At 50.3% G+C, this 144179-nt stretch overlaps 2 protein-coding genes across 5 annotated transcripts in view; one reads left to right on the forward strand and one right to left on the reverse strand.

Moving 5' to 3' along the window:
* Positions 1–9015: 9015 nt before the first annotated feature.
* On the reverse strand, positions 9016–97797 carry Lrrc1 (leucine rich repeat containing 1). 4 transcript variants are annotated; one of them, XM_070017281.1, is made up of 14 exons: positions 97610–97797; positions 52798–52915; positions 39219–39297; positions 37746–37835; positions 33780–33836; positions 33480–33543; positions 32792–32866; positions 31845–31989; positions 29337–29455; positions 28292–28375; positions 18667–18782; positions 13261–13433; positions 11963–12099; positions 9016–10468 (listed from the first exon to the last, which is right to left on the reverse strand). In XM_070017281.1, exons 1-14 carry the CDS (start codon positions 97766–97768, stop codon positions 10307–10309), a joined length of 1578 nt encoding a protein of 525 aa, XP_069873382.1. In that variant the 5' UTR covers positions 97769–97797; the 3' UTR covers positions 9016–10306. The 4 variants fall into 4 exon arrangements, with proteins under 4 accessions (XP_069873382.1, XP_069873384.1, XP_069873383.1 ...); XM_070017283.1 differs by lacking the exon at positions 97610–97797 and adding an exon at positions 76939–77080; XM_070017282.1 differs by lacking the exon at positions 97610–97797 and adding an exon at positions 67590–67652.
* A 36063-nt stretch (positions 97798–133860) lies between these two features.
* Klhl31 (kelch like family member 31) overlaps positions 133861–144179 on the forward strand; it is a 16034-nt gene continuing 5715 nt past the window's right edge. The window contains exons 1-3 of the mRNA XM_070017286.1: positions 133861–135252; positions 140605–141808; positions 143409–144179. The exon at positions 143409–144179 is cut by the window's right edge and continues 5715 nt beyond it. Coding sequence (XP_069873387.1) covers positions 140637–141808; positions 143409–144141 — 1905 coding nt within the window. The 5' untranslated portion in view covers positions 133861–135252; positions 140605–140636 and the 3' untranslated portion in view covers positions 144142–144179. The remainder of the gene's footprint in view (positions 135253–140604; positions 141809–143408) is intronic.

Raw genomic sequence — 144179 nt, forward strand, 5'->3', positions numbered from 1 at the left:
TTACCCAGAGACACCTGAAATCTGAAAAATGCTCTGATATACTCACAGAACTTCTGAGAATGCGCTCGCCTGCTGTTTATGCTCTTCGTTTCTAGCCTCTTTTAATTTTTTTTTCACTTTTAACAAATAACACCCTCTTCTCTGTACAAACTCGGGTTCAAAAGCAATGCCATGCCTCCTTCATTTTGGCAAATACATAACCGTGAATTATAAACACACGCTGTTTTCACAACTTCGAAATATAGGTGAGAAAATTTGCACTGCCTTATTGAGCAGGTCTGATGTGGAGAGAGGTAATCACGGAACAATGTTGCATTCGTGCTCTGCTTCCCTCCGGCTCTCCACAAAATGCCGGCTGTCCTGATGGCTTTTCTGGGTACTCATGCAAAATCCTCAATGCAGAAACCCGAAACTCCAGGCCCCAGAGCAATGGGTGGCCACAGCCGGTGTAAATAAAACTTTATTTACAACACAGATGGCAGCCTGGGTTTGGCCCCCCTGCTGGGTGGTTGGCTGACCTCTCACTTGGTCCGCTCATTGCTCTGTTTTCTATAGCTGCTTCCCCTCTGTAAGAACAGAGCTGTGTATCTCTAACAGAGACCTTATGGCCAGGAGAGACTAAAATCTTTGCTTTACTGTCCATTCAGCCTTGGCTGGGCCATCCAAGACCCAGTCTGTGCAGCAAATCAGCGGTGATGGTCTTTGCCCAGCTGGGGAGGAGGAGGAGGAGGGGACAGTAGCCGGCACTCAGCCTCAAAAGCAACTAGATAGACACGCCTTGCTGTGGAGCAGCCTGGGAAATGCTACTTCTGGCCTCCTGACTGTGTCTGCATCTGAAATTCATCAGCTCATTCCGTCCCCCGTGGTAGAGAGGTGCACACACTGTCAGGACCTGTTGGGCGCTCCCTGTGGGCCCATTCTTCCAGAACGGACTCGTGTCTCTCCCGTGCAATAATCCAGAGACACACTCCCAGCACGGAGTGGCTTTAGTGAAACGCGGGGCTGGAGTTTTGGTTCGTTTCATTTTAAACCGCAGTTAGTATGAATTTGGACCACAAACCAATATGAGAAATTGTTCCCAAGGGAAACTTCTCTTTTCCCTCCCGTGTTTACTTTCTGTTCTCATTTCTTTTGAAAAATTTCATTTAAGTGGACTCTGAAAAGACAAGGAAAATAATACTAGCTCTGCAGCCTTTGAACTAACGACAAGTATTGGTAAAGATTGGATTTATGAAGCAGAGGTGTCTGGGACTGGCAAAGTCAAAGGTCACTCCTGAACTGGAAATCAAGACCGTGTGGCAAACCAAAAGACAGAGAGAGAGGAAAACAACTATCAGCTCTTTATTTCTGACTCGTAAGACAATTTTAGGACATGTAGAATCAGATAAGAATTCAGTAAATCAATGATTCCTAATTTCCTCTCATTAGACAAAACAAATAGAATAAAAAAAGTGGGTTTGCTGGGCGCCAGTGGCTCACGCCTGTCATCCTAGCTACTCAGGAGGCTGAGATCTGAGGGTCATGATTCAAAGCCAGCCTGGGCAGGAAAGTCCGTGAGACTCTTATCTCCAATAAACCACCAGAAAACCAGAAGTGGTGCAATGGCTCAAGTGGTAGAGCGCTCGCCTTGTGCTGAAGGGCTGAGGGACAGCGCCCAGGCCCAGAGTTCAAGCCCTGCAACCAACACTGGGATCTTTGAAATTATTTAAAATTAAATAAGTGCTGGGATGTGTTTCGGATCCCATGTGAGGTGGATGCGGTGATGGCAGCTCCGAACCCCTTGAGAAGGAAGAGCTGCTGTCCCTGCTCCATGTCTACTGCGGGCCCCGCCCTCCACCGAGGCCAGCTGTCCTGTGCCTCGGTTCCAGTGGCAGCCCACGGGAATCCCCGGTCCCAGGATGCACTCCTGCCTTCTACAGACTCCTGACCTCACTGCTGGTCCGGCCGGAACCCGGCTGAGCTGCACGAGCGCTCGCCCAGTGTCACTGCCCAGCCTCCTCCTCCTCACTCACCACCGCTGAGGCTCTGAGCTTCTTCTGCATGATGCATCTCCACCTCGGAGCCCACTCACCGGGGACTCCCTTATAACGCCATTCAAAGTTTGTAAGAATGTATTTCAGGGAAAGCTGAGCCGCCAGAAGGACTTAGGACCGATGCGAGACATTTGTTCAGCTCTCCAGAGAGGGTCTGGGCTGCGGAGCGCTGAGTTCCAGGCGGGCTGGACTCAGCCACAGCACTGGGGTCGCCCGGCCTCGCCTGACCCTGCTCTCCTGAAATGCCCAGAAGTCGGCTGAGCGCTCCAGCGAGAACTCCAAGGTGGTGACCACATGTAATGGAGAAACCTCGACCAGACACCTTGTCACGTAGCCCAGAAAACGACACCCAAGGGTGCTGCCCGACTCCCCGGGGAAACCCACAGAAGCTCTGACTCATGAACGCTGTATTCGCTTTCTTCCCAAAGCGCGAGAGCCGCTACAAAGCCCTATTTCCTTTGCAAAGGTTCTTTTCTGCCAGAGGCCTGTCAACCAGGCAGCTTTCATTCTGTGCCTTTTGCTACCAACACTGTTGTAGCTACAAACCCAATTTCCCTCCAATCATCACCTCTTTCCACTCCACACCACAGACCCCACTGCGCCTCCCTGCTCTCTCTCTGCTTGGTACTCTCTTCAAGCCTGGGATCCCCTTCCAGCACCTTCCTCACCAGACAGGCAGCCCATCGGTGCTGGCTGCTGAGAGGCCCCCCCCGGCTCTCTGCCCTCTGTGATGTATCCTCCCCTCCACTTTTAGAAGCCAGGGGAGGGGGGCCACCTAGCTTGAGGGAACCAGAGGGCTGGACCAGGATTGCAGGCGTTGTTCATGTCTCTGTATTGGCACCATTACCACCCACAATTCTATTTGATATGAAGAGTTGTGCGTGGAAAAGTGCAGGGGTAAATCAAACCATCTTGACTTCAAGCACAAGAGCAGACACTGTGGGCAAGTCTATCATACTGCCTCTGCCCATGTCCTGGCCTTTCCAGTAGGATAATGTCTCAAGCTCATGGCATTCTGAGAATAAAATGGAGTTGGTCTCATGGGCACACTGCAGCCTAGAGAGCCTGACACAGATTACGGCCACTCCGTGCAGGAGACATTATCTCTTCTTGACAAATTGATGACATACTTGTGCTGTTGTTTGAGAGATGACTTAGAGACTCACATTTAACAATCACAACTGGGAACAAAACGCAGCACAACCAGAGACACCTGTTCCACACTGGCCCCTGGCAGAGCCTTGTGCTTGGTTTTCCCCTTGGCTTTGTCCTGGGTGAGACCCAGGTCCATGAGCTTCCACCCAGAATGTAGTTCCCTCTGGTCATCACCAGTGCAGGACTCTGGGAACTGAATGGCCAGGAACCACCTTCCCGCAGAGGCTCATTGTGGAGGTTCAAGGTTGGACGTGGTAGGAAATTCATTCATGGAGAGCAGAAGGCTGAGGAGAGAGGCTGGGGGGAGGGAGGAATTTGGGAAGATGGTAAGACATTGGGGAGAAGCAGAGAAAGATAGGTTACAGAAGGTAACGATGTAAGAAGTCCACCTGGAAACCCACCCATTCATGAGCTGCACAAGCTCGCTCGGTTGCGGTTGGCGCCTAATGCAAATGCAATCGCAAGTGCCAGAGCTCTTCCTGTGTACTTCACAGGCAAGCACGATGTCAGGGAGCTCATTCGGGGGACACATACAAGTTTGCTGGGTGGCTACGCAAAACATCCTTCCTTCGTTGTGCTCCAAAAGTTGGAAAAGCACTGCGGCGGGCATTCCAAGGGGCAGGGTCCCGTCCCTGGGGTCCAAGCAGCCAGGAAAGGCAAGAGCAGACGCGTGCCCACTGCTTGTGGTCACGGGGATGTCTGGTCGTCCACACAAGGAATTTTCCAGGTGGGATGTACTAGAGGTGGGGGAGGGGTAGAAATCTGGAAGTGGAGGGGAAGAGGGCAGTTCTGCTTCAGAGCCCTGGCACAGCCAGGAAGGAAGGGAGAGTGAATGAGAAGAGGAAGGAGCCCCATGAAAGGCGACAGAGCACCCCGTGTCACGGGGAAGGAGCTGGTGGTCCACGCGCGTGACGTCGCAATTCTCCCACAACCCAGGCCGGCCTGCAGCTGCGCCTTAACCGCTCTTCAGCAATCTCTGCCTACAGAATGCTAAACAGCTTCCGGGACGGCCCGACCAGTCACGCAATGGTGCTGCTCAATCCACACAGTAACAGGACCGGGGGCAGGGGGGCCACAGCTCCTGAGCTCTGACTGAAGGGTGACCCAGGCATGTGGCAGGGGAGCAGGCCGGGGGCCATGCTGGCCAGGCCCAGGGCTCTGGCTGTCTGAGGTCAGCCCAGGGGGACAGGCAGGGCACCGGCACACGCGGCTGTATCCGCGGACGGTGCAGCCATTGGCTTCTAGGGGCAATGAGGAGCGGGTGGCAGCTATGATCAGCCGGGCCCGGAGGTTTTGAGAGCCCTTTCATCCCGGCGTGTATGAACCAGACACGTGACCCTGTGTGAAGAAAAACTTAACCACAACATCCGATGGACTCTCATTTGAGCACTCCTGGACTTCATTTTAATGGGATTATTACCGACAAAATTAGACATTGCCACAGCAAATATCCAACATCTCTGAAAGAGGGAGAGAAGACCCGGGGACAGCAAACACTACACTACCAAGTCCTGTGTGTGACCTGTGTGTGTCGGGGAGTGTGACACACGACTGACACATCCGGAAATTCCTGTGTCTGCACACATACACACACATATGCTTCCAACCATGAAAAGTTTTACGTGTATATGTATATATGTGTACACATATGTACTATACATATAATGCATTTGCTTACATGTTCCTGTATCAGATACCTGCATTTCAGGGTGAGGGGGATAATCACAGATAAAGGAAACTTAAAGGAGTTGAATGAGGAGACTGGCCCCCAGGCCCTGCATAAAGAACCCAGAGAGTGCTTTGGGGATGCGGAGGCCGGGACTCTGTTGTGTCTTTGCGATCTGAGATACCAGGGGTGGCAGAATTCCCCCAGGAACTGGGCGTTAGAGCAGGGTGGATGTTTAAAGACCCCTGGACCGAAGGTCAGGTACTGACTCACCAATGTGCACAGTGTGGCTCTTCCTCACTGCAGTCCACGGCTGTGGCTGCATATGCGAACCACATCTGGCCGTCAACCCTCGCGGCCTTCTAGGTCCCTCACCTCGGGGATGCAGCATGGCTTCTGTCCTGAGCACATCCTCTGCTCCCGTCGGCTTGCTTACGTTATCAAGAGCCTAGAGGGGCGCTTGCTGAGGAGCAGAATGTGCTGTGCCTACCCCCAGCGCCTCTGCCCACGTCCTCAGTGCCCGCGATTAATCACGAGAACCTCCTGTGTGCTGCTCGCACCCAACCCCCAAGTCTATCAGTGAGGCTTAGAGAAAGCGTTGTTCCCATTTTACAAATGAGTCAACTGAAGCCTGCGGAAATGAACAAAGGTCTCTCAGGAGCCTAACCTTAAGGGAAGGCAAGCTTCCTGACACTATGCAGTGTTTCTCCAAACATGTTCCTTGGACCACCAGCCCAGCAGCCTTGGGAACTTACTGGAAGAGAAGAAATGCCAGCACCTGTTAGAAACGCAAGCACTTGCTATTAGTAGTCACCGTGGGCCTGGTGAATGAGCGGCATTGGTGGGGTTACCAGGGGACTCTGGGGCCCGTGGTAGACATGGGTGAGGCGTTGGTAAGGAGACAGGCCTGCCATCCTGAGCACCCTCACTGTAACGCTGACCTCAGATAGGGACGGGGAGAGCAGCTGTGGCCGCTCCCCGATACCACTTCTGCAGAGCTGAGCGCACCCACCCTGGTGGGTGTGGGGAATGAACTACACAGAGCTTCATGTTGGGCTCCCGACACTGCTCCTTCCAACAGGCTGATCGCCAGAAGGGTTTGCTGGGCGTGAGACGTGCCGCCGTCAACGGTGCCGTCAGTCAAGTCACCACAAGTGGCAAAGGGCTCTAGGGAACGAGGCCCACGCACCGCTTCTACCCGTGGCCAGGTGCATGCTGGGATGGAGGCAACGGGCCTACCTGTGGTTTTTCTAGGCTGCATGCCTTTCAGGCGTCCAGGTAAGAGCGTGGCCTGGAAGAGGATCGTTCGCTGCCTGCCAGGCCCTGTGAAGGACCCCGAGGTGCGTCTGCAAGAACAAAGGCAGAACAAGAAGGCGCCAGCCTTCCCTAGCCAGGTGGCCACGCGCCTGACCCTGCAGATGTTCCAAGATGACTAAAACCAACAGGCCCAGCCCACAGCCTGTTCTCGAAACTTCTCAAACCAGCACCGAAACTCACCCCACCCATTCCAGTGGGCAGGATAAAAAAACGCAGGGAGAACGTTCAATGCCCGGACAAGCCGGCGTGTTGTCTTTTTTTTTTTTTTTCTAGTAGTGCTAAGCGAGGTTTAAACAAACAAGCACAGACACCTACAAGAGGAGGGGGCCGGGAGCAGCACCAGGTGTGTGAGCCCCAAGACGGCAGCCCCGGGCTCCCCAGGAACTTTCTTGGGGTGCTCAGTGGAAAGCTGGATTATTCGCTGCTTGGGCAAATTGGGCCACTTTTTTTTTTAAGCAATCAAACATCGTCTGTGACCTACCTTAGGAATGGTCTCTATTTAAGCAGCGTCGATGTAGGGTGCCACCCTCTAGCGACCCAGCCCAAGCTGGTTTCCTGCCGTAGGAAGACAGTGCAAGTCTTCTCTTTCCAACACCAGGGCGGTAGAGCCACATTCAAATAAAATCAACCACTGCTTAATCACCTAAGTTTTCTATTCTTCCTCTTTTTTGCTTCTTTAGGAGATCGTTTCCAAATGACAGCAACCATTGTTTCTTACCAAATCTTTCGCAACAATGCTTTCTAAAAGGAGAATTTTAAATAAAAAATAGAAATCATGAGTCATCTTCCTTATCCCCCCCCCCCACCAGCCTTAAACGAATCTACTCTCTAAGGGCAAGCTAGTAAAGGTAGCTAGGATTTAAAAAAAAATCATTCCTAACAGATTAGCTCATTCTAAAGCTAAGTACCAATTACAGCTCTCTCAGAGAGCCAGTCACTAAACTGTCATTGGCTTCATGTTGAGATACTATCCATTCTTTTCTCGTCACCCACTAACCGAGCTCCCTGTGATTCTGTATGGCTTGCAGAGTTTGACGAGATACAGCAAAGACTCTGCGAGTACTTTCCTGCGGCACTGTGGAGGAGGGGGTGGGAGAGGCACGGAGCAGACAGAATCGTGGCATTCCCAGCTCCAGGTGCAAACGAGGCTCAACTTGGCCTCCATCTTCCTGTTCCACCCTAGCCATTGTCCACGAGCTATGCCAAATCAGCTTGAGCAGTTCACCTGGCACCCGCACCATGATAAACCCACCTCCAGCCGTAACCTCCCAGCACTGTCAACACTTTCTGATGGCTCCAGTTCATTAGCTGTTTACAATCAAACGCTGAAGCCTTAAAAAGAAACCAGGAGAATCCACCCAACCCGCCAGCACCAAGCCAAAGCTCAGGGGCTCGGGGTTGAACTCCGCCCGCCGTGGGGACTGCAGCGCTCATGGCTTCAAATTCCACCACCTGGCTGGCTCAAAGGCACAAAACCCACCTGCAAAGGTGTGCAGACACAGCCTCGGGACCTTCCCTTTCCCACCAGCCGTCCGGCTTTTCCAAGGAGCAAACACTTGACAAAGTGGAGATGCGCTCCACTCCGCAAGTCACCTGCATCTAGTTTTCCAGCAGGTTCCCTCCACACGTGCAGAGTTCAGCGCCTCCTCTGGGGGTGGCACACGCCGCAGCCATGACCGCAGAACAGTGACGGCCCAGTAGCGCAGATCCACCCGTCTCAGGCTAGCTGCAGGCTCCGGGACAGAGAGGGCTGCTGGCCACGCTCACTTGTCGGCCTGGCGTGCAGGGGTGGCTGAGCATGCTTCTCAGCTCCTGTTTCCCTCAATGACTTCAAAGGGCTATGAAAAAGTGGGCAACCCGGCCCTGCTGAGCTCTTTCCTGACTTTAGCTGTCAACCCCACAGGACGCACAGCCCCACACTGTCCTCCATCCTTTCCCCAAGGGCTGGGCTGGATTGTTAACCGACTGCAATCTCAGGACTACCAATGCTCTCCCCTAGAGAAACGTCTGGAACTACTGCAAACAGCCTCAGGAGGGCTCCTCATTCCATGGTGAGGCTGAAGTCTGTTCCCAGCATCCTAAGGATAAAGCCAAATAAATGATTAGAAGGAAACAATGAAGTTAGATGAAAACAAAACAGACAAAATCCTGCAAATGAAAACAGAAAACCACACCAAGCAACCGGACAAACAAGGAAATAAAACAACAGTAACAACAAACAGCTTAAGCTCGTAACCTCTCCTAGAAAACCTAACCCCACACGCATCCTGCCCCCCCGATAAACTGGGGGCGGGGGGTGAGCTTTATATATGAAAATGAACAAAAAAATCACTGCAAATTCTATCTGTCCTTAGTGTGAACATGACCTTCCACCGTGAAAGCTGCATTTTTCTGGATCAGTCCCCGGTCCCCGATGGGAGCATCATCTTTACTGGCTTAACAACAAAAAAAAGGAGTATGTCAAAATCTTTGAGTAGAGAAAACAAGCACCTGTGGATTCTAAAATGACACACGCAAGTAACGAGCTGAGAGCCACGGACGCTTCACGGACTTCCACTGAAGAAGTTTAAAATCATCCATACCCACACGTGTGGCCTCCAAGGTAAGAGAATGCAGAGGCAACTTGTAGAAGAGAGGTGCATGCTGTGTGTGTTGGGGTCCAGGGGCCAGCCAGGCAGAACGCACAACTGAGGGCTGTGTGTGAGACACGCCCCCGAGCGCAAGGCGCACAGGGCCTGCCAGAGCAGCCCGCGCCCGCCGCCCTCGACGACGGGAACGCGCGTCGGAGGACGCGGCTCCCCACCCCTGCTCAACACGCCAAATAATCACTTCTCAGCGCCCGGCCACGGTCCAGGGTGAGTTTATTAATGGAGAACCCCCACCCCCACGCCCCACACGATGCCCAGACACCACAATTCTCTTTTGTCACAGCATACAAAATAAATCAACAATCATTCTAAAACATACCCAATACCCCTTAAGTTAGCGGATGGAACATTCAATCTGGAAGCAGTGTTGTGTTACGCTTTGATTCAAATCCTATTTACAAACTGAATTGCACTTGTTTCTGTGGGGGCAGGAGGGCATGTTCCTTTATTATGGTCTGATATCCAAATATATAACTCTTAAAGCTTTCTGGAAGAAGGTTCGCTCCCTTCAGCACGTAACCCACAGTTTCTGCACTGGTTCCTCCCGTGTGCTTTTCTGCTCTACTTTGTTACGCAAATGGCACATGCACACACCGCTGGAGCAGGCAGGACACGGCACCACGACGGGTGTGTTCATGAAGAGCCGAAGTGGAAGGAATGGAAGGGAAGCAGTCGAGTCCTTTGGTTCATCTCTGCAAACACACATCAGCCAAGCTAACTCGGCATCGCAGATGAATTCACCTTTCTTTTTGGTTAAGAACGGTTGGTCCGGGCGGTGAGTACAGGCGGCGCGCCCGTCCAGGCGGTGAGTACACGCGGCGTGCCGGTCGCAGTGCTCGGCCGGGCCGGGCGCAGCTCGTGTGATGTGACACGGGATACAGTAAGGCACAAGTGGATGGTACAAATAAGACAAACGCTGCGAGACGGGTCTGGTTTTCTGCACAAATACTAAAATATGTACCGTCTTCGAGATAAAATTAACAAAAGGAAATACATATTTTTGTTACAAAATACCTATACAAAATTTTAAAATTTACACCATCTGAGCTGCCAAAAAGTTAAAAAAGTGTCCACCCCCAACATCCAAGGCCTTAGCAACAGTAGCTCCAAGAGAACTGCATTCAAACTCTCCTGGCCCTGCGTGGCGGGGACACAGAGCCCCCTTCCTGCTCTCCCTCACCCCGGGACCAACCCAGAAAGCCGCACGGGCAGTAGTGTATTCTACGCATTACACACAACCGGAATCCAAGCAACGGCAGCCCGGCCGGAGCACACCGTAGGATGGCTGGTTGAGGGGTGAGTAAGGCACTGGGGGGGGAGGGGGGGCATTCGAATGGACACGGGGTGGCGGGGGGGGGGGGGCTGGCAAAGGCCACGGCAGCAGAGGCGCCTCCGGAGTGCGTGGGCCTCCCCACAGCAGGGGAGGACACGGAGCTGAGGCTGAGGAGGAGCTCACGGGCGCAGCGGCCCCCGGCCGCGGCGGGGAGCTACACGGACGTGGTGGTCATGCGGTCGGCGGCGTGGTTGAGCTGGTTTTTGTTTGAATCCAGTCCCCCCGCGGCGTGCGCGTCGTTCCGCAGGCTCTCGGCCGCCCTCTTCAGGTGTCGCAGCTCTCCGGGGTGCGGCGTGGCCCGTCTCTGCAGCGTCCTCTGAAATCACATGGAGAGGCCGTGCGTAGGCGCAGCCAGGACCGACTCACCGGGTTCACATCCCCGTGCAAGGCTTAAAACCCTACCGAGTATGAGGGGGCAGTGGACAGCGCCCCAGAGAGGCCTGCGGGGACCACGCACGGCCCTGGGGGAGGGGACAAGGGTCAGCAAACCCGTCCCACCTAGAGTAAACGAAAACCTTGTAAAATAGGAGATGAATTCATATCCCGGGAAATAAACCTCCCTAAACAAAATCACACTTTTAAGCTATACTTAACAGGTACACAGAGGAAAAACAAAGGATTAAATGAAAATCCCAAATCAAATCTAATATTCTATCCAGAAGGGTCTGACTGCCTCCAACGGGCGGCGTGGCCATTTGTAAGCTCCTCTACTGTTTAACAGGCTACGTGCTCAGGAGCTTGTACAACAGCAGCGTCTTCCCGACGCCCTGGTCCGAGCTCAGGAGGAGCCGCACCAGGTTAACACCCCACCCCACCGGGGAGCACGACAGAGGCCACGAGGCCTGGACCAGAAAAGTACACACGCTGTGGCGAGCACTAGACACGGGGTCACGCTGCTTCCCTAACTCCCGCCCGCACTCCTCCGGTGCCATCTTCGGGGCAACGGCTTGGTCGGCCCTTCCCAAGGGCTGCTCTGCTCTGCTCTGCTCTGCTCTGCTCAGCAGGTTCACTGGTGCAAGGATATGGAATGGCGGGGGGGGGGGGGGGGGGGTAGGGGCGTCAGTGCCGGGTTCTGGGACGTTTTCAAGGCTGATGAAAGAAAGGGTGAGCGCTTCTCTGAAATCTAGTCCTGATTTTTTTTTTTTTTTTTTTTTTTTGCCAGTCCTGGGGTTTGAACTCTGTGCCTGGCACTATGCCTGAGTCTCTTTGTGCTCAAAACTAGAGCTGTACCACTTGAGCCACAGCACCACTTCTGGCTTTATTTTTTTTAAGTACATTATTGAAGATAAGAGTCTCACGGGAACTTTCCAGCCTAGGCTGGCTTTGAACCATGATTCTCAGATCTCAGCATCCTGAGAAGCTAGGATTACAGGCGTGAGCCACCAGTGCCTGACTTCCTGATTTCTGAACGAGACTCAGGGTTGTCCTGCTAAGATTGCGCTAGACTACCTGAAGGTTATGTGGCCTGTGCGAGGGCCCCAGGGCCCCAGCCATAAGGAGGGGGAAGGGAAGAGATTTCATTCAAGGGGGACGGGGGGAGGGGGGAGATTTCTCAATCTTAAGGATGCAGAAAGGAGCAGGTGAGAAAACCATCACAGGGAAAGAGAGGTACCATGAACTATTCTCATGACAAAAAAGAAAAAAGGATCTTAGAATTTCATCTGCCTTAGCACTCCTAAGATCCAAGATTCGTTTTCTAAAATACATATATTCCCAGGTGTGGAAGGGCGACACAGCAAGTGTGCCGCCAGGGTGAACACACGGAAACTCCGCTTCCAGCCCCAGCGGGCCAAGGAGCCCCGGCCCCTACCGTCTCATTGTCCTCTTCATCCTTCTCCTCCTCTAAAAAGCGGATGGCGCTGACCCTGTGCACCGTGCGCTCACTCCAGGCCTCGTCTGAGTCGCCGCTCACCAGGCTCTCCAGCGCTCCACAGCGAGGCAGGTTCTCTGCGGGGACAAGCACCGTCAGCAGGCCCGCCGGCTGGCAGCCCTCTGCTACGGAGGGAGGCCCGGGAGGGCAGCGCCACACACACACGGAGCACACTCCACTGCCCCCCACCCCCCCACCCCCGTCTTTGTTTTTTGTGTAAAAACATTGACATCAAAATCAAAGAGAAAAGGGCCTGCGCAGGTTCGCTCCCTTCTTCTTAGTAATACATGTTGTCGTACTCGAGAGTGTGTACAGTATCTCCCAGGTTAGTGTGTTTAATGGTTCCTAATAGATGTCAGCCACCAGCCACTGAAGGAACCCATGCTGGTGGCCATGGGGCTGGCCTGGGTCGGTGCTGCACAAGCAGGCGCTCCACCTCTCTCTGCAAGTTTTGAAGCAGGATCTTGCCTGTGCCTCCCTAAGTCACTGGATGACCGGCCCATCAGTTGTCCAGCCACCGTGTCTTCCCTGGGATTACAGCTGTGTGCTCATCCACAGGCCCAGATGGAGTATTGCCAGCTTTTATGCCCAAGCTGGCCTTAAGTCTTGATCCTCTAACCTCTGCCTCCTAAGTAATTAGGGTTCCACTTGCCTTCATAATCTTTTTTAACACACAATTACTTCAGAACTTTGCTGACTGGTTGTGGGTGCAGGTGGTAGATGTTGGTGCCTTTTAGACTCTCAAAGGCTCACCTAACATAGCTGAGTGGCAGGGTGACTGGGGCCCTTCCTCTCCCCAAAGTGCTGCAGTTTCCATCACCCTAGACCTCAGTGACAGATTTACAATAGCATTTTGTCATGAGTGTGGATAACTTTTTAAAGTGCAGACAACGCTATAAGGACTCACGCCAACCCCCAGCTTACAGACAGTGTGTGGTGGGGCTGACCACCGACCCTCCACTTCTCGGTCTCGACTTTAAGGGACCACTGCCCTTTCCAGGGTACTACATGCTCTGCCTTAACAGCAATTCATAGCTAGACAGCTGCTTACAGAATCTCAGACACAATAAAGAGGTTCTTGTTCTGCAAGGACTGGGCCATCTTCCCAGAGATGCCCAAGCATGGCCTTCCCTGGGCTGGCTCGAGGGACCTTGCCTGTCTGGGTGGGCGGGGGACACAAGGGAGCAGGAGGGGACTCCAGAACCGCAGCTGGCTCTTGTAGCCATGAGAACACTCACCCTGACAAACAGGCTCAGAAGGCAGCTGCGGAAGCAAGACACAGGTCAGTATCTTCTCCCCTGTGCTGTGGTCAGTGTCTGTCTGGAACGTGAGCAGGGGCTGGGACTGGTTGTCAGACAGCCACAGAGCCTTCAGCTTCAAGGAGGTCAGCGATAAAGGCAGATGCAGCAACCTGACAGGAAACAGAGGGGACACCATCAGGAAATCAGCCCCCATCAGTAAGAACCAATGAGAACAGGGAGAAAACCAGCTCCAGACTGGGCTCCAAGGGCAAAAAGACGCTGATTATAATAAGATATGAGATTATTAGAGGACGTGATTTATGGTAAGAGATAAGATCGGTAATGACCTTGTTAGAAGATGTGATTTCTGATATGAGATCTGCTCCTCCATAGACCATTCGGTAGGCACTGCCATAGCTTCTCTCTTTAGGACCTCAAGGCCGCAGGCAAAAGTGTTCTCTAGGGAGATTCTTGGGACATCCCACCTTAAATGATTATCTTCGGGCTTCTACCCATTCCCCTGCTCAGGCTCAGGTCAGTACTATCCACATCAGAAAGACCACCTGAGACCACGTTACAAATTGCAATATGACACCTACTATCACTTTTACATTTATGCTTACACAAAATAAACCTTTCAAAGTCATCTACACTGGGTACTGGCAAATATTACTTCAGAGCATCTGGCCTCAGCCAGGACACATTTGGCAGAATCTGGGGACATTTCTGGCTATCATGCCTGGGCAGGGGACCGAGAGCCTGGGCCTTCAGGAAGTCGGGTGGGAACAATGCCCAGTACCCTAAGGTGCACAGGCAGCCCCACACAGGAATGCAAGGGTCACACTGGTCTACAACCCTGAAACACCCCTAAGGTGGATGGAACTTAATGCTGTATTTGTTTCATCCAGTATTTCCATCTCAGGATGGCTCTGGGCTACCAGGTAAGGTACCAATCAGAGAAGTGACTTCATCAGACTTCAGTCAGCACACGTGGGAATTCAACCATGTCATCAACAGACGAATATTGAATCAGCAGATATTCATATTAATATTGAATTATCAGATATTCCACAAGATGACAGAACTCGTGGAAATATACTTGAATTGTATGTACAAGCAAGAAAAGTTGTATTCCCACATTATAAAACTCACCTAAGACCCAGGAAAAACTGGGTACGTTACTTTTATTTTGTTTTTATCTTTATTGTAAAGATGATGAACAGAGGGGTTACAGTTACACAAGTAAGGTAATGAGAACTTTTTTTTTAAACATTTACTCCTTCCCTCATTTTCTCCCACTTACCCCTCCCCATGCCTCCCACCAAGTTGTATAGTTCATTTCCATCATGGTGTCTTGTATTATTGTTGTATTAGTTCATCCTTTGTCCTTGCTATTTCTGTGATTCCCTTTCCCTTCCATGAATCATATAAACTTAAATACAAACGAAGGGGTACAGAAAACTAAAACAGAAAGAAAGAAAGAGACACAACTGCATACAGGACATAATAAGAACCTCTTGTTTCCAATTCTTGGCATTCACGTTGGCATGCTTCATTATGGTCCTATGCACTTAGCAATTGGGTTATTGAGACCCTGTGTTGAGAATATCAAACATATTCTAGTTATGACAAATGAGGGAAACTATGCACCCTAGTTTTCTTTGAGCCTGGCTTGCTTCACTCGATATAATTTTTTTCCAGATCTTTCCATTTCCTTACAAATGGGCAATGTCATTCTTTCTGATGGAAGCCTATAACTCCATTGTGTATATATACCACATCTTCTTGACCCTTCTTCCACTCAGGGGCTTCTGGGTTGGCTCCACATCTTAGCTATGGTAAATAATGCTGCAATGAACACAGTTGTACTGGCAGCTTTAGTGTGGCCTTGTTTGTGATCATTTGAATAAATGCCCAGGAGTGGATTGCTGGGTCAGAGGGGAGCTCTATGTTTAGTCTTTTGAGGAACCTCCATACTGCTTTCGTAAGTTACTTTAATAAATGAAATAATCATTGAAGTGCACAGAAAGTGTTCTGGCGCTATATCAGCAATGTTTTCACAATAACCAAATTCTCAATATACTAGGTACAGAGGTGAACAAATGCTCCTTTCCTGTGACAGCTGATGCAGCAAGATGGACCCACCCACACAGGCAAACCAGGCCTCAGGCCTAGGGGTACAGTGCCTAATGAACCAGGCAGGTCCCCGGGAGCCCCACATGCTCACATGCCCTCAGGAGGGCCCATGACCACACATGACCGCACCATGCACACGGAAAAGGGCGTGTGACAGTCCCAGAAACTACACGGTGCAGTGGCAGCCCCTCCCCCCCTTGAGAACTGTGGGCACGAGGCCTCGGCCAGCTTCCCCTTGGGCTCTGTCCTCACGCAGGATGCACAGCACAGTTATTTCTCCCCCACCCTAAACCCGTCTGACATGTTTTCAGATGCAAGCAAGTTAAAAAAAAAAAAAGGATTTGCCAAGGATTTTCTTTTCCTGAATACCCAACGAGGCGGGGCAGTACCCAGCATGCCTTTCTCTGATCCTGGAGGCATGGCAGGAGGGCTTTGAATTTACCAACCCAGGAAAAGGGATCAAGATCTGTCCCCAAACCAAAATGTTAGTAGGGTTAGAATACAAGGGACATAGCTCAAGTGCAGAGTGTTTGTCTAGATGTGTGAAGCAGCAGGGTTACCCAGGACCATCAGAAAAAAAAAAAAAAAATCAACAAATCCATTACACATTGAGAAAGCTTCAAGTACCTCACAGTTTTCATTTTATAGAACATGAAGACCTTCCTGTTTGTTTGAAAGTAAGTGTTAACTGACACATTTGAGGATGTTTAAAGTTTCAAGTGTTGGGCAAGAAGCACAGAGTGAGACTCAGCACCGCCCTTAGTCCTGACAGCACAAGGAAAAGGCAGCCTGGAAACTGGCACAAAACACAGACAGATGCAAACAAGGTCATGGCAACTGGGATTCAGAATAATGAATGGCTTCCGGGCTGCATGCTGAGCGAAGGAAGCGGCTCTGCGAGCGTCAGTAATAAATAAATAACAGCTTCTGTGGATGACAATCAGGATGGGAAAAGCTAGAATAAATTACCAGTCTCTGCAACAGCAGGTCCTATAATCATATTTCAACTCAGATTGTACAATGTCTAACCCACAGGCTTTCCTTCAAATGAAGTGCTGGCATCAGTGTGCACGCTCCTGGACAAGGTCACCGCACACACGAGTCCTTCTTAACCCTCCGCAGGCAACAGGGTCACAAGGAAAGAGGACCCTGCCCCTGTCTGCCTACAGATTCCCTGGGCTGGACAGAACCTCCCAGAGCCTCAACTGGGGCCTCTTTCTCTTAGGTGACCCTTGTCCAGCTGCAAGCCAAAAAACGGGAAGGAGACAGAGCCTGCTTTCCAGAGAGGTTCATAATATGTCTCTCTTTATTCCAGTACCTAGTGTAGACATAGACACAGCAGCAGCCACCGCACCCATCTATACTCATCTGTTCTATTTAGGACCAAGCTGCCCCAGACAGGAAAAGCCGGAGGCCACTGTCTATGCCCACAGCCCAAGGACGAGAGCGAAGAAGCAACTAAACCCCGCGCCTCTCCCTTCCGGGGCCCCCCATGACCTTCCTTGCTTCAGAATTCCTTTCTTAATTAATAACTAAACGTGGCTGGCTCATTAATGTTATGATAACCCTATGGCTTAATACAACTCACAATTTAAAGTTGTATCTGTTGTTACCCGTTGTTGGAATATTTTAGCTTTAGTAAAGTTTTAAACAGTGTTCACAAGTATGTAACATTTCAAAGATAGTCACTGAGATAAAGCAAACAATACCAAAAATCTTTAGCGTGAAAGTCACTGTGCTCACAGGTCTGCTGCCTCGAGGGGACCTGTGTCCAGTCTGGCAGACTAGCACACGGTATTGTTCCCGAGAACAAGAAGGCAGAAGTGAAAGTGTTTCCCATCATTCACATCCCTGCTCTTGGCTCTCAGCACTGCGGGTCCTCCCGGGTCTTATTTCCAGTTATGGACTCTACTGTTTTGTTGTCCTTTCAATTTTCACTTTTAATAAAAATTTTAGTTAATATTAGAACAAAATTCAATGTCCTAAAGTCTATCCCCACTGCACTGGTTCTGCCATTTGGCGCTACTATTATTGCAAGGAGAGTTGCAAACGCCGGACTTTGTGCAGCGGGCGCACATTTTGGGGGAGCTGAGAATCACCTCTCCCAGCCCTGCCGCTGTGCTGGGCTTCCAGGGGCTCACCAGCATCGGGCTCCACTCGAACTTACCCTCTCTGCTCTCCAACAAAGTTTCTGTACACTCCCTGCAGTTTCTCGCTTGGCAAGTGCTATTTTTATATGCCTGAGAGGAGACACAGTAACGTCGGCCCTGTTTCCTGAGATTTCCCATGCGTGGCACTTCTGCAGGCTGTGGAAGGCGGGCTGGGTGACCCAGGCTTATTATTAGTTCCAGTGGCAATACTTCTAAACAGGTGGTGATTAAACACTTAAACAGGCCCTTGCCTGGGCCCGGCTGTGTTATACATGGGCGCACTCGGGTGACAGTAAGGTAACTCAACGTTTAATTAGATTTTTCCACTCCAACCCAAGCAGCGCAAGAATCTGCCACTTCTTTTTCTGAGAACAGGTGAAGAACAGTTTACAACCACCCCTCCCCCCCACCCACCCACCGTGACCTGGAAGGCTCAGGCAGCTCACTCCGCAGACGGTCCCCACCCGGCCAGGTCAGCCCTGAGCACTGGCAGCCTCTCAGTGGTCCTAAGGGTCTATCAGGAAAGCATTCTCTTTAGAAAGGTGAGCACTCTCTGTCAGACTCTTCAATAAACCACCAGAACACTGGAAGAGGAGCTGTGGCTCAAAGTGGTAAAGCGCTAGTCTTAAGGAAAAGAGCTCAGGGACAGCACCCAGGCCTTAAGTTCAAGCCCCACAACTGACAAAAAAAAAAAAATCCTTCAGCCAGGTGTAATGGTAAATGCCTGCAGTCTTGGCTACTTGGCTCAGGTAGGTGGGGTGGCTTGACCCCAGGAATCTGAGATCCACCAGGGCAACATAAATGAGACCCCATCTCAAAGCACAACAGAACAAAGCACCACGAGTTGAACGGGACCACACTCACTCCAGTGGAGGGAAGCTAAGGCAGGCCCGTGCCTTTCCCTCAGGCCAGCTAGAAAGCATTTCCCCACAAGTTTCCACTTGGACAAGGTTGACCCTCACCAGTCCCCCTCCTGGCTTAATTACTCAAGAACCTTCTAGAGCCTGGGCCTGTGATATAACCAGTAGGCTGTTCTGTCATGTGGAGCAAGGCAGAGACCAGGCCGGGACACACACATTTGTTATGTCTCAAACAAAGCCCCTTGGGATGCACTTACCTGTTTCCCGCCACGTCTAAAACATGCAGTTCTGTGGCCTGCGACACCTCTGCGGGTATTCGAGTCAGTCTGTTGTCACGCATGGAGAACACAGTTAGGCTGCAACACCCGCCGATCTACAGTGGGAGAGAAAACACAGCTTTGTTCCTCACTGAGGGAACAGGGAAGAGGCAGACAGCCATTCTGTTTACCAAACAGCATAATAATGACAACATATACCACTTGATTTCACGTCTCAGTCATACAAAATGCCAAACATACATTAACTTGAGAAGGTACGCGAGGCCACTCAAGAATGTCATTCTGGAAGAGACGCGGTGTTCCCCTGCTGTCACCCATCTGACTGCTGTGCTCCCCAAGCCACACAGCCCAGACAGACCAAACCTGCCGGCGCGGGAGCTCAGCCATCAGAGACGGCTGACACTACACCCCGTTCGATTCCTGCACTTGGTTCTCGGCTCCAGCTATAAAAAGGGAGGGGAGGGCTCTGCCGGGTACCATGCACCTTTCAATAGCTTTTGGTCAGTCACACAGCAACTCAGTATATGCACTTTCCCTTGATCAATGCAAAAGCAACAGTTTATTAGAAAACAAGAGTGAAGGTGTCAAATACATGTTAGTCTCCCCAGTCACAACCTGCTAATGCGTGTTAATCCACGTCGACACCATATCAACTTCTACTACCTTCTTTTAAAAAACAATTTAAAGGTAATTGAACTTTGTACATCTGGTCTTCAAAGCAGAAGATGGCGAGAGTTCAGTAATTCTCCCCAAACACATCTGCTGGAACACATCTGTCAGAAAGCCCAAGAAGCAAAAAGAAGAACAACTCGATCCCGGACACAGTGCGCACGACTCCAGAGCACACAGCGTTCCTTCATCCTGACCAGGAAGGCTCCAGAGGCATCGAGGACCCTCTGATACACGGGTCAGGAGTGCTCTAGGCCTTGTGTATGGAGGAAGAGCAAGAGGCTCAAGTCCTCCGTGACATCTGCATGACTCCGGCCCTTTTCTAAAAACACACATGCTTCAACACGGACATGCGATACAATGAGAACCAGAATACATACTCATGAAACTGCTCCAGGCACAAGCTTTTCATTTCATCCCTTAGAATATGAACAATTCAGAAATCACACAGCTACTGTATTGAAGCATATAGTGGATGCAAAGGGAAGCACAGAGTAAAAGCGGAGACTAGCACCTGTGCACAGTGACCTCTCCAGAGCTCCCCGGTATGCTCAGGCCTAGGACGGCCTTTCTTCTCAGAGTTCACACGCCAGTCACACTGTTTTACTCACTCTACTGCAAAATATGCCTTCTGCGGCTTTATCTCACCTTTCCTATTTCTGCCTTTTAAAATCGTGCTGGTCACCCAAATTAACCAACTGTCCTCTAATCCCTCTGTAAAGCCTTCCTAGAACTGTCAGGTCTAGGTAATAAATTGCCTATATAATAAATCGGTCTACAGGATAGGCCTGTGTGATAAACTGCACTCTATATTTCCTTCCTTATTATGGTCCAACACTCTGAACGATAAAAAGTCTCTTCAAGAACCTTAAGAATCTTAAATACAACAGAGGCCCATCAGCTGCACTGGACATGGATGGAAGTGAACTAAGCAACTCAAGGGCAGCGATGGGAGGGAGGAATGAGAGGGAAGGAGGGAACAGCTGACACTAAGCAAAAGGAAAGAACTGTACATATCACCCAATGTGGAAGAAAAGTTGTCGTGTCAGTTTGTAGAGTTCATAAGCGTTCGAGACCATGATAATGACAATGCTCCTTGTGAAGGTGAAACTGTGTTGGTGGCTTTGGCTAAGTAGCACTATCCCACAGCATTGTGGAATCACTTAATCTCAATAAAGAAAAAACCATCTTGAGAACCTTGATTGCATGTATTTGTGCATGTCTGTCCAGTCTAGCCAGCGTCTGCTGCCCACCCTGCCTACAGCCATGCGTGGCCAGAGACCCACCAAGTTCTCATTAGCTAACTGTATACACTCTGTTTATGTGCTTGCTCCAAAGTCCTGTCTGCCGACACAGCAATGAAGACAAGGTAGTTCTCCTTTAGGTTTCTCAAACGAGGAGCCCTAATACCAGCCTTAGTCAGACAGACCATCCATGTCCTTGAAGAAGGAAATCACCAAAACCTCGACCCTCCTAAGGACTGCCAGCCAGAACTTTCTTGCAACTCAGCTTGTCATGACAAAGCTCGCTGTTACGAGGGATTGGAGAAGCTTCCTCACCCGCCCAGCAGAGGGGCCCGGGATGAGGATGCGGGACACCCCGCGTGGACCTGCACGCGTCAGCACCCAGCGAAGCTGCAGACTCCTCCACGAGGCTCCCCACCCATGAGACCCCAAAGGACGCAAGGCGCCGTCACGACCAGCCCGGGAGCCACGGGCTGAGCTGTACTGTCCCCCGCTGTCCTGTGTGGTGCCCTGCTGCTACACTATGTGCACTGTATGGATATCCATTTTCAACTTGTGTTCTTGAATAGCAAACAAAAATTCACAGTGGGTCAGAAGGGGTTCTAAAAGTTCAAAACAAGTTGGATAGTGCAAGTTCACGGGAGTGAGAGAGCTGTCTACTGTGCTTAGGGTCCCCAGTCCTTCTCCTCCCTCTCGAGTCTCCGCGAGGCTTCCCACGCAGCTGTGGGCCCCTGGCTGTCAAAGCCAGTGGTGACCTCCTGACCTCTATTGTCCGTGTGTGGAGCATGCGCTGGGGATGGACAGGGGATGCCTTGTCACTCAGAGCACACGCTGTCCCAGGCAAATGCACAAACACAGCTTCCTTCCAGCTCCGCCACATGAAGGATGGCACAAAATTCTGGCTTTTAAAAAAGTTACTAAGTCATCAGAAGCCTAACTGAAAAGGCGGAGTTCCCCGTCAGCGTCAGGGCACTGGGCGGGCGGCCTTGAGACCCCCACAGACAAGGGCTGGGGGCAGGCTCCATCATCTGGGCTGTGAGGGTGGATTTGCTACTTTCACCAGACAGAGGCCAGAAGCAGATGTTACATCAACCCCCCCCCCCCACACACACACACACACAGCTGCGTGTGGACTGCAGACGCTCGCTCTCACAGCTGTCCAACAAACGCGGCAGGGAGCATCTGTCCAGGAGGCAAAGCCCCATCGGCGCCTGCGCACCCCGGGGGACCCAGAACCCGGGTGGTGCGGGCGGGGCTCCGTTTCCCCCAGCTCACCTTCCAAACTGCCCTCCTACTAGCGTGTCCCACTGTCGAAACTAGTGAGGGACTCCTACCAATTAGTGTCCTCGCACACCTTTTTGTTTTCTCTTCCAGGCTCACAGGGAGAATCTGATGGCTCACCAGTGGCCTTCAGGGTAAAATGTCTTCGGCACTAGAAATTCTGGGAAGCAGAGTCACTGTTGAAATAACTTATTACCAGTTATGTTGGAAGCTGATATTTTTAAACTTCCCTTAAACCACATAATAGCACCTTCCCAGAATGCAAGGGGCTGGACCTGGATTCTCTGAGAATGACAGAATGTACTGAAAAATCCTTGCGTGGCTGCTTGGGGTCTGTGCTAAATCCCAGCGATACACGCTGCCCACTGCCCAGGGAAGGCCTGCGGACCACGGAGCCTGCGCCCTGGACGGCTCTGGGAGACAGACATGACTCAGTGCTTGCGGGCCACACTAAACCTGGAGGGGACACTCGGGTCTGGTGACACAAAGACAAAGCCTGTCAGGCAAGAGTGACGCAGCCTTGTCCGCTTACATCCCACTGCGCCCAACAGCTGCCCTCCATGGCAGAGATGCGCACTGCCTCTCAGCAGCCTCCTCCCTGTACTCGTAAATGCAAGATGCAAAACCTGGACAGAGTACAAGCTGAGCGTGCACTCCCCTGCAGGACTTCGCCAAGCCTGCGTCCCCGCAGAAGATCATTCTAATGTTCCCAGCATCACACACACTTGGGGCATCATGTGGACTTGGTATTTACGGAGTCACTGGCCACTGACATTCAGTAACAGCTGTGGTATTTTTTTTCTTCTTTTATTCTTTTTTCTGATTCTTATCAAGCAGCTTATGCTGGCTGAAATTTTTTAAAAAAAAAAAAAACATGGAAAAAATAGGAAAGCATGATGAAAAGCAATTACTGAACTCCTAACAGACATAATCGGTATTAACATTTTCAGGTACAACCATGCCATGTTACCGCCCTGCGTCTGCAATTATACACATATACACTCATGAAATGAGGACCAACGCCGTGACCTTCGACACAGACGCTACCAAGCACTTATTCTCATGTCATTACTTTTACCAATCACATTCGCATTTCCTTCTACAGATTGTAACGGGTTATTTCACGAACCTCTGGGCTTGATGTTGCTAGTTGGTCCTGCCTCCTCTTTGCTGTGTGATTTGGGGCAGTTCTGGGTTTCACAATCGGATGGGTATCAGTAGTGATTTCCCCATACTCACAGAACAGTGGTGCAAATTAGGCAGGAACAGGCAGGAGAGCGCTGGCCCAGTGCCTGGCCACGTTCTCTGTGTCTGGACATGCTCTGTATGGAGCCTCGACCAGCTGAGCTGCTCCCGCACAAAATGTGACAAGTGTTCTTGTGCACTCTCCTCTGTTCTTAGTGTACAACCCTGGACATTTTCCTACGAAAAGGGTGTGTTTTACGAGCTTTTAAGAACATAACCATCCCCCCCACCCCCGCCTCCCTTTCAGAGAGGCCCTAATGACTTGCAGTATACATAGCATACACAACCCTGTACATTCACCAACATCTGATACTCTACTTAAAATCTTGGAAATCTGATAGGTTAAAATGCTTGTATTGTTTTGTAAATACCAATGAGCCAGAGGTAAGTTTCACATTAAGAGCTATTTCTACTTTTTTTTCTTCTGTGTATCATATTTCTTTTCAGTGCTGTCTACCTTTCTATATGGGTGCATTCTTTCTCTGTGATGTGAAGGGATTTCTAACAGAGATGAAGAGAAATCTCCTTCATTTGAAAATGTAAATGTCTTCTTACTCCCTTGTTCTTATTTACTAGTAGATCACAAATCTATTTTTCAGGTTGTTACTCTTATGACTTATTTCCTCTTCCAAGTTTAGAAATGCTTTCTCTGTCTTGAAATATGAGGAAATACTATATATATATACTTTATTCTAATATTCTTAGGCATTGTCTTATCTCCATTTTGGAACATACTAGAAACAAATCACAACAATTTAAAAGTGTAATAAAAGGGCAGAAAGATCATTACCAAATAAAGTCTATCACCATTGATATATGTGACTATCTGAATAAGATTTAAAGGGAATTAATATCTACAGGTACCTTGGATTTTCTTTTTAAAAAGCCTTTATTTGCAAATTCTATCTTGTCTCTTCATACAATTGTGAACAAGGTTACTTTCATTTTGACTCAATGCAAAGAAAACGGCCTCAATTTGGAGAACTCTATGTGTATTTATTATACATGATATCTATCTATCTATCTATCTATCTATCTATCTATCTATCTATCTATCTATCCATATATATATGTATCACATATCATATACTGTATGATCTCCAGCCAGTGTCTCTTTCCCAGTCTGCTCTGGGTGGGGTGGCCAGTCAGTGCTCCCGCTCACCCCTTCCCATGGTCCCATGGGGCTCCCTCACACCTTTTCACTTCCTGTCGTCCTGAGTCAATCACTGCCAATCTCTTCCCACCTCCAAAAATATGCGTGTCTAAGGAACTCTCTTTCTCAGAAACACATATACTTAACAACAGAATGAGAAACAAAAGACACAAATAAGTGGCTTGAAAATGCAGAAGCATGCCCTGTGCAGCAAACAGAGTGAGTTTTGGCTTTTCCGTGTAAGCTAGAGTCGTGCCAACAAACTGCAATTCAGTGAGGATGGAAAAGTGCTCAGTAATGCCTTTCAGAACTCGGAGCAACTTAACAATGGCTTTACAGAAGAGCGTCCTCTGTGAGGGAACACCCTAAAAAAAGTCTGGAAGACACACAACATAGAGTTCCAGGCCATGCAGTCATTAAACAGAAATCAGAGCTAATGCCAATCTTTTACAATGAAGGAGACACAAAGCAGTCAGCCAATTGGAACCTTCATGCAATGAAATACAAGTTAGAAATACAAGTGTGTTCTGAACAATACTTACAAGATAACAAATTTACCTGACTTTTCTAAATTTCCAAGCAGCTAACAATTAAGAAAACAAAAGACATTCATTGATTTGCAAATGTTTACTACAAATAACACCACAAAACACACACAGAATATATTACTGTGACCCAACAGTGCAAACATTTTCCCCTCAACCATTTGGGAAAAATAAACATGTTAATGTTGCTACAGACTAAGAAGCCATAAAACTGACAATATACAATGACATCAAGGTTAAAAAAAATAAAAAGCAAAATATGCAAAGAACTATATAGCACATCAAACCAATGGCAATTGATACAATTTGGGTTCTGGGCATAAAGTGAATTGCTTGGCATTTTGATTTAGGTATCTCATCTTGCAATTTAACTGTCCCAAGAGAAAATAATAAACTTTCAAAAGAATCTAATCAGAAAAGTGCAGGAGTTGACCAAATAGAATCAGGTGTGCAGGCAGAGTTAGTATGCATCTATGTACAGACACACACACGTGTGTGCAAACAGGCACAAATGCACGTGTACACACACAGACCTGTCACATTGCTACATGGAGAGACACAACACAATGGTGCTGCTAGGCCACAGAAACACAATGTGAGGTCAGGAGCACTTGGCAGTTTAGCTGCTCAGCCAAGGCTACCAGGGACAAGCACTCGAGCCAGTTCTGCTGGGCACTACATGTGACCCACAACAGAACTGGAAAAAGGAACTCAGCAGCATTCCTACTCCCAGAGCTGTGTGAGTGTGTGTGTGTGTGTGGGGGGGGGGGGGTGGGGGAAGAGCAGGGCTGACGCTGTGTTAGAAAAGATCCCACTGCTGAAAACCCACCCACTCTCTACTTCATCAGGAAGCAGGAGGAAAAGGTACAGCCTTCATTCCTTGTCATTTCTAAAGCCACGAAGCGAGTTCTGAGTTCACAGGAAATGGGCAGAATGTGATAGCTAAAATGCAAAGAAGTTAGAAAGCTGTTGCAGGGTTTTACTTTTCACATCATCAGAACTGTCGTAGTAAACTGAAACAAACACAGCAGGTACTAGGTACAACCCTCCTATCAGACAACACATGACTTATTTCTTAAAAATGAAAAGAAGGCCAGGTGCCAATGGCTCACGGCTATAATCCTAGCAACTCAGGAGACTGAGATCTGAGGGATCACAGTCCAAAGCCAACCTGGAGAGGTAAGTCTGTGAGCCTCTTATCTCCAATTAACCACCAGAAAACCAGAAGTGGTACTATGTTCAAGTAGTAAAGCACTCACCTTGAGCTGAAGAGCTCAGGGATAGTGCTCAGGCCCAAGTTCAAGCCCCACAACCAACAAAAAAAAAAAAAAAAAAAAAGAAAAAGAAAAAGAGGGGGTGGTAAGTTTCATAATGACTGTCTCGAATGTGTACCCAAGAAAGAGAATGCAAAAGGGGTCCAGAAAAGCTGGGGTAGGGGTGAAACCAGGAATGAACATGTAGCATGTGTTGAAAATATACCTAAGCTCTATTAACTAAAGGTACTTTGATCTCTTCTTCCTGAAGCAAGCTCCTGCCCTTTCTCCAGCTCACGAGTCAACAGTGTGACTGAGGCTCAGCCTGAGTTACTGAGTTCTCTGCTCTGAGTGGCCAGGCCCAGCCCACTAGACTGGGGGTAGAAGCTCACTTCTGGAGCCTGGTGTGATCTGCTGCTCGCTCTGTGAGCCAGGGCAGAGGCTGTAGCATCCGTGTGTGCACGAGGAGGAAATCCTCCCAACCACCCAGGGCCGGTGAGTCAGCTCACTGAAAGCACCTAGTGCAGGGCACGGCACCGAGCAAGAAGAAATAAATCTTTCACTTCTGCATTGTGTGTGTGTGTGTGTGAGCCATTCTACAAGTATCTAAGCCATCTACAAGTGCCTTTCAGCAAGAGGAACATTAGTGCTCAGAGTATCAGCTGAGTTTTGCTTTATTGTTTAGGGAATGCAACCAAAATGTTTTGGTGAACAGAATCGTTTTTGTTCCAGTTTGTCCGAGACAGACGAGTCATTCTTCGGAGCCAGGGCTCCTATTTAAGGACATATCAGGTTAAAAATGGGCCAACCTATAACCAATGTACTCTTGCTTCCCCTCGGGAAGAGCTGGCCAGCTCCCCCAGAAAAGACTGGGCACTGTGGGCGGAAAGCCTAAAGGAGGGAAGGAAGCAGGTCGGGCCAGGCCATTCACGATGAGATGGGGCCCAAGGGAAACAGTGGCCTCAGCTCCGGCTGCTCAGATGAAATTACCCTGACATCAATACTGGAAGGGCCAACACAGAGAAACACGAAGAAAACAGCCCCAGACCAGAGACCAGGTCATACAGGAAATAGCTTCGTTAGGTGAGGACCCAGCAAAGAAGAAGTCTCACCAAAGCTCAGCTGATGGGGCTCTGAGAGGGAAGCTAAACTTAGTTTTAGGCTCTATTACTTAGAAGGGGGTAGAGTAAGGTCAAGGGGAGAAGGATAGACCAATGAAGAGAAGAAGGGGAGAAGAATGCAGCCAAGAATCCAATGCACACCCCAGAAAATGAAGACAGCAAGGGGACGGACGAGAATGCTGAAAGGAACAACACTGGTTAAGATGCATTGTGTTCACCAACTGCTTTGTTGAATGACAAAGGGAAGGAGGGAAGGGAGGGAGGGAGGGAGGAGGGAAGAAGGGAAGGAAGGAAGGAAGGAAGGAAGGAAGGAAGGAAGGAAGGAAGGAAGGAAAGAAGGAAGGAAGGAAGGAAGGAAGAAAATCATGCCTTGTCTGACCCTTTTCCAATCAAGCTCTTCTAGTTCCCAGTGGAAAGCAAGCCTCTTCACCAAGCCTTCTAGAACCTCCTTTGACCTACTGTGGGCTCCCTCCTCACGGTTAACACCGCCATAACCTGTGACAAAATTCAAGCGCTCACCTGATACGTCCACACAGATACCCTCCACAAGGGAAGGTGATTGTCTCTGTGCTCCTGCTGGAGTGCTGACAAGAAAACTAAACATCCTGGGAGCTGTAGCTTGCCGTGGCTCCAACCGGCCTTCCTCTCTACCGCGTCTCATCTCAGACAGGAAGGCTTCGTGGAAATCTCTGCCCAGAAGCATAGCTCCATGGAGATCCACTGTTATAATCACAATGACTATGGGACCGGATTTAACTTCACACCAAATTCAACAATCAAACCCAAAGTCACCCACTACCCCTGCTTAAACTCCCAAATTATCCACTTATGCCAATGTATCTCCATTTTATGTCAAGCCTAAGTGTCAACCTATTTCTTCACTTAAAATTTAATCAATTCACTTTTTCAAACTCTTCTTCATACTACTGATGATCACTCTTGGATAAAAGTTTTTCCAAGCTGCTTTATAAGCATTCCTTTACAAAGTGCCACATATGGCTTTAAACATTAAAAATATCACAAGCATGTGGATCCTTTAGCTGATGTTATCTCTTCCTCATAATTACTATCACATTAATACTCTAGCACATACCTCTTTTGGTAAAGACACTAATTTATTTCTGTCCGCATTCAAGTTGCTCAGCTTCTTAAGTTTTCCAATGCTTTTAGGTAAGGTCTGAAAAAAAATAGCATTTTTATTATTGATTGACCACATATTTCTAACAGCTGAAAAAGTCCTATTTGCATGGACTATCATGCAAAAGAAATAAGGACGTTTTCCTGAATATAAGATGCTCATAATCATCGCTTGGGGAAGAGTCAAATGCAATATGTTGAATTTTTGTTGATATATTTCAAAGAAATAAAATCAAAGACAAACAGAGCAACGCCTAGCAGAGAGGAGAGGAATGCTCTTCAGCACAACCAGTGTTGCCAGGGGGTGAGTATTACTGTTATAATTGTTATAATAACTATCTGGGGGACAGGAAGGGTTGGTAACTGGGATCACACCTGCAGAAGTTGGCATGCTGCTGAGAGAGCTTGGGGAAAGATGTGGCTGGACTCCCCCAGCTCCAAGCCTCGCTCTTCCCTTGCAGTCTGTCTTTGCTCTTTTCATCTGAAGCCTGCTCTCCTGGCAGTGACAGGAAGCCCGGGCCAAGTGTGCAGCCCTGGGGATGCCCCGCCCAGCTCTGGGATGGAATCAGCAGCAGTCTTGGCAAACATTTATCAGATACCATTCTCTGGCTCTCCCATAAAGAGCACTCCTCAGCCCCAAGCTGCCAGGGCTTGTCCTGACAATCCACCATGTCTCTGCTCTTCCTACCCGGTTCCAAGAGTCCCTGAACAATGTCCCTTGCGGGCTCTGTGACAGAGCCATCAACAGGTCAGTAAGTGACTCTCAACCCCCCACTCGGACCCAGAGGCATCGGTTCAGTGCCTAGACCCCAAGCCCTGCACTAGGAGCCCTCCCAGGACCCGGAGCCTAGTTGCTGCTTTGTCGATCTCAGTGCCACCTGTGGCATTCCAGGCTCCCTTTGAGGTGAGACTTGAGGACATTTCCCCCTGGGTCCACTTGAGCTGCCAGTCATCAGGATCTGCCCTAACACATCTGCATGGTAATGTCAAACCACACTCACCAGGAGACGATTTTCCGTAAGAACTAACTCGGTGAGACTTTCACAGTCCCCAACTGCTTCCGGCAACTGGGCAAGTCTGTTCTGATCCACCTTCAGAACTGACAGCTTCTTTAGTTTTCCTGCGGAAGCATTATTTAAACTCATGAGTTAAAACTGTTTTCCGGATCGCCACTTGGTATTTCCTATGGCTGTTCTTTTTTGTCTTAAACAGTTACTGACTTTTTTTCCTCTCAGCCAGCTTTTCGTATTATGAAATTGCAGCACTCACTAAATCACTCGAGGTTGAGAGTTAGACTAATTTGTTCAGAACATCAAAAACAGTAATTAGAAACAAATCATTTTAAATGGCACTACCTAAAAATATCCTATCGGAGCCAGAAATTTAAAGAACACACAGCAGGCTTTTGATGCATCTTAAACATGAATCGTTGTGGGCACTGAAGGGACCTTCATTTTACGCCAGGAGTCAACCTAACTGAAGTTAATAAGGTGTGGATTATGTAAACTACCTATGAATGCCAATGGCTCCAGGAAGCATGCTATATGCACAGAATGAAGCACAGCCCTGAGAAGCCATGTTAAGGCAGAGCCAGCCTCATTCTGGGAGGGAAGATGCTCACGAGAGCTATGCACACAGGCTATGGGAAAGAGGAATGAGTCTAACTGCAGGCTGGCTCCACTGACAGAACTTCCCAAGTCATCCAAATGCCCTTCACAATGACCTTTACCTTCCTCATCAAAACAGAATACAACTACTTTACAAGCAGAGGAGAAAGCCACTAGAAAGGCATGCTGAAAGGAATACCCTGCCAGTATGCAGACACAGGGCAAGACCGGAAAACAGATTTTTTTTTTTTTTTGGTCAGTCGTGGCACTGAACTTTGGCCCTGGGGTGCTGTCCCTCAGCTCTTCAGCTCAAAGTGCCACTTCCAGCTTTGTCTGCTTATGTGGTACTGAGGAATCGAACCCAGGGCCTCATGCATCCACGGCAAGCACTCTACCACTGAGCCACCTTCCCAGCCGGAAAACAGATTCTTAAGCTCCTTTATTTAGCATCATCAATATCCTGCTAATGCAGTCCCGGGGGGGGGGGGGGGGGGGGAGGTGTTGCACCTGCCCTCAGTGCCAGTGGACGGAGCATCCTCCAGTGCTTGTTAGGGTGCCATGGCGCCCAATAGAGGACCCTTAACTATATCTCCCACAAGAAGACAGTGGCCTCTCCCGGCTCCTAGCAAGCGTGTACTGATTTCTTCTCTAAGATGCCCAAGTAATTTGTAACAAGAAACTTTGCTTGTTAACATTCTTAAGTGAAATGAGATTCATAAGCTTTCATTGCACCCATCTGAACTAAAGATGCAGGAGAGATGCCTGTACAGCCAGCCCTCAGGGGCCTGGCCAGCCCACCGCCTCAGGCTGCTACTGCTTCCCTTCCCGAGCAGCAAAACCTGGGTTTGGGTTTACACCATCACCAGATGCCGTGCACGAATCTCCTTAAACATTTCCACCCAGTCAAAACCCCCATCAGTTTTCTAGCTGGCTTTGACTAAAACACAGTGTCTCTGAGATTCCTATGAAAGTGCTGTTAACAGTTACCCTTTCCATCTTGACCGAACAGCAGGGACAAGGGGTCCTGTCACATAGCTTCTCCAGCTACTTCTTCCTTTGATGATTTGCAGTAAAAATGTTAGAGAGCAACCCAAGGACAACCCGTCTATGGCTACACAGAGCCACTTCTAAGTGGCTTTGCTCTAGTGGAGCTAACAGCTCACTCCTGTTAAAACTTCTCTGTGTTGCATTTCTCACACAGGGCTGTTCCTTTACAGTAAAGAAAATGTTTGGCTTGTAAGCCAAACAGTACAGTGGTTAAAAAATTCCCAATTTCCTAGAAAAGGCTCAACTCAATCATACCATCTCTCCCTTTGAGAGATCTTCCCTCTGCCACGCAGTGAGGTCCAAGCTACTGTCTCATAACTGTTTAAGATGCTGAATTAGAAACGTCCTGGTGATTGTCTATATGCCTTAAAACATTCTATGATTGGCTGAACTCTAGTGAAACCACTGAGATAAGACCTTGATAAAGTAAATAATGAGTCAACATTTGTGCTATCAAACCAAGATGACAGTAATACTTGCAAGTACTTAAATCTATTATATGCATGGCTTGCCTTCTTTAAAGACAAGCAATGGAGCCACATTCCCAGCACCTGACAGGAGTCCACACAGCATCAAAGTGAGGTCTTACTGTCCCAGATGATCTCACCAAGATGGCCTCATTACAAGATGATGTCATCAAGATGACCTCAACAGAAGATGACATCATCACATGATGACATCATCAAGATGGCCTCTTCACATAATGGGCTCACAAGATGACCTCACCCAGATGGCCTCAATACAAGATGACATCATCACAAGGTAACCTCATCACAAGATGAGTTCATCATCACAAGATCACATCATCAAGACGGCAGGAGGTGGTACCTTAGCAGCAGTGCTTTCAACACTCACCAATGCCATCTGGAATTATCTCCAGTAAATTCTGAGAAATTACTAAATCGGTTAAAGAAGTTAGGCCGCTGATTTCTTCAGGAAGTCTTTCCAACCTGTTCTCAGAGACATCTAAGCACAGCAGGTTCTTCAGGTTTCCTATTTCCTGTATCAAAGGCATAGAGAAACTCATGCTCAAACCTGTCACAGGACAGGAATTTGTTACCATGAGGTCCTGAAGTTGTGAGAATGTTTCTTTAGTGTATACTCAAGTATGAAGGGAGCATAGATTTCTGGACCCTCGTTCAATGAAAATGAGAAGTTGTAGAAACCACAAACAGGGAGCTCTGCCTCCCACAGGTATGCGATCATTCTCACGTAACAGATGAAGATTAGGAGCCCGGACAGTGGCGGGGAGATCCAGCCCAATTCTCCGTGTTTGTAGTTCATCACTAATAAGCAGTCTGCACTGGGAAGCAAGCAGCTAACACGGCAGGCCTGAGATTTTCTCTGCTAAGAAACTCTACTTTCTCCTTCCTTCCATCACAAGTAGTGCCTGTTAACCCAGGCACCAAACCCCTGCTCTTCCACAAAATGAGCACACACAGACCTGTGGACAGCTTCACCATCTGCAAGACAGAAAAGCTCGCCACTTTAATGAAACAGCCCATCCAGGACTGGCAAACTCCCCCTGTTTAACTTACCTTTCCTCCACTCCCCAAATACACGTTTCCCGCCATCCCTACTTCCTTCAACTCCTACTCTCCTTACCCTCTGACCACGCCCAGTGCTGCACTGGACACACGGACTAGCGTGAGGCTGGTGTGTTGTGCTTTCCAATTTCTCTGGGGAAGCATATAATTACACAAGTTCTAAGTGCTTTTTCAATCACAGATTGAAGCTACTGAGATGCTTCTCTAAATACCGCTGGTGGATGTTTTGTGGGCAACATCGAGAAACTCAGTTACCTGAGGTAAATCTGACAGCTGGTTCCCATCCAGCCAGAGGTCCTTCAGATGGAAGAGAGCTCCGATTGATTCTGGCTAAAACAAAAAGCAGTAATGTCATGGTAGCAAAGATCCAAGTCTGAGGTTTCCACTAACAAAGAAGGAATTATAAAGTGTCAAATAATAATTGGGGTAATCCTAGCTACTCCTGAGACAGAAATCAGGAAGATTACGGCTCAAGGCAAGCATGGGGAACAAAAATTGAGACCCAATCTCAGTAAGAAGTCAGTGCGATGGCTTACAGCCAGCTGCACAGTCCCAGCTATGCAAAGCCCATGGGTAGGAGAAGTGCAGCCAAGGTCAACCCTGGGCAAAACACAAAACTAAAGAAAAAGAGGGCTGGAACACGGCTCCCATGGTAGAGCCTACCTAACAAGCACGAGGCTCAGAGTTCAAGCCCAGAATGCTGACATTAATCATGAGAGCTGGGGCCTCTGGTGGGCAGCTGTTGTTTTTCTCTAATATCACCCTATCCTTAAACACACCAATCATTTCCACTCATGCCTCAAAACTTTAGTCCTGACCCTCCCACACCGAGTCTCAGTTCATACCAGTGTGAACCGAGCATCCTCTCCAAGGTTCCCAGGTCTGTGGAGACACAACTCCACACACACTCCTCCTCAACATGCCTGTGATGACACACACTTACCAAGTTATAGATCTCATTATTTCCTAGATCAAGCTCTTCTAGTCGCCGCAGCTGGGTAAGGGAGCTGTTTAAAAGAAACAACAACATTTAGTGAAAACACAGACATACAGAGCAACATAAATTCCTTACCTGGACTATTACTCCAAAATAGCACCCATCTAAATTTCACAATGGTAAGAGTATGACAAGGGGGCAGCCGCTCTCAAGGTTGGTGGCAACAGACAAGATTTTTTTTCTTTACCATAATGCCATAGTCCTTTCAAAAATAGTTAAATTCATTACTGTTCCCCAGAGACTCACTCGGGAAGATAGGTAAGAAGATTCTCTCTCAGTTCCAGTGAAGCCAGGTTGTAAAGACTAGAAACAGAAAGAGAGGAATGTCAGGGAAATCCCCAGATTCGTCTTTCTGCTCCCCCACCACACACAATCAGTAAGAAACACAGCTCAGCCGCACCCCATGTGACTTCCCAGGGCAACAATGTGTCATCACCACCGGGCCTCCACTAAACCCACAAGTCTAACCCGAAGATATGAATAAGATGAATTAATGACACAGGTCATGCCCACAAAGCACCCCACTTGAGGCCTTGGCCCGCCTGACGTGGAAATAACTCACTAGCCACTAGCTCAGACCAAGACCAAAGGCCAGCCTCCCAGCCTCAGCGGCTGACGCAGACAGCACGGCCTTCCGCGGCGAGGAGCTGAGGCCACCGACCAGGCCCACTCCACAGAGGAGTAGGCATCAGGCTCGTGGGAGCTGACACGAGGGGCGGTGACGGTGAACACTGAGCTCACCCAGCCCAGGATCTGCTGTCCTAGCCTCACCTCACCCCGGCAGCAGATTCCTGCCCTCGTGCATAGCTCAGTATTGGGGCTGAGCGCAGAGAGACAGATGTTCTCTCCAGACCCCGAGTATGTGGGTCAGCTCTGATGGGCAGAGGCCAGGCGGCAGCCGCGGAAGCCCTCACGCTCCAGCATGTCAGCACAGCACCGCACACAGGTTCCGAAAGCAAGTGACACGTCTGTCACCTCTTCAGACCTCGGCTCCACACCAACCTCAAGCTCCTGCTTGCTAATATAGTGCAGAAATATTCAGGGTTCTACTTCTGAGCTGGTAGGAGGCAGATATTACCCCAATACTCTAATCCACCTTAATCCTCCACCCTCCCTCATTTTATCAAATAAGCCAGAAACATGGGAACTAAAAAGCTGATTTTCTAACACCACTGAGTGGTTTGGTAGTCAGCACAGCTTGCCCGGGTGAATACTGAACCACCAGGTAGGCCCTCCCTCCCAGCCTGGCTCTCCAGACAGCGCGACTGACAGTGGATGCCACGTGGGACCAGACGTTGGTGCGGAAGGAAATGTCTCCTTTTGCGGTCTTCCAAAATACAGCAGTGGGGCGGTGTCTGTGCTCGCTGAGACTCTCTCCTCAACCCAACATCTTTGGGCCTCTTCAAGGGTCTCAGGACAGGATACTAGGAAGTGCTGCTAGAGTGCAGGAGGGGACGTCAGAGCTCAGAGCTTTCCTCACAGGCCAAGAGGAATGAGGAGCCCGGGGCTGGACATGCCCGCACCCTTCACTTCAGCTACTGTCCAGCATTGCAGAGACTAAGAGCACACCTAACACCCCACAAAATGCCGTTAAATATCAGACACAAAATGTAGCGTGTGAATTATTCGTCTTTAATAGTCCTGCTTCTAACATGACATCATCAACTTTCTAGACAACAGAATTTTTATAACTGCTTTGTCAGAACTGACTGTGGATAAGGAAAGGAAGGAACAGACAGGGCGCTGGAGCAAGACCTCAGCATTCACCAAGACGCCTGCAGCTTCTCCACTGAGGCCGCTTCCTCTCACTCTGGAGAAGGGAAGTCAGATTTATAGACTGGCCACACACACACACACACACACACACACACACACACACACACACACACACACACACACACACACACACACACACACACACACACACACACACACACACACACACACACACACCAGCTTCTCTGCTGTCCTCAATTAACAGATGTCTGTCTCATCTCATAAGCCACACACATCCGTATTTTGAACAGTTGCACAGCACATCACTGACTATGTATTGACCTTATCGCGGCAGGCAGAATGCAGGCCGCCCTGTTTTTAGGAACCCTCTGTTCCAAATGTCCTCCTGGAAGCTCTGCCCTGGAAAGACGTGTGTCTGTGGTACGGGTTTCAAACTCAGAACCTCCCACACGCTGAGCTGCCCCTACTGCTGAGCTATGGAAAACCCTAAACTAGAAAAAAAAAAAAAAAAAACTCTTTGTTTTTGTTCTCTGAAACAATAAACAGGTTCTAGTAATTGCAGGCTCAAGAACTAAGCACTTCACGGGACAGCAGTGTGCGAAAGGAATCCCCTCTTAGGCCGCAATCCAGGACAGGACAGGACGGGGTGGGCAGCAGGTGGGCCTTGTGAGAAGGCCATGGGGCTCATCTGTTCAAGCCCCCGGAGGTTGAGAACACCATTCCCAAGGGCACAGACACAGACTAAGACCCACATACCCCAGCTCACCAGAGCCCCTAAGGAGCTCACATGTCCTACCTCTACCAGCAAAGCTCCACCAGTAATGAGTTATTGATAACCACTCAGTGCCCGTGGCTGCTCTGAGCACTGGGCTAATTCACCCTCCACTTCCTCTCTCCTCCAAGCACGTTAGGTTTGGAGGAGGAAACTTCATTAAGCAAGAAATAGAGACATTTAGACTAACTTCTAGTGTATGGTACCAATTTCTTTAACAACAAAGAGTAGGAACTTTCATGAAGAGAGTTACACAGACAAGGACAAAGTTCCCGGAAGGACCCCAGGTCTCCCCGAGCCTCTGGGTGATCCTCCGCTCCCCTGGAGATTTGTCACCCCAACCTTCACACCCAGAGCACTGAAAACACTGGAAACACTCTGGCTTCGTGCTGACCTGCCTGTCTGCCCTGTGAAAGTATGCCTATGACCTTGACAGTACTCACAAGGTCACACAACAGTGTTTTCTTATGAAAGTAAAAACATGGGCAAGTTAGATTTCATTAAAATATAAGCCTTTGTGCATGAGAGGACACTATCAGGAAAGTGAGGGGAGCCGGTGAGGCGGCTCGGGCCTGCAATCCTGGCTCCTGGAGTGGGAATGGGGCAAGGGATCACAGTTTGAGAGATGGAGTCTTGAGAACTATGTCTGGCTGGCCTGGACTGTGAATCCCCCGCCCCCTGGTCCCATCTCTACCTCTTCCCCTCCTGAGAGTTATAATCCTAAGTCTTAGCAAATCTACTGGCGTAAAGTAAAACCGTCAGTGCACTTCACATAAAAACATGGGCTTGCCAGTTGAAACGGGGTCACGGGACAGAAAGGAGGGGGATAGGTGCTGGTTTAAAACTCCTGTGGACCTTTCAGAACAGACATGTCAGGTGACTGGGTTCAGTCATGCAAGGCGGTTCTCAAAGAGCAGATTCTGGTTTGTCTTAGGACTTCTGCAAGACACACGCAACAGCAGGGAAACCTCTAAGATGCCAGGAGCACTCTACCAAGTAAGGCCGCTGGGCTGGGTGCTGATCTAAGTGCTTCTGCCTGAGCCTTGCTTGACTAGACCCACTCCCTCCATGCTGGCGAAGGGGGGGAGGCGGTCTGCTAAGAGGGCTCCATCTGTGTGGTGGTGGAACGCTCCACAGTCTTCCTCACTCGCACACGCTTCCCCTTCCTTTCTTCCCCTTATCTTTCTCACCATGGCTACATCCCCCTGCCCTGCAAGCTAGCACCACAGAAATTCACCCACCTGCTCCACCCCACCCCATCCACCCCTCTCCCAGCTCATCCGTGCTCTCCAAACACTGGCCACTTGTGTCCTCAGGAGCTACTGTCAGACTGAACAGATGTTTAGCACACTTCCTGTGCGTTTTCAGTGGGGACCTCCTTGCTCTTCTGCTCAGGATTAAAATGACTGAGTAGTGGTCATTCCCAACAGTGTTTGCTACTAGAAAGTAAACTGGCTGCTTTGCTTCAGTTTGCTACTTCTTCAGAATGCATCAATGTGAAGAAAGCTTGCAAACAAATTACGTTTATTACTAGTACCATGTAGCAGCATACTATATAACCATTAAAACCTGGGGATAACTAAAGGTAACACTGATGGATGGACAGATGGTCTCCTACGTCGATGGTAAGAACATGAAAGGAAAGTTCCACATGGAACTGATGGTACACATGTACTGGACATAAAAAAAAAAAAAAAACTTACTTGCCGATATTTTCAGGCAGAGACTGCAGGGAGATGTCATTTACAGAAAGACACGTTAAGTTTTGTAACTCAGGAAAGCTTTCTGGCAACCTAGAACAAAAGAGCTTGTTAACTGAAGTAGCAGTGTATACAGAACACAAAAACAATTCTAATGTGCTCGCTGAAATAACACCCTAAAATTGCACCCTGTGATGACATACTTGCCTTGCCCTTTTGCATTATCAACACTCTCAAGGAAGGGGCCGAAGAGTCCACCTAGCTACTGGAGAAACAGCTCATGATACACAGAGGGCAATGCAGAATTAATCATAAGGAGGATAAATACACAAGTTCTCAGAATGAAGCACAAGTGTCACAAAGCCCTAGGAAGGAAAACCCACTGCTGTGTAGCCGAAGTTTCAAGCACCATGAAAAGAAAGAGAAAAACCTGACCAGTCCCTGGGATTATGAAACACAGGACAGCTGCTCACTCCTTTCTTTTCTTGTTGCTTCTAAGGATTACTTAGAACAGATCAGCCGACAGCCAACTGCTACTTTGTTTCTTTTATTCAAGTTGTCACTCCCTATATATAATTGAACATTTCATGACATTCTACACAAAGGTACTTTTAATATGTGCCTGAAGCCAAAAAGAACAGTAAGGCTTCAAAGTAACGTTATTTAATGTTTACAAAGAAATGTTTCCTATGGTTACCAGGATTTGTGAGAAGAGAGGAATGGTGGCTGAAGGTGAAAAGATGCCACTGCAGCTACAATGGGATGTAGTTTAGACACACAAATCTAGTACAGTCAACAAGGAAAGACCTCTGGCTTTGATGGGGAGTCCCGAGAAACCCTGGAAATGTACCCACTGGACCAGAGAGGCCACGGCTCCCAGGGCTGTGCCTGCGTTCACACATGGGCATCATTCACTTATCCTGACAACACAGCCTTCAGAAGACTCCAGACGAGGCTAGGAGGCCTACGGAGGCTCCTGAGTGCTGCCAGCCAGGCCAGACGCCAGGCTATGAAACCCCAGAAGCAGCAAAATCCCCCCAACCATCGCAAAAGTAAGGAAACAGTGGTGCCGGCAAGGTTTTGGTTTCCTAAGGAGAGTTAGAGAGAAGTTGAGATTAAAAATACATTTCATTGTTGGAGTGGAAAAAATAAGTCCAATAAGACTTCTCTTCAGATAATTATGCTGTAAGCTTTCTGTGGGTTTAGAGCTCAGCTCTGACCCGACAGACAAGAAGGCTCAACTGGAGGTTTATAAACTACACTATTCATACTGCTCCTCACACCCCCCAACACCTCTTTTCAGAGTTTCTATCAATACACTAGTGTGACTCTCATTGTCCAGTATTTATAAATACATAGCTGGGAAAGTCCACCATTCTTGATAAAGCCAGTGGTCTAGCGGGTGCCTCCGATGTGACAAACGTGGCTGGAAAGAGACCCATCTAACTAGAAACAGGAGTGAAGTAGCCGCAGCACCTTGTCAGTGGGTTTCCGCTGAAGTCCGCAACCTGCAGGGCTTTACAGAATGAGATGCTTTCGGGAATTTCAGGAATATCTGAAAGAGTAAAGGAAATATACACTACTGTTAACATCCTTATTATTTATGACAGACCACAGTCACAATCCCCTGTGCCACCAATTTTGAGAACACTTGTTCTTGCTTTCCTAAAGGAAGACACATCTTTACAGAAGAACATTCAAGATATACATCATAAGGCACGACCACCACCATCTGAAATGCCACTGGCCATATACTTAGATGTCACTTCCACTGAATTCTCTTCACACTTTTTTTAGTTTTTTCCTTATGATTTTGGATGGCTGGTAAGTACAAGCATTCTAAAGAAGAGTATTGTTAAGCTGTGAGTTTTCTTCTGATTTTAAACCTAAGAATTTGTAAAGTATAAAAAGGCTAAAGAAGAAAATAGAAACCACCAGACTACCCAGAGATAATGTGTTATTTTGAAGTATTTTTAATATACAGACACACTGTATGTACGTATAGACGATATGTTTCAAAATACTAGGTTCCTGACATTTTTTCAATGTATATTTATTCCACAAACTTTTTACCCATCTTTTTTCTAAATAGTTTCTCATCTTAATGGCAAAAGAGTACCTTGCATGGATTTTCAGACTTGATTTATTTAATCCCCTATTGTTGAACATTTAGATTGATTCCAAGTTCTTGATGTTATATTTATGCCAATTTCTGATTGTTTCCTTGAACTAAGTTCCCAGAAGTGGAATTACTGTATGGAACATGTTCGCATTGCTGGAGCATTTTGATAAGTACAGGCAGGCAGGTTGTACCTACTATACCTCCGTTGGCCCAAACAAAGGGCCACAGTCAACATCTCTCCTCTTCTTCTCTCCTTTTTTCATTTTTAAAAGTGTCGATCTGTTGCTAAATTACTTCAGCTACCTTTTGTTTTACATTCCTTTTATTACTAATAATGGAGAATGTATTTTCTGGATATTACTGGCCATATTTGTAATTTTAAATTAGTTAGGACTGTGAGTGTGAATGCCTCTTTCTCTTGGCACAAAGTCAAAGATGATAGCTGTAGGGTCTTAAAAGGTTACTTCACAGCATCTAACTTCCAGCGCACTGTATTATGGATGTATCAGCACGAAGACATCTAAAGTAAAGACAGTTCTTCTCGTTTCCTTTATTCCTCCAGTTTGGCAAACATCATATGAGCCAAAGTACACTCAGTGTTCATAACGGGAGGGCTCCCGGGAGAAGGGAGAAGGGAGAAGGGAAATAGACGCCTGCTCCAGCAGCCGCAAAGCAGCCGATGCTACATGAAAACGTGGAGCTTAAAAACCTAAAATACTTGAATGTGTGGTAACGTTTTTCTCATACAAGTCTGTTCTTTGCACAGCTATCTTTATCACATGATGTACTAATGGATGGAGAGACAGATGGACAGATACCATGTGTTCTATAGTTGAGTCCAGCATGGGTTTTTGAAAACCCACTAACATGGTGGGCCCTACGGTTCACTCACAGCTGTGGCTTCTTTTGTCCATGTTACCTTATTCATTCCACTCAAAAACATCATCCCAGATCACCCTGAGTTTTAGGGACAAGTACTGACTGGCCCATCCCCCCAGGCCTGACTCCTGGGTCGGCTCTCCACGTGGAACACGGCACCCCCCAGGCCCGACTCCCAGGGTCGGCTCTCCACGTGGAACACGGCACCCCCCAGGCCTGACTCCCAGGGTCGGCTCTCCATGTGAACACGGCACCCCCCAGGCCTGACTCCCGTGTCGGCTCTCCATGTGAACACGGCACCCCCCAGGCCCGACTCCCAGGGTCGGCTCTCCACGTGGAACACGGCACCCCCCAGGCCTGACTCCCAGGGTCGGCTCTCCATGTGAACACGGCACCCCCCATTCCCGACTCCCAGGGTCAGCTCTCCACGTGGAACACAGCACCCCCCAGGTCTGACTCCTGGGTCGGCTCTCCACGTGGAACACGGCACCTCCCCAGGCCCGACTCCCAGGGTCGGCTCTCCATGTGAACACGGCACCCCCCTAGGCCTGACTCCCGTGTCGGCTCTCCACGTGGAACACGGCACCCCCCAGGCCCGACTCCCAGGGTCGGCTCTCCACGTGGAACACGGTGCCCCCAGGCCTGACTCTCGTGTTGGCTCTCCACGTGGAACACGGCACCCCCCAGGCCTGACTCCCGGGGTCAGCTCTCCATGTGAACACGGCACCCCCCTAGGCCTGACTCCCGTGTCGGCTCTCCACGTGGAACAAGGTACCTTTCCAGATCCGACTCTGTCAACTCTCCACACGGAACACGGCACTGCCACTCACAACTAGACAACCACAGGCAGGAGACCCAAACTTGACCTCTAAATTTAGAGGCAAATGACCTCACAAGCCCTAGAACTTGAAAATTATTCAATTTTAATTACATTTGGGTTTCCATGCATGGAAGAAGCTGGCTGGCTTCTCCGGTTGGCACCTGTCCCCAGCGCCTTCTCTTACACCATTTACACCATTACATGCTATCGACAGGCAACGCAAAACACAAGACAGAGCCCACCCTCTCCCCACCCACGCCTGTCGCCTCCTATGAGAGAACCGAGGCCACAGACGGCTCTGACTTTCACACTGAGCAGCTTCCGACCACTGGATGTGTGCTCTGGTGTGGCCCAGCCAGTGCTGGCAGGCACTCAAGCTCCAGGGGCTGCACCCGGGGCACAGGTGTGCACACTCACTGCCTTCAACCACACCCGGGGCACAGGCGTGCACACTCACTGCCTTCAACCACACCCGGGGCACAGGTGTGCACACTCACTGCCTTCAACCACACCTGGGGCACAGGTGTGCACACTCACTGCCTTCAACCACACCCGGGGCACAGTGTGCACACTCACTGCCTTCAACCACACCCAGGGCACAGGTGTGCACACTCACTGCCTTCAACCACACCCGGGGCACAGGTGTGCACACTCACTGCCTTCAACCACACCCGGGGCACAGGTGTGCACACTCACTGCCTTCAACCACACCCGGGGCACCGTGTGCACACTCACTGCCTTCAACCACACCCAGGGCACAGGTGTGCACACTCACTGCCTTCAACTGCCTTCAACCACACCCGGGGCACAGGTGTGCACAGTCACTGCCTTCAACCACACCCAGGGCACAGGTGTACACACTCACTGCCTTCAACCACACCCGGGGCACAGGTGTGCACACTCACTGCCTTCAACCACACCCGGGGCACAGGTGTGCAGTCACTGCCTTCAACCACACCCGGGGCACAGGTGTGCACACTCACTGCCTTCAACCACACCTGGGGTACAGGTGTGCACACTCACTGCCTTCAACCACACCCGGGGCACAGGTGTGCACACTCACTGCCTTCAACCACACCCGGGGCACAGGTGTGCACACTCACTGCCTTCAACCACACCCAGGGCACAGGTGTGCACACTCACTGCCTTCAACCACACCCGGGGCACAGTGTGCACAGTCACTGCCTTCAACCACACCCGGGGCACAGGTGTGCACACTCACTGCCTTCAACCACACCTGGGGTACAGTGTGCACACTCACTGCCTTCAACCACACCCGGGGCACAGTGTGCACACTCACTGCCTTCAACCACACCCGGGGCACAGTGTGCACACTCACTGCCTTCAACCACACCCAGGGCACAGGTGTGCACACTCACTGCCTTCAACCACACCCGGGGCACAGTGTGCACAGTCACTGCCTTCAACCACACCCGGGGCACAGGTGTGCACACTCACTGCCTTCAACCACACCTGGGGTACAGTGTGCACACTCACTGCCTTCAACCACACCCGGGGCACAGTGTGCACACTCACTGCCTTCAACCACACCCGGGGCACAGTGTGCACACTCACTGCCTTCAACCACACCCGGGGCACAGGTGTGCACACTCACTGCCTTCAACCACACCTGGGGTACAGTGTGCACACTCACTGCCTTCAACCACACCCGGGGCACAGTGTGCACACTCACTGTCTTCAACCACACCCGGGGCACAGTGTGCAGTCACTGCCTCCAGCTACAGCGACATTGCAGAGTTTTAGCCTGACACTTTAGATGAGCATTAGCCAATCCTACCAGCTGCCTATTTTGGTCCAGAGGAGGTCCCATGGGAATTAGTCACCTGTCATTCAAGTGGTAAGGTAGAGGCGCTGGGGGATTTGCAGGGACAGACTAGTCAGGTAAAGTAACAGGTTTATCTGAGGGACAAAAAGACAAAACAAAAACCAAAACACTCTTTGCTCTAAGCCCACCTGACTACTGAACGCCATGTAGGAAGGGCTGCCACACCCCAGGGCCTGTTAAGCATCAGGTTTGTGTCTTAGCCTCCAATCCCTGCAACAAATCCTGAGATGGAGAGTAGCAGCCCTCCTGACAAATGCGGAGCGGGCTGAAATCGTCAGACTGTCCGCGCTCACCCTGCTGACAGTGGACGCACAGAGCTCGGCAGCCGTCCTGCAGAGAGGATGGCAGAGCACCTGCAGATGATCTCCAGGTGGGCTGTGGAACCACACGGACCAGAGGGGAGTAGAGAGTGAAGAGGGAAAACCCCAGGCAGTTTTCTTACTCTGGGCCAGGGCTGGATGAAGCCAGGGGGCAGGGGAAGAACCCTACCCGTACAAAGGGGGCGAGGCACAGACTTTCGTGGAGACCTAGAGCAGGTGAAGGGAAGAAAACTACAGGAGCAGTCAAAGAAATCTAGAGAGTGGAGCATCACCTGGAGTGTGGACAGATGCAGAGATCCAACAGGCAGGAGGACGTGGGCGGGGTGTCATCTCTAAGGAGGCAAGCAGGGCGGCTGGGGGAGGGAGGGCTTAGAAGCAACAGAGGTCGGGCAGCCAGCGATAAAGGAGGAAATAGAGTCCATGGGAAACAAATCCCAGCACAAGAAATCCAATGAGATACATGGGGAAAATGAGTAAGGTTTCCTAATCATGATGCTGACCTTAGTTTATTTATTAAAAAGGACCCTTAGCCCAGATGACTGGTGGACTGAACTCTGTCTTTTACCAAATGACAGTGGCCATTTTCTTATCAAATCAGAGTTAGCAATTTTGTGTTGGATTCCTTTTCAAAATATTACACTGCTCAGTTCAGCAGAGCACAGAGGCCCCAGTCCGTCAGCTGGGAATTTTATAGCACCGTCTTCACAGTATAAAGTCTACAAAAGTAACTTTGGTTAAGATTGAAAATGACTAAGTCATTCCCCAGCACTGCCCGAGAAGGCTGTAACTACCGAGCCGTGAAGGCAGAGGGACACACAGAGAGACAGGGTGATGCGCGAGAGGTAACAGAACCGCGTAGACAGGGACAGCACAAAAGCTTGTGACCAGAACAATGCTAGTATCTGTTGAGCTCACTAAGCTTTTGGATTCAAGGGTCAACCAATCTCTGGGACCAGATTAATGGGATAAGAGTCAGGTGATTTCGGGGCGGGGGGGGGGGGGAGGTGCTGAGAAGCTGGAAGACTGAACAAAGTCTATGAGGAAAAGACAGGGGCAGGGGCAGGATCTGCGGTAAGGACCAGGCCTCAGGGACCTGCCATGCTTGTGTGCGAGAGGAAAGCTCTGCCCCGCACATCTGCAGAGCTGACGGCGCAGGAAGGCCGCACAATGGCCTCCGTACCACTCCTGATGATGACAGCGAAGGAAAAACACTGACAAGGAAGTGAACTCACACTAGGAGGACACTTGTGGGCAAAGGTGAGCTCGGTGTCTGTGTGGTACAGCCATAACGTAAGATGTCACTACATCTAAAAACCACAAATCAAGACCTGGGCAGAGAAAGAAATCAAAAGCTACAGGGAATGAAACAAGTAGCAGTGACCAGAACAAGCACAGAGAGAGCAGCGGACAGACTCTAGAAAGACAGCAGATGTGGGCACATTCCACACAGCATTATTTACTACTAGGATGAAACAAGGTCCTTGTGTGCCAAATGGGCTGGCTGATTAAGACAGTTTGAATGTTTGCTGTGGGCTGCCTGACTCAATCCTGCTTAAAAATATCCCAGACTGTCAAACAAGACTAAATACGAAACATATTCCAAGGCTGCTTTTGCTGCCATAGCTGTCCTTCTGGGTGTGCAGACAGAAATGCTAAAAAGAGGATTTTTTTTCAAATGCATCCATTTATCCTATTACACCAGACTCACTCAGGAGTTGGCCAGCATTTAAGAGAAAGCTCTAACCCAAGCTGCCTTCCCAGGCCCCTCACGTGAAGACAGGCAGGACCAGGGGCCCTCGTGGAGTTTATGTTGTTCAAGTCTCGTACAAGTGTTGGTACTTGTGTTGGGGCAAAAAAAAAAGTCCCAAATCAAGTTTCACCTGCTTCCAGCCCCGCTTACCCACATCTTCTTCACAACCCAGCTCTTCTTCCCCGACAAGCTAGCAGGCCTAAACACACGCGTGTCCCTCCACTAGTTCATCTTTCTCCAAAGCACATCCCTCACCTCCCTCGCCCAGGCTAACAGAACTGCCGGGACCCCAGAGGCTGGGGATTCTACACCTGCAGGGCATGGCCAGAAGCAAGGTCTGGCCTGTGGACTAATCCAGGAGCTGGAGAGGCTCCGGACGAGCCTGAGCGCTGTAGACTCCACTCCAGGAGAGGACAAAAGGCAAACGCTGGGTGTTCACCTTCAGAAGCCCCGAGACTTGGCACCCAGAATCCCCAAGGACCATGTCACCTGGGACTTTAAAAAGGCAGCACAGGTGGGATCCGGGTACTGTTTGGGGTGGTTTTCTTTTTAACCTTCATAATAAACACAGCTGCTCCCGCTCTTTGGCTGAAGTAAATCGACTTTTAAGGCTGTGCTGAAGGCTTGCAGGACAACAGTGTAGCCAGAGTTGTCCTGATGCGGTTGGGATGGAACAGGCGAACGGGAGATCCTTCTGTGCCCCACTTAAAGGCCTCCTCCACATTTCTAAATAAAATTGATGTCTTTAAAGCCCTGTGTTATATAAGTAAACATTTTTTAAAATAATCCATAGAAAAAGAAGTTAAAAGGCGTTCTAAGAAGAACTCAAGAACATATCTACATTATCCGAAGGAATGTTGTAGATAAAAAGCTTAAGAGCTTAAAAATTATAAGTTGTCAACTGACAGACAGAAAGGTAAGATATCCATAATGCACTTAAACTTCTTTAAAACAGCTCCGGATTTCTGTGTTGAAATTGGCATCACCTCTTCAAAGTACCCATCGTGAGTAGCACGTGTTCTCTTCCAGCACTGCCAGGGGCCCAGGTTTTACAACCCTTTCTTAGACTTACAAGGAGAATTTTTTACTAACTTAGCATTAGGAGAACGTTTCATACAACCTATGCTTTCTCCTTAGAGGAGAATCAGAATCAAAATTAAATACACTGTGTGTTTCACCATTTCCATGTCCCAACCCATCCCCATTTGAATTTAGGGTGAAAGGGAAGGAGGGGGCCAGCAGTCTCATACAAATCCACCCTAACAACAAAGGTCTCATTCTCCACACCCAATGCCATTGAAAGGATGCAAATCATGGGACAAAGGAAAAATGAGGGAGGTGGAGGGAGAAAGGGAGCCATGGGGAGGAAAGAGAAAAGAGAAAGCCCAAGAGAGGGAGCACCCATCAGCTCATTTACCCAGGTCCTGAAGCAATTAAGGTTACATCACGCCCTGAGGCGTCAAGTGAGGACACTGGGGTAAGAGAAGTCCTGGATTTTCCCACTCTCTCCTGGAAAGGAAAAAGAAAGGTCATAAAAGGGAAAGGTCAGAAAACTAAGACTTCAGAGCTTGGCATGTGGCTGTACCACTTGAGTGTCTGAGGCTGAAGGATCATGAGACCTCATGAGTTCCAGGCACGTAGGCCCAACGTACAGGGCCAGCCAAGCCTGGCAGCTTGGCCAGCGGGGAGCCCGGCAGCAGGAAGGCAAGCCGGTGAGGTTTGCTGAGCTGCGTCGTCCGCGGGCTTCTCAGTGACCTAACCCTGCTTCTCTAATTCTAAAAGTACCCACAGCTAACCGAGCATAGTGGAAACATCATGTGATAAATGTCATTATGAAAAGGTCTTAGAATAACAACCCCGTTCCAACCACAGCCAAGGACCAGCACAGGGGAGTCAATCGCACTTCCTGTCACCTGGGTCTGCCTCACCAGACAGCTCACTCCCACGCCACACGCTGACCAAACTGTCCAGCTGAAGAGCAGGGTGTCAGGGAAGCCTGCGCCAGGCAGTCCGCACTCGCCATCCGGGCACAGACAGCACACACCACCGCCATCCCTAGAACTGGCGGACACACAGGAGGCAGCCGCTGCCAACGCTTCCTCCAGGAAATGCCAAGCACTACTGGGCTTCAAACCTTCCTCTGAAGTCTCAGAGTGTTGAGGGAAAGATAGTAAACACGCAGCCCTGGGCATGCCATCCACGGCTGCCATTGTTTTTGGTGTCACAGATGACCGCTCCATCCCAAATCCAATGAAAGTTTGCACACACATTTACTCACCTTCATACGTGTCACGTAGTACCTGCATACGTCACTCACCTGCATGCATGCATTCACTCAACGGCAGACATACGTCACTAGCCTGCATGCATGCATGCATCACCCAAAGGTAAGAGCCTAACAGAGAGCAGAAGCGTTCTCTCTTTAAAGACTCCTGTGCAGAAAGAGTGGGTGGAGGGAGACGGAGATGGAGTGGGAGGGCTGAAGCACAATTCTACAGCATTTGGCTCCATCTAGCTAGCAGGTACACCCTTCTTTGTTTGCTGCATTCAGGCAGCACAGTCCGCACTGGCTGCAGACGTCAGGGAGCCAGGCAGCCCCTGGTGCAATCCCAGCACTCAGGAGGCACAGGCCAGAAGAGTGTGCACACAAGGCCAGCCTGGAATCATGGGCTGCCAGCACAGCATGTCTCAGGAGCCAGGGCCTCCAGCACCAGCTGCCCACCCTTTACTCCAGCCTCCTCAGCTCCCCACATCTGGTCTGGGCTGGTGTTGGAGGAACTAGGGTCTTCCAGAGTTGTCTAAGTTTCTCAGATGCATATGTTCATCTTGGCCAGCACGGGTCAGCCCAGCTCAATGGAAGGCCACACCTTCCACTGGAGGGGTTTTTCAACACCCTCCAAAGAAGGTTGAACAAGGTTAAATACTTCAAGACAGCTTTCGGTTGTCTGGCCCTTTCACTAAGCACTTGCACAAATAAAATGTATGTTAGGCAAACAGAGCCCTGATTGCTTTACAGAACCTTAAAATAAGTTACACATTTAAGCCTGGCTGTTTCCGCCCACATTCCTTCCCAGCACTCGGTAACTACATGGCCCTGGGGGTAATTGTGCCTCCCTGATTTATTTCCACACAAGAATCCTCAATCAGGTAGAGCATTCTAGATCTCTTACTCACCTTTTCACCCTGGCTGGCCGGCTTGCACCCATGCTACTGGAAATCCCACATTTGTGGTTGTGGGCTGGCTCTTCTACATCAACCTTACCTCTAAAACTACAGCTTCCTGTTGGTGACAAGCACACCATCTGCTCATCTTTTCCCCAGAAAGATGAGAAGGCAGGAGTTACTGCCCAAACCTGCTTCTTTCAAACACACTAAGTACAAAGAAGGGGACAGCAAATGCTTCCAATCTATGTTAAGTAAGTGCAAGCAGGAAAGAATTAGCTATGTGGAGAAAGACCCCCAATTTTCTGAAGCAGGTAACTAAAAGGAAAATAAAATTTACAAAACCGTTAATGATGACTAATTCTAGATGAATGATTTTAAAAATTCCTATTATGGGGAAAAAGAATTGTGATTTGAAAATACAAAAAACCTGGGATCAAATACCAATTCTAGCTGTGGGCCGTATGGCCCCCAAGTCCCTTTTAGAACTGGTAATCACCAGACTCACCGTGATACACACAAATTGATGAATTAAAATGGGAGTAGAGACTAGCATCCACACACCAGAGTTTAATTTTATTATAAGAGAAACCACTGCAATTACTTTTACTTCTGTGACTGAGCCTGCTGAATGTAAATCTACCATTGTTTTGGAAAAACCAAGATCTAAAAAAGAACCCACCATGTAAAGACAAGTGAATGAATGAGTCAGAGATGGGGGCGGAAGGAAGATAGGCCTTACTTAAAATAGACAAAACATGTTGAGATCCTGTGACTAAACGGAGAACTTGTTGACCTAAAAAAATACTTCCAGAGGTGTCGTTTTCAAACTCAGCCCTCTCTGCTACAGACCTACTGATTAAAAAAAAAAAAAAAAAAAAAAAAAAGGAAAAGGAAAATGCACAGGAAAGTTATATAAACCTCTAATTTATTCAGTACAGTCACAACTTTTCCTGGTAATGGAATATTTGCCATCTTGACAGAAGAAAGAGCAACAACAGTTTATTTACACTCCCATACCTATGTTCCAGCATAACACAGGGATGGCAGACAGTGCAGGAGAACCTTCTAGACAGGAGCAAAAAGGACAAAAGAAAGGTAAGAAAGATAATAAGCAAAAAGCATAAAATATGCTTACCAAAAGTGATCTAATTGTGAAGTTTATCCCTTTTGTAGTATTTGAAATGGTTTCTACACATTATTTAAACAATGCTTCCCAGAAAACAGCATTTGTAAGATGGAGAGTCAACAAGAAAGTATCAGAGAAGCCCAATACCTTTCTATCTCCACTTACAAGCAATCACTGCAGTGTAGCGGAGTGCTGAAGTTAAGGGAGCACTGGCCAGCCTGAGTGTAGGATGCTCAGTGAGAAGCGGCCATTACATCTGTTTGGCACTAACCTCAGGCAGAGAAGAGCCCCGAAACCCAAAAGCCAAAAGGCTTGCAAGGCCAGAGAGCGAGCTGGACTGTCAGGACGTCCCACGGCATGTTAAGCGAGCCAGCGCCATGTGCCCATGTGGGCTGCCTCCCCCGGCACTTCAACTCCCCTGAGTCATGATGACACCCGGCCCCTGGGCCATCATACTAAACAGAGTGAACCCCAGGCCCCCGCGAGGCCGCCGCAGGGCGAGAACCACCTCCGAGAACGGCCTGGGGTCGGCATGGGTGAAGGTGAGCCTCACCGGTGTCACTTGTGTGGGTGTGGGGGAGGGCAGGCAGGCGGAATTCAAGAGGGCGGCCAGGCGCTCTGGATTTATGCTTGCCAGAAGGCCTTGTCTGCCGGCACAGGCAGAAGCAAACACAAGGTCATTTCAGCAGCCGTCAGCCTGGCCTCAGATGACATTGAGCAAGCCAAGAACTGCCGACCACAGATACTGACCACCGTCCCCTGCCTGGACAGCCGATGGCTGCCCTAGCCATTTATTTCATCAAGACCTCAGCTCAGGGAGAGGGAAAGATGACCCGGGAGAAACGGTCTGCTTTCCATGCCCTGCGGTCCAGCTGGTATTCGTATTTGTATCAAAACTTTCTTTGAAGTTTTGTACACTCAAGTTTGCAAAACAACTAATCAGTGTATACAGTCTTTGCCATGGTTTCTCCATCAGCGGTACTATTTTCCCACAAGAGAAATGAACTCAATGTCCTCAATTAGGCCGGACAACACCTTACCCCACACCTACTGAACACTGTCCCAATGCCTGCCTTAACTCCAGCCGTCACTGTCCACACTGGACGAGCTTCCTGGCTTCCTTATTTGGATCATTCTTTTCAATTGTCTTCGATCACTAACAGGAGCACAGAGCTATACCACCACCAGAACTAGACTGTAAATGCAGAATACATGTGACATGGTGTTATAAAGTTTTACAGAAGGCAACCCATAAACAAGGAGCAAAATTGAGACTGTGATTCAATATTAAAAATTACAGTTTTGTTGTCCACGAGAAGTCATCTCTTGTAGTGCCAGTGGGGTACACCTTATACTTTGGGGAAAACTAAACTAAATGGATAATGATACGGTACTGTGATGTAAGTCAAATTACAGCATAGACTATAAGATTCAAATTACTAACGCTTGGGCAGGCTTCATGATGCATTAAGAAAGTCTGCCCTAGCTTCTTGGAGAGCAAAATCCTATTGTGGAGTGAAGCTTTCTCTAACACAACCAGAGGCCGTGTTCCATGAGCAGCTAGGAACGGGGAAGAAAACACCTAGACACACTTTCTTTGGCCATCTGTTTGAAATATAAACAGAGAACAACTCACTCTGTCATTTTCCTCAGCACTCAGTTCATGCCAGAAGCAGAGCTTTCCTTCACAGAACACAGCCCGGGGTATGGAGAGGAACCCAAAGGGACCCAGCGCTGAGGGTGATGCCCAGACTCCTTTCTGCCAACCTCAACTACTGCTATGGATCTTCTCTTCCTACCTCAGAAAAACCCTCACAGCCTAGGGAACCCATCAGTACCACTCTCCTCTTCCTCTCCCTTTCCCTCTCCGCCTCTGCACTCTTCTCCACACGGCACGTGATCCTCCTGACTTCCTGCCTGAACTATCAGAGCAGAGCCACCGAGGTCAGGTCAGCTCTAAAGGCGTGGGCAGCATTGCACAGCCCGGGAGGTAATCCTGGGAGAGCTCCTCTGCCTTTGGGGGAGGGAGGAGCAAAACTTGGCTCGCCTAAGCAAGCTCACACCAGGAAAGGTCTGATTCTGCTCCTGGAACCACGCAGAGGCGCCGTGGCCAGCTCCATCCAGGGAAAGCCTGCCGCTCCCTGTATACTGGACTGACAGTGCAGCGCGAACTCGAACGCGCTCCGGAGGGGTCGTGTGCACATTGGCCAGGGTGACTTCTAGGGCGCTGCGGCGGGCCTGTGTCCGTGCGCGGGGCTGGGGCTCGAAGCAAGGCCGGAACCCAACCCCTCCCCTGGAATCCGCATCTCAACCAACTCTTGGTGGTCCAAAGAGCCGGGAGTCGTCTCACACCGACGCTTCCCCCCCTCCTTTCCAGAAAATCAGGGACAAAAGCTATCAAAGGTCCTATCAAGCGCGGTGCCCTGGTTACGAGCTGGCTGGGACACAAAGAGACCACGCAGGCCATCTCCCGCCGCCCCGGTGGCCACGCATGCGCATCACCTCCCGCCTACCACCTCCCTGGTGACCACGCATGCGCATCACCTCCCGCCTACCACCTCCCCGGTGACCACGCATGCGCATCACCTCCCGCCTACCACCTCCCTGGTGACCACGCATGCACATCACCTCCCGCCTACCACCTCCCTGGTGACCACGCATGCACATCACCTCCCGCCTACCACCTCCCCCGTGACCACGCAGGCCATCTACCGCCGCCCCGGTGACCACGCATGCGCATCACCTCCCGCCTCCCCAGGTGACCACGCATGCGCACCTCCCACCTCCCCAGAAACCACGCAGGTGCATCACCTCCTGCCTCCCCAGGTGACCATGTAAGCGCACCTCCCACCTCCCCGGTGACCACGCAGGTGCATCTCCTACCGCCCCGGTGACCACGCATGCGCATCACCTCCCGCCTACCACCTCCCCGGTGACCACACAGGCCATCTCCCGCCACCCCGGTGACCACGCATGCGCATCACCTCCCACCTCCCCAGGTGACCACGCAGGCGCACCTCCTCTTACCATTTCGGGACACGTCCAGCTCCACCAGCTGCATGAAGTTGGCGATCTCCGGAGGGAGCCGCTGAATTTCGTTGTCGCTGAGTCCAAGCTTTCTTAACTTGACCAGCTGGAAAAATTGCTGAAAGACAAGATCGTTTCAGGGTGAGTTTTAAACGTTGTGGCTGACGGCGAGGTTGACGCGGAGCCCGGCCTCGGGAGGAGGGGGCAGTGCACACTTCCGGAGGCGCTGCGCCCCTGCGCCCCTGCGCCCCTGCGCCCCTGCGCCCCGCGCCCCTGCGCCCCTGCGCCCCGCGCCCCTGCGCCCCTGCGCCCCGCGCCCCTGCGCCCCGCGCCCCTGCGCCCCTGCGCCCCGCGCCCCTGCGCCCCGCGCCCCTGCGCCCCTGCGCCCCGCGCCCCTGCGCCCCTGCGCCCCTGCGCCCCTGCGCCCCTGCGCCCCGCGCCCCTGCGCCCCTGCGCCCCTGCGCCCCTGCGCCCCTGCGCCCCGCGCCCCTGCGCCCCTGCGCCCCGCGCCCCTGCGCCCCTGCGCCCCGCGCCCCTGCGCCCCTGCGCCCCTGCGCCCCTGCGCCCCTGCGCCCCGCGCCCCTGCGCCCCGCGCCCCTGCGCCCCTGCGCCCCTGCGCCCCTGCGCCCCTGCGCCCTGCGGCGCGGCCCGTGCTGGCCCAGACATGACGCTGCAGTGCTGTCTGCAGCTTCCTATCAACCTACCCGAAATTTTAAAAAATGTCAGTAATAGTCAATCCCAGGCAAATATCAGAATCTAAAGAGTCTTCACCTGATGTTTCCACCAGGCATGGCAGACTAAGCACGTGCCCTTCCCTCCTGTTCCACAAAAACTGCATGCCAGTGGCACGGGGGAGTTCAGGCAGAGATGAACATAAACCTAGACACACAGAATAAACCCACAAGGACGCTAAACACGAGTAGGAACAGGAGGCAAAATAGATGTGCAACGAAACTGTTAAAGCTAGCAAACTGGTGATGAAATGGAAACCAGTTCAAGAAGCAAAGCAAGCTCAAGCCTGCTCTAGGAGCAGCCAGCGAGATCAGGGACCAGGCTCCTGTGCAGGCAGGAGAGCGGATGCAAATCCCCATTTACGTGTCATCCTTGCATTCCCTTCTCTACATACACAGCCAGGTAAGAAACGGGAAGCTTCCCTCCTGAGAAATACCTCCAAACACAGCCAAGGGCAAGGGGCAGAAGGTCACTCTGGGAAGACCAGGGCACCAGTCTGCGTGGCCAGTGAGGCGCCCCCCCCCAGCCACATACACCTCTCCCCCAAAAGTGAAAGCTAAATTTGAAATTCTACACATGCAATCAGAGCCCAGGGCCAACATCAGTAGTGCGATGTCATCGTGTGATCCGTAGGTGCAAATCTGCCCCCAAACACCAAGTGCCTCATAAGCAAGGTGGGGAGTGAAAAGCTCAGACCACTGAAAAGCAACATGTCTTTGGCAGCAGTTGGGCAGTTTTAGGGGAAAAGCGACCCAGCATGCACAGTACCGCACTCTCCACAGCCTGCACGTGCATGGACTCTCGGATGCTGAGGGCCCACCATTCGTGGGGAGCGGCTCAGGCGGCAAGCAACGCACCCACCTGCCAAGCGGCCCACTCACCCACGTCCCAGTGCCTGCATCTCTCACTTAAACGGAAGCAAGCCTCTCTGGTCACTTGGGGAAGGAAGGGCATGTATATTTGCATGTTCACACACATGAATGCACACCCCTACACATGCAAACACAAACCCATTAGCAGAAACAAACATGACGCAGGGAGCAGAGGAAAACCTCATCAGTGGAAAAATATCCTAGAAAAATCAGAGATGAAGTAGCAAGCTGTCACAAATGGTAAGTTTTGACATTAAAAAGTACTAAGCAGCAACAAACTAATGAAGTGGTTTTAAAAGTAAAGTTAATAAAACCTCTCAGAAGGAAACTGAGATGGGGAAATGGGTGAAAACAGGCACAGGAAGGGAAAACGAGGCACGCAGCCCCCTTGGGACAACATCCACAGAGACAGAAAATAGGAAACCGAAGACATGTTTTTCTGGTTCAAAAGGGCACACCATCAGGACAGCAAAAGGAATGAAAAGGAAAAGACAGAGCAAGGCACAGTGTAAACTCTCAAAACTCCAAAAATAAGACTCTGGAAGTTCCCAGCGGCAAGGAGAGCGCTTCAGTGAAGAGCTGGGAATCCAATGCCACGGACTCACCAGCAGCCCGGAAATGGACAGCAAGGAGGCAGGGCCTTCAGAACAGAACCCCTGCAGGTCATTCTTCCCCAACCCCAACCCAAACCCTCACCCACCATGCCACAGAACAAAGGCATCTGCAGACACTCAGCCTCGAGACACGACCTTCCCTGCATTGTCTCAGGAAAACATCAAAATAGGGATAGAAACTTAAAAAGATCCAGAAAACAGAATCAACAAAACCCAGAAAGAAAAAACAAATTCCCGGGAAAAAATCATGAAGAGAATCATAAGATGTCAACTGAGGTGTGGCTCTGAGAGCAACCTGTCCACACTGAAGCACAATCTACAGGCTCCCAGCTGGAAAGAGATGGATGAGCACACATCTGAGGAAATTCCTTCACAGGCTTAGGAGTATCGCGAGTAGAGATGCAACTCGGTGGGAATGTTAAATGAGGAACAGGAATAGATAAAGCAAGCACAAAAAGGACAGAGCTACTAATCCTGGGAAACATACAAGGTGCAATATATTAAGATATAATTTAAAGTTTGATTATGAATAGCTAATAGTCATACTATTACAACAGCTCTACTGAAATCTATGTGGCATCAATATTAAAAGGATGACTTAGAAACTGTAAGAGTGAAGGGTTCATCTTCCACAACAGGAAATGGATAGCTGGTACAGTGTGTGTTGGGTGAGGGGTAATCAAGCTGTCAAAGTAAGCCATTAGCAATATGGAAGCATATTTGCAGAAATGCTTGGGTTCTCAAATGTCAACAACAAACTGCCGGGGGCAGGGAGGGGACAGGAGCAGCTTTCCCCTCCTGTCCCGGCTCATCCACCCCATACAACTTAAGGAACTTGTCAACTATGTGCATAGATTATTTTGAAACAACAGAAATTGAACTAACAAAGAGACCAAAGTCTCTATTAAGATTACCTGGCACTCCAAATGTTTGGTAACCTTTAAATGCTAACCTTAATTAACTTCTCCTTTTTTTTTTTTGGTTCCGGTTGTGGGGCCTGAACTCTGGGTCTGGGCACTGTCCCTCAGCTCTTCAGCTCAAGGCTTGCACTCTACCACTTGAGCCACAGTGCCACTTCCGGCTTTTTTTCATTTTGCTTATGTGGTGCTGAGGAATCAAACCCAGGGCCTGTGGCATGCAAGGCAAGTGCTCTACCACTGAGCCACCTTCCCAGCCCCTTAACTTCTCCTTTTTATTGGTAAAAGGAAAGGATATAGCCATGTAAGAAGGCTCCGGCATTTGAAAAGGCAATTGGGCAGTACATAAAAGATGAAATGTTTTCAAATCCATTTATGCACTTCTGAGGCATCTCTCTTCATCCTGTTACTGAAAATAAGAAAAACAATGCACAAATATACTTTACATTATTTTCTGCTAAATTAATGTATGTGTGCATATATTTTTTTCAAAGTGTCAGGCATGATGTTACTATTGGGGAGGCAGACGTAGGGGACCACGGTCCCAGCACAGCCTAGGCAAAGAAAGCAGGAGACACTCTCTGAAAAACAAAAACTAAAAGCAGGACTGAGGGCATAGCTTGACAGCAGAGTCCTTAACTAAAAAGCACAGGACACTGCTAAACAAACAAAAATCATTTCAAATAAGGAAAATGGTTAGCTAGTTGTTAAATTATCCAAGGCTATACAAACAAAACTATTCTAAAGACCACAGAACTTGAAAAGGAATTACAATGCAAACATGATTTTAAAAGAAAATAGATTTCAAGGAGCGTGTATAAAAATACCACTTGTGCATGTGACTGACTGGAAGGAAACACACGGAGCGCAGAGGCCAGAACACAGCACCATCAACGGCTTCATGTTTTCAGATAACCACAGTTTAAAGATAGTGTAAAATGCAATAGGCTTTGAACCTTGACAAGTGACGGCTGCAATGAGCTGCTCAATGAGAGGATTGTGTTTTTCTTCTGGTTCTGAAATGAGGTGTGGGCATCCCGGCCAAGCTGGCCTCACATCCACAAGTCTCCGCCTCAGGGTCCTGAGGGCTGGCGCTGCAGGTGTGCGCCAGCACCCGGGCCTCTGGACCGCTTTCTCACATCGTTGGGTTCTGTGTGTTCAGGGAAGCCACTGACATGTCTTTCTGCTAGTTATACTGAAGTATTCACAGGGGCCACCTAAGTGAATAAATGGGCCTGCATGATTGTTCAGAGTCTTGACAGTTTCATAATACACCCCCATGTGTTTACTCAAGCATGAAAGGCTCACTTTGTTTTCCAGGAAAGGTATAATAGCAAAAGTACAAAAACCAGCACCAATTCCATATAACCAGGGGCCATTCAGACGTCATACAAGAAATCAAGCCAAGAAAGTACTCAGAACTGCAGTGAATAAGTTTGCTGTGCATCTGTGGAAACTATAGAGTACAAATTCCTACATCTAACAGGGTCTGAACAGCAAGCAACTGAAAGGTTTCATGTTGCATGTTAAAAAGCCTCCACGAGGGCTTGTCACAACTCCCGCTTGAGTCAAGTTAGAAGAGTGCATGCTGGACTAAAACACAATCCTATCTGATATGACCCCAAAATAAAATTACACCACTAATAATTATTTTCCTAGTGGATCTGAACACAGTGTCCAGCCGCTCCGTTAAAATACCCACCTTCTTACACGATCCTTGCGGTGCCACTAACGCTACAGCCAGTGCTCAAGTTTTCAACAGCCACCACCACCAGTCAAGAAGAACTTCACAGGCTGTGCCCCTCCCACCCTGCTTTGGACATCAGCGGGGCACACCATGAACAGCTCATGCTGCTGTCTGGGCAGGGTGCCCGGCACAGAGCAGTCACGTGACGGAACACGCAGACACCAGGCTGGGAGCCCACCATGTCTGGAGTGTACCTCCCTGACCCAGGCAGCACATGCAGCTCTGCACTGAGAACCCCACCTCCCCGCTACTCCACTCCACCCTTCTGACAGCCACTGCTGTCAGTAGACAGGGAGTCTTTCATTTAGATCAACAAAAGCATCTCCATTTCTGACAAGATTTTTCCTTCTCTTTTGGCAGTGTTGATACTTCGCTTTTGCTTTTTAGAAAGAAGCAAAGGAAATCTCAGGAAATAAGGGAAGAAAAGGAAGAAGGAAGGAAGGGAGGGAGGGAGGGAGGGAGGGAGGGAGGGAGGGAGGGAGGGAGGGAGGGAGGGAAGGAGGGAGGAAGGCAGGCAGGCAGGCAGGCAGGCAGGCAGGCAGGCAGGCAGGCAGGCAGGCAGGCAGGCAGGCAGGCAGGCAGAGGCGTTCTGTCTCAAGCTGTGCTGAAGAAGTAAAATGTCCATCTATGCAAACAATAACAGTAACATGAGTAAAACAACAGACACACAGTTAACAGTGAATGAAGGACACTCGATGCTTGGAGGTGAGTTTAAGGACTATCCATGGACCAAACTCCTTAATTACCTCAAAAGTTATAACAGCCAGGCACCGGTGGCTCACGCCTGTAATCCTAGCTACTCAGGAGGCTGAGATCTGAGGATCGCGGTTCAAAGCCAGCCCGGGCAGGAAACTCCATGAGACTCTTATCTCCAATAAACCACTAGAAAACCAGAAGTGGTGTTGTGGCTCAAGCAGTAGAGCGCTTGCCTTAAGCTGAAGAGCTGAGGGACAGCGCTCAGGCCCAGAGTTCAAGCCCCATGACAAAAAAAAAAAAAAGTTATAACAGTGTTAAGATATACTATATAAACCAGTTAGCTTATGCTAATAACAAAACACCGCCAAATATTGAAGCTCAAAGTAACATGATTTTTTTAAATTTCTTACTCATGAAAGCACACTCGTTTAGATAATGTGGCCAGCCTTATGTGGCTGGCCTTACTATTATTTCTGGCAATCAGTGCCACCCTTTACTGGAATTCCTCCACTCTCTACAAGGCCTCTGTCCTCCTTCCTGGATCCAAGTAGCTCTGTTGTATCAGGCTCTGGACCAGCATTCAAAAGGGCACAGAAAAAGGCTGCAAAGCCTCTCAGGCCAGGCTTTGTAAGATGAATTCTACCACCGTGCACTGATTAATTCACAAAGTCACCCAAGTATAGGAGAGCAGAAAAATAGTCCATTTTTTGATAGATAAATGGATAAAATAGGCCGAAAGATTAAAATGAGACTCGGAGTGGAAAAAATCTGCTACCCCTAATGGCCTACCAGAAAATAGGATTTGCCACGACGAACACGTATAAACTGGGGAAAGCACGCTGCAAAATCTATGGATATCACAGAGTGATTGCTTTTCATAAAAATTAAGAGAACACATCCTGAATAAAATTTATCCAGGGCAAATTGTGTGTTTCTCTCTGTTTTGGAGGTGGTACTGAAGTTGGAATCCAGGGCCATGCACTTGCCAGGCACTAGGTGCTCCACTGCTGAAGTCAAGCCTCCGCCCATTTTGCTTTAAGAATTTTTGGGATTTGGTCTCAATCTTTGCTGGGGGCTGGGCTTGTACAATGACCCTCTTACCTATACTTCCTGTGTGGCTGTGATTGTAGGGGTGAAGCATCACATCTGGCCCAAGAGTATTGTCCCCTAGAACTTAAAAAAGTTACAGAAAAGGGTGAGGTCCAAGAGTCGTAAACAGACAGTGAGAGAGCCAGTCTGGTTAAAGCCGAGAATTCCTCTCAGGAATGCGGGCTGGAAAGGGTTATAGCAAACACTCAAGCATGACTGACTGCAAAGCGTTAGTAACACTTCCTCCTCCGGCGTGCACAGGTAGACTGCAGAGCAGGGGCAGCCCTAGGTGAACCACAACACTGCTCTGCTCTTCCATGACTTTCCACAAAACACGTATATCTTTTTAAAGTATAAGTTAAGGGTTGGGAAGGTGGCTCAGTGGTAGAGCGCTTGCCTTGCATGCATGAGGCCCTGGGTTCGATTTCTCAGCACCACATAAACAGAAAAAAAAAAAACCGGAAGTGGCACTGTGGCTCAAGTGGTAGAGCGCTAGCCTTGAGCTGAAGAGCTGAGGGACAGCGCCCAGGCCCAGAGTTCAGGCCCCACGACCCGACCCCAAAAAAAGATTTTTTTTTAATTTTAAAAAGTATAAGTTTAATGTGTAATATATGTCATTTTTAAATTAACAGGAAACAGCCAAAAGGTGATTGGGGCTCTAAAAAGGTTAAGGAAGCATTTCAAAATACCTTTCATGTGCCATAAGAAAAATAAAAACTCTATTAACACGTGATACTGTATCACTCATAGAGTTTAAAATGCATAAAAATCTCAGAGAGTAGATTAGCAGATGCCTAAGAAATGTGAAATCACTGCTAATGTGTATGGAGTTTCTTTCAGAGTAATGAAATGTTCTAAAATTGGTTGTGGTGATGGCTGTACAACTGTGACTATATTTAACACCACTGAATTGTGTGGTTTTAAATAAATGAATTATAGGGTATGAAAATTCTATCTCCAGAAAGACAGAATGTACAGAAATCAGTAGACATCAATGAAAAAGGAATACTTCTGTACCAGAACACTAACCTGGGGATACACATGAATATATTTATTTTTTTTTGGTTTTTTTTTTTTGGGGGGGGGTCCGGTCGTGGGGCCTGAACTCTGGGACTGGGCGCTGTCCCTCAGCTCTTCAGCTCAAGGCTAGCGCTCTCCCACTTGAGCCACAACGCCACTTCTGGCTTTTTTCTTTTTGCTTATGTGGTGCTGAGGAATCGAACCCAGGGCCTCAGGCATGCAAAGCAAGCACTCTACCACTGAGCCATCTTCCCAGCCCATGAATATATTTATTTAATAGAATACAGTTACCGCTGAGGAAAGGACTTTTAAATATTTAATTAAAGAGATAGGAAAACTGAGGTCTACCAACATTTAGTGACATTCCTGACACTGTACATCAGTTAATTACATTCACTAGGAAAAATGCCAAAACCTAGCTATGCTGGAGCATCACAGCATACAAAGCCTCACTGCCAGGCAAACAAAGGGCAAGAGCATGTCAGTGAGACCGGTGTGCGAAAGCGCAAAGGTGACGGCTGTGCTGGTTCAATCCCAGCAGACAGAGCAGACATAATAGAAACTGAGGCAGGTATCTGAAAGACCAGATTCTTAAGGAGCCTGGGCTCGGAGCCTTCACAAACATGCAGATAAAAAACCCTGACAAGAGGAAGACTTAATAAGACAAGACAAAGTCTGGCGCAGGTCATTAACTGATGTAGCTAAAGAGCATTTGAAGAAGAAAAAAAAGTGTGGTCTACCTTTTGAAGCCAAGAGGCATTGATGAACAACCAGGCAGTCTTGGTGACACTGCCTAGTCAATCTGGAATTAGAGTGTTGTGGTCATGTTGGACAATCTCCCAAGATGCAGAAGAGAATTCAAAAGAGAATCACAAATTATTGAGAAATTTGACAGAGAGCAGGGATATTGAGTTTACATTTAAAAAAGTAAAAGGAGACAAGAAAGACTTTACATCATGATAAAAAGGGAAATTAATCAAGAGGTTATAACAACTGTAAGTCTATCTACATCCAATATGGAGATCTAAAGGCATAAAACAAGCATTAAAAGATCCAAAAAGAGAGACAGGTTGCAAAGCAGTAATAGCGGGGGACTTTAATACCCTACTTTCCAAGACAGGAAGTTAACAGGAGACATTGGACCTGATCACAACTTCAGAACAAATGGACTAGGCAGACACCGGGGCTCCCAAGCCAAGGGCAGCAGAATGACTCTTCTCAAGCACACCTGGAATGCTCCCCAGGGCAAAGCACAGGTGGAGGCAGAAGCCAAGCCACAGAAGACTTTAAAAGGATGAAATAACATCAAGCACCTTTCCAACCACAATGGGCTGAAACTAGAAATCAACGTCAGAAAACCGAGGGAACTCTAGAAAACTCACAAGTGTGTGAGATTAGCACACTCCTCAACAACATTGGGTCAACAAGCAAATTATAAAGAAACCTTCAAAAAATACCTGAAAGAAACATGGAAGCACAGCAAACCAAAAGTCACAGAACAGTAAAAGCAGTTCTGAGAAGGAAACTTACAGCAACAAATACCTGTATGTGTAAGTGAAAGAGAGAAAGAAAGAAACACAAAGCAGGCAGGCTCAGGTAACCTAATATGAAACCTCAAGAAAGTGTAAAAGAATAAACTACACCCAAGTTAGCAGAAGGAAGGATTAAAGGTAAGAGCCGAAATAAAGTACAGACGGTAAAAACAATAGAACAGGTCAATGAAACTAAGAACTGGTTTCCTGAAAACAAAATTAACAGTCTTTCAATTGGTCTAGGAAGACAGAGAGACAGAGACAGAGAGACCCACAATCAGGAATGTAAGAGACGTCACAACTGATACCACAAAAATGTGGAGGACCATAAGAAAATGGCTTGAACACAAATATTCCAACGAAGTAGACAAACTAGAAGAAATGGACTGCTGCTTCCTAGATGCATAAGACCTGAAGAAATACAATATTTGAACAGACCAATGTTGAGTAAAGAGACAGACTAGATCAGTAACAACAACAAAACAGAAGGAGGCACAGGACCTGACAGCTTCATAGCAGAATTCTTCCAATAGTTTTAAAGAATTAATGCTAATTCTTCTCAAACCTTTCAAACAAATTAAAAAGAGAAGAACATTTTCACTCTTTTAGAAGCAGCCCTACCCTGAAACCAAAGTCAGATACAGACATTACAGAAAAAGTCAATCACAGGCCAACGTTCTTAATGAATATAGATGCTAAAATTCCTAACAAAATGCCAGCAAACCAAAGTCAACAATATGTTAAATGTAAATTAACAATCTACCATGATCAAACTGGACTTACACTGGGAGACAAGGATGATGGCTGAACATTAACAAAATGAATAATAAAACCCATAATTATCTCATCACACCCAGAAGCATTTGACAAAACTCAAATGCGATTTAAAAATGAAAAACTTTCAGGGGCTAGGAAGGTGGCTCAGTGGTAGAGTGCTCACCTTGCATGCATGAGGCTCTGGGTTCCATTCCTCAGCACTACATAAGCAGCAAAAGCTGGAAGGGGGGCTGAGGCTCAAGTGGTAGAACGCTAGCCTTGAGCTAAAGAGCTGAGGGACAGCCCCCAGGCCCAGAGTTCAGGCCCCACAACCGACCAAAAAAAAAAAAAAACTTTCAACAAACTAGGCACAGAAGGCACATAGTTCAATAAAATGAAGGACAAAGATCACAGCTAGCATTTTTTAAAAATTTGTTAAATATCTGAGATGATGGATATGAAAACTAAATAATTCTTTATTGTATTCATAAATCATAACATCACTTTGTATCACATAAATTTGTTCAATCATGAACTGCTAATTTACAATAGAAAGCATTTCTATTCACAAAAGTAGAAAATTTATACCCATATGCTACTGAAACAAGTAACAGTTAATAAATACGAAATGAGAACAAGGCTTAATCTCTCAATAAAACCATTTCCTCTAGACTCTGAAATTGGGACAAATATTTTCCCTTCCTTATTTATTTGCTCAAAGGACAAATAAATTAAATAGATCACAAAAAATAGCCTTTCCTGTTCTAAAATATAATTTTAATAGGTTCATGTTACAGTGGCACAGGAACCCTTTTCTTTACGCAACAAAGAAATGATTGTTGACCAGTTTCCCTACATGGCCCTAAAAAGTCTCAGAGAAACCAATTTCTGAGAAGCAAATTCATTTCCCGCTGAGTGCTACCATGTGTGCCCTGGAGAATTTATAACAAAAATGCCTACATTTATTTGGCTCAAACCAGTCCATTTCTACTCTTTCTATATTCTGCCCTCCACTAATAATTTTATCCTCTTATTTGCTAGTGCATTAAAATATTTTGCTGTCATTCCATGAATCACCAAGCCGTCACCACTAGTGATCCATAACAGTTATAAACACCACCCCCATAATTAAGATCGCTCAAGGGAAAATCACTTTGCAAATCATGACGCCAGGACTACTCTGTTTATTGTGTTATGATCAGACAAGTGGAGAAGGCTGGGCAAGGGCTGTGATCCCCTGGACAAAAGAACATCTTATTAAAAGGCCCAGACACGAGGGCCGCCCCTCTGCGGTGGGAATCCTGAACGCAGGGGCGCCTAGCTGCTGGTGTGGGAGACAAAACTGGCAGTGCAGACAGAGAACTTGCAGGCCTGGGTCCCAGCAGGGCAGGCAGGGCAGGGCAAAGATCCAGATGATGAGGGAGAAACAGGTGTCAGCTTGAGACACTAACAACAGGGAAACGAACAAACATGGATGCCACATGCAAACATGACCTATTATATTGCCATTAAAAATCAGGTTCCCAGAGACTATTTCATGATAGAAAATAAACACATGTGTTTTAGAATTAAGGGAGAAAAATACAAAATTGTGTGTGTGTGTGTACACGCGTGTATGTATATAATATCTATGTATATATGTACATATATATATATTTAATCATTATTTTGTTAAAAATATAATATGAATTTTAGAAGGGAAAAACAGCTTAAAATAGTTAATGTGCTGATTTTAAAAAGAATATAAACCAAATGAATAAAGATTATATGGTATTAATGTTTTGTATTGTAGGAAACCAAAATGTTTATCTGTACAAAGCCTATTTAGTCAAATGTATCATCAAAGAAAACTTTGAAAAGATAAAGGTATAACAAATTTACATATAAAGAAAAAAGCTCGGGGCTGGGAAGGTGGCTCAGTGGTACAGTGCTTGCCTTGCATGCATGAGGCCCTGGGTTTGATTCCTCAGCACCACATAAGCAAAAGAAGCCAGAAGTGGCGCTGTGGCTCAAGTGGTAGAGCACTCGCCTTGAACTGAAGAGCTGAGGGACAGCGCCCAGGCCCAGAGTTCAGGCCCCATGACCGACAAAAAAAAAGAAAGAAAGAAAATAAAAGAGCTCCAGGTTGGATTACACCTGTAATCCAAGCAGTTCAGAACAGCAGCTGAATGCCACCCTAGGCAAAAAGTTAGCAAAGCCAATGGTTCCTGGCAAAAATGCGAACACTTACCTGAAAAATAACAAACACAAAAAAGTGGAGGCATGGTTTAAGTGGTAAAACACCTGTCTAGCAAGCATGAGGCCCTAAATTCAACCCCCCAGTACTATCCAAAAAAAGAAAAAAGAAAGCAAAGGAAAGAGTTGTGCGTCCAGTCGTGGTGTGGGAGCACACACCTACACTCTCAGAATGTGGGAGGCAGAGGCAGGACGTTCCTGAGTGCCAGCCCTGGAATGCACACTTAAATCTGGCCGGAGGGGGCGGGGGAGGGCTGTGGCAAGGGTAGAATCTTTCCAACAAGAAGCCAAACCCATATTCAGTGACGTTGATTAAAGAGTCCTTATACCTGGACCCAGGGTGTTCTGACGTGGTTAATGTTTCACTCATTGTACACAGGAACTGACAAGGAACAGGGTTTCTGCTGAGAAGATTCTGTCATGCATTCAGTACAATTTATCCAAGGTAAAGACCTCAGGGTTTGGAGACAGCGAGGATGGCCAAACAGGAAGTCCTGACTGCTGAGGACATCCAGGAGACAGCTGGAGACAGTGAGCAGGGGTGTGCGGAAGCGCAACAGGGAGGCGGGAGAATAGCTCATCTCTGGCTGTCACTCTGTTCCCTCCCTCTGGGGGACTGAGGACAGCTGCTCTATAGTCAGTTGTACCACAGCAACAGAGTCAAAGGGTCCAGGGAGACGTCCAGTGAGCGGCTGTGTTGAGATGACGTTCCCGGTGAGCGCACCGGGCTGCGTGGGCTGGGCAGCGGAGGTGCATGCGCACACCGCTCGGGCTCAGCTCTCCCCATCTTGGGAAGCTGTTCACAGATACCTGCCTGCCACGCTGGGGCCTTCCTGACAGGGGGCACCACGTGCAGGACGGGGCCGCCCCCCGCACGGGCCTCCACCTAACAGTGCATCTCCATCAGTAACATGAATGCTACTTTGAGTCACTCCAACTCCAGGGAAGCACTTTGTCCGGTGTCCTCAGTAATTGGTTTTAAACCACTGTCAAGAGACGTTGAAGGGTGAGGGAGGGACCTGACTAACCAGTCAATGCTGTGTGTCTTTGCAGCCAAGGATGCATCTCATAAGAAGCTGCAAAACCAATGAAGCCCTGCCCTGGTAGCCATGAAGTTGCCGTCTTGATCTTGGAAAGCTTACTTGAAGCAATCGCCCAAGTACTTTTCCAGACGCAGAGGGGACAGAACACAGCACGCGCTGTAGGAACAAGAAGGCAGCAGCTGCACCACTGTGGTCCCCGGCTCCCTGGGCGGGCCGGGCGCACACTGTAGGGAGCCTGCACCAGCTCTCAGAAACAGAATGAGCCGATTGTAGTCACTGCAGAATTTAATAGTGGAGACGGGCCAGACTTGTTCCAGAAACCCCCTAGCATGTTATAAACGCACAAAGGCTTCCATGTGCATCACCACATTCCCACAATGCCAATTTAGGATTCAAATTGTGTGATTTTTAGCATGAGGATTTCCTCTGTTCCCAAGTGTTCGCGTTCCTCTAATAGACAGCCCAGTATCTTCAGAGTAAATCCTCTTCACTTCTGTCTCTCACAGTTTCCTACTATTTGACCAACACGGCTAAGTAAAACAGCAAAATGGAAAGAACCAACAAGATATTCCCTAGCAACTCCCAAACAGTGACGAAAAACCAAAACACATCTCCCGCAGGTCACCACACTCACAAAGTCAACACAACATCCAGCCCAGAAGTAACCCGGACGAGCAGAGGACACAGGCTCTCCTGCTGCGCACGCTCTGGCTGAGAGGCCCTGTCCCTACACAAGTCTAGTAGGTCTGCTTTCTCAGCGCTGCTCATGGGAAAGCTGTTTGCTTACTCCACTGCCTACCGGCAACCTGGGTGAAGAGGCAAAGCAGTCTCAGTGCTCCTTCCGTAAGAAACGCACGGGCGGGCGCTGGCGCGGAGGCCAAGCCACCCCACACCGCAGCCAGCCCTTCCCTGTGGCGGCCCACGGCTCCTCGGCATTATTTAGTAAGTGCCTGCCGGCCGGAACACCTTCCCCAAAACCACCACAAGGAACACTTGACAAAGGGAGACTGGAAGAACGGGAGATGCTCCCCAATTCCACAGGTGCGCCTGAGCGAGCTTCCAGGCCCTCAGGACACCAGCCGCCTCTCCCAGGTGCCCAGACAGAAGGAAGTGTGAGTTCCTCCTGAGCTCCCGGGCAGCTCGGCCTCCTGCCTCCTCCCCCAGCTGAGCGCCCAACTTCTTCCACCCGGATTGGCACAGAACAAGAGAGCACGGCCAGCTACCTCTGGACTCCAGCTCCACTGCCAGCGCCGAGGGGCCTCCCTGGCCTCACCCCACCACCCCTCCTCCTTTTCTCTCTGGAAAAGGAAGAATGGCACCGACTGACAAGGCAGGCCCAGGGTGCCACAGGCCTCTCCCAAAGAAGGACTTCCCACAGGGACATTTAAAGTACTTTAAAACTGAAATGTTTCGCTGTTAGAATAGCCTTGGAAAGTCCAATTTTAAAAACCTGACAACCTAATTATTACAAAAGCAGCTCCTTAAAATAATGAGGACTGCCCGGCTGCCCTGGACTAGGAACTCCAAACACAGCATTACCTTAATCCGTAAGCCAGCCTGCACCGGGCAGAACTGGGTTCCCAACATGATCCTCAAGTGCAGAGAATTCACACACAGGGTGAGGCCCCCGGGGTCAGCTCAGGACTCAGACTCTCCTGAGACCAGAAGAGACGCCCATAGGCTCAGGCCTGCAGTGCTCCCTGGTTCACTGGCTGTCCATGCGGCCCCACGCAGCTCCCTTCACCTCCCCGGTGCCTTAGAAAAGCAGCCATCCCTACCGCAGAGGTCCGTCTAGGAGTGGACTGGGGTAAGGCTGTGCACAAGAAGTGCTGTGATTCCTAGTACAGGTGCTTTAGCAGCGCACGGGCCGCCAGCCCAGCAGCAAGCTACGATCGCTTCCCCGAAGCAGGAGACTTTGATGCAATGCCAGATAACATCTTGCTGCCCTTGGAATTCACCTCATCAAGCTGGGATGGAGTGCTGAACAAGAATCGTGCTGAGACCTTTTAAGGCCTCCTTTCATTCCCAGAAGCAGAGAAAGACCACACACAGACAGGCATTCTGCACAGAAATCAACCGTCTGCTGGGAGCAAATACATGGATGGTCTCAAGAAGAGACTTCCATGCCGCTGTGACCAGTCTCCACCGGCTCGGCTCCCTGGCACTCCAGTTACTGTCCAAACACAGCAAGTAACTCAAAAAACATTCTTCCTACTAATGAAAGCCTGTAAGAAAGGGCTAGAAAGATGTCAGGGATGCCCAGGCAGAGCCAGGCCACACTGAATGGGGCCAGCCTTCAAGAGGGCGCAAGAGGAGGGCAGGCGGGAGGAGCAAGGCCTGCGGTTCCCAGGGCCCCTCCGCCCAAAAGAGAGCCACCACCGCCGGGCCACGGGGAAGACAATGCCCGGCAGACCCGGGGGCCCCACCCCAGCACCAGCACAGAGCTCGAGGCTCTAAACGCAAAGAGAGAAAGCACGTGAGACTTCTTAGCTTTTGAACTTAGACTTTCCAAACACTCGGGACTCAGGGCTGGAAACTCAGAATCCGTCTGCACGTGCATGGCAAAGCAAGACTGCGACTTCGTGCTGGCCCGCGAAGGTGCACGAAGGTGTGCCCGCCGGCTGCCTGCCAGATGACCGTGGTCCCCGCCGCAGGAGACCACGGAGCTCTAGCTTCTCATGGAGGCCCTACTCCCCCAGCACATCCTAATAACTTCGGCCACGTTGTCCCAGGTTCCAGGAGCTTCGAAAGCACTGGCTTACACACCCTTGGAAAGCCCTCGCTTACACACCTATCATACCAGTGGTCACTACACACTGCACCTCAGACAGACAACAGGGCGTGCCAGGCACCAAAGCCGCACCTCAGCCTCTGTGGCTGCAAGTCCAATGTCCTCCCTAGCCCTGCCCTGGTGGCCATCATGCCCACAGGCCCGTGCACCCCACACTCCCGCCCACTGAGTCACCGCTCCCAGTGACCTTTCTTCCACTACCAGCTTCTTACTCACTCTCTGTCTCTCCTGAGTTTCTACCCAGCTACGTGAGCAGAACAGAAGTGGTTTTTCCAGAGCACCTCCAGTCTCTCACCTCCCTCGCCCGCCCCCCCTATCCTCATTCTACCCTCCCCCCCCCCCGCGGCGAGGCCCCGGGGAAATAACAGTAACACATCTTCAGAACACCACAGTCCCTCAGAATCCTCACTGCGGCTAAGAGACGGCCAACACCTGGCTGTCCAATGGCTTTACTAAAATCTCTACCCAGAACTGCATTTACAAGTTCCAGATCCAGACTCTGAAAGCTCACCTTTGCTGGTGAACACTTCCTGCCCTAACTCCTGGTCAGAACAGGGGGCACACAGCAGCTTTTGTGTCAGAAGAGTGAGAGCCAGCTCTGCCATACTTTAAAAATGACAGGCCGGGTGCCGGTGGCTCACGCCTGCCATCCTAGCTAGTCAGGAAGCTAAGATCTGAAGATCCTGGTTCAAAGCCAGTCCAAGAAAAAAGTCTGTGAGACTTTTCTTTTTTCCTGGCCAGTTGTGGGACGTGAACTCTGTGCTGGAGCCCTGTCCCTGAGCTCTTTTGCTCAAGGCTAGTGCTCTACCACTATGAGCCACAGCACCACTTCCTCTGTAAGACTCTTATTTCCACTGAATTTAAAAAAAAAAATCTCAAGTGATAGAATGCTAGCCTTGAGTAAAAGAAACTCAGGGACAGCATCTAGGCTTTGAGTTCAAGTCCCAAGTCTGGCACAAAAAGAAAAAGAAATGACGGGGGCAGCTGTCCATCGCACGGATTCCTGGGCCCCTTTGTGAGGAAGGCCAGGATGTGCTCCTAGCTAGCGGTTAGCATCCAGGAAGCTTGGAACGGAGGACTCAGGTAGATCACTGTGTAGCTAGCATCAAGGGAGGAGAGTGAAAGCATGCATTTGTTACAGAGACAACACAATCCCCAAGGAAGAGCACTTGAGCCAACAGCCTTAGCTGTTGCAACGCTTCCCTGCGTCCAGAGCTTCGCTGTGTGTGTGAACGAGTAGCGGTGCACATGCTACGTCCTGATGGAGAGGGCAGCGGAGCAGATGTGCAGAGGCTGAGGAAAGCAAGGCGAAGGACAGCGAAGCAGAAAGCACTGCACTAAAGTGGCTCATTTCCAAACAGGGACAGTTCCTCCTCACCCCTGCTCTCCACGGTTGCCTGTGCCGAGGAAAGATATAAAGTGAAAATCTGCGGAGGCAGAAAACCAAGATACAGACTTGAATGAGGAGCGTCTTGAGTATATGAGCCCCTCGGGTGCCGCGCAGTCCATCAAACAGCCGACTCTCCTCCTCTCCAAGGTGACCCCTGGGAATACTCCATGCTCCTTTCTTGGTCTCTGAGCCAAGGCACAGGGACCCATCCTGTCCTTTTCAGGATGCAGAGACACAGTCCTAAACATGCCAAATTGAGGTAACAAGAAGAGGAACCTCTTTAGACTTAAAAAACTTTTCACGTAAAGCAGCCAAACTGTAAAACCTGGTTATTTTTCAAAGATTCCTTCCTTTACATGGACCTATAAGCCTTCACATCCAAAGTGTATTCATTCTTCCTTACATAATCAGGACTAGAAACTAACAGCATTATGAATTGTACCACAGAAACATATATGCCTAACTTCAAATGAAAACCACGTTACTTCCCAGGTTTGGGTCATGGACACCAATAAGAAATACACAGAACTCTGGAACACTGTCAGCACAAGCACAGGACACTGGAACACGATCAGCACAAGCACAGGACACTGGAACACAATCAGTACAAGCACAGGACACTGGGACACAATCAGTACAGGCACAGGACACTGGAACACAATCAGTACAGGCACAGGACACTGGAACACAATCAGTACAGGCACAGGACACTGGAACACAATCAGTACAGGCACAGGACACTGGAACACAATCAGTACAGGCACAGGACACTGGAACACAATCAGTACAGGCACAGGACACTGGGACACAATCAGTACAGGCACACGACACTGGGACACAATCAGTACAGGCACAGGACACTGGAACACGGTCAGTATAGGCACAGGACACTGGAACACCATCAGTACAAGACAAGCACAGGACACTGGAACACAATCAGTACAAGCACAGGACACTGAAACACGGTTAATACAGGCACAGGACACTGGAACACGGTCAGTACAGGCACAGGACACTGGAACACAATCAGTACAGGCACAGGACATTGGAACACCATCAGTACAGGCACAGGACACTGGAACACCATCAGTACAGGCACAGGACACTGGAACACTGTCAGTACAGGCACAGGACACTGGAACACAATCAGTACAGGCACAGGACACTGGAACACGGTTAATACAGGCACAGGACACTGGAACACGGTCAGTACAGGCACATGACACTGGAACACGGTCAGTACAGGCACACGACACTGGAACACGGTCAGTACAGGCACAGGACACTGGAACACGGTCAGTACAGGCACAGGCCACTGGAACACGGTTAATACAGGCACAGGACACTGGAACACGGTCAGTATAGGCACAGGACACTGGAACACAGTCAGTACAGGCACAGGACACTGGAACACGGTCAGTACAGGCACAGGACACTGGAACACGGTCAGTACAGGCACAGGACACTGGAACACGGTCAGTACAGGCACAGGACACTGGAACACGGTTAATACAGGCACAGGACACTGGAACAAGTCAGTACAAGGACAGGACACTGGAACACGGTCAATACAGGCACAGGACACTGGAACACGGTCAGTACAGGCACAGGACACTGGAACACGGTCAGTACAGGCACAGGACACTGGAACACGGTTAATACAGGCACAGGACACTGGAACACGGTCAATACAGGCACAGGACACTGGGACACGGTCAGTACAGGCACAGGACACTGGAACACAATCAGTACAGGCACAGGACACTGGAACACGGTTAATACAGGCACAGGACACTGGAACACAATCAGTACAGGCACAGGACACTGGAACACGGTCAGTACAGGCACAGGACACCGGACACTGTCAGTACAGGGACATGAGAAGAACAAGGCTAGGGAGGACCCTGACCAGGCCCCAGGAAGTGAGAGGTTAGAGGAGGTCAGTAGGGAACACCAAACAGTTCACTGACACCGAATGCCTGTCATGGGAAAAGAACTAGGCTTGAACAGCCTGTCCCCAAAGCAGGAAGCTAAAGGGAGAGAAACATCCTCCCGTACGTGGACTGAGGTGTGGCAGGCCCTCCGGGGTACAGTGAGGTCTCTAAGCACAAGCTGCCTGATGACCGTCCAGTATGGCTTCATGAAGGAAACAAGCAGCAGCTGAACAGCGGGTCTGGAAAGCGCTTTCTCGGCCGAGGTGCGTACGCTCTCCTCACACTCAGAAGCTGCCGAGGCTCTTCAGTGCCTGGGAGATGTACTCTGTGCTGTAATTAAGCAGCGCAAGTACACAATGTTTGAGAAGTAGCAAGGCACCCACAGAGCAACTGGGGTCATAAGACAAAACAGGCTACATGGCAATGCACACAGCATCCCCAGGGAGCAAGAAGAAAAGGACGGCAGCAGTGGCCGGCGTTAGCATGGCCTTGGCCTTTGTCATGAGGACACTTGCTCCAATAAAGGTTTAAACGATGATATAACATTCATAGCTTCCCTTCATAGCTTATAAACAACTTTTTATTTTCTTGGTGGTTCTAGGATTTGAACTGATTTGCTTATTAGGCAGGTGCACTCACCTTGAGTTCTCTAGCCCTTTCTGCTTAGGTTGTTTTTCAAGGAGGGAATTCATTTGTCAGACTGGCCTGACTACAGGCCTCCTGTTTGTTTTCAATGTAACTAACAGGGGCATACCATCACACCCACGTCTTATTAATTGACATGGCTTCTTGCAAATTCTTTGCCCAGACTAGTCTAAGACTACCTCCTCCAAATCTCTGCCTCAGATTAGCTGGGATTACAAGAGTGAACCAACATATGCAAGGCACCAAGAGCTTTTCACTGTAGAAATACGACTGGTTGCAATCTAGATCTTCCATGAAAATAGAAATGTATTCATACAATTAAAAGAGAGAGAAGACAGTGATGGTAGTGCATATGAATAAAGTACATTGAATATGTATAGCATATGTATAGCATGGTCAAGCCCACTAAAGAATATCAAAGAAATGGAGAGGTGAAAAGGAGGGTAAGAGAGAGTAACACAGGCAGGGTGGACCAGATCCCAGTACGTGACACCCGTGCGTATACACATCACAACAAAAGCCTTCTATAAAAATGGGCCTCGTGGATGAGCAGAGCACCATGTGGGAATGACCCGTGCACGAGACGCTTCAGACCACAGCTTTACCTCCGCAGGCACAGTGAGTCCAAGAGCAAGGGGCAGGCCCGCTATGGCTGGACAGCGCCCGGCCCCTCTAGCCGGCGCTGGGCAGCCTGAGTGAGCTCAGCCTGCAGCCCCCCTCGTAGGAACACACGTCCACCTCCCAGGGACACCTGGGGGCTAAGTACCTGCAAGAATTCAGAGCCTGAGTCCTCGGCGCCACCCTCCCTCCCCACTCTCTAAAGAAACCTTTTCCAGCAGGACAAAACGGGGAATAGGGAGCGAGAGGGAATTCAGTGAGAAGCAGTGACACCTCAGGACCTGCCAGGGGCTGACAGGCCAGGTGGCCGTGTCTCCAGTAACCTGCGTGGACCACAGATAAACAATGTGAGCCAAGGCTTCCTTGTCCACCAGCCTCCCAGGCACCAGCTTCACTGGCTCCTTGTCCAACAACAACAGCAGTGCCGGAAGCCTGCCCACCCGGGAACCCACAGGAAGACACGCTTTCACGGCCCAAGCCCGCCTGCCAGTGAAGATGACCGCCACCAACGGCCTGCCCAGCGCCGCCCCCTCCCCCCCGGAGCCTGGCCAGCAGAATCTCCCTGAGCTCCCTAACTCCTCTCTCCAAGCTGTGCTGCACCTTCCCTGGCATTATGGCTTAAACATGGAGGAGTCAGGCTGAAGCCACGCCCCCGGTCTCTGCCTGGCATCTGTATCAGCCCTGGAGCCTCCCTAGCTCCTGGATTGCTGTGCTCTTATCTAGATCTGGACTCCTCACAAGTCACCTGACACCTTCCCAGTGCTGAGCTGTTCTTACAGAACCTGGAAACACAGAGCTGGCATAAGGGCAAAATGAAACCTGGCTCTCCATGCGTGACAAGTGTAGCAATTATATTTTCCTTCACAAGTTTTATTTCAAACTCAGCAATGAAAAAGCATAAATACTTCTGGCCCCTTTTTAAAAAGAAACAATCTCCCTGTATTGAAAAAAAAAAAAAAAAGACAAGACACAGGCTGGGTGCCAGTGGCTCATGCCTGAAATCCTAGCTATTTGTGAGGCTGAGATCTGATGATCTCAGTTCAAAGCCAGCTTAGGCAGGAAAGTCCAGGAGACTCTTTAATAGCAAAAATCCAGAATTGGAGCTGTGGCTCAAGTGGTATAGAACCAGCACTAAGTGAAAAAACTCAGGGATAGTGCCCAGGCCCTGAGTTCAAAACCCAGGACCAGCACAAAGTGAAAAAAAAAAAAAAGGAAAAGAAAAGGAAAAAAGAGAGAGAGAAATGTGGGGGGAGAGGAAGTAGTCTATCACTACAAAACATAGCATTAACCTTCCATCTTTCCCAAGTCAACCCACAATGTAGCACCGCTAACAGGGTCTAGAGCAGACACTGGAAACAGGTCCCCTTACAGCCATCTTTAATGCATGAGCTCTGGGAAGGAGTACAGAGAGAATGCCCTAAGAAGAAAAGGCAAGCGACTGGCTTCCCAGAGAATTATCAAGAACACCCGATAGTCTCAGAATAAACGAAGACATAAACGAAAGGAAACCCACACTGTGCGTGACAGGCACGAGGCTACAAGACAAAGTTCTGATCAGTAGCCCACAATCCTTTTAGGAACCCTCAAGATGCTCAGTTCCTTTAAAATGGAAAGAAAGAAAGAAACTGAGGAATGACAACTCTGTAATCATGAATCCAGGCTGGACGACGTCTGTCTAGTGCAGTCATAACGTATAACCTAAAATTTCCTACTGGGACAAGTGGGTGCTCAAAGCAAAATACCCCTGCTCGCACCTGGGAGAGACATGAGCGGCTTTGTCCTTAGAGGAAAGACAGATGCTAGCTAGCTAGCAAGGCAAGTTGCTCCGGGGCCAAGGGGAGACACAGAGGAATCTGCGGGCATTCAGACGCAGCCCGGCTGTCACACATGTTTTCTGCTATGGAAGCTAAGCCACAAACACTGCCTAGTGCGGCAGGCGCAAAGCAAAGGGCCAGGGTGTAATCTGCTTTCAACTGTTCCTAGAAACCTCATACAGGTGACAGGTTCTCAAACAACTGAAATACCGAGAGAGAACAAGCTCTGACAGCTGAAGAAGGGACCAATACGTCAGGAAGTGCTTAAGTTCCTTCTACAGTCGCTGGGATAGGAGAGCAGCGCTCCACAGCCCCCCTTCCGGGCTGACATGCAGTATGCTGCTGAATTTCTCCTCTCTTTTATCTACTTCATTTTTTGGGGGCGGGGTCAGTCATGAGACTTAACGCTGGGCCTGGACACTGTCCCTGAGCTCTTCAGCTCAAGGCTAGACCACTTGAGCCACAGTGCCACTTACAGTTTTCTGGTGGTTATTTGGAGATAAGAGTCTCATGAACTTCCCTGCCCAGGCTGGCTTTGAACCGAGGTCCTCAGATCTCAGCCTCCTGAGTAGCTTGGATTACAGACATGAGCTACCAGCACCTGGCTTATTTTTTTTTAATATGCCAAATTTTTATTTTTACTACATTGGTTAATGTAGTAAATGTCTTGCCTATTTCATCATAGCATTTATTACACCACAGGAGTCTACTTTCTTAAATGTAGTACTTTTCACAAAGGTGTGCAGGATTGTTTTATAAAAATAGAGCAGCAAGAAAAGCAGGATAAGACGGGAGGGTCCATCTTGGAGATGCTGATCCCCGGGAGACGTGGGGATGGGATCCAGGTCTCCACTTCCTCCCATCTGACACTGTCAAGCCTCTGCCTCTAGTCGGTGACAATGGTAGCGGGCAGGGTGCCTGCCAGGTGCTTCACACACGCTGTCCCCCTGCCCATCAGCAAGCCTGGGAGACAGACATGCTCCTTTTAGGCCCAGGAAACATTTAAAGATGGGAGCTCAACAGGGAAAATCATTACTGAAAAATCAAACAAGAACAGAGGATCACATCAAAACACAGAAGCCTACAGCCACCGCCAGCTCCCACTTCCTTCCCCTTCATCCTCAGGATTTATGAAACCAACCAGTCCATGACATGAAAATCAGGTAGAAAATGAGTTCTTCAAAGGCAGCTGCAGTAAAGGGAATGTGCTATTCTAATGAGATTAGATGCAACTGAAGCAATGTACAGTCTCTCACTCAGTACAGCGTGATAGAGACCTGGAGGAAAGGCAGCACTGCCAAGCCAGGCTTGGGGACGAGTTATACCATAAGCCCAACCTGAGCCCAGGAGTTAGCTGCCACGCTGTACTTCCCTAACACAAACCCAATAGTGACTGATATGTGGAGACGCTCTACAGCTTCCCTCAGAAAAGCGTTCTTTATCAGTTAAAGTTTCTGCTCTAAACAGCAAACACACAAGCAAGCGCTGTTCCCAGGAAGGAGGCGGCGCTGGGCTGTCAGATCCCTCCTGGCATGCCACGTCATGAGGAGGAACAGGGGAGATGCAACATCTCTACAGGAGCAGAGCCTAGAAACACAAATGCGTGGCGACGATCTTCCCTGGGAAGCGAGGCGTGGGGTGGGGAAGGGAAGGTGGCGATCTCCTTTGCCTCTAGCTCACACAGAGCCCTGCTCACCCTTTCCTTTTCATTTGGTGTTCCGTCTCAGGTCCGTAGTGCAGACCTCCTACTCTCCTACGGACCTCAAACAAGGGGCCTCCTCCACCTCCTTCTCCACGTGAACAACGTAGGGCTCTGCTAACAGCATCCAGCTGCTATTCCACCAGGAAAGGTCCGGCGCCTCTGTGAAGGGGGTCGGGGAACACGGTCTTTTTCAAGGACTTCTCAGGCCCTCCTCAAATGGCATCTGTCTCCACCCCTTCCTAGTGGCCCCAGCCAGGAGCACAGATAAAAAAGGATCGTGAGATAAACAACCCACAGCAAACGGCTGTGTGGAGAGGGAAACCCGGAAATGGTATCCGAACACCGCTGCTCCCAAATGCCTTTCCATTTTTACCCTAGATCCCGGAACCACTCTGCCACTTACCTCAGCTTCCTGGCAAGACACGCTAGCAATCGCCCAGCCCTCGGCCACCCCTCTCTCTCTTCTGCAGGTCTTAAAATGTCTTGTTTCTGACCCTACAGGGTTTAGTGTAGGCTCTGGTCATCCACCCCCACGTGCGGTTTCAGCCCACAGAGCACCTGGCTTGGAGTCCACCCACCATGGTGCTGCACCTCGGCCGGCAGGAGGTCAGTGCTCTGCTGACAGGGACGTAGACTCTCCACGTCCCGTCCCGCCTCGGACCACTCGCTCCCCCAAGACAAAAGCCTGTACGAAATGAAATGGAATTTAAGTAGCTACTGCCATTCCTTAGAAGCGTCCGTCACCTTGAAGCCTATTCTGGGCGAGAGTCAAGGGTGTGTTTAGAGCGAGGCAGCACAATCCATGTGTCACCATTTATTCAACAATATCACTGACGGGCACTCACTTCTTTCCTTTTTTCTGCCCTTTTCTTTCTGGTTTTTGCCACCAAAATCGCACTGATAAAAATCCCCCTGTCTGTGTCTCTCTGCCACGCTGGTGCTTCTAAGTTTAATGCAGAAGGGCAGGCGTGGCAAGCCGAGGCTGGCCCCCCTGGAATGACCCCAGAGGGCTGCGTTGATCACCGACGTGCCCACCCCCGCCCTGGACCCCACAGAAAAGACAAGACGATTGAATGCTTGTGTACATCTAGACTATCTCTGCAAAACAAGGAGTAAGAGTAGCTTTCCTGGGCCTGCGGAAGGGCAGAAGGGGCGCCGGCCACTCGCTGTGCACGTGTGTTGTGCTGCTGTCCACACGCGCCACCATGAGCCTAGGCAACAGGCGACACAGCCAAAACTCAGAACAGTCCTTAACTTGTCTGCAGAATTGCTGGAGTGCTGCTCAAACGTCAAAGGGTGTGAAGTCAAAATGCATAGAATTTGGCCTAAACGTAGTCACTGCTTTGGAATATACATCTATTCAGACAGAGCCTGTGGTCACACTCACTAGGCCTCTCTCAAGAAGCCCAGCCAGTGAAGACAAGACCTGCACCCAGCCCGAGCCGGTGTGGGTGGGGTGCGCGGGGGAGGCGGCCCCGGGGCTCAGCGGGCACCCTGCCCACTGGCAGGCCGGCAAGGCCGGAGACGGCTCCTCCAACGGAGCCAGGGACTGCACTCCAACTTTTTTCTGCCTTTTTTTTTTTTTAACATTTCTGAATGTGTCCATTACTGAAATGGACATAATTCTAATTTCTACAGTCAGAGGTAAAAAACACTTCAAAAATACCAACCCAAATGCATGCTTGTAGTGTAAAAGCTGAAGCCGTGGTTAAATGGTAGCCATTGTCTTGGTCTCGCCACTCGTGCATTGTCCCTCCCTCCAGCGTTCATGGACGCTCTAGCTGACAAAGATGGAGTGCCCCCCACAGCCCACACGCGAAAGCCCGGGCGGCCCAGCGCTGCCGGGAGGCGATGGCGTGTCGGCGAGCGGTGAGCCCTACCAGGTGGTCTTTGCCCACTGGGGGAGTCGCCCAGAGCCCTTCTCTTCCTCTCCTCTTCTCCTCTCCACCACCCCCTCCAGCCACAATACCATGCCCCACTGCAGGCCTAAAGCTAACCATGCCAGCTGGAACTGCGGGCCAAAAACACCGCTTTCCTCTTCCTAAGCTGATTACCAGGTATTGGTTACAGTAACAGAAATCTGATGAGTACGAGGTATGGCAGAAACGACCTTGAATAACTGACATTAACACACCATTTATATATGCAATCAAGTCACAAGGACAAGTTTCGTTCTGCTTTCCTTTTGGTGATCCACACAGACACTCGAGGCCCTGGGTGTCGCTCAGTGCCCAGCATTCCCACCTGCAGCTCAGCCCTCCTCCCCTCTCCACCTGCTTCTTCTGCATGTCACTCAAGAGCCTGCTGGGAGGCACAGGGGCCTGTAATCAAGATCTGCTCCTGACCACCCCCAGGCCATGAACACGGCTTCCCACCCACCCAAGGAAGGAACATAGGCCTAAGCCACCTAATGTTCTAAGACCAAAGTGTCCTGACCGCAATCACCAAACCAAGAAGGAAAAAGCATACCAAGCAAGAAAAAGAAGTGCCCTCTGGTAGCAGGCTCACCACAATTAATAGGCTAAAAATATCTAATAAAGGCATCAAAGGCATTAAAGATGAAAGACTCTCTACTTAAAAACTGCTTCTGGGGCTGGGAAGGTGGCTCAGTGGTAGAGCGCTTGCCTTGCATGCCTGAGGCCCTGGGTTCGATTCCTCAGCACCACATAAGCAAAAAGAAAAAAGCCGGAAGTGGCACTGTGGCTCAAGTGGTGGAGCGCTAGCCTTGAGCTGAAGAGCTGAGGGACAACGCCCAGGCCCAGAGTTCAGGCCCCACGACCAGACCCCCCAAAAAAACTGCTTCTGAACCTGGAAGGACGGGAGGCACACTCATCATCTGCCAGCAAGCTCGTGTTATACACGCAAAATTTTTAATTAAAACTTTAACTGCTTAGGCAGATGCAGGGTCAGTCTACTTCAGAAGTCACGAGGCAAGAGGCAAACGGAAAGCAGCGCGCGCCCGGGTCGGACCAGGCGTGCTCCGTCCTGGACACAGGAAGCGTTCTGTTTTGACAGGACCACAGGCCAAAGCCAAAGTATTATCTTTCACCAGCAGCATTGAAAACAAATAAAAACTAAAAGTTTTTTTAAAAAAGAAGAAGGTTGGCAGGCCTGCCTTCCAGGAAGATCAAGATCATGTAGCCAAAGCAAAGCAGTTTCACAAGGATAACTATCTGTACACAGCTACCTCCACGAGTCTGCAATTGCAGGGAAGGAACACTCAACTTTGTCCAGTGAACACTGCCTTGCTTTGATGCCTTAATTTCCCTACAATCCCAGCTAAGTCTGCAGAGTCCCTGGGTCTTACAGGCCAAGACCGTAACCAGGTATCACCACACGGAATCAGCTGAGCAGAGGGGACTGGGCCTGCGCGAGGCTGCAGGCACTGAAGACATGCCGGCATGTGCCCACGCGAATGCACGTGGAGAAAACAAGCCCCATGGTCGAGCAGCAAAGAGACAGCACATCTCAAAGAGCAGGTGACTACGGAGCCCCTGGAAGATGCATGCCTGGAAGCGGCATGCCGTGCCCTCCCCCCCCCTAGCCACCAGTTTCAAATGGATCCAGGTGCCTGAGCCAGGACTGGACCCTGAGCAACACCACATGGTGTCTACACTGCCCTTACCCGGGGAGGAGAGCCACCCGCGGCCCCTGACAAGAACGTCAGAGGCTCAGGGCCGGGATGGGAAGCCTTCCAACCTTTGATGGCTGGCATCATGGGGTATGAGGAAAGCAGAGCTGGCCGCCTGGGGCCGCATCACTCACTCTCCCAAAGCTCTTCACCAGGTCTTCATTCCCCCAGAATAAGAAAATGAAGGCTCAGACACCGCGCAGAAATCACCAGGTCATATAACCGCTGCAGGTGGGGGGAGGTCAAGCTACATTCATCCAGCCCCGGTGCCCAACGTTCCTCCAGTGCTCGTGCCCCAGGACATGGCCCTGGTCCCCTGGGCACCTGCTGAAACCATGCTGCTGCCCACCAACACCTCCGCTGGATGGGCGAGAGCCACTCAGCACTGGGCTCCAGATTTCTTTCCTTTCCTTTTTCTGTTTTCTTTTTTGTTTAAAGAACACCCAGCTGGGTGCCATGGCTTATGCCTGTCATCTGAGATCTGAGTATTGTGGTTCGAAGCCAGCCCAGACAGAAAAAGTCCTAAAAGACTCTTATCTCCAATTAACCATTCAAAAATGGAAGTGGCACTGTGGCTCCAGTGATAAAGTACTAGCTTGAGCACAAAGATTCTCAAGGGCAATGCCCAAGCCCTGAGTTCAAGACCCCCCCACCCTACCCCCGCCAATAAAAGAATGCCTAGGCAGGTCCTTCTGACAAACCACCAAGTCCAATCCATTGTGGTGTCTCTACTAGTGGTCAGCATGACAAAGACAGCCTGGCTCTTTACATAAGGGACATAGAGGAGTACTGGAAACAAGCCTGAATTACGTGCTCATACTGTTCAACCACCATGTCCACACAGTCATGCATCCATGGGGGCTCAGACCCAGTGACTCTTCCTCCACAGCCTTCAATGCTCAGTGGGCCCAGAAAGACAGTAATGCAGGTCTCATGGTAGCATTGAGGGTCTCATGACAGTAATGCGGGTCTCTTGACAGTATTAAGGGTCTTATGACAGTCATGCAGGACTCATGGCAGTATTGAGGGTCTTATGACAGTCATGCAGGACTCATGGCAGTATTGAGGGTCTTATGACAGTCATCCAGGACTCATGGCAGTATTGCAGGTTCCACCATTCCAAAAGTGACATGGGTACACAAAGTGACTAAAGGAGGGAGCCCTTACGGGAGGTGTCCTCTGAACTAATGAGCTGCTCAACAAACGAATAGTAGTTAGTGAAACATGTTTTGGGGCAATGAAGGAGCAGGGCTCACAGGAATGGAGGCAAATGCAGTCAGTATCATCAATGTACACTGACTGTAAGAACTGAACTGTGTACCCTGAGGCTAGGGACGGAGGAAATGGTAGAGAACAGAAGGAGTAGCACGGATCGAGATGCACTGTACCCATAACATGACTTACGGATTTGTAACCTCTTCATACAACTACTTAATAATGAGAAAAAATTAGAGGTAACAAAAAGATAAATGTTTTTGGAAATGGAGAAATTTAATTTCTAGTCCCTTAAGAGATACCACATAAAGAGAAGCAAAACGTCTAAGGATCAGCAGAAAACAAGTATCACGTATGTCAAAACAGGCCAGGCCTCCCCAGGCCTGGTATCTACCCACCACAGGCCACGGCCTCCCCAGGCCTGGCATCTACCCACCACAGGCCACGGCCTCCCCAGGCCTGGCATCTACCCACCACAGGCCACGGCCTCCCCAGGCCTGGTATCTACCCACCACAGGCCACGGCCTCCCCAGGCCTGGCATCTACCCACCACAGGCCACGGCCTCCCCAGGCCTGGTATCTACCCACCACAGGCCACGGAGACGCTTTGTGGCCAATCTCATTTCCATGCCCAAGTATGATATTCCCTACTGCGATCACAGTTAGTTCTTAAACTTATTTCTTAGTCTATTCCAACCTTCAAATACACCTTCAAAGGAACAAAGATATGCGAACACCAGGGATTGGCAGACATAAGCAAACAGCTAGAGAATAATTCCCAAGGAATTTCAATGCTTTGCAATGTTAGTGATTACTCTGAAGGGCAAGATATGCACATAGTGCCTTCTTATCCGCTAGTTTTTTAAAAAATATTTCTTTGCTGTGTAATTACAACTGATGCTTAATTGCCTGAGTTTAAACACTAAAATCAAATATAAAGTTTTGCTAAATCAATTTTTTTTTTTGTCGGTCATGAGGCTTGAACTCTGAGCCTGGGAGCTGTCCCTCAGCTCTTCAGCTCAAGGCCAGTGCTCTACCTCTTAAGCCACAGCGCCACTTCTGGTTTTCTAGTGGTTTATTGGAGATAAGAGTCTCACAGACTTTCCTGCCCGGGCTGGCTTTGAACCACGATCCTCAGATCTCAGCCTCCTGAGTAACTAGGATTACAGGCATGAGCCATTGGCACCCAGCTTCAATTTTTTTTTTTTTTAATTTACCTATATACCACCAACTAAACGGAGCCGAGCCCTATAAAAAATAAATAAATCAAAGATAGAGTACTGGTGAAAAAGAAGAGGGAGGAATTGGGAAGGAAAGAAGATGTGAGCGAGCAGGCCCTGGACACAAGCAAGCAGCTAGGAGAGCCCACAGGGGCCTGCAGAAGTCCTGCAGAAGTGGGGAGGCTCAGAAGGAGCTCACAGGTCCACAGCTCCAAGTTCCTCAGAGCCACAGGCTTCAGATTACTATCACAGCCTATTAGCTCCCTCTGAAAAACTAATTAGCTACTTATTTACTTCTTTATCTTGAAAACCTCCAGGCCAGATGGAATGACCAAAAGGTAGGAAGAGGTTCCCGGACTTGGCCTCTGGCCACGCACACCTGGGGCCGGCAGGGTGTCTACATCGCAGTGTCCACCACAGAGCACATGCAAAGCTCAACCTACGCACCTCATTTATTCAGCCTAAATGCTTGTTTTTACACGTCAGACACTGCACGGTCAGCACGGTTCACGGAAGAGCGGAGAGGGTGGGGTGTGGGGGTGAGAGCTGCCCCGGCGGTGCGGGCCTCGGCCCGGCTGTGCGGGCCTCGGCAGGTGGGGCCGCGGGCCGGTGAGCCGCGGAGTCCGGCCACACTGGGTCCTGCCCCTGTCATCCTGACTTCCTCGAACAGCAGCCGCATGCCAGCAGGTCAGGAACCGGGGCCCCGGCTGCTGCCGTACAAATCTTCACCTCCAACATCCCCATCTGGCCTTGTCTCTCACGGGACGTGGTAGCCCTGGTGGCCATTTTCTCTCTGCCCACTTGCCCCTGCTGGGGGCTCCCTCTCCCTCGGCCCAGTCTGGACAGCATCCCACGCCCCTTCCCATCAAGCCCCCAGTGGCTTCCTACCCTCCTGCCCCGTCACCCTGTTCTGCGGGAGGGGCTGGCACCCACACGCTATTCCCTCTGGACTGGGACAGCTGGGCGCTGGAGAGAAACAAAAGAACACAGAAACCCTAAAGGCTAGCACCTCCAAGCTGACCAGCAGGACCCCTGGCCCGCTCCCTCTCCATTCCTTCTCCTGTGCCAGTCCCAGGGGACCCCGCCTCCCGAGACCACCTGCACCCCCACACACCCATTAGCAGGACTCCCCGCTTCATGTCCAGCCCACATTGTGCCACAAATGACCCTCAAGCTGATGTCACTCCACCGCCAAAATAAAAGCCAAACTCAAACTCCTTCATCTGCCCCCGCAAAGGGTCCTTTCCTTCACACCGCCAAGACGCTGCTGCACCCCAGCCTCTGGCAGGCTGCCCGGAGCCCTAGGTCGACGGGGAACCAGGCCCTGCTCTGGCATCCCCGGTGCCACAGCCTGGCGCAGCCTGGGCGCGGTAGACACAGGAGGATCTATGTCCAGGCTGCCCACAGACTGGGGCTGCCGGCCTCACACACTACATGGAGTCTGACACACCTGCACTTAACCCCCCCACCGCGGGGCCCCCCTCCCCCCTCCCCGCTAGCCTTCTCACACCTGAATGTCAGTTTGCCAGTTGGTGAAATATCATTTAAACACAACTCCCCCACACCAAAAATGCCCTCCCTCCCCTTTAAGGCTGACAAGGGGCTGAGGTGTGTATAGGAGCCAGTCTGCACCTGAATAATGCGGGCAGTTGATGGCGAGCAGCTCTTGGTGTTCTGAGATTCTAACTGGGGTTGCTCACCTCCGGAGCTGGGGCGGATTACCTAGTGTGTGGGCTGCAGAGGCCTTGGGCTCCAAACACTTCCTGCCTCTTGGCCATTCTATTCCTCATTAACACCTCTGCTAATAGGCAGGAGGAGAGGAACGGCCTCTGTCAGCATGACTAATGATGTGTTATCTTTCTGCCCTGGGACTCGCTGACTCAGGTGCACAGCAAACAAATGTTAACCTGCCCAGCTGAGCAGATTGGTGCCCACACACAGACGCTCCCAGAGACCTGGATCCCAGCGACAAAGGCCTCATGGGTCCTGGAGGATATGGACCAGCACACAGCCAGCACACGAGCGGATGCACACGCGGGGCCGGGGGGGGAGGCGCCAGGGTTTCCACTCCCAACCACGCCACAGAAAAATGAACTACATGTTCAATGGAACTGACTTCTTAAAAGCACTTCTGGTGATTAAAGCATTGAATTTCCCAGTGTCTGCCACAGAAACACACAGTCACTCCTGACAACAGACTGGCAGGAAACGAACGGAAGCTAAGTGGACCCTGAGGGGCAGGGGAGTGCGGAGATGGGAGAAGCAGGCCAGGAGGGCTTCACGGAGAGGTCAGCTCGCGGGAGAAAGGTGGCCTGCACAGAACCATCAGCAGCCACAAAGGCGGTGAGCCAAGAACACTGCCACCCAGGACACAAACGTAACCCATCAGACGAGTGTGTGTGCTCACATTCTAGCTCTTACAATGTCTGTTACTCGTCTGTTCTCTTAGGAAATCTCCCAGGCACTGAGTGATAATAAAATCTAGGGTCAATGTCCACACAGACACGCCTAGGTTTTTGTTAAGAATACTTCCCAACAGAAATCAGTCTTTCCAAAAACGTTTCTGGGGCAGGTGGCTTATGTTGTTGGCAGAAGACACAGGGTTAAGGAAGTGGCGCTGCGGTCCAAAGTGATAGAGCTGCTAGCCTTGAAGAAAAAAACTCAGGGACAGCACGCAGGCCATGAGATCAAGCCCCACAACTGACAACAACAACAACAAAGACACAGGGTTAAATGAGATACAATGAGACCTACCACTCCCAGGTGGGCAAGAGAAGTGTCTCCAAGAGCAAAGCAGGCTCTCTCTCCCACCCTCCCGCCCTCTCTCAACCTCCTGCCTGCCTGCCTTCTTGTTCCTTTCTTCCTAGGCCTGCCTACCTGCCCTGGACCACGGCCGCCCCTCTCAGCCCGTCTGATCACTCTGCCTGCGACTCTCTGTGGCTATCTCTGCTAGGAGTGCCACGGCTGGAGAAGCCTCAGCAGGAGAGAAGGCCCAGCCAGAACACGGGAATGGGGCCGGTGGCCAGCACTGTAAACCACTGACAGGACTCCCAGCAGCCCCGGGCTTCCTGAGAAGGGGAGAATCCTGTCACCCGTACCCTGTGTGGTTCAAGAAGGCACTTGGTGCTACTCTTGCACCTAACCTCAAATTAAAACACAATGCTGGAATATCTCAATTTTAGAAGACTCTATGATACACTTCTGCTGCACTGGCCCTGAAAAACTGCTCCACACAGATTTTCTTTCCAAACGTAAGCCCCTAAGGAGGGATGGGAGAGGGGTGGAGAGCAGGGGTTTGCTTAGCTTTGCCTCTGTCCAGGCAATTTCTGGAACTGCAAGTTACAGAAACAGAGGCACACACACAATGCTCCCGCCCCCTCCCTTCACCTGCCATTTTAGAATGTAGCTGTGAAAATCAAGGCATGTAAACTGGGTGAGTATACAGTAAATGCTTACGTCCTATTCATTTTTACTAGCATCCATTTAGTGTTGAAATATGCAGACTTCCAGAAAGTACGTGATTCTGACCCTTATGATCAAGACTAAAACCTGCGTCCTTCTCCTTCACTAGCTCCTTGACCTGACAAAGGCTCAAAGCTGCAACGGTCTGGCAACTGCACTGGGGGCGCTATAGTGCATGACTCGGGTCACATTTCCCAATGGATGTGCTTTTACTTGAAGTGTGAAGATTCAACCTTGAGTCACTTCCTGAAAAGGTGAGAAATCCAACACCAAATGGTGGTAATCACCTTTGAAGATTAAGCTCAGGCCAGGCGCCAATGGCTCACGCCTGTCATCCTCACTACTCAGGAGGCTGAGATCTGAGGATTGCAGTTCAAAGCCAGCCTGGGCAGGAAAGTCTATGAGACTCTTATCTCCAATAAACCACCAAAAAAAAAAAAATGGAAATGGTACTGTGGCTCAAGTGGTAGAGCACTCGCCTTGAGCTGAAGAGCTGAGGGTCAGCGTCCAGGCCCAGAGTTCAAGCCCCACGGCCAACAAAAAAAAAAAAAAAAAAAAAAAAAAAAGACTAAGCTCAGAGGTGAGCTGGCTCTGAAATGGGCTCAGCTCATTGGTTCCTGAATGAGGCAGAAACCACCAGCCACGCTGTGTATGCCTCCACTGCCCTGCACGCAACAGGGCCAGCTCCTGGCTCATGGTGGCTGTGCAGTCCGTTTGTCTGACCTTGAACAGTGAGACACAATAGCTAGAAGCACCAGGTCTAGAGCCAGACCCCACGTCACCCCAAGCCCTGCTGCTGCCACTCGGTAAAGGTGCGGCCCTGGGGGTCATTCTGGGTATCTGAGCTCCTCCTCTGTAAGACAAAGCCGTGAGGATGGGAGGGGTGAGCGCCCGCCCACCAAGGCACACCATTCAGAACTTCCCAGGCTCCCTCCCTCTCCTAAATTCGAGGTCACTGAAATCCTCCATGACCCAAGCGCCTGCTGGCCTCCATCCCGCCACCTTCCCTCTTCCAACACTTCCTCGGTCACTAAATGATTCTGCCACTGGTGAAAAGCAAGTATCTTCACCCAAAAGGGTCCGCCGCTTTCCCTCCTCTGTGACTGCCATCACCCAAGCCCACGCCCCACAGCTCTTCTGAGTGGCCTTCCAGAGAGAGGCCTGTCCCAGTCTATCCAACTTCCGATTCTCTGTACAGACAACAGTAAAGCAAGCACCGCACAGTAAAGCATCACACACATGTGAACATCTCACGCTCTGGGCCACACGTGGGCAGTAGGAAACCTCAATGCGCTCACCAGGGGCTCCAAGCCCCAGCCACCTTTCACCCCGATTTCCTACAGCCAATCCCAGCACTCCAAGGGACCCCCACTCTGGCCTTCTTCTACCCTAACTCACCCCACTCATCCTCAGTCCTTCTGGAAACCATCGAGACTGTCACATGGCTGTGTCACTCACAGAGGCACAGATGTCGCCTCCCTGGAGACGCCTGGTCAGAAGCAGGCACCTCTGCCGCACCCCGTGCCACGCTGCGTTTCCTTCGCTCTGCGGCGTGCACCCTGCCTAAACCTTGTGCTTGAGTCTCTGGCAACTGCTACCTACCTTCTCTAGATGAAAGTTGCAGAAGGGCGGCTTCTCCCTGCCTTCCTGGAGGGACAATGCCTGATGCACAGCCAGCATGCAAGCATGATGGGAGCAGAGGCCTGGCAGGATGGAAGAGGCCTACCCTGGTTCCCATCCGACACCAACATCCCACAAGAAAGCCCGAGTAGTTCCGAGGAGCAGACCTACTGTAGCCTCTGGTCCAGCATCGTCCCTGCAAACCCACCTCAGCCTGGCAGTGACACATAGATATTCTTCCCCTCTCTCCAGGACCAGGGTCTGAGCTCAGGGCCTCATGCTTGCTTGGCTGGCTTCCTTGGCTGGGCACTCTGCCACCTGATCCATAGCTCTAGTCATGCGTCACACTTTTTGCTGAGCATTTTAGAGATGGAGTCTTCAGGACTTTTCTGTCCAAGATGGCTTTGAACCACAAGCTTCGGGATCTCAGCCTCCTGAGTAGATAGGATTGTAGGTACCCAGCCAACCTACAGACATTCCTCATGGTCAGATCTCAAACTCTAGCTCCCAAAACAGACTCTCTCAAGTATCATGCCACCTAAACAGAAGTTTCAAGCAACCCCGTCTGAATGCCTCAGTTCACTTTAAGAAGGACCACAGAAAGTCCCAGCCCAAATGCCCATTACTCTTTTAAAAGTTGGGAAAATGCAATTTAGAGGAGGAAAAAAATTCAGCATTCAAAATGTGTGTGTGTGTGTGCCCAAGAAAATCTGCTGATCTTTTTTCCTTCCTGGGTTCTGGGAATCGACAATAACTGACCACAGGGGGAAGTGTGCGGAACAGCTTCACCTGATTATCAAATCCCTGATTATAATGATTAAGCCTGGACTTGTGGTTCCGCTTAAACCTCACTGAGCAGTTCACAGCGTCTCTGCTCTCCCACAGTTCTCACTCACACAATTAGCATCTAAGGAAGGATTCCCATGTCCCTCCTCATTCAGATAGGCAAAAAAGCAAGGGCTGAGCCCCCCCCCCCAGCACTGTTCTGACGGACTCACTCCCCCAGAGGCCCAAAAACATCCCCAAAATACGTTCATTTAAGTTCTGCAAGCACAACATCTGCCCTGCGCAGACACCCTGCTGCTCAGCAGGAACACAAAGGAGAAACCCTGTGTAGCGTTAGTGATTAGAGACAAGAGCGATGTCACTGGTGTCCCCAGAGACCACGGGGAGGGGCAGGAAGCTCCCCCAGGAGTCTGTCCTCCAGCACTCCACTCCACTCTGGGCCAGAAGAGGACACACAGCACCACAGATGCCATCAAAAGAATGGAGACTCTCGTGAGGCCCGAGGCTGTAATCCAGAGCAGCAGCAGGGGTCAGGCTGAAAGGAGGGGAGGAGGGGAGTAGCGAAGGTGAGACCCAGGTGGGCTGTGCCTGGCAGGTGGGGCGCGCATCCAGGTGATCGCTCTTCACCTGTCCTAAGCACTGCACTAGCACAGCTTCTGATGGGAAACACGACCACTAGTGTAAAAGAGAAGCAAAGTCATTACAGAGGAGTCCCTTTTTTGTTTTAACAATAATAAATACATTGGGGCTGGGAAGGTGGCTCAGTGGTAGAGCGCTTGCCTTGCATGCATGAGACCCTGGGTTCAATTCCTCAGCACCACATAAGCAAAAAGAAAAAAGCCAAAGTGGCGCTGTGGCTCAAGTGGTAGAGCGCTAGCCTTGAGCTGAAGAGCTGAGGGACAGCGCCCAGCCCAGAGTTCAGGCCCCATGACTGGACCAAAAAAAAAAAAAAAATAATAATAATAATAATAATAAATACCTGGCAATGCATGAAAAGAAAAATGCTCCATGACTTCTTTTTGAGGGGGAGGAGTTAAGACAGAGTCTTGCTATTTAGCTTCAACAGGTCTAGACCTCCCAATCCAACTCCCAATCCATTTGCCTCAGCCTCTCAAGTGCTGGGATTACAGGCATGCACTGCCACGCCCAGGAAAGAACAGATTCTTTTGGCAGTGTGAAATCAGAGTCTCCAATGCGCTACTATTTGAGCTACTCCTCCAGCGTAAGACTATGTTCTTCTAAAACAGTATGTTTGTTTGACATGAGGTAATGGATGTTGGCCTTCTACACCATTCCAAATACCTCAAGCACTCCCGACACTTAAGCTACTTATCGCTTTAAAATCATCCTTTAAAAAGAATGGTGAAATCCTGTTTTCCGTCAGCCTGAATGACTGCAGTGAGCAGCCTTTTATTACTGTGTTCTGAATGTGTCCTTCATTAAGATCGACCTGTAGAAATCCTCAAAATAATAATTTTGAAGTGAAATACAGCTGTCACTGCCTGAGAGCCTAATGAAATGCCATTCTTCTTCGTTTCATTTCAGTGTGTCACGCCCATCATCAGTAAAAACAAAGTGACATCCAGCACCAGGCGGGGCCGGTGGTGGCGAGTGAGCGGCCGGGCAGTGTTTACCCGGCATCTTCCAGCTGACCAAGGCAGAGCCCACGCAGGCGCCGTGCTGAGCCAGGGAGCTCAGAGCACTCCCTGTACACAGGCAGCTGGCCGCTGACCACCTTCCCCAAGAGGCGAGGAGGCGTGTGGAGCGAGGCCGGCAGGGAGGTCCGGCGGGCGGTCCACTCCTCCAGCCACGCCGCGCCACCAGGACCTCAGTGTGCAACACCCTACGGCCCCTCCCACCCCACGGCAAAGCCCGGCCTTCAGATTCTCCCATGCAGATTGTCTTCCCACCAAACCAAAGTATCTGGAACCTAAAAGTGATAGCCTATGTGAGTAAACTCTTCAAAAATAGGGAGAAAAAGTTAAAGTATTGCTTCTTACCTCCAAGAGTCTGAGGTCTTTTTCACTACACACACACACACACACACACACACACACACACACATTAGATCTTCTAAATTACTACTTGCAACAGTAAATTACCACTCCTGTCCACTAAATAACACCTAAGAGAAAGTTAATGGATGTCCAGAAATTCTTCTATGCATTTACCAAGACCTGGCCCTGATCTCACCCTTCATAATTATCTTATGAAGCTAAGGGCAGATGTTTCTGTCCCATACTAGGGACTGCGGTAGGAGGAAGAGGAGGAGGGGGAGAGGAGGAGGACGAGGAGGGAAGAAGGGGAGGGGGAGGGGCAGGAGGGGAGGGAGAGGAAGAAGGGGAGGGGCAGGAGGAGGAGGAGGGAGAGGAGGAGGGAGAGGAGGAGGGAGAGGGGAGGAGGAAGAGGAGGAGAAGAGGAAGAGGGGGAGGGGCAGGAGGAAGAGAAGGGAGAGGAGGAGGGAGAGGAAGAGGGAGAGGAGGAGGGGGAGGTGCAGGAGAAGGAGGAGGAGGGAGAGGAGGAGGAGGCAGCCTACAGGGAGCACTGAGCCCCACGCGGTGCTGTGGCACTGCTCCCCAGGACATGGCCAGTGTGGACCTGACCCCTGTGGCCACCCAGAAGGCGCGCTGCTCGCTCTGACAGGCTCCTGTCAGTGCCACACAGGTCCTACCCTAGCATGTAAGCCCACCACAGCCAGTCTGTTTTCTGGACATCTCAGGCACCTCCCTTACCCCAGCGGGACCTGCCGGAGAGGCTGGGGGCAGGGAGGAGCGCCTGCTGCAGGCCAGCCGGGCAGGAGAGCTGAGGGCAGACAGACGGGGCTTTGCGCTCACGCTGATCCATCTTCCTCAATTCCAGAAAAGGTTTACTAGACAGTCTGATTTCCCCAAAGATGTGAGCTACTTTTTAAAAGGCCGTGCCAGCAACGTGCTCGCTGGCAAGCTGCTCGGAGACAATCACTATTTCCCAAGTCCCTCTTCCACAGCGGCCAGAGCCACACCCCAAATCGCGCGGCCACGGCAGATCTGCGTTCCTCAGAAAACTCCGAGCCCAGTGTCCCTGCAGATACATTTTACCAAGGCAATGACCACATTCATCTAAACAGAACCAAAACAAACACGCTCTTCTTATCCATGGCTCATCTGGTTGTCTATTTTCCTAGCAAACCAAGGCTCACATCCGAAGCTTGCCATGTCTACATGAACGCAAAGGCTTCCTCCTAAGGCCTCAGCTCTACCCACCCAGGTGGGCTCATGAGTGGGCATGAGGGAATGCCCAGGCCAAGAGGAAATCAAACGCCTCCTCTAAAACTAACTTCTTAGTTAAGCTTCTTGATGCTCCGTTTCTGTATCTGAAGTACTGAACTAATGATGGCTAAGCCAGGTCATCCCTCAGTGTAGGAGAACCGGCTTATGGAAGCTCTTCACACCATGTCCGGAACGCAGGGAAGCTCTACGTGCGCTATGTGACGATTCACCACCACTTCTCACCCAAGGCTTCCCTGTCACGCGTCCTCACCTCCACCGGTGGGCGGCGGGAGCGCAGCGTCGCTGGATCTCAGTTTGCTCACCTCCAAGTGCAGCGAGCTAGGAAATGTACAGAGCAGCGACAGCAGGACAGCTGAGAACGGAGGCAGGAGCGACGCCCTAGACCCCCTTGTCCCTCAGCACAGACTTTTTTTTTCTATTTTCTATTACGTAATTGACTATTAAAAATCCAAGAAGACGAAAATAGAAGAAGACTCAATGTGAAGTGAACTAGAAAGAACACTAATACAATCACACACAGGCCATCTGCCCGCTGTCAATGCCTCCGTCCAGTGCAAGCTCCCAGGAGCAGGTCCTTGCCCGATACCCCTCATGGCTTCACCAGCCAGGGCCTGGGGCCCCTTTAAGCCTCCAGTACTTCTCCCAAACAAATGCTGTGAGCTCTTCTGCTCACTGGACCGACACCCATTTCTGCCATATGGCCTTACCATTTCTTCCTCATTAGCTACAGACAACTACCCGAGCACCCCAAGAAACACAGGCACCCTAAGATCCTGTGGCATTACTCTCCCATAAGGCCATCTGGATGACAGAATGTTTAAACATTATGATTGAAAGGAAGATTAAAAACTTAACTCTGGTTTTAAAAACACCATACATACATACATATCCAAAAAAATCTTCATACTTCATTGTTTTATAATAGAGGGTCCTTGCCCAAGTATCAAAAAATGATCTTATGTTTTGATTATGTCAGATCTAACTCTGGGTTGACTCCCAAAGCACCTTATACATGACATTTGCTTGATCCTGAACAATTTTATAAGGCAAGTACTTCTCTAACAGCTGTGGGAATAGAACATTCTAGAGAGGGAACACAGTCTTGAACTGTCTGACACTAACATACAGACGCTCAGCCTCTTCAGGAAGCAAGCTGTGAGGAGCTCTGGCAAAGACTGGCAGCAATGGCCAGGGTGAACTGGTGCAGACAACCCAGCAGGCGTGAGAGACAGAGGAGGAAAGAAGGATGGCATCTGGAAAGAAAGAATAACAGGTCTCAGTGACAAAACGGACAGAGAGAAGAAGGATCACAGGATCCATGAGCACTGGAGACAGGAAGAAGGGCCATCCATTCCTCGGGAACAGGACCAGAAGAGAAGCCAGCTGCGAAGACAAGCCGAAACTGAAACCCGGGTGGGTTAAGTCAAGATGGACTTGGGCCACAATGGGACAGGTGTCTCCTTATGAGGGCTGAAGTTGAACTCACACATCTGCAGCGCCCAAGAACTATTACAGAGGCAGTCAGAGGCGTCCAGCAGATAAGAAATGGACGGGGCTGGGAAGGTGGCTCAGTGGTAGAGCGCTTGCCTTGCATGCCTGAGGCCCTGGGTTCGATTCCTCAGCACCACATAAGCAAAAAGAAAAAAGCAGGAAGTTGTGCTGTGGCTCAAGTGGTAGAGCGCTAGCCTTGAGCTTAAGAGCTGAGGGACAGCGCCCAGGCCCAGAGTTCAGGCCCCACGACTGGACCCAAAAAAAAGAAAAAAAAAGAAAAAAAAAAAGAAATGGAAAACCACAGGTCTTAAAGACTGTTGCCTTCCTCGGTTTCAACAGGCTAAGAATCCAACTACAGGAAGGAGGAGGACGGCTGTGGGGTCTGGGCTGCCGACTGTGGTCACAGGAACCGGAAGGCCCACAAGGTGCCCAGTACTGACCAGAGTTCACCTCCCTCATGGAGCCTGTGTTCTAGATGGGCAAACATAAGGAACAAGTAGGCAAATACATAGTCATGGGACATGCTCTAGAGAGCAAGATGTAAGGAAATCTAAGGGAGGAGCTCACATCTGACATACCTCCAGCGATCAGCAGAAGACCAGCAAAGCTCCAAGAGGAGTGGGCAGACATGGTCAAATTGTTTTGCAAAGCAATGAAATTGGAGCACACACGCTCACAATACTGCGGCTACTATGGGAAGCTCTACGGGGTGTGACAGAGCTCGTGTTAGAGTGTACACACGCGGGGAGGGACTGGAGGAATCACGGGCCACGGGAAGAAAATGGATGTCAGCCAAAATGCTGAGGAGGTACACGGAGGAAGCCAAGGATCCAGCCCCACAGAAAGGACAAACACCTGGCCGGACAGACAACCCTCACCTCTGCCACCACTTCCAGAAACGTCTGGCCAGTTTGGAAAAGGGTAGATGCCAGATCAATGATGTTTAAGGAAAGAAAGCAGCAGAGAAGGAAGATGTACACAGGCTCGGCAGATAGTTAACTGCGCAATGGTGGAGAGTGACTGAGTGTTACAAGGCGAGGCTCTGTAGGCACAGGAGTGGGAGAGTGGCAAAGCCCTTGAGAAGATAAAAATGCTGTCCTCGAGTGTAGACAGGGAAGGACAGCCGCAGGGAGGAAGGAGGGCAGGAGCAAGGATGAAGGAGAAAGGACGGAATGTCTGTGGCCCCATGCGCTGGGCCAGCGCTAAGGAGGCGGGTTCTGAGCCCTGTCCTAGGTAGGCCACAGGACGGAGCCACGACTGGGGACAGGAGTTCAGGTCAGCAAGAGGCTGGACAATTGGGTAAATAGCCATCGCGTCCATCAGCAATGAACTGTGCTGACCCGTCCCAACCCCCACACATCGCATCTGTCCTGAGGCCTGCGGCCTCCCCTCAGAGCTGTGCACATCCCAAGCCATTTAATCTCCATCTTCCAACAACTAGCAAATAACAGTGGTTTGGAAAACCCTAGGAAAGGCCGAGTTTAGATGACCAAATGAGGTGAGGTTCCCGCTAGGTGTCCGCTGAAGAAAACAGCCCGTGACTGCTTCTCGCCGGCTGGATGTTTGGGAGGGAGTCACTTCATTTCTGAGTCTCAATTTGTAAATAAAGACAAGACGTTGGAACAAATGAGAGGTGGCAGGCCTTCCGCCACACCTGTCGTTATCCAGAAGCCCAACCCCCGGAGCCACCAGCTTCCCTCTGGCAGTGCTTCCAAACAAATGCCAGAGTGCCAGGACCTGGGTGCCTGGCAGGGAGTGGTACCTGGAGACTGGTTGGGGAGAGAGCGGGGCTTGGACAAGCCCAGGAATGGGTTAGATCTCAGAGGGGACAAGAGAGAGCCCAAGGAAAGACTGACCGCAACAAATACCAGTGCTTTCAAGGTGTGTGTTCAGTCACACCCAGGCAGCCGGGGCCAAGTCAGTCAGGGAGAAATCCATTCCACACAACTGCCAAACCTACTCAAGAGCTGCTAGGGCAAAATACCAATAAGCAAGTCTACCTCTTGGCTTTGTCATGTTTACCTACTGCATTTTCACAGCGCCATTAGATGATACTTTGAGATTCTAGGAGTTTCCATGTCCGTTCAGTAGAGAGACCTGACACTTCCAAAACCCGCCGCTTCCTAAGCCAAGCTCAACTTCCGGGAAAACCCGCAAGTGTTACAGGCTGGAATGAGTGCCATCCAGTGGGAGGAGATCTTCCAGTTCCAACAACAGAAAACATCTCAGAGAACACCCCAAACGCTCCTGGTGAACTGACTCCTCGCTCAATCTCTAACAGCTCCACCGTGAAGCCCCTGAACCACCAAGCCACAGACCCCATATTTCAACCTCTAAAATCACACACTGAAAGGGGTGAGGGAGCTTGAAGCCTCGCTGGACTCAAAGGCTAGCAGACCCACGTATTAGACAATGACTGCAAAGTAATAAGCACTCGTGGGGATGGTAGAGCTTTTTCTGGTTGGGAGCAAAAGCAAGGCTTGGGGGCTTTGCTAGGTCCAAGTGATAACGTCTGTGATAACGAGGAGCCCCCCTCACAAGAGCGGAGAAATTCGGGGGGGGCCCCGGAGAGCAGGGCCGGCTGTGGGCCGCAGCTTCCTGTGGCTGCCCCGCTGTCTCCCTTTCCCACACACCTGGGTCTGGGCGTCCTGCCTCGGGGTTCCCAGCCCAGGGGTACCGGTACGGGGGGGGGGGGGGGTTCACGCGCAACTCACAAGTCAGAAGCACTGACTTGCACACAAACTCAGGGACCCTGGGGCGCAGGGGTGCAGGGGTCCCGGGGCGCACAGGAGTCAAGGGGCGCGCGTGGGTCGCGGGGCACCCGCAGGGTTCCAGGGGTACGCAGGGGTCCCGGGGCGCGCAGGGGTCGGGGGGCACCCGCAGGGGATCCGGGGTGCAGGGGTCCCGGGGCGCACAGGAGTCCCGGGGCGCGCAGGGGTCGGGGCACCCGCAGGGGTCCCGGGGCGCACAGGAGTCCCGGGGCGCGCAGGGGTCGGGGCACCCGCAGGGGTCCAGGGGCGCACAGGAGTCCCGGGGTGCGCAGGGGTCGGGGCGCGCGCAGGGGTCCCGGGGCGCACAGGAGTCCCGGGGCGCGCAGGGGTCCCGGGGCGCGCAGGGGTCGCGGGGCGCGCAGGGGTCGCGGGGCGCGCAGGGGTCGCGGGGCGCGCGCAGGGGTCCCGGAGCGCGCAGGAGTCCCGGGGCACGCAGGGGTCCCGGGGCGCGCAGGGGTCCCGGGGCGCGTGCAGGGGTCCCGGGGCGCGCAGGGGTCGGGCACCCGCAGGGGTCCCGGGGCGCACAGGGGTCGCGGGGCGCGCGCAGAACTCCCGGGGCGCACAGGAGTCCGGGACGCGCAGGGGTCCCGGGGCGCACAGGAGTCCGGGACGCGCAGGGGTCCCGGGGCGCGCAGGGCCCCCGGCGCCCGGCAGCCGGCCGCGGCCCCCGTCCCCGCCCCGCAGCGGAGGCGCCTCGGGCCGGCTTCGGTCGGCACGGCCCTCCTCCCGGGCGCCGGCGGGGCGCCGCGGAGCTCGTGCGCTGCCCGGGTCCCGGAGCCGCCGAGGCCCAGGGCCGGCCAGGAGGGAAGGAGGACCGGCACCCGGGCCTGGGGTCCGGGGCGGGCGGGACAGGGGCGGGGCGGGGCGAGCCCGCGTTCGCGGCTGCTCCGCACTCAGGGGTCCCCGCGGGCGCAGAGCCCGGTGGAAGCCGGAGAACTTTGGGCGGGGAGGGCCGCGCTGGGACACGGCCACAGGTGGATGGGGGCGGGGACGGGGGAAGGGGGGAGGGAAAGGGGAGACCGGGGTGTGAGGGGAGGTGGGAGCAGGAGTGAGGGGTGGGCTGGAGGGGAGGCCGAGGCGGGTGCCCGCCCGCCCGCCGGTCCGCCCGCCCGGCCGCCCGCCCGCCCGTCCGTCCGCCCGTCCGCCCGGCCGCCCGCCGGTCCGCCCGGCCGCCCGCCGGTCCGCCCGGCCGCCCCTCACCTCCGGCAGCTCGCGCAGCTGGTTGGCGTCCAGCAGCAGCTCCTCCAGGCTGCGCGCGTGCCGGTACACCTCCTCGGGCACGCGCGCCAGCGAGCTGTGGCGCCGGTCGATGGTCTCCACGTGACGGTTGCACCGCCACAGGGGGATGCAGTGGAACATCGCCGCCGCGCGCCCCGCGCCCCGCGCCCGCCGTCCGCCCCGGCCCTCTCGCGCCGGGCTCCGAGGTGCTCGACGCCCCGCGGAACCTCGGGCGGGAGCCGGCCGCGCCCCTCCCACCCTCCGCCGCCGCCGCTGCCGCCGCCGCCGCCGCCGCCGCCGCCGGGCGCGCGGAGCTTCCGACTCCGCCGCCGCGCGGCCCGCGCATGCGCGCCCTGCGTCCTGGGCGGCTCCGGGCGACTCCGCGCCGGGTTTTTCTCAGACCCGCGGCCGGCGGGAGGCGGGGCGGGGGCGGGGACAGGAGGCGGGGCGAGGGGAGGGGCGAGGGCGGGAACGGGGGCGGGGCGAGGGCGGGGCGGCCTCCTCAGCGTCCGGCCCGCCGCGTCCCGGACCTGCCGCGTGCCTCCGCACGACCCCCACGACCCCCTCCTCCCACGCGTCCTCACGACCCTCCCGCCCCACGCCGCCTCGGGACTCCCCGCACGGCCCCGCCCCGCACCGCCCGGCGCCGGCTGCCGTCTGATGGGAAAGAACCGCTCGTGGACCGCGGCGCAGAGGACCAGGCAGCGTCCGGCGCCCCGTTCGGGTCTCCCGTTCGGGTCTCCCGTTCGGGTCTCCCCGTTCCGGTCTCCCCGTTCCGGTCTCCCCGTTCGGGTCTCCCCGTTCGGGTCTCCCCGTTCCGGTCTCCCCGTTCGGGTCTCCCGTTCGGGTCTCCCCGTTCGGGTCTCCCCGTTCGGGTCTCCCGTTCCGGTCTCCGTCAAGCAAGGCCAAGTCCTGTGCCCACCGTAGCGCCCGGCCACCCGCAGGCCGCCGGGCCGGCCTACACGGCGCTGGGTGACCGCCAGCCCAGCCCCGGTGGGATGGGACGGCCCCGCAGACACAGGTATGTGGTGAACCGTGCTCCCGCGGACGAGCGGTCCTAGGCCTAAGCACACGAGGGCCCCACGGCTCACACTGGAGCACAGGACGCAGATGGCAGAAGCATCCCCCATGTGTCGCTTCTCACCTGGGTTTGTCACCTAGCGCTCGCTTTATGGAACTTTATGTAAGGGCACGCAGGTGCGGGGGAAGGGGTACAAGGAGAAATGGCTAGAAAATGACAGGAAGAATGTTTGGAAGGATTTATCTCTATTTTGGTGGCAGTTCCACATACGTGCACATGTATGAAACTCATAAAACTACACCCTAAAATGTCAGCCTTTATGATAGAAGTGTTGTAAATTGATAATTAGCATTAAAAAATTAACAATATCATATAGATAAATGTACCCAGCAGACGGTTGCAAATTAAATCTCGGGCTAGGGCCATGTTGTGGTAGCTGGTTCACAGTCCAGTGTATACGAGGTGCATTGGTTGAGTTTTCTGGGAGACAGAAAGGAACCAGACAGGCCTCTTGGTCCCACTGGAAGAGAGGCAGTTACCAAGAAGGCTGTAACCATGGTAGCACCACTGTAGTGGAAGACGGCCTTTTTTCTTAGTCTAGAAAAGTCTAATAAGAAACTTACTTTTTCACCTTACAAAAGATGGCCTGAGTGACCTTCTGAGGAGTTTACGTAAAGGTCGAATGCAAAGTAAATCCTAGGATGTGTGGCGAGATCCTCACAGCCTGTGCATGTGTGTTGCCTGTGTACTTACTCTGAATAGGCGTCACCGGGATTCTTGAATCTAAATCATAACCTCCTCACATTGATCATAACCTCCTCGCATTTAGGGTGTTTTCGATTGTTACCTATTTTTCTCTCCTGCGTTTTTCCTTGTTATACCCCTGTTTTTAGAAAATTAAACCTTTTGATATCATCATGTGTATCCAAAATATTAGTTCTGCCTCCTACCAATATTTTCCTCTGTTCTCAAGACTGCATAATCTATGCCACTCTAATTTCAAGATTACTGGTTCTTTTTTCTGTCATCTTACATGGATGGTAAGCCCACATGGAATAACAATTTCAGTATTTGTAATTCTAAAATTTGGGGGATTTTTTTTTCTATTTCTCTTTTGTATTCAGTCATCAACAGTACACATACAGTCAAATAACAGTGGTACATTGAGCTTGTAATCCTAGCTTGAACTGTAGGAACACAGTTCAAACCTTGCCTGCACAGAAAAGTTTGCTAGACTGTTTCTCCAAAATAACCAGCAAAAAAAAACAGAGTTGGGGATGTGTCTCCAATAGTACAGCACCATCCTAGTAAGTGCACGGCCTTGCATTCCAATCCCAGTACTGCAAAAAAAAAAAAAGAGTATTGAAGCTGGGCACCAGTGGCTCAAGCCTGAAATCCTAGCTACTCAGAAGGCTGAAATCTGAGGATTGCAGTTCAAAGCCAGCCTGAACAGGAAAGTCCTAGTGACTCTTATCACCAATTAACCACCAGAAAACCGGAAGTGGTGCTGTGGCTCAAAGTGGTAGCTTGCTAGCCTTGAGCAAAAAAAAAGCCTCAGGGACAGTGTCCAAGACCAGAGCTCAAACCTCATGACCAACCAAAAATCAAAAAGTATGCATATTCCTCAATCAATCTATGGTAAGAGGAAAATGAATTCAGTGTGCTTAACCTTAATTCAGTGCACTGTGGCTCAGCGGCACAGAGTCCCACAGCGTTCCCTGTTTACCCTCATGATTACCTGGTTGACTGGAGTCTGCACCTCACTGGCTCACTTCTTAAAAGAATGTCCTTCCAAAATAAAAATGGCAAAGAAACACATGAGGAAATGTTCATCATCCCTGGTGGTGAAGGAAATGCAAATAAAGACAACCCTGAGATACCACCTTACCCCAGTCAGAATGTCCCACATCCACAAATCAGCCAACCACAAATGCTGGAGGGGATGTGGAGAACGAGGAACGCTATTACACTGCTGGTGGGAATGTACACTCATACAACCACTTTGGAAAGCAGTCTGGAGGGTCCTTAGAAAGCTAAAGATTGACCTCCCTTACGACCCAGTCATACCACTTCTAGGCATCTACCCTGAACAACAGGAACCAATATACAAAGACACATGCACCTCCATGTTTATTGCAGCACTGTTCGCAATAGCTAGGATATGGAAACAACCTAGATGCCCCACCACAGATGAATGGATCCAAAAATTGTGGTATCTATACACAATGGAATATTATGCAGCCATTAGAAATGACAAAATAATGGCATTTGCAGGGAAATGGATGGAGCTAGAAGGAATCATGTTGAGCGAGGTAAGCCAAGAACGAAGAGACAAACAGTACATGGTCTCCCTGATAAGTGGATGATGAATCCAAAATGTTAGGTGATATGACAAAACTAACAGGACTTAAGAAACAAAGAACTCCCACTCATCTGGTTGAACCACTACTAAATATCCCCATGCTGCTGATCACATATATGGTATATAACATATGAGCACCGTTATATATTACAGACTGTGATAGACAATTTGCTCCAGGAAAGTTAGAATGAACTTGTGACTTTAAATGAGCATCATTATTCCACAATACTGTGAATTTCCGGAAATTAAGTAATCACTTAATCACGATCAAAAAAAAAAAAAAAAAGAACCTTGGGGAAGGGAGGGAGGGAGGGGATGGTAGGGGGAAAACAATGGAGGGGGTAACAATGTTCAAGAGGAAGTGGAAGTGTACTCATTACCTCACTCATGTAACTGTAACCCTCTGTATAGTATCTCTACAATAAAAAAATTTAAAAAAACAAAAAAGAATGTCCTTCCAGATGCTGCCAGGGACCAAAACTCAAAGTGCAGTTCCCTCAGAAAATGTATCACTCGCACACCAGCACAAAGCTGAAGGCCACATGTTGAGTCATAAAGCAGAGACAGGCGGGCTCCTTGCTCATAGCATCACCAGCTGCTGTAAACTCTGATGATCCAGCATCCAAGCCAGGTTCTCTCTCCTTGACTCCTCTTGTTTGAAAAGTGCGCATCACACTTCCCCATCTTCTATCTGCCTATCATTGTTAACAATACCCTGGACATTATCAACGGTAGAATCTCTGGATTGTTATTTCTCCTCAAAAGAGTATTTGGATTTTGTTTTCTTCCACTCTAGCAGACAATCCACATGGATTAAATCAAATGTAACCCTTACTTTCTTTGTGGTTCCAGGAGTGAACACATTGAGATTTAGGTCAGTTATTTTGCTCTTAATTGTACTGCTTGGTAACTGAGCTACGCTGCATCATTTAGGGCCAGGCAGAGATTTGCACGTTTGTGTGCAGAATTCAGAGCTCCTACCCTCAATCAGCTCGGAAATCCTGCTTCTGCCCTCCCAGCAGCCATGGTCACCCTAAGTCTGATTTATGGTACTTCAAGCCAGATGGCTGAGAGTAACATGTGTCATCATAGAGAATAGTAGATGTGCATGTTTACTCAAGTTCTGAGGCAGAGGAGCACTCTCCTTCCACGTGTGCACTCCCCTCGAGAGGCTGCGTCGTTCTGGTTACTCTCCAGGGGCTGGAGATACTTGAACTTTATCTGTGGCCTGGCAAGGATAGTTATCTGTGGGAAAACAGGACTTAGAATAACTGCCCATTGTTACTGAACAAGAAAGAATGTACTATCCCCTTACTGACTAGTTTAGTTGCTTGTTTTCCTGTATTTATTTGTTGTAGTGGGAGAGAGATCTGGGACCTCACACGTGCTAAAGCCTATGCTCTGCCACAGCCATGTGCTCAACCCTATCCCTGATCCTTACAAATCTCCATCACTTATTTATTTGGCTTTACAGCTAGTAGCACTATAAAGGTGATCCAAATCGTAATATTATATTGGTCTATAATATATGGTCTACATATGGTCAATTATATTGGTCTATTCCTCCACTCTGTGAAGTTACAAATGAGCACTTGAGCTTTATCTGCTCTTCTGTTTTGTCGATGTCTTTATAAATGTGCTAATGATGAGTCAAATGTTGAATAACATCTTGCCTTGGTGGAAATGGTCCAAGAGGATCTGTTGCATTTGGGGAGGGGAAGTGTGGGTAGAAAGAACTCACGATTTTGTGTTGAGTTTTTGCATCTGCTAGTACTAAGGATGAGCTCTTGGCAGAACAGTTTATTTTCTTAATTTTGACAGAAGAGATGAAAAGTACCACTGACATGAGGCAGTTGAGTGAAGGCATAGAGGAGGACAGAGCAGTCTGCTGTGGGCATGAATCCTCTCTCCGTTCCTGCCCAAATGAAAGCCTGCCTCCGGAGTGCTTTGTTTTGGTAAATCACATATGAACTGTGGCACCTGCAGATATGAAATACCTTCAGGTATTCCAGCAGCAACGTAATGACATTGAAGAAGCCCAGTCAGAGCTGGTCCGGCCTCAGAGCCCATCGCTTCCAGGCCTCTGCCTCACCCCACAGCCTCCTTCTCCAGTAACATAGCTTCAAGGGCTATTTCCTCGGTGGTGGCAATGCTCCATTTATACCATGCTTGCAGCATAAAGAACACATCAGCATACATTACCTCCCTTAATCAAGTGTACTTTTACTCATTTTAATGGACAGGGCATGTTAATCCTCATTCTTTTCTATCTTTATAGAAGATTTAAGATGAGTCATATAGAAAAGCCTGTTTTTATATCACATATACTTCTTTATATTTATTTGCATGATGAATAATAAAAGAAGCCCCTGTTTGAGCCAATAAAGAATCAAATGAATAACATGAAATTTAGGTAATTAAAATTTGCTTTGTTTTGTATCAAGGTCATGGATGGTGGAGTTACCTCTTGTATTCTACAAAGATGTGTGAATATTAGTTGGTGCTATGCCACCACCGCAGGACAGTCTCCCCAGAGATGCCGGGGTTCACTGTGACTCATCCGGGAGCAATGAAAAAGTTGTCATCTGAGTGTGGGCCAGGAGTAGTAGTGTTTTTATTTCTCCATGACTACCTACCTGCTCTTGATGTTCCCTGACAAGCAGGTGTGTGTGTGTGTGTGTGTGTGTGTGTGTGTGTGTGTGTGTGTGTGTCCACAGACCAAAGAGAAGGAAGTGGGAAATGTACCAGGAAGACAACCAAAGAAACCAACCAAACCAGAAGAAAAGCACTGTCATGCATGGCCTGCCGTGGAAAGGTAGACGTGGTGGGCTAACTCGAAAGACGACGCAGGAGATGTCACTGCTGGCATCATTGTTGTCATTTATTTACTTAATGGAATGTGTTGAATAGCTCTGCCACAGACCACTGTCCAGCTTACCAACGCTGGTGAACCCAAGTGTCAAATCTCTTTTATAAAGGAGAACACTTTTCATCAACACCAGGTAAGCTCTGTACACCTACTTAAGAGACACATTCTTAATGTGGTCCCAAGGTTTTCTGTGGGTCTAACACAGCAAATGTTGTATGTTCCTCCCAATATTGGATTATATTAAGATTGCAACCTCCATCTTGGTTAGTCCCTTCTTGAATGTGGATTCCTTGGAAAGCAAAATGCCTCGTCCTGAGACAGTCCTGTGGAGAGGCCACAGGGGGAGACTCCAAAACCGCAGGCAGACACACAGGGCAAGCTGAGCCTGGGGGCGCCTGCAGCTCAGCTGCTGAGGGGCGATCCACACTGCCCAGCTGAGCTGGCCTCGGACCCCCAACCCACAGAGGACTGCCCAGCTGAGCTGGCCTCAGACCCCCAACCCACACAGAGAAGTGCCCAGCTGAGCTGGCCTCAGATCCCCAACCCACACAGAGAAGTGCCCAGCTGAGCTAGCCTCGGACCCCCAACCCACAGAGGACGGCCCAGCTGAGCTGGCCTCGGACCCCCAACCCACACAGAGAAGTGCCCAGCTGAGCTGGCTTCGGACCCCTATCTGACGGAAAATGAGATGAGGAATGCCTGGTGTTTTTAAATACTAATAGGGGTAACTTTTGGAGTGTAATCAACAAGTCATGCAAACCAGAGCTACTAGCATGTAACAGCGACACTGTGTAAAGTGTGCGTGGGAAGCCAGTGTTATGCTGGGCGGGAGAGACGGAAAGTGTTCCCTGAGCAGCCAGCCTGAGGTCCCTGGGTGCCCGGGGAGCCTGCATGCCCGGGGAGTCTGGGTGCAGGCCCCTCACGCTGAACACGAGACCTCAGGAATTTGCCCGCCATTGAACCAGCGGGTCAGCAATGGGTGCCAGATGGAGAACTCTGCTCTTACTTTGCAGCTAGCTGTGGTGAGAAACGAGCAGATCTTCCCAGCCCTGCTGGTGAGCCTGGCACCACACACTGTACATGGTGTTGTACAAGGGGGAGGCCTGTTGGGGGACAGAGAGAAGCCACAGGTGGGGGGGGGGTCCTTGGGATTCAGCGGCTCCGCCACTTGGGGCTGGAATCACTCTGGACTGCAGTGAGACGGTGTGGGAGCAGGAGAGTTACGTCTCAACTCATCTCAACTTTCTAAAGTGGACAGTGATTATAAACTCATTGAATAGATGTCCTAGTTCATAACAGTGGTGTTGGTATTTTTGTTCAAAATTGACTTTCTCTTGATGAATGTGCAATGCTAATAATACTTTGGTTCTCATCAGTCAGAATTTGTTTGTGAGGGAGAGAAAAATTGTACTTGGGCAAAAGCTGAGGGAACGCAGGGCAGAGACTGAGAGCAAAGGAAAAGAGGGTAAAAGCAAAAGGAAGGCACTGGGCAGAGGACAGCAGCGGGGGGGGGGGGAGTGGCGGGGGCCCTGCAGGGAGCAGGCCGCACGTGCATCCACATTCCACACCGACAGTGTCAAGAACAGCAGCAGGCCCACACCAGTCAACAGATGCGGTCATTCTTCCATTCAGCAACCTACGATGTGCAGCCTGCTCTGTGCCTGCACCCTACTGGTGCCATCATGATCCCAGGCGGGCAGCAGCGCCGTGCTGAAGTGTGAATGCATTTAAACTCTGCTAACTCTGGGAAGACACTAATGCAAGAGAACAGCTCCAAAGCAAGGGCTGGAGTGCCATTGCTGAGGTAGGCAGCAGCGTCCTCAAGAGCCGGAGATGACAGGGCATCCTCAACCTCACAGAGATGTCCTGCAAAACCTACACAGCATCATGCTTAACGGTGAGGAACTGAGCACTCTCCTCCACATCAGGAGCAAGACAGGGAGATTCACACTCAGCACGTCATACTAGAGGCTTCCCCGGGGAAATCAGGCAAGGGAAAGCGATCCAAGGCATTTCCTACTGCATATGAGGGCACAAAACAGTCCAGTCATGAGTGCATGATCCTGTCCACAGATCCCCTCAGGAACCCACTGAGACACCATTCAAATGAAGAAATGCACAAAAACCAGTACTGCTTGTCTATGTTCTTACTTTTCAGTGGCAGCCATTTTACAGTGTGCTTACAGGCCGGCCGTTCAGAAACATTGGCACACCAAGTGAACGCTGCCTGCTGAGAACAATGGTCTAGAGCCAAGTGTCCCCTTCCAGACGCATCAGACACCTGCCCAGGCTGCCGGGGACGGCTGGACGCGGTCACGTGCCCCGTCGCTCCGGGCTCTGAGTTACAGCAAGTCACAGTGATGGAAATTTGTTCAGTTCTTTTCCCTCTTTCCTGGGAACCGTGGGCACGACAGCCTTCACCTGACAAAACCTGGTTCACCACTGGAGGCAGCCGCACACGGGAGGCTTCGGCGGCATCGGGAACAGGCTGACAGTTACCTGCTCCCACCCGCCCTGCCTACCGCTTTTGTTGTGGAAATGTTTGGGCCTTTGGAGGTTGGTTATTCCTTCTTGTGCCATCCTGACAATGTCCTTTTCTCTCTGGGTGCTGTCACCTATAATTAAGCTGTGCACCCAGAAGTGAAGACCGAAGTAGTGATGACATTACCACCAGCCGGACACCACCACCTCTATCCCCAGGAGATCCACAAGAGCCCAGTGTTGACTTGGTTGTTACTAAAAGTACTCGGTCCAAACAGCAGAAGGCGGGCTGGGAAGGTGGCTCAGTGGTAGAGCGCTTGCCTTGCATGCCTGAGGCCCTGGGTTCGATTCCTCAGCACCACATAAGCAAAAAGAAAAAAGCCAGAAGTGGCGCTGTGGCTCAAGTGGTAGAGTGCTAGCCTTGAGCTGAAGAGCTGAGGGACAGCGCCCAGGCCCAGAGTTCAGGACCCACGACTGAACCCAAAAAAACAGCAGAAGGCTTAGACCACGCTGCCTGTCAGTCTCCAAATCAGGGCCTTTCAACCTTGGCAGGAATTGTGGATTGCAGAACAGCACTACTCTAGGAGGTTAGTGGCACCCTTGCCTCTACCCCCTCGAGGCTGGCATCACCCCTCCAAGCTGTGACGAGCAGAGGTATCCCCAGATGTTACCAAGAGCTCTCTGAGGGACAAGACTTCCCACGGGATAGGTGCTCCAGTCGACGGCACAGCGACAGGATTGGCGTTCAGTGTAACATACCTTCCTTTCCTTCAGCTTTACCACCTCTGTGGCTACTGCTGTACTGGAACCTTAGTTATGCTTGCTTTCTACTTCAGATCCCTTAGACCACTATGCTCAGGCATTCCAAGTGGAAATGCTCTACACGGGGATAAGCAGCAGAAAGCTCTACTCATGCCAGCTCTACCCCAGACAGGACATTCTGTTATTGAGACAGAAAGCAGAAAGAGGGAAAAGAAAGCATGTCTTGACATGGTGCCGTAATGTGTGCTGTTGGGAAAGCCTTATGAACTGAGTTTGTCATAGAGATTCAATTTATCAGGGACTGGCAGTACATTTTCAGCAATTCCACTGTCTTTGCTAATCTGAGTCATAATCTGTAAGTGTTACAGATTAACAGTAAGTATACAGGACATAATTTCCTTACATCTGAAGTATGAGAGCCATTCATTGCGAAGACACTGAGTTTTGTTATGTCAAAACGATGAGTATGTCCACAGTTTTCTGAAATAAAAATAACAGTTATTCCTGTCATTCAGGCTAGAGGGGGGAAAGTGCGTGTCAAAAAGAAGACCTTGAAAGCATGGAACCACAGCCTCAGCTCCTGTGGAGCACCAGCGCTGTTGGGTCACGGCATCGAGCCACCGTACACACAGTTCAAGGAAGGGATACATCAAAACCTCAGTTTTGTACCCTGCAAATGGTCTGTGGCTGCCTCACTGCTGTGTGTCCCCGCCCTGACCCTAGCAGGACTAGGTTCCAGCTCAACACAGACCGTTCTATGTCCCTCTCTCCAGCTCAGCTCACACAACTCTACCATTCTAACACATGTCCCTGCAAGTCAGCAAAGCTGGAAAGAGTGGGCCTGGCCAGCCCTGGGGCTCCCTGTCTGCTCCACCGGTGGGTGTTAGTTGGAATATCCCACACAGCACATTTCCAAGGCACATAACGTCTAATAGCCTAACGGAACTACAAGTTCTGGAAGAGTACTGAAATGTTTCTATCAGCTTCTGGGGAGATACATGAACACTTCCCATTATGATTTAGAATTTGCCTATCTTCTTCCTAGGCCATGTTCGCTTTTTTTAATATCTCTTGTGTCTCTGTTGCTAAGCACACATAAGTACATGCTTGTTACAGCTTCCCTGATGATCTAATTTTGACACACCTGTTTATTCTTATTTATTGCTGACATTTTGGTTGGAAACCCCTTGCATAACTATATATGCTAACAAAATGGGGAAAATGTAATTCAATACAAAAATCAGCACCCTCAAGGGAAGATTGGTGAGCTCAAGGGTTGATTTAATGAATGTATGAAGAAAACTTGCCATATCTCAGTTTCCCTGCTATGAGGGGGAAAGGTATGAGCATAATTTAGGGCCTCACAAGAACGGGGAATCTTTGAGGACGGACTTTGGATTTAGACAGACCTAGATTTCACTGTACTGTATTCTTTATGCTCCCTGAAGTTGAACAAGATATTTCACTTTCTAAGTCCTAGTTTCCTGGAGAAAATGGTGGTGCTTATCTTACAGGATTGAGCTGAGATTGAGACAGGGGCCTGGAAGGATTGGGACGCTGGGATTGCTGTGTCTGCACGTGTCAGCCAAGCTATTCAGGAAGCAGAAATAGTAGTGTCACAGTCCAGGCTGGCTCAGGCAACTAAAAGAAAGCAAGACCTCTTGAAAAAAATAGCATTTGAATAGTCGTACTCAAAAAGGGCTGTGGGTGTGTCTCAAGTGGTAGAGCGCCTGACTTGCAAATACAAGGCCCCAAGTTCAAAGCCAAGTACTACCACTAAAACAGAAAAAAAAGAAAAAGGACTAAAGTGAAATAATTACAAAGTAGCCAGTCAATTTCATTAATTCTAAATGCTGTTTCCTGTTGTAGGCTAAGGACAAACACACCGAAGGTGCTGAGAATAGGAAGGGGTACTCTAGGCCTCTAGGCCTGTGGTAAATATGGAAGAGGATTCCTAACTCTGATGCCTTCAGCCCCAGCAAGACTTTCCGTGGCAAGCTGGGCTCCGGTGGCATCTGTCATCCTAGCTGCTCAGGAGGCTGAGCTCTAGAGGTTTGCTGTTCAAAGACAGTCTAGCTCCTCCTACCTATCCCCAAAGAAAAGCATCTGCAAAATACCCAGCAAAAAACCTGACTGGGGGCTTGGCTCAGGTGATAGCACACCAGCCTAGCAAGCTTGAGGCCTTACATTCAAACCGCACAACCACCAAACATAAAGAAAACAATCAGTTGGCAAATCTCTATGTACTGCTGTCCTGCCTTGTGCACCCATACGCCCTAACTCGTAGAAGCAGGCAGGGCGGCCGTGTTCTCCCAGCCCAGCTCCCTCTGCAGGGGACGTGCTGGGTTTTCCAAGAAGAAAACTGATTGTCCTTGTTCTAATTGAACCGGAGTGCCTGTGACCTTCCCCCACCCAATTCTGCCCTCTGCCCGCTGAGGGTGCCTTTCCCATGCCACATCTGCCAGCCGCTGGTCTCGGTGCAGACACGCCTTCCACGGCCTGGCTCCCACAGCAGCTGCGCCTCCCCAGCTCGGGCCAGGGAGACGCAGGCCTGCCTGCCAGGTAGCAGGTGTTCACACCTGCACAAAAGAACCAGTCTCCACGGGGGGCCACCTCCGCGCTGCATTGTTCCATCCTGAAACTTCCTCTCTAGCTCTGTGCCTTGTCCCTCACTTTGTTCTTTGCCTTAGCGTATGTTCTACAGCTGAAATCCTTGAGAAGGAAAGGCCTAGAGCACAGCAAAGGTTTTCAATTCCTAGTTGAAAACCATCACTTGTGCGAAAACAAAAACCCGTGGAAACAAACTCCTCACTTAATCAGATCAAAGGGGAGGGACTCCCAGGCTGGGGACGGCCCCTCCTTCTGCTCCTTGGGGCATTTCTCCACAGTCCTGCGTGGATCATGTTCTTTTCCCCTCCTACTTAAGACATCCGATAGGAGACTGAGAATGCAAACTGCACAAAGTCACCCTGAGGGGACCCTGGCCCCCCAGAGCCGCGTTAGCCCAGATGCCACGTCTCTCCTGTCCTGTGTTTGGATGGCGGCAGCAGGTTCAGTGCAGAGCAGAGGTTAATAAATGGACCGGAGGTCCCCGATGCCCAGGCGACGTGCCACCCACTCAGAACCGTGAGCCTCCGTCTCCACAGCCCTGCCATGGCATGCTCAGGAAATCACAGCAAATGAGGTCATTCGACTCCACAAGCACTTGCGATCCACAGGCCACTGTGCTGAGCACTGAGGACCCCGAGTTGAGCAACACGGAAGTGCTGCTTTCTAGGAGCACAGAAGCCATCAGCAGGAACTATGCAGTCCATACACTGCGAATACAGAGCTGTAGCCAACCAACACGGGCCTCAGGACGTGAGGCCTGAGGTTGCGGGGGGGGGGGGGGGGCCAGAGGACCCACAGCGCTCCTCTCAGCAGAGTGCTCACGTTCCTTGTCTGTTGTGCCCTTCTTTAAAACCGCTGACTGCTCCTAGTAGCAGTGGAAGGCGCCAGTTTCTCCCCATTTTGTGCAGGAGGGGAGACCTCCTGCAACCCCTTCCTAACCCAGATCTCCAGCGAGCCCGCACTGCACGTACATAGTACCCCGGGGCAAAGAAGTCATGGCCTACCCTCCAGCTCCTGCTGCTCTGCCACTGCCACTAAATTAATTCTGCAGCACATTCCAGATTGCTCTGCTGAGCTCCAGAACAAGAGTCTGCTAGTGTCCAATTGTCTCCAAGGTGATCCATCGGGTCCAACTGCCCCCTCCCTCTGCTGATAGACCACTGCACAGTCTTTGGGAACATTCTAGATCCCTTCTCCACTCTGCATTATTGACAATCAGCTTACTCTGAAATAGAGTCACATACAGCCCAGCTCTATTCGCATTATGTGGATATAAAATTAAGATCAGTAATCGTTTTTGGTTGTTTTTTTTTCCTGGCTTCTTGTCCTCTTTGAAATGTCTTCTCTCTAAGATGTTACGTTTCTTTCCCATCTGTAAATTAGATCATGTCATCTTCAACTAGATCCTTCCAGTCCTTTGCCCCTCCTTCCTGTTAGACCCCGTGCCTAAAATTGTGTCATGCTGATCTTGCAGCGTGATCCGTTCTGGGGTAGGGAGATGGTCCACTGGGGGAGCTCACCCTTGGTGCAGCCGTTCACAGTCTGTTTTCAAGGCATTAGAAGAATCCAACAGCACTGTGCATTCGGGGGGGGGGGTCTTACTGAAGACCTGTGGTGGGTTACACCCCAAGGCGGTTGCTCGAGTTGAGTCCCTTCATTTGAGAAAGTGGACTGGACTACCAGGTAAAATGACTGCCAGAACACAGAGCGGTGGAGCTGAGCTGTGACCTGAAGGTTGACTAGGAACTCAGTAGGCTGTGGTGGGGTGCCTGTGCAGGGAAGGATCCAGAAGCTACAGCAGGAAGAGCAGGACATTTGGGAAGTGGAAAGTGATGGGCTGCGGTGGAGGACAGGTGCTCAGAGAAGACGATCCTGTGAAGGAGGAGGAGGGGCTAGGCTGAAATTATTATTGGGCACTTATTCATTATTCATTCAGTTACTCATCCACGTATTCTTCCTCAAATACTAAGCAGACTCTTCCTTCCTGAACCTGCCATTACTTCTGGAAGGTTACCTGTGCTTTGCTGATGGCTCTCAGTGAATCACCAGTGTTCTATTGCTTCTTTATTGGCTGTGGCTCTCCCTCCTTCTCCCACTCCCCGCACCCTGACTCGGGAGTGCTTCCAGCCGACAGTCTGGCCATGGAGAGCCATCTTTAAATGGATTAGAATGAAAGGGGAAATGCGCTCGTAGGAAGGAAAAGGCCCCAGCAGTTGCACATACCTTCATTGCTCTTACAAGTATTTCGGACAAAAAAGGCTGGCGGTTTAAGTCCACTTCCTGCCAGTGGGTTTTGTCTTTTAAGCTATCAGCCCTCAGTCCTCACTCCTGGGCTGGTTGCTTTTCTGTGTGTACGTAAGCTTTTCCCTACTAAATGACTCTCTCTTTTGGGAGACTTCTTAGGTCAGGACTGTAATTACAGCCCAAGGCTGAGCTGGAAAGTGCAGGGCTGTGTCACCTTGGAGATAGGAAGGGTGGAGGAAGAAGGGAAGTTTGTAATTTTCTCCGAGGTGTTTTCCTGCCTGACATGGAGCACGCGGCGACCCGGAGTCTCAGGAGAGAGAAAGCTGGGAAGACCCGCAAGGCCCCGCGCGGTGCACACAGAGTAGCCGTGAGGACTGAGCGCAGTGCTGAGTCCCGGCGCCCGCTCTGCAAGGAGCAGCTGCCCACAGCTCTGCCCAGCATTTTAAATATCAAGGCCTGTGGTGAATGTCAGGCTCTTTGCTCCTCATCTGTCATTAAAAGAAATGCGTAGTACCAGCAAGCAACTACCAACTTGTTATTGTTTTGAAATAAGCTCGTTTTGCTTGTTATGATAACTTACAGACACTTGAAAAACAGAAAACAGATGCGTGAGGCAGATAAGCCAGGCGTGGAGGGCCGTCATCTCAGCCACTGCAGTGGTGGGACCCAGTGCCTCACAGTTGGAGACCAGTCTGGGAAAAAGTTTCTGAGACCCCATGTCAATCAAACCTGCTCAGTCGTGGCAATAGAACACACCTGCCATCCCAGGCCGGAGGAGTCACAAGTTGGGCAAAGTTCGGGGTTCAAGGTCACCCTGGGGGAAAAACAAAAAGCAAGGCCCTCTCTGAAATTTCTGCCATGGAATGGAGCCAAGCCATCAGTGTCTACGCGTGAACACGCCAGACCAGGGCCAGTTCAGAGTAGCCTCACCATGCAGCTGCCCGAGCAGGGTCTGCTTAACCCGGGGTCCTCGTGATGGCAGTGGTATTTTCACAAAGAAAACATCCGTGCTCCCTACGCACGAGTCCTCCCTCCTGAGTGCTCCCTCCCGCTGGCACCTCCATGCTCCCTGCGCACGAGTCCTCCCTCCCATGAGTCCTCCCTCCCGCTGGCACCTCCGTGCTCCCTGCGCACGAGTCCTCCCTCCCATGAGTCCTCCCTCCCGCTGGCACCTCCATGCTCCCTGCGCACGAGTCCTCCCTCCCATGAGTCCTCCCTCCCGCTGGCACCGCCATGCTCCCTGCACACAAGTCCTCCCATGAGTCCTCCCTCCTGCTGGCACCGCCATGCTCCCTGCACACAAGTCCTCCCTCCCACTGGCTCCTCCGTGCTCCCTGCGCATGAGTCCTCCCTGGCACTGGCTCCTCCGTGCTCCCTGCACACAAGTCCTCCCTCCCACTGGCTCCTCCGTGCTCCCTGCACATGAGTCCTCCCTCCCACTGGCTCCTCCGTGCTCCCTGTGCATGAGTCCTCCCTCCTGCTGGCTCCTCTGTGCTCCCTGTGCATGAGTCCTCCCTCCCGCTGGCTCCTCCGTGCTCCCTGCACACGAGTCCTCCCCCCACTGGCACCACCGTGCTCCCTGCACACGAGTCCTCCCTCCCACTGGCTCCTCCATGCTCCCTGCACACGAGTCCTCCCTCCCACTGGCTCCTCCGTGCTCCCTGCGCACGAGTCCTCCCTCCCGCTGGCTCCTCCGTGCTCCCTGTGCATGAGTCCTCCCTGGCACTGGCTCCTCCGTGCTCCCTGCGCACAAGTCCTCCCTCCCGCTGGCTCCTCTGTGCTCCCTGTGCATGAGTCCTCCCTCCCGCTGGCACCTCCGTGCTCCCTGCGCATGAGTCCTCCCTCCCACTGGCTCCTCTGTGCTCCCTGCGCATGAGTCCTCCCTCCCGCTGGCTCCTCCGTGCTCCCTGCGCATGAGTCCTCCCTCCCGCTGGCTCCTCCGTGCTCCCTGCGCATGAGTCCTCCCTGGCACTGGCTCCTCCGTGCTCCCTGTGCATGAGTCCTCCCTCCCGCTGGCACCTCCGTGCTCCCTGCGCACGAGTCCTCCCTCCCGCTGGCTCCTCTGTGCTCCCTGTGCATGAGTCCTCCCTCCCGCTGGCACCTCCGTGCTCCCTCCCATGAGTCCTTCCGAGGGCTGAGGTGGTGGCTCCTGCGTGAACGCAGTGACTCCAGACACGCTGCACACTGCCGTCTCCCCAGCCCGGGGGACAGAGGTCGTTTTGTGGCTTGGGCCTGACTGAGGTCACACCAGGGGCCTGGCCTGACCTGTAATGCATTCTCCCGTTCTCACAGGGCTGCAAACCTGAGCCCAAGGCCGCCGAACTCCCACAGCCGGCCGCCAGTCTCCAAAGCAGAGCTCTGTCCTCTGCTTCCAGTAGACGCCAAGCGCCCACGGATTCCGGAAGGATGGGTGTGCGGGCGTGGCTCACTCTCACACAGGCCCGTGAACAGGGCTCAGCCACCCAGCGCCCTACAAGCATTGTCAGTGTCTGCTCATTTGTTTCTCGGTGACGCGTGACCTTCCTAGTGTGAGCACAACCTGGGCTTTTCCACCCCAGTCTTGGTTCTGCTACAACAGACGTGGACTCTGGTCAGCTGGCGTGTGGGCCTCGAGGTCCTCTGTACGGTACACATGATGGACACAGGAAGCACCGCACCCCGGACCGGCTGTGGGCGCACTGCCCACCAGGGAGTCACCCCATTACCCTGCTAAGTGTGCGATGCTCCTGCCTGAAGACTGAACTTTGAGACCAGAAGTAAATGATTAAGTCTCTCTCTCTAAAACCACGTGGATTCTTGTCCAGTGAGCCAGGCCTCTTAGAGATAAAACTGTTCCAATATTTCAGAGATGTCGTGAATTTCCTTGAAGTGTTCTTGTCTGATTTTATCTTCTGGAAAAGCTGGAAATCCAACCAGGGCCTCATGTACTCTAGGCAAGTGCTCTAACACTGAGCCCCAGCCCCACAACCATTGTCTCTTTAAATTAAAAAGTATGCAATTATTCAACATGGAATAATGTTTAAAATGTGAAATAGCACAACACTTATGAATCTAATACCTGGATTTGCACTATGCAGTCTTTCTTTCAAACTTTTATAGGAATAAAGCATTACAGGCAAAAATCAAAGCTCTGTAATCTTATATTCGTCATCACATTTCCCAGAGGAAAGGTGGTGTGTAATCTTCTCCTCCTTAATTTTAATACATTTACTCACATCCCAAAGACCTTCGTCCAATATTTTGAAACATATAAATGGCATCATGCCAAAAGTATCCGTCCAACAGGTGTTCAGTGAGAGTCTCTATCTCAAAGCCCATCCACATATGCGTGGTCTAGTCTGCTTGTAATTGTTGTGTTGTATTTCACTGTATCACCCTAACATCTATTTCTCCTCTGATGACAGTGCATTTAAATTAATCTTTAATACTTAAAACAGTGATGCAATAAACATCTTTCCTTAAATGCCTCTCTCTGTTCCTTTGGACTCCAGTTGGCGATCGCAGCGCTGCTCAAAGCCAGGGATGTAGGAGGCAGCAGATGTCACTGACCCCGAACTGCAGTAGGAACATCAAGATGCATTAGTAACATTTCACCCGAGGACTTTCATTTCTATTGAATCTCACAATAATATTCATCGGGCCAGTATCTTGTATATTGTTTTTTAAATCTTGTCTTACTCATCTTTATTCTATTTTGCAAAAAAAAACTGATCCTTAGGAAAATGCAAATTTTTATTGGAAAACTTGGTTTTTTATTATAGATCATTTGCGGTTACATGGCTCCTACCTAGAAGTGCAATGTCTGGATTAGCAAACAGGTGCATCTTTAGCAGTAAGGCTGGTAGCAAATATCATTCCAGATCAGCTTCCAATGCCTCTCAATACCCTCCAATATCCTGAGGGGTTCGCTTTTTGTGCTGCGGTACAGCTTAGGTGGTAGAGCAACTGCCTAGCAAGCAGGCAGCTCTGAGTTCAAGCCCTAGAAACAGTGGCATTGTCTCTCTGGAAGCAAACCTCAAGTGGTAGAGTGCCTGCCTGCCTAGCAAGTCCAAAGCCCTGAACTCAAGCCCCAGCTCTACGAAAAACAAGAACATTTCCTTTATTCAGGAGCTTTACTGCCAGATTTTGTAGTCCTTCTCAGGGCAGTAGCTGTGAAATAGTATTTCATTGTAATTATTGCTTTTTTGGTACCAGTTCAGGGTAAGCAAGCACCTGCTTATATCCTTGGTCAATTCTCAGCTGTCTAACACTTTTTTGTTGTTGTTGTTTGCAAATGGGGAGAAAATGTCTTTGAAAACCTAGCATTAGGACTGTAGGGTTGAAACTGGTTCAACTGGTTTTAAAGAGAAAAGCTCCTTTGACAGGACAGGAAAAGCTAGTTGCAGCAAATTAATGCATAGACAGGCGCGGTGGTGGAGCATGCCTTTCCTGTATTCAGGGTTTGGGACAAGCATCCATTAAGACATTAAGACATTTCTTTTTTTGGGGGGGGGTCCGGTCGTGGGGCCTCAACTCTGGGCCTGGGCGCTGTCCTTCAGCTCTTCAGCTCAAGGCTAGTGCTCTACCACTTGAGCCACAGCGCCACTTACAGCTTTTTTCTTATGTGGTGCTGAGGAATTGAACCCAGGGCCCAGCCCAAGACATTAAGACATTTCTATGAAGGGATGTTCACTGAATTCTGTGCCTTTCACCCCTTTCTGACTGTGTGACCAACTTCCTTCGCTGGTGAGGCTAAGGACAGAGAGTGTTCCTTCATGAGCCAGGCCTCGTTCTTTCCCACCACCCTCTGGGGCTGGATGAGAGGAAGAAGAAGGGTGAGGCTGGACAGCATTCACTGCACCACCCCCTTCCAACTCACACCCACAGTCAACCCGAGGGATTTTCTAAGTGTACATCAGCACCTACGTGCGCATTCTCCACGCCTCCCAACACCTCTCTGAAGCATCCAAAGGCGGAGTCGTTTGTCAGGAACCTTTTCTCCCTCTTGCTTTTCATCCCCCTCTGTCCTTCCCAACAATCACATAAACTGCTCAGAGAGCAAACTGTTCCACCCCCTTTCCTTGCTTGCCTTGAGCTCTCCTATGCCAGGATAACACCAGACATTTATGCGTCTGCTTGGCATTTGTTTTCCATTCACGTACAACTCAACTCTCAAATCTCCACCAGGTTAAGCCCTTTGTGTGTTCCCCTAAATTAAAATGTTTAAAACGTTTCCCCATTTGTAAAACAAACTTTTATTCAAGGTGCATAGCTTAGTGAATTGTTATAACATCCAGCGGTTCAAATCCCGCCCCCTTCCCTCCTGACTGTGTAACTTCAAAGTACCAAGCCCACAGAGGTGTGACACCTGCTGGACAGCTTGGGCACTGGATGAAACAAAAGGCACTTACAAAGTGATTGGTGTACAACCTACCACATACGAAACACAGCCGTTATTATTTGATAAATTCCTTATTTCTATATTTCTTGTCTCCTTCATTTCAAATTCAAAGTTTTTCTCTGAGGGAGAAAATGTGGTGTGGGTTTTACAAACAAATAAATGAGCAAATAGACCTTTCCCCCTCCCTGATTTCTTCATCACATCTCTCTTTCCCCAGTTTCTTTTTTTTAATTTTTTTTTATTGTGAAAATACTGTACAGAGGGGTTACAATTACCTGAGCAAGGTCATGAGTACATTTCTTATCAAGCATTGTTACCTCCTCTTTTGTTTCCCCTTCCCATCCCTTGCCATCTCCGCCCCCCCTTCCCCAGTTTCTTGATGCTAGGTCTGATCCCTGCTTCTGCAACGGCACAATCAGTTCTTATAATTCTAGCTATTCAGGAGGAGGAAATTTGAGGATCACAGTTCAAAACCAGCCTGTATAGGAAAGTTTGTGAGACTTTTATCTCTAGTTAACCACCAAAATCCAAAGTGGAGCTGTGGCTCAAGTGGTAGAGCATCAGCCTTAAGTGAAAAAATTAAGAGATAGTGCCCAGGTCCTGAGTTCAAGCCCCAGTACCAGCACAATATATATATATATATATTTTTATTTTATAAAAAGCTTTTTGACAATGCTTGCCAAGATTGGTCTCCATGAGAGCTAAAAGTGAGCAAGACAATAGAGAGACTTTATATTTTTGTTTTGGTTTTTTTTATTTTGTTTTGTCAGTTGTAGGGGCTGAACTCTGGGCCTGGGCGCTGTCCCTCAGCTCTTCAGCTCAAGGCTAGCGCTCTACCACTTGAGCCACAGTGCCACTTCCAGCTTTTTCTGCATATGTGGTGCTGAGGAATCGAACCCAAGGCCTCATGCATGTGAGGAAAGCACTCTACCACTGAGCCAATTTCCCAGCCCAAGACTTTATATTTTTAATCATTATTTGCTTCCAGAAACAGTTCTTCCTTTGACGTATTTTTCCTTCAGAAGTTTACCTGTTCTAGGGGAGGTGAGAACAACTGTTTGTTTTCTTGATGAGTGTGTTTTGCAGACATCTGGAGTGGAGCTGAGCTCATTGCATGGAGCTAGAGACTTACCTACACGGCAGAGACAAACTGCAGAATGCCATGCAGTGCATCAGAGACCTTCAGTGTGGGCTGAGGTCGACTTCGTCCTCCTTGTGCAGTGAACAGAGGTGGAAGGGGTGGTGGGAAGACAGGGCACCAAAGCCACATCCTGGTGTGGAAAAGGCACGTGATGACGCCTGACCCGGCAAAGATCTTCCCTGTTTGTGGCACTCTGAAAAACTTAACTCTTCTAGAACCTTCCTCCTGCTCAATGGTTCTGTGTTTAAACTTAATATTTCTAACATTCATCTCTCTGTTGATTTTCAATTGCTACCCAAAGGACTAGTGAAAATAACTCCATCTAATAGAAGTGATAACTGGGAGATCTGCCCCATCCCAGAACTGAACTCCCACAGAAGATGCTTAAAACAGTAAGATTAAGGGAATGAGATAACATCATGTCTAAAACCTGGAATTTATGTCTTCTTGAGTTCAATTGTGAGCTGTGGCCAATGAGTGTTTATTTTAAAAGAAATCATGTACCACTTTCATCCTACGTATGGAAACTGAATACTGAGTTAGTACAAATTGGGATACCAACATTGGCTTTGCCCACTTAGGACAGAGATGGACATTTTATCCCTAAGTCTTAGTAACTATTTTCTGTTATAGCATCATGGATAAATCAATCATCTTGTGGGATACAGCTTTCAAATCATCTGTAAAAGAAAAGAAATAATACTTACCTCACAAGATTATTATAAAACAAGGAAGACAACAAAATTCCATTTTTGTCTTTTTAACCTTATTACATGAATGTGTATATAAAGTGTGTGTGTGTGTGTGTGTGTGTGTGTGTGTGTGTGTGTGTGTGTGTACACATTGTTGTTAACTTGAGGCAGAGCTATGCATTGCTACACATCACAGAAAGGCATAGAACTTTTACAGTTAGGGCTAGAGATTTTTCTATCAACATACCAAGCTCTTTCTTTGTTTCCTAAAAACCATATGAGCTGACTTTTATTGTACCCCAGCTTAATGAGTGGTTGAGTGAGCACAGGCAGAATTCCACACAAATGGCAGGTGCAGGAGCCCCTAAATAGACCTGATGGCAGGGGCACGGAGGGTTTGGAGGAGGGGACTGAACACCACGGCAGCAGGTGTTAGGCACTCCCCTGGCTCCTGGGGGCCTCGGGAGCATTTGATGTGGTCGACCACAGCGTGCTGACAGCCCGTGCGGCGTGAGGCAGCGGGCAGAGGCTGAGCGGCCGTGGGCCTGGGTGTTCGAGTGCAGCGCTCCCCGCGGGCCCCCGGGGCGGCACGGTGCGCCTCCCTCATCACAGCCCCGGCCTGCCGGGTGGTGACCCTCCCCCTCGGCACTGCAGGCTTCTGTCTTGCCTCTGAGCCCCCCTACCCTTCTGGTAAGGACCCCAACACATTCTTTTTCCTGGAGACAGCCACTCCATGCCGGCCTAAGCTCTGTGCTCCTCCAAACTGTGATTGAAGGCTGATAACCACAACCAGCATTCAGCCCCTCACAGGGCTGCCGAGTGGGGGCAGTCCCGAGGCACAGAACCAACCTGAACGGAGAGAAGAAGAGAGCAAAGAAGTCAAGAAACGTCACAAACCGCCCCGGTGACCTGAAGCAGTGTCACAATAAGGACGGACTTCGCAGTGATGAAATGAGACCTCAGGCCTCCAAGTCTGTGTTTGAACAACTTTTTATTATTTAGGAAGTAGAATGCGAGACTTTGACAGTCAGATGTGCATAATCAACTGTGGATATCGACACTAATAGAAATGAACAGCATCATTTTCTAGCCTATAAGATACTCTGGAAAAACTGTTGGGCCCGTGGCTCACGCCTGTCATCCTAGCTACTTAGGAGGCTGAGGTCTGAGGATATGGGTTCGAAGCCAGCCTGGGCAGGAAAGGCTGTGAAACTCTTACCTTCAATAAACCACCAGAAAACCAGAAGCGGTGCCGTGGCTCAAGTGGTAGAGTGCTCACCTTGACAGTGCCCAGGCCCAGAGTTCAAGTTTCCCAACCAACAAAAAAAAACAAATTCCTCTTGAAAAGTTCTGCACCAAATAAGCAAAGAAGGAAAAGGGAGTAAAGGGAGAAGAAGGAATCAGGTGGCGGATTCAGTAAATGCGCAGGGCCAGCTCCTCAGACTCAGCATCACTAGCCCAAGTTGACCTTCCTCTCTATCTCAGGCAAGACTCCAGAGCAGGCGTGGGGCGTTTAGGGGGAGGGAGGACAGGCGGGGGAGATGTTTTGAGATTCTTTAACCTGCACTTGATGACCAAACACAAAGTCCGTTATCGTCCAGCCCCTTCTCATCCACCACAGAGCCAAGGAATCAGAGAATGGAAATCACCCCAAAGTCAGAGGACAAAGGCCACCAACGACAGGAAAGGGAGAGGGGAGCAGGGAACAGGAGGGAAGGGGCAGGCCGAGGCTGGACTCAGTCCCTGCTTATGCTTCGTGATGTCAGAGTCACGTGATGTGTAGGTGTGTGCCTGCAGCAATGGATTAGGCTCTTAAATGCCGTCTATGTCATCCACTTAGACAATCCTTTCTCTTCCCACATGAGGAAACATCCGAAGGGAAAACATGCTGTTCTAGAAAGACTAAAAGAAGTTGGAGCTGGAAAGGTGTCTCAGTGGTAGAGTGCTTGCCTTGCATACATGAGGCCCTGGGTTCAATTCCTCAGCACCACATAAGCAGAAAAAGCCACATGTGGGACGGAGGCTCAAGTGGTAGAGCGCTAGCCTTGAGCTGAAGAGCTGAGGGACAGTGCCCAGGCCCAGAGTTCAGGCCCCACAAACAACAACAACAAAAAGAAGTTGGAGACCCTACGGTCATCTTCCCTGCCCAGCTTGCAACTCTGACATGGGAAGTTCTTCTCCCTCGTCAATTAATCTTCTTGGACCTGTCACAAGATCATTGGGCTCTATCAAGAAAGGAGTTGACAACCCTTAGGACATTTCCTCTCCCAGGGCCTGTGACAAGGCAGATCCTACAGCCACCCAAGGAGATCCCTTTCCACAGTTAGCACTTCTGTCAAGCCTGAATTCTGCAAACAGAAAGTGCCACGTGGAGCGGACGTGGAGCGGAAGCTCTTGGTTCGGCTTGTTGTGACAGCAGCTGCCCTGGCTCTGAACGCATGGATTGTGACTGTTCTGCATTGAAAGCAACGCTTTCTCTTACTGCTTTGTAGTTGCTCGAACTGCATGGCCCATCGTTTTTGCCTATGAACACTCGCATGTTTCTAGGGCCTTCTGCGGTATACATTTGCTAGGGGAAATCATCTCTGTTCCTCCCGAGTGGAGAGGTGTGCCCCGGCAGCAGGTGCTCGGCTCACAGACCGCAGATGGCCGTCCTCTGGCAGAAAAAGTGCTCCCCAGAGTCCTTCTGAAATGGTGCCGGGGGACTGCCAGAAGGTCTTCACGAACAATAGACACTTGGGTTTGTGAAGCTGCTACTAAGTTAATTAGAACTCAGCCCTGCAGCCTGCACTCAGCTCACAGAATAAGCAGTGTTTTCCTTTGACCTAATTACAAGGTGTGCTTAAACATCAGCATTTGGTAAAAGACAATGTGACTATAAAATCCTTGGTGAACTACATGACTGAGACTCAAAATGTGTCTGCAATTTGGAGAAGATGTTTACGATTTGTTAATACAAGTGCACACGACAAGCAACAGCGCTGGAAGGCGCGTGACACTGCGTCGATGCATGTTCCTCTCCTCTGTGTCCCCTCTCCTGTCCCCTGTCACCTTTCACATCATCGGAATGCCCGTCTGTCTCACCAATACAGTGTAGGGCCTAGGCTGCAAACAATGTTGACTTCAGGATATTCTAGGCTACATAATCATTTCTTTGCCCTAAGCCTCAACAACTGCTTCTGACTTTCAAAGATCCAACCAATAATTTTTTTTAGGTGATGCTATCACTACTATCAACAACAACACAACTGAGAATCAAGAATATCCATTTTTAGCCGGGCGCTGGTGGCTCACGCCTGTAATCCTAGCTACTCAGGAGGCTGAGATCTGAGGATCGCGGTTCAAAGCCAGCCCGGGCAGGAGAGACCGTGAGACTCCTATCTCCAATAAACCACCAGAAAACCGGAAGTGGTGCTGTAGCTCAAGTGGTAGAGCGCTCGCCTTGAGCTGAAGAGCTGAGGGACAGCGCCCAGGCCCAGAGTTCAAGCCCCACGGCCGACAAAAAAAAAAAAAAAAGAATATCCATTTTTAGTCTTAGTTAAATGGTGAGGTTGCATTTTGGCTTAGCTGCATTTGGCTATCTAACTGTACGTTGATTTAAGAGTGTGCCTGGAGGAATTGTTTGCTGCGATGCCCAGAGCCGGGCAGAGCCCAATGGGCACTGGAGCCCCAGTGCCCCGTGGGAAGGCCGCGGGGAGCCCCAGTGCCCCGTGGGAAGGCCGCGGGGAGCCCCAGTGCCCTGTGGGAAGGCCGCGGGGAGCCCCAGTGCCCCATGGGAAGGCCACTGGGCTATGAAGGAGGCGAGCACAGCAGGTGCTCCCCTGCCAAAACGCAGGGTGCCGAGGACTCCGTTCTCCAGCACACCGCCTCCTTCCGGGGAGGTGCTCCCCATGAAGACCACAGACCTCTGACAGAAATCATCCAAAGAAAGCGCAGTCCCAAGTAGCTGGGCAAATTTTTGCCATGCACCCACACAGTGATGCCTTGTCTCTACAGGTGTCCTGCAGCAGGGCCGCCACCAGAGGGCGGGGCAGGCCACTTCCAGAGAGGAACTGAATTCTCCACCTGCTCTGTTTCCTCTCTGTGTAAATGGCCTCCAAGCAGAAATACGGGTGCGTGGCAAGTGCTGGATAAACTGCACCGACCCAGAGTTTCACTGGAAGGAGATTCATGCTCCGATAGCTTTTGTTTATTAAAATACTTCAAGCAGGCTCCAGTGACTCATGCCTGTCATCCTAGCTACTCAGGAGGCTGAGATCTGAGGATCACGGTTCAAAGCCAACCTAAGCAGGAAAGTCCATGAGATTTCCCCAGTAAATTATATTGAAAAAGCCAGAAGTGGGGCTGTGGCTTAAGTGGTAGAGCACTAGACTTGAGCAAAAGAAGCCCAGGCCCTGAGTTCAAGCTCCAGGACTGATAGAAAAAAAGAAAAAAAATTCAGTGAAGAGCCTGTGGCTCATGCCTGTCATCCCAGCTACTCAGGAGGCTGAAATCTGAGGATCTCGGTTCAAAGTCAGCCCGGGCAGGAAAGTCTGTGAGACTCTTATCTCCAATTAACTACCAGAAAAACAGAAGTGGTGCTGTGGCTCAAGTGGTAGAGCACTAGCCTTGAGCTGAAGAGCTCAGGGACAGTGCCTAGACTCAGAGTTCAAGCCCCATGACCAACAATAACTACAAAAATCAGTCCTCCTATGAACCAGAGATATGTGTATGGCTATAAACACAAGTATCAATTAGATATCTCCCTCTATAGGCTTATAGTCTAGTCACATTTTTTTAAAACCTCCTAACCAAGAAACCAATAATATATGATGAATGTACAGTGTACTATGTGCACAAATATAATTCCAAATTTTCAAAGAGAACTTCTCCACAGACTGGATAATGAAAGTTCTGGAGTCTTACAGATTAAGTCAGAAACCACTGGGTAAAGCAGGAAGGTAAGCCAGAAAGAGCTCCTTTTTAAAGGAAGCAATTATAATAGCATACATAATTTTTAAAAATCTAAATAAAAAGGAGAGACAAAAGTCCAACAGCTAACACCTAAAAGGAAACACAATGATTTTTACAAGATGGGACAAAACAACTTTGAAAACATCAGCACAAGCGTACACTCCGTCCTCCCCGGCCTCCCCAGATCCACTGTCCGTCCTCCCCGGCCTCCCCAAGTCCGACTCTCCGTCCTCCCCAGCCTCCCCAAGTCCGACTCTCCGTCCCCCCAGCCTCCCCTGTCCAGCTCCCAGCAGGCCAGGGCAGTGGGAGAGGGCCACCTCTGAGCCACCTGGCCCAGGCTTTGCCATGTCCATAGCAAATCTACGGGTGGAAAAGCAAGGAAGAGAGTTAATTTTAGCAGTTATAATTACCTTTAATAACAGGAAATAAAATTCAAGGCAGTGGAGATAAAGAATTGCTTTAGGCTTTGAACGGGGCCTGGGCGCTGTCCCGGAGCTTTTTTTTATCTCCATTTCTGATTAGAAATGTTGAACACATGCAGAAGGCATGTGGTTGAATCTCAAGGTTGAGTTTGGCTTCCACACGGCTGAGTGTGAATGAGGCTGTGTCCACACTACCGTGTGGTGTGTTGTCCTTGCAGTGAGTTGAGAACACTGTGAACCCCCCGGGAAAGCACTCAAACCACTTTTGAAAATCAGACCTGCAAACCCAAGGCCGCAACCCTCGGCCGGAGCCCCCTCACATGCGGCACCTCCTCCCGGGCCGCGGGCAGGCGTGAGCAGCGTCCTGGGCAAGCTGTCATGTTCCAAAATCTCAGGATTCAAAACAGTTTCTCAACCAGGCGATGACTCGTGGCTGGCCGGAAGCCCTTCGAAGAACAGGCTCTCCACAGACATTTGGCTTCACTGGGCTTGTGTAATTTTCCAATGGTTCTATGTGCTCAACACCCGGCCTTTTGTTTTTGGAATCCACTAAGACACTGACAAAACTGACGAGGATCTGTCTGCTCCCTGGACAGCCACGCCATCTGCTGACACTGGATAATGCCATGCCTTTGAGTTCTGGTGCCTCTCCAAATTCCTGTGCTGAGGCCCTAACCTCTAAGAGGATCCTGGGGAACTGATCACAGTCCCTGTAAAACAGACCCGTGCGAGCTTGTCCATCCCTGTCAGCTGGAAGACGTGGCTTCCACGAACAAGGAAGTGAACCCTCACAGAGGTCCAGTCTGCCAGAGCCTTGATCCCGAACTTCCTGTCTCCACAGCCTTGATCCCGGACTTCCTGTCTCCACAGCCTTGATCCCGGACTTCCCAGGCTCTGGAGCCTTGCGATGAGTCTGCTGCTAGTGTTTCACAAGAGCAGCGCCAAAGGACGAACACAGAGGAGAACGCACACCAGCCCAAACTGTGCGATCACAATAGGAATAGGAAAAAGCATCTACTCAGATTCATAGACTGATTTCACGAGGAAGAAATTAAGACTCAAGGGAATGTCTTTCTGGAGTAGAAAATCAGTAACAATCTCTGCCGTGTAAAATTCTCTTTGTGCAGGTCTAGACGACAGTCTGAGGCCTTCTGCTGGCGACGTCCGCGGTGGAGTTCCTAGTGGGGGCAGTCAGTGAAAAGGTGTGCCTAGGGGGTCGGCAACTCACACGGCCACACTGTCCTCTCCAGCGAGGGCTGGGACGCACCATGAGCATGGCCCCCGCAGCCCGGCGGCCCCGCAGCCCCGCAGCCCGGCAGCCCTCCGGCCGTTATTCAGATGCTTCTCCTGTGCAGCACCAGGAAGTCTGCCTAAATTCTGGGCAGTTGCTCTTCTTTTTCCTTGAGCTTCTGTGGCACATTCTGGTCCTGCCTCTGTCTGCAGACACCGAGGTCCGCCTCCCTCGCCACACACAGAGGGCCCGAGCTAGGAGGGGTGGGCTCCTGAGAACACTCACTGTGTCCTTGTGTCCCCTGGCGGTGCTGGTTGACAGGGAGCTGCGGGTCAGCATCGCTACCAGACCTCTCCAGCGAGTGTGTGAGTGAGTGTGTGTGTGTGTGTGTGTGTGTGTGTGTGTGTGTGTGTGTGTGTGTGTGTGTGTGTGTGATTTTCATACATCACAAAGCCAAAAGCGCCTACGTTGAATCGTGAATTAGGGGCCATCTAGAATCTTCGCACACACTCCCTTCTTCCTGCAGCTGCCCTCCCGCTCTGCATCACGGCCTCCTGCTGGCTTTCTGTCCAGCCACCCCTTCCTCCAAAGCTTCCTCCAAATCACCTCTAGATTAAGATGAAAGCTACAGTGTGATCCTCCTGAGGTTTTGTCTCCATGAACAACCTGCAGCTCCTGCGGTCTGGGGATGGGGGGAGGGTTCCCATTGTTCTGTGAAGCAGGTTCAGCCTACAAGGGCCTAGGATGCGTGAGATGCCTGCCAAGAGCAACCCCTTTCCACAGGCTGCCGCCCGGAGCCTGGCTGCAGTGCACCCTCTGCACAGGCCCTGCTGGTTTCTGCTTGGGGGTAGGCAAGAAGTTTCCCCACCGATGCCCCACTTCCAGGGGTCTGCTGGCTAAAGACACACGCAGCACCCATGCCTCGGTCCTGAGGTGCTGACCACACCGGGAAATCCACCCACTGCAGCTGACGGCAGTCGGGACCAGGCCACGCTCCTGGCTACCAGATATGTTCCACTCACCCATCGCACTGAACTTCAAAAGCAGAAGTTCAGAGAGAGCACTACTAAGAATGTCAAGATAACTGCGGAACTCTAAACCCCCTGGACTCTCGTAAGCTGGTCCTGGACAGAGATGAGAGACACTGAGGGATGAGAGTCCCCATAGATTTCCACTGCCAATGGGAAGATGACTTCCAAAGAAATAGGAAAGACACCTGAATAATATTCAAGATCTGTACCTGAGAAAGATCCTATGGGATCCCTTGGCTCAGACTGATACCCAAGTAACAGAAAAATTATATTATTTAAACTTACTGCTAAAATTTAAATTTTTAAAAAATTTCCTGTGTTGTTACAAAGGAAGGAAAGAAGATTAACACATGTGAATCTCTAATTCCTGAATATACTCATTAAGGAGATATTCAGATCCAATGTCTAGATCCAGTGTCTGGATCATTATAAGGAATTGGCTGAAAATGAAGTCCCTACATACAATTAAGCGTCTTATAGATGTTAATTCATAATGATTTAAGGGAAGGTGGTCTGAAACTTTCTGTACTTTCGAAATCGACATCCAAAAGATGAAAGGAAAAGTTTCATTCATTCATCCATCCATCCCTTTGTTTAGCAAACATTTAGACTGTCAATGTATCACGTGCCCAGCGGAAAGGACAGAGAAGATCACATGACACAGGTGTCATAGGGATGGGGGATTAAAGAAAATACGCGGTAACTTCTAACTATATTTTCCTTTCTACACTTAGACTCTATTGCTAAAAGAGTGGCCCTAGCTGGGTGCCGGTGGCTCACTCCTGTCATCCTAGCTACTCAGGAGGCTGAGATGTGAGGATCACAGTTCAAAGCCAGCCTAGGGAGAAAAATCTGTGAGACTCTTACCTCCAATAAACCGCCAGAAAACTGGAAGTGGCGCTGTGGCTCAAGTGGTAGAGCTCTAGCCTTGAGCTGAAGAGCTGAGGGACAGCGCCCAGGCCCAGAGTTCAAACCCCAGGACTAACACAAACACAAAAAAAGAGTGGCCCAGTTTCTTGGCTCCCAGTGAACAGAGCATACGAATGTGTGCTCACACAGGCGCCCACATCGATTTACACCAATAACACCAATTCCAAGGCTTCGTTCTGTTTTTCTATGTTTTCCATTTTTATAGCCCGCCCTGTAAATGATGAGAAACCTTGCCCCCAGGATTGCTGAGCTGCCTGCTTATCTATTCAGTCCTGCTCTTGATAGCAAAGTTATTTCTGCTCCATCTAACTCCCCCAGCACACCCACAGTCCATGTCGGGCCCCACGGCCCCACCGTGGGCGGAAGCCCTCGCTGCCCGCACTGTGAACCATCCCTGCACACTGCATCCTCACAGAGCCTGGGCACCCGTGCCCTGAGCCAGGCTGCCCAGCCCTCCCCGAGCTACTGCCCGGGGCACAGACCTCCATCGCTGCTGCCTGCGCCGGAGCCTGCAGTCTTATCAGCAGTGTCAGATAAAAGGCAAAGGGAGCAGAGAACAAAAGGCCAGCCAGCAGAGCGCGCACGCGCATGCAGGTAGCAGGGCAGGGAAGGCAAGGTGTGCGTGAGGTGGGCACCGTGCGCGTGGCTGCGCGGTGTCCTCCCCCCTCTCTGGCTCATCAAAGAAACGCATCTTCTACTGATCGAATTAAAACTTAACTCATAGCAGTGATTACTGGCTATCAGTGCAGTAAGTTCATGGAGGTTCTACTGTATTCCAAACACTTTTCTACCAAGAAGTCTGCATTTAGGATCTTGTTTTGCTGTGTCAGGCTGACCTGTAAAGAGAGTAAGTACTACTTCAGGGAGCCCGTTGTGAGAGCTTTGAGTTGTCTTGTTTCGCTCTGATAGACTTACTGTCAGCACCCCAGGAGCTAATAATCATCTCACCCTTCCAAAGCTCCTTCAATTAAAACAGATTGTCCCTGAATTAAATTCTTTCCCTGTCAGGTTTGGAGGTGTAGCTCAACGGCACAGCCGAACACATATTGAGGCCCCAAGTTCAAGTCTAGCAACACACACATACACACACACACACACACACACACACACACACACACACACACACACACACACACACACACACACACACACCTACCTACCCTTTTGATTCGTTTCACTATAGCCTCCTTTTATGATACTAAAACCTTCTTCCCTATTTTTCCCGTTGACCTTGCCCTCAGACCTAACTCTGGATTTATTTACCCAGGATGAGGTAGAAAGGGAAGGTCAAAGGGAAAAATAATCCGTGATTCTATCCCATAAACCACGGATGACATCTTAGTTAGAAACATTTGACAATCTTGAGGGCCCATATAAGATCTATCCAGCCAAGAGCTAGGAATGGTGACCATGAATACTGATCAGTATACTGTGTATATAGATAGATGAGTGTAATGCATATATAGATGGCCATGAGTATATAAATTAGCATGAGTACATAGATACATACCAGTATATAGATGAGTATGAATATATACATGACTATCCTGAGTATATAAATAAGTATGGGCTTATAGGTTCATATATGAGTACATACATGAATATAATGCATATATAGGTGAGTATAATGAGTATATAGATGACTATAATATGTATATAGCTGAGCATAATGTATATACAGAGGACTGTGAGGTGAGTATGGGTATATAGGTGACTATAATGTGTGTATAGATGAGTGTAAGTGTATAAATGAGTATGGGTATATACATGAGTAAGAACAGATGAGTATAATGCATACATAGATGACTATGGTACATATATAGATGAATATTGTAAGTATATAGATGAGTATGAGTACATAGACAAATCCATAGATGAGTATACCCACCTATATAGATGAGTATAGTATATATAGAGACAAGTATGAATATATATGAGTATTATGACTATATAGATAAGTATGAATATACAAATGAGTATAATGAGTCTACAGCCAAGTATAATGAATGTATAGATGAGTATAATGCATGTTTGGTCTAACCCAAGCATCAATGTTATGCTAGGAGCTTTGGACCGGCCCATAACCCCCGGGGCTGAATCCAATCCCGTAAAAAGTTGTATTTGTTCGGAACAGTCTATGAGAAGCAAACAGGAAGGCTGTGTCCTCCCTTGCCTGGCCTGCTGCACCTCTCCAAGACGCACAGCTCTATGGCGGCCCCTGGCCTGCTGTAGAGCCTTACTTCCACTGCTGATAATAATAGTTACTCCTACACATGCGTGTGCACACACACACACATACATATCCACAGAGTTTATTATTAGGGGACCCATGCACATGCGCACACATGCACCCACAGACTTCATTCTTATGGGACAGTTCACCCATCCCTGCTGTTTTGAGAGGTCTCGTGGTGTTTTCCTCGGGAGCTCTCCTTCCACCCTCATTGTGCATTCCTTTGCACAGTGTACTCAGCCATAAAATCTCCTTGTTTTGGCTCTGTCCAAAGTTTTCGTGGTGAGCTTGCCGCTGAGAGCCAGCTCAGTCTGGACTCTGCCCTGACAATGAAGGCGTTACACAGTTGGAATGAACTGATCTCACTTTTCCATCCAGAGTGAACGCATGGACGTGGACGCCACACTTTGCAGATTTTATTTCTCACAATCCCTGTAGGAGAAAGTGGACCTCCACGGACGCGCCTGTTACAGCTTGTGAGATGAGTGCTGGTGAAAAAGAGAGGAAGGAGACGGAGAGGCTGAGGGCCTCTGCGTGGAGACAGACAGGAAGCAAGTGAACACGGCCTGTCAGGTGGGATCCCTCTCCCCAGGGAGCGACGCAGGTGACTAAGCAGGCCAGGGGGGACGGACGTCCGCAGGAGATGACCTGGGGGAAGAGACAGCGGGTCGTGTGAGGAACTCTCCAGGTGGATGGAAGAGGGGGTATGCAGCGGTATGTTTTAGGAAGAAAAGGCAGGCCAGCATGTCTGGGGCACTTGGGGAAGGGAGGGAGAAGGGAAATGAGCCATGTAGGGGCAGCTCCCTGGAGGAGGAGGCCAGTGGGGAGCTGCGGGAATGGCGGATGGCGTGCACAGGGCGGATGGAGAAGGTGGCAGCTGTGGTTATGTGCTGACGAGTTTCAAGAGAGGGAGTCGTCCAGGACCACTCTTGGTTTTAGGACTAAGGAAGTGAATGGAGTCTGGTGTCACAGAGCTAATAGTAATGGCTGACCTTGTATTACAAGCTTTAAATCCCATCTTCCTTCTTTGTGTCCCAGCGTGGGTCATAAGCACCAGTTAAAAGAGCTTTATTCTTCCATCTGCCATGTATTTATTGGTTGCCTGCCACATTCCAGGTACCATTTTAAAGTAACAGAGCTATTTAGTCGATTTCTTTTATTTATTTAGTCGATTTTATTATGGTTAATTTAAACAGCTCACGTTGGAGCCTCCTTGATGGGTAATCTAAGCCACTGATGAAATGAGTTCTTTTTTTAGCACTGGCATGCCATTTGCCACAAATGAAGCTGCCTTAGCTGAGTGTCAGCTGTGAACAAATAGGGATGGCTCTCTACTTGTAATATTCCAGAAATTCACAGGAGATCGACAGGAGACAGCTTAGCTTTGTCAAACTTGGGCCAGCTGTACAGCTCAGTTCTGTCAAGTGAGAACTCCGCTTGTTAGAACAGAAGCCTCAGATTCAAAGCCTGCTTTGCATTTTGTCTCTGATGTACTCGGCCACCTCCACCACTTCCAGCATTGCCCTAGACCCACAAACCTCCACCACCCTAACATTGCTCTAAATCCTCACAAATTTGACCGCCTTACTCACACACACACAAACCCTCACTTATCTCTGATCTCTTGGGATTATCGTTTTAAGATTCTTCAGATTAAGCAGATGCAAAGCCATTCATGGAGGTTGGATCACATCCACATGGAAAAAGCCTCTCATAGACTCTGAATACATTTAGTCGCCATTTGCAGACATTTTAGGCCATTTCCACTTGAGCAAGGACGGCAGCATAAACTCTTATGCCAGGTTTATTCCAGTTGTCAATCTCTGTGAGGTTGAACATCTCAAAAAGTCCAGTACCACCAGTGCTGGTGGCTCACGCCTGTAATCCTAGCTACTCAGGAGGCTGAGAGGTGAGGCTCATGATTCAAAGCCAGCCCAGGCAGAAAAGTCCCTGTCAGACTCTTATCTCTAACCATCAGGAAATAGGAAGTGGCACAGTGGCTCAAAGTGGGTAGTGTGCTAGCCTGGAACAAGCGAGCTCAGGGACAGCGCCCAGGCCCCGAGTTCAAGCTCTGTACTGACAAAATAAAAGTTCCATGGACTTTTCTGCCCAAGCTGACTTTGAACTGCAATCTTCAGATCTCAGCCTCCTGAGAAGCTAGGGTTACGGGCATGAGTGACAGGTGCCCAGCTAGGGATGCTTTATTATTTTGGGATGAGGAAGCCTGTCAACGAAAAAAACAACACCTCAAAGACGTAAAAAGGGAACATGTGTGTAAAAACAGTAAAATGAATTTGGGAATGAACAAGACTGGAAGGTGACGCTAGAGCACGTACACAGGGGTGGACTGATGCAAGAAAAGAGACAAGCAACAAAATGGCCTTCGTAGAGCAAAAGGCTATGGTGGCTAAAGAGGCAATCCACTGAGTATGGTGAAGAAAAACACAGGTTAACAGAGCCGAAGTTCACCTCCGTGGATGGACAGGAAGAGCAAGAAGCTGCCGCAGCGCAGCGCAGCACAGCATCACTTCTAGGGCAATGAGCAAAGGAGCCTGCCGACCCTTTACCTTCCTAACGCAATTCAGCAATGCATCCAAGGAGGGGGTAAACTTGGGCATCTCATTTAACCCAATAAGGAACCTCATTCCCCTTTCTTCACCCAGTTCTGTGGTCTTCCATTAGTCATTCCGCATACATGTGCTCAGTTCTCTGGCTCTGTGACCTCCTTGTATTAATGTCAATATGAGTGTGTTCATTCATTTATCTGTCCAATTAGGAAGCAATGATTTACCATCTGCTTTGTGCCAAACACATTTCAGACACTTGAGATTCACTCGTGAACAAAACGGTAATTATCCCTGCCCTCGTGGGACTTACACTTGAACTGACTGTGGGTCAGGCCACCGGGAGGGAGGGCGGAGGAAGTCCATGCAAGAGGTGGGTACGAACACAAACAACCAGGGTCTAATGTGACACCTCCAGATGTCTGAACGTTCTGTCTAAACTGCCAATCTCATTAAAGAAATGGGAGACAGGAGGTCCCCATGGCGTCAGTGAAGAGCACCACGTTTCTTACTGTAACTACAATCTGCTGGCCAGTTGCTTTTCCAGCTGTGTCTCCTACCCTATGTTCCCAGCAACTGCTGAGTGTTTGCATATGGTGGGTGCTCTTAAATATGGCTTTTTATTGCAGCCTCTCTTAGATCTTCCCTTTTTTTGACAATTTGTTCTTCCTGCTGTGTTTCTACCTCTATCTGTAAAAAGGACCATCTCAGTGCTGCTCCTATAGAAGCAGAATTAATCGTTGATACCTTTGAAGATGATATTACTGATGCCAATAGAGGTTTCTAGAAGGCCCTTTCCATTATCATCAATATAATAAATACAAATAAAAGGTCAATTTTTACTTGAGTAAAAGTAGCATTGAATGCTTTAGTCCATTACCTGACTCAAGGAAGTAAAATCAAAGACTGAATCCAGGTACAGTGGCATGTACCTATAGCCCCAGCTACTGAGCAGCTTAAGGCAGGAAGATCTCTTGAGCTCAGGAATTTGGAGCCAATATGCAATATGCAAAAACCCAGTCTCAAAAACAAAAGCAGGGGCTGGGAAGGTGGCTCAGTGGTAGAGTGCTTGCCTTGTGTGCATGAGGCCCTAGGTTTGATTCCTCATGACCACATAAACAGAAAAAAAAAAAAAGGCCGGAAGTGGTACTGTGGCTCATGTGATAGAGTGCTAGCCTTGAGCAGAAGCAGCTCAGGGACAGTGGCCAGGCCCTGAGTTCAAGCCCCAGTACTGAGGTGGGGGGGGGGGAGCAGGATCACTTAAACAGAAGAAGAATCACTTTACCACTACTTTACCATTAAGTAAACTTGTCTTATTTACTTCTGATACATTCTGTGCTGGAGATACACAAAGGGAAGCAGAGAATTAATCCAAGTAGGTTTCCCTGCTGCAAAGCTACCTGGAATTCCAGCCGATGTGGGATCTAAGACAGAGGCGTCGGATGAGTTCACAGGTGTCAGGAAGACCAGAGGCTGCACAGAGAGCCATAGTCCCTGGGAGTCAGGAAGATACTGGAGACAGTCCAGTGCAGGCTCCTAGTAAGAACGGAGTCTTCTACCCTGCACCAGTCTAGTCGTAGGGAACTGGTTATCTGTAAGGCTGCCTTTTTCATCAGTGGAACCGAGGTACGAGCCACACTTTGCTTCCTTGTTTTCACTTTCTTTCCCTGGAGTTTCTGCCCACTTGGGCCTCCTTGTGGACCCATCAGGCCGCACGGTTGTTAAATGAATGCTCTCGCCACACAACAGCCTCCAAAACACTTGCTCCGGGGGCCTCGTCTCATTTTCCTCAGTCATTCTTTTCTTTAGCTATCCCCAGTATACAGCATTTCTGCAGGTTTCTTCTGCCTGGCCAATTTTTCCAGGATGCGGAAGAGCTCTGCGCGCGCCACAGTGGGAGCACTCGACGTATCTTCTGACGGGTGAGGGATGACTAGAACATTTCTTTTCCATGCTCTATCTTTCCGTGATTGGCGCTGATGATCCCGCAAATGCTGGTAGCACACATTTCACACTCCAGTGCTATTAAAAGCTTGTGGCCAGTCAGGATGGTCTGAGTTGTTTCTCTCACATGAAATGTTGCGAGAGTAGATATGTCCTTACACACGAGTGCACGGGGAGGGGCTTATCACTGGATACACGAGAACTGGTCAGAAACCTGGCTTTGTTAAACTCATGGTGAGGTGCTGAGGAAAGCCCTGTGTCCCGGCAAACATGTGCTCCTTTCTAAAGAACAAGCTATTTATAGCCACCGTCTTCCCAAAGGACCCGAGATGACTAGGCTATTACCTTTCTAGAAATGAATTTTCACCAACAGCCTCCCCTTCCTTTACCCAAATCCCCGCTTCAAGTAACTAAACATCTGCGGGTTTTCTTTCTTCAAATGCGGGTTGACTTAAAAAGAAAAAGAAAGAAAGAAAGAAAGGAAGGAAGGAAGGAAGTGGCCAGGTCAAGAAACCCAACCCCTCGGCACCAGCTGGAGCTCCGCCTCCACGGAGGGCTCACAGTTGAAGGCCAAAGAGGGAGAAGAGGGCTGGAGCAGGTGCTCAGGCCAGAGCCTCCCCCAGAAGCCCTGCCACGAGGCGCCCTCCCCCCCGTCTCTCCAGATTTCTTCCCAGGAAGAGTCAGCTAGGACTGCAGTCCCTGCCAGGAGGGAGAGGAGCCGACCTCGCTCACCAGCCACTGTCTTCGGATCCCGGGTGTGTATGGCGCCTGTGGAGGGGACGTGTGTGGGGTTTGTGTCCCGGGGCTGTTTTCCTGAGCGGGGTGCCCCTGGTCTCCCGTGGGGAGGCAGAGGATATTTTCTTGGAATTTGAGACATGTGGTAAGTGCAGACTCTGACCCAGTCACGGGAACGCTTGCGTGTGGCTGCTGAGAGTTGTGGAATCGCTCCGTGTCTAATGCTCATTTTAAGCCTCCCAAGCTCGGGGGAAGTTTTCTTCTACGTTGTAGAGAAAGAAAGAAAAAAAAAGGAAAAGAAAATGGAAGGTTTTGTTCACAAAGCTGAGCATCATCTTTATTGCATAGCAGAATCCATTTATACATTCGGTGTCTGCCCAGTGATGTAGTATTAGCTTTGACTAAACTGGCAGCACAAAAGTCAGACACCTCTTTGACAACAGAAACAGACTCTATTAACAACATAGAAACCCCTCTGCAAATGCCTCAAGTGTGTGTTTTGACAAAAAGGTCCGTACGCGCACACACCGGGCTCTGGGAGTGCAGGTTTTGTATGGAAAATCATGTTGAGGTGAATCGGGAGTGGAACCCCCCCTTCGCCAGGCCCGTTTCTATTCCGGGAGCAGCGCTGACGGGCCCTGACAGATGCAGGCCTCGGAATGTGGCAGGGACAGGGAGCAGGCACAGCTGATTTGCACTCTTGGCAAGAAGACCTGTTGGGATCCCAGCTCCTCTGGCCCAGCGCGGCAGCGACAGTGACAGCTCAGCACATGTGGCCTTCGGTGGCCCCGGGCGGCGTTCCCCCAGGAGTGGGGTGCAGGGCGGGGGGAGGATGCTCTGAGCCCTAAGGTGGCACATCTTTTCTCTAGCTGCATGACAAGTCTTCTGTAAGGACGTCAAGGCACTTCATGGGGGACGGGTGGAGCAGGAAGGCACGGCTCTCTAGTAGGCAGAAGTGCAATATGTTATCGCTTCCGCTGCGCCACCCCCGGTCCGGAGGCTGGGCGCTGGGCCTTCTTATTCCCCTCATGAAAGAATCCCTGAGCTACCAAGAAGTACCTAGAAACACAGGCGTGCCAGGCTCCGGATTCCGCACGGCTCACTGACCTCTCGGAAACCCAACTCATAGCTGGGAGGCCAGATGGAAGACAGACCTATTTTATCTAGCAGATGAACCACAAATCACCTTTTATTCTATTAAACTTAGTGCACTACATTTACCTGGCCACCGATCATGAGTCCTGGCTGGGCTGTGGAAAGCCAGACTGAGCAGAGAACTCACCAGGGAGGCCATGGCGCTCGCGGCTCAGTCAGCTGCCTTCCCAACTCCCCAGTTTTGGAATGGAAAGGAACGCATCCCCACGTGACAGGCGATTAAACTAGGGGCTCAGGCCTAGCAAATGGTCAGAGGAAGAGGAATACTAAGCCCAGCTTTCAGTTGTGCTGTGATCAAAAAGACGTCAATCTTAAAAATCCAATCTGCCATCCTGTTTGCCTTAACAAACCCAACATACCAGGGAAGAGAAATTTTATTAAAGTTTCACCAACACCAAAATGTTTTTTAAAATGCAGTGGCTCCTTTTATCCGATATTCAGAGAGTTGCCATTAATTTTGTGCATATTTGATCAATGAAATCTAGACACAGCCTCTGTCCCTTAAACCAACAGGAGATTGACGGTCTTTTTAAACAAAAATGGTAACTGCATATTTAATCTAATATTTGAAAAGAAGTGCCTGATTCTCTGATCAACCACGTCATATGAGCCTTCTTTGAACCTGCCTCAAAATTTTGTATCCTTCCTTCCCTTAAAAGGATAGAGAAATTCACAGGATTTGTGCATCAAAAACCATCTTGTACACTAAACCAGACTGGACTTTGTGTTCTCCATACCCCAGATTTGATATTACAACCCTCCTCTCTACCTCAGTCTGTTTCCTCAAGCTGGGAAATGCTAACTCTTCATCTACCACGGGGCTTAGTGCACTCTGGGTTAGAGGCCAGCCAGGGCCAGGATTCCGTCTAGGTACAAATCCTTGCTCCAGAACACCTACTTACCTGACCATGGACAAGCTCCTTTTTGCTTTTTCTATACCGCAATTTCTTCACATATAACACGAGCACAATATTGCCTACCCTTTAGGAGTTCTGTAGTATTTAAGCTAAAAAACAAATAGCAGTAAAGTACATAAGCCAGGGCGCCACACAGATCAATCCCATTTGTAATGATGTTAGGTAGGAATGGGAATGTCATTTAACATAAATTTGCCTGCAGTGACTTACATTTAGGAATAGCTGATGTTCATCCTTGGACAAATCCAAAAGACGCTGTAAACCGATTTCAACGGCAGCACTTAGCAAGTGCTAAGGCGTGACACAGCCACCATGGGCATGGCCCAGGAACCAGGACCTGGGGCGGCCTACGAGGAGGCGGCGTGGAAACGGGCTGCTCGCCGCGTCCCAGGGCCCATGTGCAGCTCTCACCGTGGGACTAGGAGGGTCGGGGTGAGGCTGTAGCACCCTATCCAGGAGGGGACTTCCCTGGGCTCCCTCCCGAGAAGGCTGGAACTCCTTCCATAGCAACGTCCCTTCTCTGACCCAAGAAGGAAGGGACAGAGAGGACTGGCAGCGGCTCCAAACAGCCGCTCGTGCCATTACCCCACCTCAGCTGCCGCATGCGGCCCGCTCCTCTCCTCAGCCTGCCTACCATTCCTGTGGCCACCAGCAGTCCCAGACAGGCCTGTGAAGGTTTTCTTCATTTGGCCCCAAAGGGGGCCACTCATCAGAACCCTCCGTCCCCCCACCCCCCCGGCAGAAAGCGGCAATCAAGCCTGCTGCGTGTCAAGAGAGCAGCTTCAATACCTCAAAACCCTCCCGGGCCCACGCACAGCGCAGCACAGGAGTGCTCAGCGCGAGTCTACCCCGAGTGACGTTCTCCAGGAGCATGGTGACCCCGGTACCCATGCCGAGGCCAGGCACCCCAGTGCGGCTGGGCTCCAAGCTCCAACTTCACACAAGAAAAAAGAAAGACGCTATGCAGAAAAAGAAAAAAAAAACAAAAAACAAAAAACAGCTCTCATCCAACTTCAGCTAAAATCTAAGCTCAATGAAAACAGAAAGCTGTCCAGAGTTACCGCCGGTGTCCAGGAGGCCGCGTGGCTGCTGTGCACGGTGCATGCAGCTCCCCCCCTCCCCCCCTCCTCCTCTTCTTCTTCCACTTCCTCCTCCCCCTCCTCCTCCTCCTCCTCCTCCATCCTCACTGTGGCCATTGCTGATGAGCGGCTCCCGTCTGACCCCAGCATGCACAGTGAGTGTATGTGGCCAAAGAGAACATAGTGAGTGTCTATATGATCCCTGTATGTTCATCTCTGAACTAGTTCTTGAGTAAAAATTACCTGAGTTATGCAGTTCCTCTCCAGACACCTATCAGCCCATGCAATCGGCCTTCAGGCCCAGTATGATGACCAAATGAGGAGATGAGACTGAAATTAATCTGTTCTGAGTTCCTTCCACACGTCCTCTGAGGCTGCTCTTACAGTTTCTCTCCTCTAAAACTACCCTGCTCTTAACTTAAATATGATGGTTGGCCGTGTGTGTGTGTGTGTGTGTGTGTGTGTGTGTGTGTGTGTGTGTGTCCAGTGTCGCAAGCCTCTACTCCCTGGGAAGTCCCCCGTGTGAAGGATCGAGCCTCCGGGTTTTGATCCGCCAAACCTGAGAGCGGGGCTTCTCTGAAGCAGGGCCCAAAGCAGAACACAGATGCCCCCATCCTTCCACTCGCTTTCCCATCCTAACGTCATCCCACCAAGATAAGTCCTGGCAAAGGAAGGCACCATGTTCTGTGCAGCCTGATTTGCTAACCTGACCTTAACCAAATGTCCCAAGCTTTCTCAAGTGCCAGCATTCATATCAAAGCCAGCTCTAGCCCTGTGGCCCAACTGTATTCTGTTTAGTGTCTAATTGAAATATCATCCCTACATGCCACCAACAAAATAGTATTTCACTGAAGGGCACAAAAATACTTTGTTTCAGTCAGAAGCATCCAGACTACTCGTTAAGGTCAGTATCTCCTTCAGACAAGAGCATTAATAAGTTTATATCTGCATGAATAAAATATTGGCCCCTTGGGCTCTCCCAGAAATGCAAGAAAGGCATTATTCCCCGAAAGCACTGTGCTGTGCTTATGTAGCACTCTTGGCCTGATTTTGTTGTTTGGCATGACTTCTCTCTCTAGCAAAACTCCATTTTTCACTGTTTCACCAAGCTCAGAAAACTGCTACCCTCAGCAGAAGGCTTCTGCTAGCTGCTGGCGGAACAAAATACTCTACATAGAACCACTCAACACATAAGTCAAGTGCATGTGAACACTAAAATGTGGTGGCTTTGTAGTCTATTTTACAAGGTAGGGCCGCCTTTTTGCAAAATTTGCACACCTGGAAAATGGTATGCAAAAATTAATAAGGAAAGGTGCATGTACTGTAGTATTTTTAAGAAATGTAAATGTGAGTAAGAAAGTTTGGGCTGAATGGGAAAGAAGAAACACTGACAGAGAGACAGAGTCCGTTTGCTTCCTCCCTGTGCCCTCTTCCTCCTGGGGGCAGGAAAGGACCAAGGCAGCGGAGAGCCGAGCAGCTGAGCTTGTGGAGCCTCCCCTCCCCCAGTCCTCTGGGAAAACCCAGCTGAGCTGGTGACCAGGGGCTCGCCAAATGTTAGCAAATGTGTTTCTTAAAATATAACAGGCTTCAGGCTGAGATGTAGATCAGTGGCAAAGCAAGTTCAACATCCTGGGCTCGGTCCCTCGTATGTACAGATGTACATACATAGGTAGATGTGCCAGGTTTCATTGCTACTGTGAATGAAACTATCTTCCCATCGTATTTTAAAGTTTTACATGGATTTCTCAATTTTCATTGAGGAAAACCTTTGATATGGAGTTACTTCACTTTCTGATGAGAGTTAGATGAAGTCCTTCCAACGATGTTCACGAGTCACTCGACAATCAGTGTCCAGTGGAAGCCGGGTTGTTCCTTTGTGGTAAAACTGCCACTTGGCAGCTCGCCTCTGGGGACGATGCTCGTTTTTCTAAAATCCTCTTCATGCTCGGGCTGAAGTAGACAGTAAACTGTGCATGTAGTTTAAAGACCATATTTGCTTTTCTTTACCTGTATTCTCAGGACTGAGTTACCTTATGCCGTTATACTATTAACTTATAGAAAGTTATTTGCAGTGTGGGTTTTCAAAGTCCAAAAGGAAAAAAAATATCACAATTTGAACTGTGTCTTTTTTCTCCTCTTCTCCTCTCCTCTTCCCACCCCTACTCTCTCCCTCCCCTCCTCTACCTCTCCCCTCCCTTCCTTGCCCTCTCTTCTTTTCCAGCGAGCTCTTCCCGTGACAGTGGCCTTGCCAGCATGGCCCCCAAAAGGAAGTGTGTCAAAAAGCCCAAAGCAGACGTCAAGGAGACGACCATCATCGTGGAAGAGAGCCCCCTGAGCAAGCTGCACGCTCTGAACGGGCTCCTGGAAGGGGGCAGCGGCCTGAGCTGCATTTCTTCTGAATTGACGGATGCATCGCACGGACCCAGCCTCTTGGAAGGGTTAAGTAAGATGCGGCAGGAGAACTTCCTCTGTGACCTAGTCATCGGCACCAAAACCAAATCCTTTGACGTTCACAAGTCCGTGATGGCGTCGTGCAGCGAGTACTTCTACAATGTCCTCAAAAAAGACCCGTCGGCGCCAAGAGTGGACCTCAACGACATCTCGCCGCTCGGGCTGGCCACCGTCATCGCCTATGCCTACACGGGCAAGCTGACCCTCTCGCTGTACACCATCGGAAGCGTTGTGTCCGCGGCGGTCCACCTTCAGATCCACACTCTGGTGAAGATGTGCAGCGATTTCCTCATGCGGGAGATGAGTGTGGAGAACTGCATGTATGTGGCCAACATTGCCGAAACATACTCCCTGAAAACCGCCAAAGCTGCCGCCCAGAAATTCCTACGGGATAACTTCATCGAATTCGCCGAGTCCGATCAATTCATGAAACTGACCTTTGAACAGATCAATGAACTCCTTATCGATGATGACTTGCAGTTGCCTTCTGAGATAGTAGCATTCCAGATTGCAATGAAATGGTTAGAATCTGACCAAAAGAGAATGAAACACGCAGCAGATCTTCTGAGCAATATCCGCTTCGGCACCATCTCTGCCCAAGACCTGGTCAATCATGTTCAGTCTGTGCCCAGAATGATGGAAGATGCCGACTGCCACAAACTTCTGGTAGACGCGATGAACTACCACCTGCTCCCCTACCACCAGAACACACTGCAGTCGAGGCGGACACGAATCCGAGGTGGCTGCCGAGTCCTGGTAACTGTTGGGGGACGCCCGGACCTTACTGAGAAGTCCCCCAGCAGAGACGTTCTGTATAGAGACCCTGAAAATGGATGGAGCAAGCTGACGGAAATGCCAGCCAAGAGCTTCAATCAGTGTGTGGCTGTGATGGATGGATTTCTTTATGTAGCCGGTGGCGAAGACCAGAACGATGCGAGAAATCAAGCCAAGCATGCAGTCAGCACTTTCTGCAGGTATTTCATCTTGTGTGTGGCTCAGGCTGGGGGCGGGGGCGGGGTCCTACCTTGACACAGAAGTAACTTAATCATGGGCATGAGCTTAGCTTACTGGGTCAGTAATAGTTACCAGGCTGTGTAACATGGGTACGGCGTTTTCTGTAACATGCATTCAAATGATTTCCAAAATAAGCCCATTAGGTGGGACTAGAAGGCAGGATTGTTTTTATTTTATAGATGAAAACCTGGTACCCAAAGAACTCAGACCAATAGGAAGTAGTCATGTTTCCACATTGGTAGGTGTGTACTGTTCACTCTACACTGACTTTTGAAAGGAGCTGGACACAAACTCAGGTTTTAACACTAAGTGGTTAGAAAAAAAACACATAGCACAAAATTTCTTTGAAGTTGCTGCTGCTGGCAACTGTCTGATTCGTAACCATCAAACAGAAGGATATCGGTAAAACTGTGACAGCTGATTTAGTATTTGACGAATGAATGACAGAAAATGCTATTTTTGATACATGCCCCCAAAAGAGCAAAAGCATGATAAACCCTTCAAAAGTGGAATTAAGGCTCTAGCCTGTCATATCTTTATGACAAGAGAAAACAAAGCTCCGGTGGAGGGAATGCTTACAAGTGATGCTTGTGTGGAAGCCACAGGTCAGCGGCCAGGCCACGGCCGTCCTCACAGGCTGCATCTGGGAACCGTGACTCTGCTCTAGGAAGCAAATGCCCATGTTCCTCTGCCTGTCCCCTCCACATCCCTCCTCCCTTTAGTAGTGGGTTAGCTTTGTGTCCATGCTGATTTCAGTGCTTACTAGTGACTTGCCGAACTCTCACCTGTCAGCCAGTGTGGAGACACAGAAAAGCCTAGGAAGCCGAGCCTTGTTGATTTTAGGGACGAATCCCCTCGGTCGCCTTCTGGTAGTGGAGGAAGACTGAGTTATGGCCGAGACAGGCGCAGCGAAGGGTTCCACTGGGGTCTGCGTTAGGCCAGGCGGAGCCAGGCAGCCTTGTCTGCAGACAGGACCGCCCCGCTGCCAGGATTCCTCCCGCCTGCTTCACTTGCGGGGCAGGGGGGGGGGCACGCACGGAGAGGGGGGCGTGGAGGAGAGGGGCCTGTCCTACACTCATGGGGCTGGGGGGGGCCGTCGGGGCTCCCGGTGGGGGGGATGGGGTGGGGGCAGTCGGGGGACAGCCAGGGCTCCAGTGGGGGGGGGGGATACGGTGGGGGCGGTCAGGGCCGGCTGGGGTTCCCGGTGGGGGGATGCAGGCAGGGTGGGGGGTAGGCGGGGGCTCCCGGTGGGGGATGCGGGGCAGGGTGGGGGGGTAGGCCGGGGCTCCCGGTGGGGGGATGGGGTGGGTGGCGGTCGGGGCCGGCTGGGGCTCCCAGTGAGGGGGTACAGGCAGAGTGGGGGGGGGTACAGGCAGGGTGGGGGGGTACAGCAGGGTGGGGGGGTACAGCAGGGTGGGGGGCCCGGCCGGGGCTCCTGGTGGGGGGATGGGGTAGGGGGCGGTCGGGGCCGGCCGGGGCTCCCGGTGGGGGGTGCGGGCAGGGTGGGGGGCCCGGCCGGGGCTCCGGGGCCCTCGGTAAGCCCGGCCCCTGTCCCCCCAGGTACGACCCGCGGCTCAACTCGTGGCTGCACCTGAGCCCCATGGCGCAGCGGCGCACGCACTTCAGCCTGAGCGCGCTGGACGGGCTGCTGTACGCGGCGGGCGGCCGCAACGCGCAGGGCGGCCTGGCCTCGCTCGAGTGCTACGAGCCGGCCTCCAACCAGTGGCGGCCGCGCGCGCCCATGGCGGCGCCGCGCTGCTGCCACGCCAGCGCCGCGGCCGCGGGCCGCCTGCTGGTCACCGGCGGCTACGTGGACGGCGCCTACTCGGGCTCGGTGTGCGCCTACGACCCCGCGGCCGACGCCTGGCAGGAGCTGCCCGCGCTGGGCGCGCCGCGGGGCTGGCACTGCGCGCTGGCGCTGGGCGGGCGCGTGCTGGTGCTGGGCGGCAGCCGGCTGGGCGCGCGCGGCGAGCGCGTGGACGTGCTGGCCGTGGAGAGCTACGACCCCGCCGCGCGGCGCTGGAGCGCGGCCGCGCCGCTGCCCGCGGGCGCCAGCACGGCGGGCGCCGCCGCGCTGCACGGCCGCGCCTTCCTGCTGGGCGGCTGGAACGAGGGCGAGCGGCGCTACCAGCGCAGCGTGCGCAGCTTCAGCCCCGAGCTCGACCGCTGGGCGGAGGAGGACGAGCTGCCCGACGCCGTGGTGGGGCTGTCCGCCTGCTGCCTGGCCCTGCCCGGCCGCGCCCCGCGCGAGTCCCGGGCCAGCTCGGTGTCCTCCGTGCCGGTCAGCATCTGAGCGCGGCGCGGCGGGGCCGGAGGAGGCCCGGCGGCCCG

Source organism: Dipodomys merriami, unplaced genomic scaffold (genome assembly GCF_024711535.1).
Source record: "Dipodomys merriami isolate MVZ:Mamm:240054 unplaced genomic scaffold, mDipMer1.0.p SCAF_122, whole genome shotgun sequence".
NCBI lineage: Eukaryota > Metazoa > Chordata > Mammalia > Rodentia > Heteromyidae > Dipodomys > Dipodomys merriami.

What these genes read in the sequence shown, in the direction of transcription:
- Lrrc1 (XM_070017281.1), bottom strand. Translation starts at nt 97,768, where the DNA reads ATGTTCCACTGCATCCCCCTGTGGCGGTGCAACCGTCACGTGGAGACC. An exon ending in ATAATGAGATCTATAACTTG is followed by an intron (nt 32,867 to 33,479) that starts GTAAGTGTGTGT and finishes TTTTTGTTTTAG; the next exon opens with CCAGAATCAATCGGAGCTCT. An exon ending in TTACGGAAAATCGTCTCCTG is followed by an intron (nt 28,376 to 29,336) that starts GTGAGTGTGGTT and finishes ATTTTTTTTCAG; the next exon opens with ACCTTACCTAAAAGCATTGG.